Consider the following 133,113-nt stretch of genomic DNA (forward strand, 5'->3'; position numbering starts at 1 on the left):
GTCTTTATGGTCACGCTGGTTACCCAGCTTGGTTATCCAGTTTGGTGATGACGGTCAACCAGCAACAGGTTTTAAGCCTAACTGGCCTCCAGGGGCCTCTTTGCCTGTGATGCTCGAACCCCGTAAATCGCCGCTTGCGGCTATATTTAGGGGTTCGAGCACGTAGTGCTAGAAACCCTATTGTAATTGTTCTGATTATTATTATTAGGGGTTCGAGCACGTAGTGCTAGAAACCCTATTGTAATTGTTCTGATTATTATTATTATTATTATTATTATTATTATTATTCTTATTCTTTTTCTGCCATAGAAGTGATCGGGCAGAAGAAACCGTAAGGCCTACAGGGCTGAGACTTGGTCATATGGTAGTACTTCTCACCGCTACTCAGATTCAAAAGATGAGCCAAATCGGCCTCAAGGGGGCGCTATGGCGAAGGTCAACGCGTTAGGCCTCGTAACTGCCACGCCCTGATAGCTAGAGCAAAAATTCTTGCATTATATGATTCCTTGGTTAATGGCAAATCAAAAAGGTCAATAGAACCACTAAGCTCCGCCCACTTAGATTTTTTGCTATTTAGCATAATATGCAAAACCTACTTTTGAGAACTTGTCCTAGGGTCATTGAGCAATCCTGTCATATTTGGTGTCAAACAACTCAGCAGAGTCCCATCCTCAATAATTATCAAAAAAATTGTGAAATTTGTAAACAATATGGCCGCCATATGCAAATTAATCTTACCGTGGCACACCCAAATTTACTCTAACAGCTGTAACTTTTGAATGCTTAAACCTACACTAATGCCACTTTAGAGCTTTGATGCCTACATGATTCTGAGGTAGCCCGTCAATCTGTGTAGACATACGCCTCCAGGGGGCGGAGCCAAAGCTAAAAAGCTGTTTCTCAGGAACCATACAAGCTATGAAGCTCTCCTTTGGCATGTATCATCTATGGCCTATGTCCTAATGTTTCACAGAAGGAAAATTTGATATGCAAATTTTTGCGATCGTTATTAGCCAATCAGATTCCAGCAAGCTTTTGACATGCTAAACAATGACCAATCAGGACGATACTTATACCCTACATGTATCTCAGGGCCTTCTATCATCCATTAAAATATGGCGTTGATTGGCCTCAAGGGGGCGCTATAGCAGGAAATCAGTTATATCTAAAGGTACAAGTGGCCTAGGCTTGTTATTCTTTTTTAGTTGTATACTTTGCTGTAGCCTTTACAACTTTGTAATTACATGTATTTACCAAAAATGTAAAGATTTTCATCAGTGGTCAAAAGAGTAAAAATTGCTATTTTCGAACTTGTCTTTAAGTCCTTAATCAATCAAAACAAATTTGGTCTTGATGCAATCTTGAGACCCTGTAGGTAAATAATTATCAAAAAAATCTTGACAATTTAACTACTTGAGGCCCATAAACCTTGATCAAACATGTACGTGAAAGCCTTTTCAGAGTTATTTGGCCAAAACTCTGTCAAAGTTTAAAACATGCCAAAACTGTTGAAGCTACTAATTAACAATGACATTTGAAGTACATGTGCCAAGTATGAGCCAAATAAGTCTTCAGTAGGCTCTACAGTGAAAAAATAACTATTTTCAATTTATTCTATTTATCGCTATTTTCCAACCTAAATGGACAGAAGACAGGAACCTTTCACCCTATCAACACACAAATTTATACACATATATAGACTGATAATCTGATCTTGATTGCAAAGTTTCAGCCAAATCGGACATGTTTTGCCTCTACAACGGCTGGAAAACTACAGCGATTTTGTAGGCCTCAAGCCTGTATTATCGCTTTTTTCAAATCTAAATGGACAGAAGTCAGGAACCTTAGACCCTATTGACACAGAAATTTACATACATGTATAGACTGATATTGTGATCCTGATTGCAAATTTTGAGCCAAATCAGATATTTTTTGCCTCTAATATGGCCAAAGAGCAACAGCCATTTTATAGGCCATAAGCCTGTATCATCACTTTTTTCAAACCTAAATGGTCAGAAGTCAGGAACCTTTGACCCTATCAACACACAAATTTACATACATGTATATACAGACAACTTGATCATGAGTACCAATTTGGAGCCCAATCGGACTTTTCTTCTCTTTTTAATAAATAGAAACACACTGATAGGGAATGTTCTGTCTTTCTGATAGAGTGATAGATTTCCAGCAGGTTATATGTGGTCTCTTGCTGCGCTCTGGTGGTCATTTGGTGAAACAGCTACAGGTGAATTATTCTAAATTAAAGCTCTGCTGAACTTATTCAATCTTGCTTGTCTTGCTTAATTGAACATATTTATCCTTCTTGTTCATGCTAGTCAGCCACCTGGGTCATTCTTGTTTATGCTCCACCCACTTAATTTTTTTTTAAATTTGCATAATATGCAAAACCTACTTTTGAGATCTTGTCCTTGGATCCTTGACCAATCATGACATGTTTGGTGTCAAACAGTTCAGCAGAGCTTACTCCTCAATAATTATAAAAAAAAATCTTTACATTTATAAACAATATGGCCGCCATATGCAAATGAGTTCTACCATGGTACAGTAAAATGTCTTTAACACTTATAACTTTTGAATGCTTAACCTGACACTAATACCACTTCAGTCCTTTGATCATTACATGATTCTCAGATACCCTGTCAGTTCAAGTAGACATACACCCCCCCCCCCCAGGGGGCGGGGCCAATGCTCGATAGCTGTTTCTCTAGAACCATACAAGCTATCAAGGTCATCCTAGCCAATTATCATCTATGGCCCATGCACTAATGGTACACCAAATGAAAATTTGATATGGACACTTTTGTGGTCACTATTAGCCAATCACATTCCAGCAAGCTTTTAACAGGTGGAATGTTAATCAGGTCAAAACTTATATACTATATACGGGTTATTTATATGCCCTTTTTATGCCTTGTGTTTTTTCAATTTAAGAACTGAAGTTGTTTCACCAAATGTCCACTAGAGTGCAGCAAGAGACCACATTAAACCTGATGAACACTACAGCTCAATTTATCAATGCTTTTCAACTAGTTTACTCACACCACTTATCTGGCATTGTCATTACTGTCTTTGTGGTCAGGCTGGCCACCTAGCTTGGTTATGCTGCTCATCCAGCTAGGTCATTCTGTTCATTCACATTGGTCATTATGGTCCTGCTGGTCATTCAGCTTTGTATTCATAGCAATGTTGGTCATTCAGCTTGGTCATACTGGCCAACCACCTTTGCCATGCTGGTCATCCAGTTTGGTCATTATGGTCTTCCAGCTTGGTCAATATGGTCAACAAATTTGTCATCCAGATTAGTCATGCTGGTAATCTAGCTTGGTCTTTATGGTCATGCTGGTCATCCTCATCCAGTTTGGTGATGCCGGTCAATAAGCAACATGTTTTAAGCCTAACTGGCCTCCAGGGGCCTCTTTGCCTGTAACGCTCGAACCCCGTAAATCGCCGCTTGCGGCTATATTTATTATTATAGTTCTTATTCTTTTTCTGCCATAGAAGTGATTGGGCAGAAGAAACCGTAAGGCCTACAGGGCTGAGACTTGGTCATATGGTAGTACTTCTCACCGCTACTCAGATTCAAAAGATGAGCCCGATCGGCCTCAAGGGGGCGCTATGGCGAAGGTCAACGCGTTTGGCCTCGTTACTCCTACGCCCTGATAGCTAGAGCAAAAATTCTTGCATTATATGATTCCTTGGTTAATGGCAAATCAAAAAGGTCAATAGAACCACTAAGCTCCGCCCACTTAGATTTTTTGCTATTTAGCATAATATGCAAAACCTACTTTTGAGAACTTGTCCTAGGGTCATTGACCAATCCTGTCATATTTGGTGTCAAACAACTCAGCAGAGTCCCACCCTCAATAATTATCGAAAAAATTGAGAAATTTTTAAACAATATGGCTGCCATATGCAAATTAATCTTACCGTGGCACACCCAAATTTACTCTAACAGCTGTAACTTTTGAATGCTTAAACCTACACTAATGCCACTTTACAACTTTGATGCCAACATGATTCTGAGGTAGCCCGTCAATCTGTGTAGACATACGCCCCCAGGGGGCGGAGCCAAAGCTAAAAATCTGTTTCTCAGGAACCGTACAAGCTATGAAGCTCTCCTTTGGCATGTATCATCTATGGCCTATGTCCTAATGTTTTACAGAAGGAAAATTTGATATGCAAATTTTTGCGATGGTTATTAGCCAATCAGATTCCAGCAAGCTTTTGACAGGCTAAACAATGACCAATCAGGACGATACTTATACCCTCCATGTATCTCAGGGCCTTCTATCATCCATTAAAATATGGCGTTGATTGGCCTCAAGGGGGCGCTATAGCAGAAAATCAGTTATATCTAAAGGTACAAGTGGCGTAGGCTTGTTATTCTTTTTTAGTTGTATACTTTGCTGTAGCCTTTACAACTTTGTAATTACATATTTTTACCAAAAATGCAAAGATTTTCATCAGTGGCCAAAAGAGTAAAAATTGCTCTTTTCGAACTTGTCTTTAAGTCTTTAATCAATCAAAACAAATTTGGTCTTGATGCAATCTTGAGACCCTGTAGGTAAATAATTATCAAAAAAATCTTGACATTTTAACTATTTGAGGCCCATAAACCTTGATCAAACATGTACGTGAAAGCCTTTTCAGAGTTATTTGGCCAAAACTCTGTCAAAGTTTAAAACATGCCAAAACTGTTGAAGCTACTAATTAACAATGACATTTGAAGTACATGTGCCAAGTATGAGCCAAATAAGTCTTCAGTAGGCTCTACAGTGCAAAAATAACTATTTTCAATATATTCTATTTATCGCTATTTTCCAACCTAAATGGACAGAAGACAGGAACCTTTCACCCTATCAACACACAAATTTATAGACATATATAGACTGATAATCTGATCTTGATTGCAAATTTTCAGCCAAATCGGACTTGTTTTGCCTCTACAACGGCTGGAAAACTACAGCGATTTTGTAGGCCTCAAGCCTGTATTATCGCTTTTTTCAAATCTAAATGGACAGAAGTCAGGAACCTTTGACCCTATTGACACAGAAATTGACATACATATATAGACTGATATTGTGATCCTGATTGCAAATTTTGAGCCAAATCAGATATTTTTTGCCTCTAATATGGCCAAAGAGCAACAGCCATTTTGTAGGCCATAAGCCTGTATTATCACTTTTTTCAAACCTAAATGGTCAGAAGTCAGGAACCTTTGACCCTATCAACACACAAATTTACATACATGTATATACAGACCACTTGATCATGAGTACCAATTTGGAGCCCAATCGGACTTTTCGTCTCTTTTTAATAAATAGAAACACACTGATAGGGAATGTTCTGTCTTTCTGATAGAGTGATAGATTTCCAGCAGGTTATATGTGGTCTCTTGCTGCGCTCTGGTGGTCATTTGGTGAAACAGCTACAGGTGAATTATTCTAAATTAAAGCTCTGCTGAACTTATTCAATCTTGCTTGTCTTGCTTAATTGAACATATTTATCCTTCTTGTTCATGATGGTCAGCCGCCTGGGTCATTCTTGTTTATGCTCCACCCACTTAATTTTTTTTTACATTTGCATAATATGCAAAACCTTCTTTTGAGATCTTGTCCTTGGATCCTTGACCAATCATGACATGTTTGGTGTCAAACAGTTCAGCAGAGCTTACTCCTCAATAATTATTAAAAAAATCTTTACATTTATAAACAATATGGCCGCCATATGCAAATGAGTTCTACCATGGTGCAGTAAAATGTCTTTAACACTTATAACTTTTGAATGCTTAACCTGACACTAATATCACTTCAGTCCTTTGATCATTACATGATTCTCAGATACCCTGTCAGTTTAAGTAGACATACACCCCCGCAGGGGGCGGGGCCAATGCTCGATAGCTGTTTCTCTAGAACCATACAAGCTATCAAGGTCATCCTAGCCAATTATCATCTATGGCCCATGCACTAATGGTACACCAAATGAAAATTTGATATGGACACTTTTGTGGTCACTATTAGCCAATCACATTCCAGCAAGCTTTTAACAGGCGGAATGTTAATCAGGTCAAAACTTATATACTATATACGGGTTATTTATATGCCCTTTTTATGCCTTGTGTTTTTTCAATTTAAGAACTGAATTTGTTTCACCAAATGCCCACTAGAGTGCAGTAAGACACCACATAAAACCTGATGAACACTACAGCTCAATTTATCAATGCTTTTCAACTAGTTTACTCACACCACTCATCTAGCATTGCCATTATGGTCTTTATGGTCACGCTGGTCACCCAGCTTGGTTATGCTGGCCATCCAGCTTGGTCATGCTGGCCATTCACATTGGTCATTATGGTCCTGCTGGTCATTCAGCTTTGTCCTCATAGTAATGGTGGTCTTCCAGCTTGGTCATACTGGCCAACCACCTTTGCCATGCTGGTCATCCAGTTTGGTCATTATGGTCTTCCAGCTTGGTCAATATGGTCAACAAGTTTGTCATCCAGATTAGTCATGCTGGTAATCTAGCTTGGTCTTCACGGTCATGCTGGTCATCCTCATCCAGTTTGGCGATGCCGGTCAACCGGCAACATGTTTTAAGCCTAACTGGCCTCCAGGGGTCTCTTTGCCTGTAACGCTCGAACCCCGTAAATCGCCGCTTGCGGCTATATTTATTATTATTATTATAGTTCTTATTCTTTTTCTGCCATAGAAGTGATTGGGCAGAAGAAACCGTAAGGCCTACAGGGCTGAGACTTGGTCATATGGTAGTACTTCTCACCGCTACTCAGATTCAAAAGATGAGCCCGATCGGCCTCAAGGGGGCGCTATGGCGAAGGTCAACGCGTTTGGCCTCGTAACTCCTACGCCCTGATAGCTAGAGCAAAAATTCTTGCATTATATGATTCCTTGGTTAATGGCAAATCAAAAAGGTCAATAGAACCACTAAGCTCCGCCCACTTAGATTTTTTGCTATTTAGCATAATATGCAAAACCTACTTTTGAGAACTTGTCCTAAACTCATTGACCAATCCTGACATGTTTGGTGTCAAACAACTCAGCAGAGTCCAATCCTAAATAATTATTTAAAAAATCTTGAAATTTGCAAAAAATATGGCCGCCATATGCAAATTAATCTTACTGTGGCACACCCAAATTTACTTTAACAGCTGTAACTTTTGAATGCTTAAACCGACACTAATGCCACTTTAGACCTATAATGCCAACATGATTCTGAGGTAGCATGTCAATCTGTGTAGACATACGCCCCCAGGGGGCGGAGCCAAAGCTAAAAATCTGTTTCTCAGGAACCGTACAAGCTATGAAGCTCTCCTTTGGCATGTATCATCTATGGCCTATGTCCTAATGTTTTACAGAAGGAAAATTTGATATGCAACTTTTTGCGATCGTTATTAGCCAATCAGATTCCAGCAAGCTTTTGACAGGCTAAACAATGACCAATCCGGACGATACTTATACCCTACATGTATCTCAGGGCCTTCTATCATCCATTAAAATATGGCGTTGATTGGCCTCAAGGGGGCGCTATAGCAGAAAATCAGTTATATCTAAAGGTACAAGTGGCCTAGGCTTGTTATTCTTTTTTAGTTGTATACTTTGCTGTAGCCTTTACAACTTTGTGATTACATATGTTTACCAAAAATGCAAAGATTTTCATCAGTGGCCAAAAGAGTAAAAATTGCTCTTTTCGAACTTGTCTTTAAGTCCTTAATCAATCAAAACAAATTTGGTCTTGATGCAATCTTGAGACCCTGTAGGTAAATAATTATCAAAAAAATCTTGACATTTTAACTATTTGAGGCCCATAAACCTTGATCAAACATGTACGTGAAAGCCTTTTCAGAGTTATTTGGCCAAAACTCTGTCAAAGTTTAAAACATGCCAAAACTGTTGAAGCTACTAATTAACAATGACATTTGAAGTACATGTGCCAAGTATGAGCCAAATAAGTCTTCAGTAGGCTCCACAGTGAAAAAATAACTATTTTCAATTTATTCTATTTATCGCTATTTTCCAACCTAAAAGGACAGAAGACAGGAACCTTTCACCCTATCAACACACAAATTTATACACATATATAGACTGATAATCTGATCTTGATTGCAAATTTTCAGCCAAATCGGACATGTTTTGCCTCTACAACGGCTGGAAAACTACAGCGATTTTGTAGGCCTCAAGCCTGTAATATCGCTTTTTTCAAATCTAAATTGACAGAAGTCAGGAACCTTTGAGCCTATTGACACAGAAATTGACATACATATATAGACTGATATTGTGATCTTGATTGCAAATTTTGAGCCAAATCAGATATTTTTTGCCTCTAATATGGCCAAAGAGCAACAGCCATTTTGTAGGCCATAAGCCTGTATTATCACTTTTTTCAAACCTAAATGGTCAGAAGTCAGGAACCTTTGACCTTATCAACACACAAATTTACATACATGTATATACAGACCACTTGATCATGAATACCAATTTGGAGCCCAATCGGACTTTTCTTCTCTTTTTAATAAATAGAAACACACTGATGGGGAATGTTCTGTCTTTCTGATAGAGTGATAGATTTCCAGCAGGTTATATGTGGTCTCTTGCTGCGCTCTGGTGGTCATTTGGTGAAACAGCTACATTTGAATTATTCTAAATTAAAGCTCTGCTGAACTTATTCAATCTTGCTTGTCTTGCTTAATTGAACATATTTATCCTTCTTGTTCATGATGGTCAGCCACCTGGGTCATTCTTGTTTATGCTCCACCCACTTAATTTTTTTTTTAATTTGCATAATATGCAAAACCTACTTTTGAGATCTTGTCCTTGGATCCTTGACCAATCATGACATGTTTGGTGTCAAACAGTTCAGCAGAGCTTACTCCTCAATAATTATTAAAAAAATCTTTACATTTATAAACAATATGGCCGCCATATGCAAATGAGTTCTACCATGGTGCAGTAAAATGTCTTTAACACTTATAACTTTTGAATGCTTAACCTGACACTAATACCACTTCAGTCCTTTGATCATTACATGATTCTCAGATACCCTGTCAGTTTAAGTAGACATACACCCCTACGGGGCGGGGCCAATGCTCGATAGCTGTTTCTCTAAAACCATACAAGCTATCAAGGTCATCCTAGCCAATTATCATCTATGGCCTATGCACTAATGGTACACCAAATGAAAATTTGATATGGACACTTTTGTGGTCACTATTAGCCAATCACATTCCAGCAAGCTTTTAACAGGCGGAATGTTAATCAGGTCAAAACTTATATACTATATACAGGTTATTTATATGCCCTTTTTATGCCTTGTGTTTTTTCAATTTAAGAACTGAATTTGTTTCACCAAATGCCCACTAGAGTGCAGTAAGACACCACATAAAACCTGATGAACACTACAGCTCAATTTATCAATGCTTTTCAACTAGTTTACTCACACCACTCATCTAGCATTGCCATTATGGTCTTTATGGTCACGCTGGTCACCCAGCTTGGTTATGCTGGCCATCCAGCTTGGTCATGCTGGCCATTCACATTGGTCATTATGGTCCTGCTGGTCATTCAGCTTTGTCCTCATAGTAATGGTGGTCTTCCAGCTTGGTCATACTGGCCAACCACCTTTGCCATGCTGGTCATCCAGTTTGGTCATTATGGTCTTCCAGCTTGGTCAACAAGTTTGTCATCCAGATTAGTCATGCTGGTAATCTAGCTTGGTCTTCACGGTCATGCTGGTCATCCTCATCCAGTTTGGCGATGCCGGTCAACCGGCAACATGTTTTAAGCCTAACTGGCCTCCAGGGGTCTCTTTGCCTGTAACGCTCGAACCCCGTAAATCGCCGCTTGCGGCTATATTTAGGGGTTCGAGCACGTAGTGCTAGAAACCCTATTGTAATTGTTCTGATTATTATTATTATTATTATAGTTCTTATTCTTTTTCTGCCATAGAAGTGATTGGGCAGAAGAAACCGTAAGGCCTACAGGGCTGAGACTTGGTCATATGGTAGTACTTCTCACCGCTACTCAGATTCAAAAGATGAGCCCGATCGGCCTCAAGGGGGCGCTATGGCGAAGGTCAACGCGTTTGGCCTCGTAACTCCTAGGCCCTGATAGCTAGAGCAAAAATTCTTGCATTATATGATTCCTTGGTTAATGGCAAATCAAAAAGGTCAATAGAACCACTAAGCTCCGCCCACTTAGATTTTTTGCTATTTAGCATAATATGCAAAACCTACTTTTGAGAACTTGTCCTAGGGTCATTGACCAATCCTGTCATATTTGGTGTCAAACAACTCAGCAGAGTCCCAACCTCAATCATTATCAAAAAAATTGAGAAATTTGTAAACAATATGGCCGCCATATGCAAATTAATCTTACCGTGGCACACCCAAATTTACTCTAACAGCTGTAACTTTTAAATGCTTAAACCTACACTAATGCCACTTTAGACCTTTGATGCCAACATGATTCTGAGGTAGCCTGTCAATCTGTGTAGACATACGCCCCCAGGGGGCGGAGCCAAAGCTAAAAATCTGTTTCTCAGGAACCGTACAAGCTATGAAGCTCTCCTTTCGCATGTATCATCTACGGCCTATGTCCTAATGTTTTACAGAAGGAAAATTTGATATGCAAATTTTTGCGATCGGTATTAGCCAATCAGTTTCCAGCAAGCTTTTGACAGGCTAAACAATGACCAATCAGGACGATACGTATACCCTACATGTATCTCAGGGCCTTCTATCATCCATTAAAATATGGCGTTGATTGGCCTCAAGGGGGCGCTATAGCAGATAATCAGTTATATCTAAAGGTACAAGTGGCCTAGGCTTGTTATTCTTTTTTAGTTGTATACATTGCTGTAGCCTTTACAACTTTGTAATTACATGTATTTACCAAAAATAAAAAGATTTTCATCAGTGGCCAAAAGAGTAAAAATTGCTCTTTTCGAACTTGTCTTTAAGTCCTTAATCAATCAAAACAAATTTGGTCTTGATGCAATCTTGAGACCCTGTAGGTAAATAATTATCAAAAAAATCTTGACATTTTAACAATTTGAGGCCCATAAACCTTGATCAAACATGTATGTGAAAGCCTTTTCAGAGTTATTTGGCCAAAACTCTGTCAAAGTTTAAAACATGCCAAAACTGTTGAAGCTACTAATTAACAATGACATTTGAAGTACATTTGCCAAGTATGAGCCAAATAAGTCTTCAGTAGGCTCTACAGTGAAAAAATAACTATTTTCAATTTATTCTATTTATCGCTATTTTCCAACCTAAATGGACAGAAGACTGGAACCTTTCACCCTATCAACACACAAATTTATACACATATATAGACTGATAATATGATCTTTATTGCAAATTTTCAGCCAAATCGGACATGTTTTGCCTCTACAACGGCTGGAAAACTACAGCGATTTTGTAGGCCTCAAGCCTGTATTATCGCTTTTTTCAAATCTAAATGGACATAAGTCAGGAACCTTTGACCCTATTGACACAGAAATTGACATACATATATAGACTGATATTGTGATCCTGATTGCAAATTTTGAGCCAAATCAGATATTTTTTGCCTCTAATATGGCCAAAGAGCAACAGCCATTTTGTAGGCCATAAGCCTGTATTATCACTTTTTTCAAACCTAAATGGTCAGAAGTCAGGAACCTTTGACCCTATCAACACACAAATTTACATACATGTATATACAGACCACTTGATCATGAGTACCAATTTGGAGCCCAATTGGACTTTTCTTCTCTTTTTAATAAATAGAAACACACTGATAGGGAATGTTCTGTCTTTCTGATAGAGTGATAGATTTCCAGCAGGTTATATGTGGTCTCTTGCTGCGCTCTGGTGGTCATTTGGTGAAACAGCTACAGGTGAATTATTCTAAATTAAAGCTCTGCTGAACTTATTTAATCTTGCTTGTCTTGCTTAATTGAACATATTTATCCTTCTTGTTCATGCTGGTCAGCCGCCTGGGTCATTCTTGTTTATGCTCCACCCACTTATTTTTTTTTTATAAATTTGCATAATATGCAAAAAATACTTTTGAGATCTTGTCCTTGGATCCTTGACCAATCATGACATGTTTGGTGTCAAACAGTTCAGCAGAGCTTACTCCTCAATAATTATTAAAAAAATCTTTACATTTATAAACAATATGGCCGCCATATGCAAATGAGTTCTACCATGGTGCAGTAAAATGTCTTTAACACTTATAACTTTTGAATGCTTAACCTGACACTAATACCACTTCAGTCCTTTGATCATTACATGATTCTCAGATACCCTGTCAGTTTAAGTAGACATACACCCCCAGGGGACGGGGCCAATGCTTGATAGCTGTTTCTCTAGAACCATACAAGCTATCAAGGTCATCCTAGCCAATTATCATCTATGGCCCATGCACTAATGGTACACCAAATGAAAATTTGATATGGACACTTTTGTGGTCACTATTAGCCAATCACATTCCAGCAAGCTTTTAACAGGCGGAATGTTAATCAGGTCAAAACTTATATACTATATACGGGTTATTTATATGCCCTTTTTATGCCTTGTGTTTTTTCAATTTAAGAACTGAATTTGTTTCACCAAATGCGCACTAGAGTGCAGTAACACACCACATAAAACCTGATGAACACTACAGCTCAATTTATCAATACTTTTCAACTAGTTTACTCACACCACTCATCTAGCATTGCCATTATGGTCTTTATGGTCACGCTGGTCACCCAGCTTGGTTATGCTGGCCATCCAGCTTGGTCATGCTGGCCATTCACATTGGTCATTATGGTCCTGCTGGTCATTCAGCTTTGTCCTCATAGTAATGGTGGTCTTCCAGCTTGGTCATACTGGCCAACCACCTTTGCCATGCTGGTCATCCAGTTTGGTCATTATGGTCTTCCAGCTTGGTCAATATGGTCAACAAGTTTGTCATCCAGATTAGTCATGCTGGTAATCTAGCTTGGTCTTCACGGTCATGCTGGTCATCCTCATCCAGTTTGGCGATGCCGGTCAACCGGCAACATGTTTTAAGCCTAACTGGCCTCCAGGGGTCTCTTTGCCTGTAACGCTCGAACCCCGTAAATCGCCGCTTGCGGCTATATTTATTATTATTATTATTCTTTTTCTGCCATAGAAGTGATCGGGCAGAAGAAACCGTAAGGCCTACAGGGCTGAGACTTGGTCATATGGTAGTACTTCTCACCGCTACTCAGATTCAAAAGATGAGCCAAATCGGCCTCAAGGGGGCGCTATGGCGAAGGTCAACGCGTTAGGCCTCGTAACTGCCACGCCCTGATAGCTAGAGCAAAAATTCTTGCATTATATGATTCCTTGGTTAATGGCAAATCAAAAAGGTCAATAGAACCACTAAGCTCCGCCCACTTAGATTTTTTGCTATTTAGCATAATATGCAAAACCTACTTTTGAGAACTTGTCCTAGGGTCATTGACCAATCCTGTCATATTTGGTGTCAAACAACTCAGCAGAGTCCCAACCTCAATAATTATCAAAAAAATTGTGAAATTTTTAAACAATATGGCCGCCATATGCAAATTAATCTTACCGTGGCACACCCAAATTTACTCTAACAGCTGTAACTTTTGAATGCTTAAACCTACACTAATGCCACTTTATAATTTTGATGTCAACATGATTCTGAGGTAGCACGTCAATCTGTGTAGACATAGGCCCCCAGGGGGCGGAGCCAAAGCTAAAAATCTGTTTCTCAGGAACCGTACAAGTTATGAAGCTCTCCTTTGGCATGTATCATCTATGGCCTATGTCCTAATGTTTTACAGAAGGAAAATTTGATATGCTAGTTTTTGCGATCGTTATTAGCCAATCAGATTCCAGCAAGCTTTTGACATGCTAAACAATGACCAATCAGGACGATACTTATACCCTACATGTATCTCAGGGCCTTCTATCATCCATTAAAATATGGCGTTGATTGGCCTCAAGGGGGCGCTATAGCAGAAAATCAGTTATATCTAAAGGTACAAGTGGCCTAGGCATGTTATTCTTTTTTAGTTGTATACTTTGCTATAGCCTTTACAACTTTGTAATTATATGTGTTTACCAAAAATGCAAAGATTTTCATCAGTGGCCAAAAGAGTAAAAATTGCTCTTTTCGAACTTGTCTTTAAGTCCTTAATCAATCAAAACAAATTTGGTCTTGATGCAATCTTGAGACCCTGTAGGTAAATAATTATCAAAAAAATCTTGACATTTTAACTATTTGAGGCCCATAAACCTTGATCAAACATGTACGTGAAAGCCTTTTCAGAGTTATTTGGCCAAAACTCTGTCAAAGTTTAAAACATGCCAAAACTGTTGAAGCTACTAATTAACAATGACATTTGAAGCACATGTGCCAAGTATGAGCCAAATAAGTCTTCAGTAGGCTCTACAGTGAAAAAATAACTATTTTCAATTTATTCTATTTATCGCTATTTTCCAACCTAAATGGACAGAAGACAGGAACCTTTCACCCTATCGACACACAAATTTATACACATATATAGACTGATAATCTGATCTTGATTGCAAATTTTCAGCCAAATCGGACATGTTTTGCCTCTACAACGGCTGGAAAACTACAGCGATTTTGTAGGCCTCAAGCCTGTATTATCGCTTTTTTCAAACCTAAATGGACATAAGTCAGGAACCTTTGAACCTATCGACACAGAAATTGACATACATATATAGACTGATATTGTGATCTTGATTGCAAAATTTGAGCCAAATCAGATATTTTTTGCCTCTAATATGGCCAAAGAGCAACAGCCATTTTGTAGGCCATAAGCCTGTATTATCGCTTTTTTCAAACCTAAATGGACAGAAGTCAGGAACCTTTGACCCTATCAACACACAAATTTACACACATATATATGCAGACCACTTGATCATGAGTACCAATTCGGAGCCCAATCGGACTTTTCTTCTCTTTTTAATAAATAGAAACACACTGATAGGGAATGTTCTGTCTTACTTATAGAGTGATAGATTTCCAGCAGGTTATATGTGGTCTCTTGCTGCGCTCTGGTGGTCATTTGGTGAAACAGCTACATTTGATTTATTCTAAATTAAAGCTCTGCTGAACTTATTTAATCTTTTTTGTCTTGCTTAATTGAACATATTTATCCTTCTTGGTCATGCTAGTCAGCCACCTGGGTCATTCTTATTTATGCTCCACCCACTTAATTTTTTTTTAATTTGCATAATATGCAAAACCTACTTTTGAGATCTTGTCTTTGCCTCCTTGACCAATCATGACATGTTTGGTGTCAAACAGTTCAGCAGAGCTTACTCCTCAATAATTATTAAAAAAAATCTTTACATTTATAAACAATATGGCCGCCATATGCAAATTAGTTTTACCATGGTGCGGTAAAATGTCTTTAACACATAACTTTTGAATGCTTAACCTGACACTAATACCACTTCAGTCCTTTGATCATTACATGATTCTCAGATACCCTGTCAGTTTAAGTAGACATACACCCCCAGGGGGCGGGGCCAATGCTCGATAGCTGTTTTTCTAGAACCATACAAGCTATCAAGGTCATCCTAGCCAATTATCATCTATGGCCCATGCACTAATGGTACACCAAATGAAAATTTGATATGGACACTTTTGTGGTCACTATTAGCCAATCACATTCCAGCAAGCTTTTAACAGGCGGAATGTTAATCAGGTCAAAACTTATATACTATATACGGGTTATTTATAGGCCCTTTTTATGCCTTGTGTTTTTTCAATTTAAGAACTGAATTTGTTTCACCAAATGCCCACTAGAGTGCAGTAAGACACCACATAAAACCTGATGAACACTACAGCTCAATTTATCAATGCTTTTCAAATAGTTTACTCACACCACTCATCTAGCATTGCCATTATGGTCTTTATGGTCACGCTGGTCACCCAGCTTGGTTATGCTGGCCATCCAGCTTGGTCATGCTGGCCATTCACATTGGTCATTATGGTCCTGCTGGTCATTCAGCTTTGTCCTCATAGTAATAGTGGTCTTCCAGCTTGGTCATACTGGCCAACCACCTTTGCCATGCTGGTCATCCAGTTTGGTCATTATGGTCCTCCAGCTTGGTCAATATGGTCAACAAGTTTGTCATCCAGATTAGTCATGCTGGTAATCTAGCTTGGTCTTCACGGTCATGCTGGTCATCCTCATCCAGTTTGGCGATGCCGGTCAACCGGCAACATGTTTTAAGTCTAACTGGCCTCCAGGGGTCTCTTTGCCTGTAACGCTCGAACCCCGTAAATCGCCGCTTGCGGCTATATTTATTATTATTATTATTATAGTTCTTATTCTTTTTCTGCCATAGAAGTGATTGGGCAGAAGAAACCGTAAGGCCTACAGGGCTGAGACTTGGTCATATGGTAGTACTTCTCACCGCTACTCAGATTCAAAAGATGAGCCCGATCGGCCTCAAGGGGGCGCTATGGCGAAGGTCAACGCGTTTGGCCCCGTAACTCCTACGCCCTGATAGCTAGAGCAAAAATTCTTGCATTATATGATTCGTTGGTTAATGGCAAATCAAAAAGGTCAATAGAACCACTAAGCTCCGCCCACTTAGATTTTTTGCTATTTAGCATAATATGCAAAACCTACTTTTTAGAACTTGTCCTAGGGTCATTGACCAATCCTGTCATATTTGGTGTCAAACAACTCAGCAGAGTCCCATCCTCAATAATTATCAAAAAAATTGAGAAATTTTTAAACAATATGGCCGCCATATGCAAATTAATCTTACCGTGGCACACCCAAATTTACTCTAACAGCTGTAACTTTTGAATGCTTAAACCTACACTAATGCCACTTTACAACTTTGATGCCAACATGATTCTGAGGTAGCCCGTCAATCTGTGTAGACATACGCCCCCAGGGGGCGGGGCCAAAGCTAAAAATCTGTTTATCAGGAACCGTACAAGCTATGAAGCTCTCCTTTGGCATGTATCATCTATGGCCTATGTCCTAATGTTTTACAGAAGGAAAATTTGATATGCAAATTTTTGCAATCGTTATTAGCCAATCAGATTCCAGCAGGCTTTTGACAGGCTAAACAATGACCAATCAGGACGATACTTATACCCTACATGTATCTCAGGGCCTTCTATCATCCATTAAAATATGACGTTGATTGGCCTCAAGGGGGCGCTATAGCAGAAAATCAGTTATATCTAAAGGTACAAGTGGCATAGGCTTGTTATTCTTTTTTAGTTGTATACTTTGCTGTAGCCTTTACAACTTTGTAATTACATATGTTTACCAAAAATGCAAAGATTTTCATCAGTGGCCAAAAGAGTAAAAATTGCTCTTTTCGAACTTGTCTTTAAGTCCTTAATCAATCAAAACAAATTTGATCTTGATGCAATCTTGAGACCCTGTAGGTAAATAATTATCAAAAAAATCTTGATATTTTAACTATTTGAGGCCCATAAACCTTGATCAAACATGTACGTGAAAGCCTTTTCAGAGTTATTTGGCCAAAACTCTGTCAAAGTTTAAAACATGCCAAAACTGTTGAAGCTACTAATTAACAATGACATTTGAAGTACATGTGCCAAGTATGAGCCAAATAAGTCTTCAGTAGGCTCTACAGTGAAAAAATAACTATTTTCAATTTATTTTATTTATCGCTATTTTCCAACCTAAATGGACAGAAGACAGGAACCTTTCACCCTATCAACACACAAATTTATTCACATATATAGACTGATAATCTGATCTTGATTGCAAATTTTCAGCCAAATCGGACATGTTTTGCCTCTACAACGGCTGGAAAACTACAGCGATTTTGTAGGCCTCAAGCCTGTATTATCGCTTTTTTCAAATCTAAATGGACAGAAGTCAGGAAGCTTTGACCCTATTGACACAGAAATTGACATACATATATAGACTGATATTGTGATCCTGATTGCAAATTTTGAGCCAAATCAGATATTTTTTGCCTCTAATATGGCCAAAGAGCAACAGCCATTTTGTAGGCCATAAGCCTGTATTATCACTTTTTTCAAACCTAAATGGTCAGAAGTCAGGAACCTTTGACCCTATCAACACACAAATTTACACACATATATATACAGACCACTTGATCATGAGTACCAATTTGGAGCCCAATCGGACTTTTCTTCTCTTTTTAATAAATAAAAACACACTGATAGGGAATGTTCTGTCTTTCTGATAGAGTGATAGATTTCCAGCAGGTTATATGTGGTCTCTTGCTGCGCTCTGGTGGTCATTTGGTGAAACAGCTACAGGTGAATTACTCTAAATTAAAGCTCTGCTGAACTTATTCAATCTTGCTTGTCTTGCTTAATTGAACATATTTATCCTTCTTGTTCATGCTGGTCAGCCGCCTGGGTCATTCTTGTTTATGCTCCACCCACTTAATTTTTTTTTTAATTTGCATAATATGCAAAACCTACTTTTGAGATCTTGTCCTTGGATCCTTGACCAATCATGACATGTTTGGTGTCAAACAGTTCAGCAGAGCTGCAGTAAAATGTAAAATGTCTTTAACACTTATAACTTTTGAATGCTTAACCTGAAACTAATACCACTTCAGTCCTTTGATCATTACATGATTCTCAGATACCCTGTCAGTTTAAGTAGACATACACCCCCCAGGGGGCGGAGCCAATGCTCGATAGCTGTTTCTCTAGAACCATACAAGCTATCAAGGTCATCCTTGCCAATTATCATCTATGGCCCATGCACTAATGGTACACCAAATGAAAATTTGATATGGAGACTTTTGTGGTCACTATAAGCCAATCGCATTCCAGTAAGCTTTTGACAGGCTAAATGTTAATCAGGTCAAAACTTATACACTATTATTGATATTATTGGTTATTGATATGTGCCCTTTTATGCCTCACTGCTAGGCTCTCCGAATGCCCACTAGAGTGCAGCAAGAGACCACATAAAACCTGCTGAACACTACAGCACAATTTATCAATGCATTTCAACTAGTTTACTCACACCACTCATCTAGCATTGTCATTATGGTCTTCATGGTCACGCTGTTCACCTAGCTTGGTTATGCTGCCCATCCAGCTAGATAATTCTGGTCATTCACATTGGTCATTATGGTCCTGCTGGTCATTGAGCTTTGTCATTATAGCAATGCTGGTCATCCAGCTTGGTCATACTGGCCAAACACCTTTGCCATGCTGGTCATCCAGTTTGGTGATGCCGGTCAACCAGCAACATGTTTTAAGCCTAACTGGCCTCCAGGGGCCTCTTTGACTGTAACGCTCGAACCCCGTAAATCGCCGCTTGCGGCTATATTTTTTATTATTATTCTTATTCTTTTTCTGCCATAGAAGTGATTGGGCAGAAGAAACCGTAAGGCCTACAGGGCTGAGACTTGGTCATATGGTAGTACTTCTCACCGCTACTCAGATTCAAAAGATGAGCCCGATCGGCCTCAAGGGGGCGCTATGGCGAAGGTCAACGCGTTTGGCCTCGTAACTCCTACGCCCTGATAGCTAGATCAAAAATTCTTGCAATATATGATTCCTTGGTTAATGGCAAATCAAAAAGGTCAATAGAACCACTAAGCTCCGCCCACTTAGATTTTTTGCTATTTAGCATAATATGCAAAACCTACTTTTGAGAACTTGTCCTAGGGTCATTGACCAATCCTGTCATATTTGGTGTCAAACAACTCAGCAGAGTCCCAACCTCAATAATTATCAAAAAAATTGTGAAATTTGTAAACAATATGGCCGCCATATGCAAATTAATCTTAACGTGGCACACCCAAATTTACTCTAACAGCTGTAACTTTTGAATGCTTAAACCTACACTAATGCCACTTTAGACCTTTGATGCCAACATGATTCTGAGGTAGCCCTTCAATCTGTGTAGACATACGCCTCCAGGGGGCGGAGCCAAAGCTAAAAATCTGTTTCTCAGGAACCGTACAAGCTATGAAGCTCTCCTTTGGCATGTATCATCTATGGGCTATGTCCTAATGTTTTACAGAAGGAAAATTTGATATGCAAATTTTTGCGATCGTTATTAGCCAATCAGTTTCCAGCAAGCTTTTGACATGCTAAACAATGACCAATCAGGACGATACTTATACCCTACATGTATCTCAGGGCCTTCTATCATCCATTAAAATATGGCGTTGATTGGCCTCAAGGGGGCGCTATAGCAGAAAATCAGTTATATCTAAAGGTACAAGTGGCCTAGGCTTGTTATTCTCTTTTAGTTGTATACTTTGCTGTAGCCTTTACAACTTTGTAATTACATGTATTTACCAAAAATGCAAAGATTTTCATCAGTGGCCAAAAGAGTAAAAATGGCTCTTTTCGAACTTGTCTTTAAGTCCTTAATCAATCAAAACAAATTTGGTCTTGATGCAATCTTGAGACCCTGTAGGTAAATAATTATCAAAAAAATCTTGACAATTTAACTACTTGAGGCCCATAAACCTTGATCAAACATGTACGTGAAAGCCTTTTCAGAGTTATTTGGCCAAAACTCTGTCAAAGTTTAAAACATTCCAAAACTGTTGAAGCTACTAATTAACAATGACATTTGAAGTACATGTGCCAAGTATGAGCCAAATAAGTCTTCAGTAGGCTCTACGGTGAAAAAATAACTATTTTCAATTTATTCTATTTATCGCTATTTTCCAACCTAAATGGACAGAAGACAGGAACTTTTCACCCTATCAACACACAAATTTATACACATATATAGACTGATAATTTGATCTTGATTGCAAATTTTCAGCCAAATCGGACATGTTTTGCCTCTACAACGGCTGGAAAACTACAGCGATTTTGTAGGCCTCAAGCCTGTATTATCGCTTTTTTCAAATCTAAATGGACAGAAGTCAGGAACCTTAGACCCTATTGACACAGAAATTGACATACATGTATAGACTGATATTGTGATCCTGATTGCAAATTTTGAGCCAAATCTGATATTTTTTGCCTCTAATATGGCCAAAGAGCAACAGCCATTTTGTAGGCCATAAGCCTGTATTATCACTTTTTTCAAACCTAAATGGTCAGAAGTCAGGAACCTTTGACCCTATCAACACACAAATTTACATACATGTATATACAGACCACTTGATCATGAGTACCAATTTGGAGCCCAATCGGACTTTTCTTCTCTTTTTAATAAATAGAAACACACTGATAGGGAATGTTCTGTCTTTCTGATAGAGTGATAGATTTCCAGCAGGTTATATGTGGTCTCTTGCTGCGCTCTGGTGGTCATTTGGTGAAACAGCTACAGGTGAATTATTCTAAATTAAAACTCTGCTGAACTTATTCAATCTTGCTTGTCTTGCTTAATTGAACATATTTATCCTTCTTGTTCATGCTGGTCAGCCGCCTGGGTCATTCTTGTTTATGCTTCACCCACTTAATTTTTTTTTAAAATTTGCATAATATGCAAAACCTACTTTTGAGATCTTGTCCTTGGATCCTTGACCAATCATGACATGTTTGGTGTCAAACAGTTCAGCAGAGCTTACTCCTCAATAATTATTTAAAAAATCTTTACATTTATAAACAATATGGCCGCCATATGCAAATGAGTTCTACCATGGTGCAGTAAAATGTCTTTAACACTTATAACTTTTGAATGCTTAACCTGACACTAATACCACTTCAGTCCTTTGATCATTACATGATTCTCAGATACCCTGTCAGTTCAAGTAGACATACACCCCCCCAGGGGGCGGGGCCAATGCTCGATAGCTGTTTCTCTAGAAACATACAAGCTATCAAGGTCATCCTAGCCAATTATCATCTATGGCCCATGCACTAATGGTACACCAAATGAAAATTTGATATGGACACTTTTGTGGTCACTATTAGCCAATCACATTCCAGCAAGCTTTTAACAGGCGGAATGTTAATCAGGTCAAAACTTATATACTATATACGGGTTATTTATATGCCCTTTTTATGCCTTGTGTTTTTTCAATTTAAGAACTGAATTTGTTTCACCAAATGCGCACTAGAGTGCAGTAAGACACCACATAAAACCTGATGAACACTACAGCTCAATTTATCAATGCTTTTCAACTAGTTTACTCACACCACTCATCTAGCATTGCCATTATGGTCTTTATGGTCACACTGGTCACCCAGCTTGGTTATGCTGGCCATCCAGCTTGGTCATGCTGGCCATTCACATTGGTCATTATGGTCATGCTGGTCATTCAGCTTTGTCCTCATAGTAATGGTGGTCTTCCAGCTTGGTCATACTGGCCAACCACCTTTGCCATGCTGGTCATCCAGTTTGGTCATTATGGTCTTCCAGCTTGGTCAATATGGTCAACAAGTTTGTCATCCAGATTAGTCATGCTGGTAATCTAGTTTGGTCTTCACGGTCATGCTGGTCATCCTCATCCAGTTTGGCGATGCCGGTCAACCGGCAACATGTTTTAAGCCTAACTGGCCTCCAGGGGTCTCTTTGCCTGTAACGCTCGAACCCCGTAAATCGCCGCTTGCGGCTATATTTATTATTATTATTATAGTTCTTATTCTTTTTCTGCCATAGAAGTGATTGGGCAGAAGAAACCGTAAGGCCTACAGGGCTGAGACTTGGTCATATGGTAGTACTTCTCACCGCTACTCAGATTCAAAAGATGAGCCCGATCGGCCTCAAGGGGGCGCTATGGCGAAGGTCAACGCGTTTGGCCTTGTAACTCCTACGCCCTGATAGCTAGATCAAAAGTTCTTGCATTATATGATTCCTTGATTAATGGCAAATCAAAAAGGTCAATAGAACCACTAAGCTCCGCCCACTTAGATTTTTTGCTATTTAGCATAATATGCAAAACCGACTTTTGAGAACTTGTCTTAGGGTCATCGACCAATCCTGTCATATTTGGAGTCAAACAACTCAGCAGAGTCCCAACCTCAATAATTATCGAAAAAATTGTGAAATTTGTAAACAATATGGCCGCCATATGCAAATTAATCTTACCGTGGCACACCCAAATTTACTCTAACAGCTGTAACTTTTGAATGCTTAAACCTACACTAATGCCACTTTAGACCTTTGATGCCAACATGATTCTGAGGTAGCCCGTCAATCTGTGTAGACATACGCCCCCAGGGGGCGGAGCCAAAGCTAAAAATCTGTTTCTCAGGAACCGTACAAGCTATGAAGCTCTCCTTTGGCATGTATCATCTATGGCCTATGTCCTAATGTTTCACAGAAGGAAAATTTGATATGCAAATTTTTGCGATCGCTATTAGCCAATCACCTTCCAGCAAGCTTTTGACATGCTAAACAATGACCAATCAGGACGATACTTATACCCTACATGTATATGAGGGCCTACTATCATCCATTAAAATATGGCGTTGATTGGCCTCAAGGGGGCGCTATAGCAGAAAATCAGTTATATCTAAAGGTACAAGTGGCCTAGGCTTGTTATTCTTTTTTTGTTGTATACTTTGCTGTAGTCTTTACAACGTTGTAATTACATGTGTTTGCCAAAAATGCAAAGATTTTCATCAGTGGCCAAAAGAGTGAAAATTGCTCTTTTCGAACTTGTCTTTAAGTCCTTAATCAATCAAAACAAATTTGGTCTTCATGCAATCTTGAGACCCTGTAGGTAAATAATTATCAAAAAAATCTTGACATTTTAACTATTTGAGGCCCATAAACCTTGATCAAACATGTACGTGAAAGCCTTTTCAGAGTTATTTGGCCAAAACTCAGTGAAAGTTTAAAATATGCCAAAACTGTTGAAGCTACTAATTAACAATGACATTTGAAGCACATGTGCCAAGTATGAGCCAAATAAGTCTTCAGTAGGCTCTACAGTGACAAATTAACTATTTTCAATTTATTCTATTTATCGCTATTTTCCAACCTAAATGGACAGAAGACAGGAACCTTTCACCCTATCAACACACAAATTTATACACATATATAGACTGATATTGTGATCTTGATTGCAAATTTTCAGCCAAATCGGACATGTTTTGCCTCTACAACGGCTGGAAAACTACAACGATTTTGTAGGCCTCAAGCCTGTATTATCGCTTTTTTCAAATCTAAATTGACAGAAGTCAGGAACCTTTGACCCTATTGACACAGAAATTGACATACATATATAGACTGATATTGTGATCTTGATTGCAAATTTTGAGCCAAATCAGATATTTTTTGCCTCTAATATGGCCAAAGAGCAACAGCCATTTTGTAGGCCATAAGCCTGTATTATCACTTTTTTCAAACCTAAATGGTCAGAAGTCAGGAACCTTTGACCCTATCAACACACAAATTTACATACATGTATATACAGACCACTTGATCATGAGTACCAATTTGGAGCCCAATCGGACTTTTCTTCTCTTTTTAATAAATAGAAACACACTGATAGGGAATATTCTGTCTTTCTGATAGAGTGATAGATTTCCAGCAGGTTATATGTGGTCTCTTGCTGCGCTCTGGTGGTCATTTGGTGAAACAGTTACAGTTGAATTATTCTAAATTAAAGCTCTGCTGAACTTATTCAATCTTGCTTGTCTTGCTTAATTGAAGATCTTTATCCTTCTTGGTCATGCTAGTCAGCCGCCTGGGTCATTCTTGTTTATGCTCCACACACTTAATTTTTTTTTAAATTTGCATAATATGCAAAACCTACTTTTGAGATCTTGTCCTTGGATCCTTGACCAATCATGACATGTTTGGTGTCAAACAGTTCAGCAGAGCTTACTCCTCAATAATTATTAAAAAAATATTTACATTTATAAACAATATGGCCGCCATATGCAAATGAGTTCTACCATGGTGCAGTAAAATGTCTTTAACACATAACTTTTGAATGCTTAACCTGACACTAATACCACTTCAGTCCTTTGATCATTACATGATTCTCAGATACCCTGTCAGTTTAAGTAGACATACACCCCCAGGGGGCGGGGCCAATGCTCGATAGCTGTTTCTCTAGAACCATACAAGCTATCAAGGTCATCCTAGCCAATTATCATCTATGGCCCATGCACTAATGGTACACCAAATGAAAATTTGATATGGACACTTTTGTGGTCACTATTAGCCAATCACATTCCAGCAAGCTTTTAACAGGCGGAATGTTAATCAGGTCAAAACTTATATACTATATACGGGTTATTTATATGCCCTTTTTATGCCTTGTGTTTTTTCAATTTAAGAACTGAATTTGTTTCACCAAATGCCCACTAGAGTGCAGTAAGACACCACATAAAACTTGATGAACACTACAGCTCAATTTATCAATGCTTTTCAACTAGTTTACTCACACCACTCATCTAGCATTGCCATTATGGTCTTTATGGTCACGCTGGTCACCCAGCTTGGTTATGCTGGCCATCCAGCTTGGTCATGCTGGCCATTCACATTGGTCATTATGGTCCTGCTGGTCATTCAGCTTTGTCCTCATAGTAATGGTGGTCTTCCAGCTTGGTCATACTGGCCAACCACCTTTGCCATGCTGGTCATCCAGTTTGGTCATTATGGTCCTCCAGCTTGGTCAATATGGTCAACAAGTTTGTCATCCAGATTAGTCATGCTGGTAATCTAGCTTGGTCTTCACGGTCATGCTGGTCATCCTCATCCAGTTTGGCGATGCCGGTCAACCGGCAACATGTTTTAAGCCTAACTGGCCTCCAGGGGTCTCTTTGCCTGTAACGCTCGAACCCCGTAAATCGCCGCTTGCGGCTATATTTAGGGGTTCGAGCACGTAGTGCTAGAAACCCTATTGTAATTGTTCTGATTATTATTATTATTATTAGGGGTTCGAGCACGTAGTGCTAGAAACCCTATTGTAATTGTTCTGATTATTAGGGGTTCGAGCACGTAGTGCTAGAAACCCTATTGTAATTGTTCTGATTATTATTAGGGGTTCGAGCACGTAGTGCTAGAAACCCTATTGTAATTGTTCTGATTATTAGGGGTTCGAGCACGTAGTGCTAGAAACCCTATTGTAATTGTTCTGATTATTATTATTATTATTATTATTATTATTATTATTATTATTATTATTAGGGGTTCGAGCACGTAGTGCTAGAAACCCTATTGTAATTGTTCTGATTATTATTATTATTATTATTATTATTAGGGGTTCGAGCACGTAGTGCTAGAAACCCTATTGTAATTGTTCTGATTATTATTAGGGGTTCGAGCACGTAGTGCTAGAAACCCTATTGTAATTGTTCTGATTATTAGGGGTTCGAGCACGTAGTGCTAGAAACCCTATTGTAATTGTTCTGATTATTAGGGGTTCGAGCACGTAGTGCTAGAAACCCTATTGTAATTGTTCTGATTATTATTATTATTATTATAGTTCTTATTCTTTTTCTGCCATAGAAGTGATTGGGCAGAAGAAACCGTAAGGCCTACAGGGCTGAGACTTGGTCATATGGTAGTACTTCTCACCGCTACTCAGATTCAAAACATGAGCCCGATCGGCCTCAAGGGGGCGCTATGGCGAAGGTCAACGCGTTTGGCCTCGTAACTCCCACGCCCTGATAGCTAAAGCAAAAATTCTTGCATTATATGATTCCTTGGTTAATGGCAAATCAAAAAGGTCAATAGAACCACTAAGCTCCGCCCACTTAGATTTTTTGCTATTTAGCATAATATGCAAAACCTACTTTTGAGAACTTGTCCTAGGGTCATTGAGCAATCCTGTCATATTTGGTGTCAAACAACTCAGCAGAGTCCCATCCTCAATAATTATCGAAAAAATTGAGAAATTTTTAAACAATATGCCCGCCATATGCAAATTAATCTTACCGTGGCACACCCAAATTTACTCTAACAGCTGTAACTTTTGAATGCTTAAACCTACACTAATGCCACTTTACAACTTTGATGCCAACATGATTCTGAGGTAGCATGTCAATCTGTGTAGACATACGCCCCCAGGGGGCGGAGCCAAAGCTAAAAATCTGTTTCTCAGGAACTGTACAAGCTATGAAGCTCTCCTTTGGCATGTGTCATCTATGGCCTATGTCCTAATGTTTTACAGAAGGAAAATTTGATATGCAAATTTTTGCGATCGTTATTAGCCAATCAGATTCCAGCAAGCTTTTGACAGGCTAAACAATGACCAATCAGGAAGATACTTATACCCTACATGTATCTCAGGGCCTTCTATCATCCATTCAAATATGGCGTTGATTGGCCTCAAGAGGGCGCTATAGCAGAAAATCAGTTATATCTAAAGGTACAAGTGGCCTTGGCTTGTTATTCTTTTTCAGTTGTATACTTTGCTGTAGCCTTTACAACTTTGTAATTACATATGTTTACCAAAAATGCAAAGATTTTCATTAGTGGCCAAAAGAGTAAAAATTGCTCTTTTCGAACTTGTCTTTAAGTCCTCAATCAATCAAAACAAATTTGGTCTTGATGCAATCTTGAGACCCTGTAGGTAAATAATTATCAAAAAAATCTTGACATTTTAACTATTTGAGGCCTATAAACCTTGATCAAACTTGTACGTGAAAGCCTTTTCAGAGTTATTTGGCCAAAACTCTGTCAAAGTTTAAAACATGCCAAAACTGTTGAAGCTACTAATTAACAATGACATTTGAAGCACATGTGCCAAGTATGAGCCAAATAAGTCTTCAGTAGGCTCTACAGTGAAAAAATAACTATTTTCAATTTATTCTATTTATCGCTATTTTCCAACCTAAATGGACAGAAGGCAGGAACCTTTCACCCTATCAACACACAAATTTATACACATATATAGACTGATAATCTGATCTTGAGTGCAAATTTTCAGCCAAATCGGACATGTTTTGCCTCTACAACGGCTGGAAAACTACAGCGATTTTGTAGGCCTCAAGCCTGTATTATCGCTTTTTTCAAATCTAAATGGACAGAAGTCAGGAACCTTTGACCCTATTGACACAGAAATTGACATACATATATAGACTGATATTGTGATCCTGATTGCAAAATGAGCCAAATCAGATATTTTTTGCCTCTAATATGGCCAAAGAGCAACAGCCATTTTGTAGGCCATAAGCCTGTATTATCACTTTTTTCAAACCTAAATGGTCAGAAGTCAGGAACCTTTGACCCTATCAACACACAAATTTACATACATGTATATACAGACCACTTGATCATGAGTACCAATTTGGAGCCCAATCGGACTTTTCTTCTCTTTTTAATAAATAGAAACACACTGATAGGGAATGTTCTGTCTTTCTGATAGAGTGATAGATTTCCAGCAGGTTATATGTGGTCTCTTGCTGCGCTCTGGTGGTCATTTGGTGAAACAGCTACAGGTGAATTATTCTAAATTAAAGCTCTGCTGAACTTATTCAATCTTGCTTGTCTTTCTTAATTGAACATATTTATCCTTCTTGTTCTTGCTGGTCAGCCGCCTGTGTCATTCTTGTTTATGCTCCACCCACTTAATTTTTTTTTAAATTAGCATAATATGCAAAACCTACTTTTGAGATCTTGTCCTTGGATCCTTGACCAATCATGACATGTTTGGTGTCAAACAGTTCAGCAGAGCTTACTCCTCAATAATTATTAAAAAAATCTTTACATTTATAAACAATATGGCCACCATATGCAAATGAGTTCTACCATGGTGCAGTAAAATGTCTTTAACACTTATAACTTTTGAATGCTTAACCTGACACTAATACCACTTCAGTCCTTTGATCATTACATGATTCTCAGATACCCTGTCAGTTCAAGTAGACATACACCCCCCCAGGGGGCGGGGCCAATGCTCGATAGCTGTTTCTCTAGAACCATACAAGCTATCAAGGTCATCCTAGCCAATTATCATCTATGGCCCATGCACTAATGGTACACCAAATGAAAATTTGATATGGACACTTTTGTGGTCACTATTAGCCAATCACATTCCAGCAAGCTTTTAACAGGCGGAATGTTAATCAGGTCAAAACTTATATACTATATACGGGTTATTTATATGCCCTTTTTATGCCTTGTGTTTTTTCAATTTAAGAACTGAATTTGTTTCACCAAATGCGCACTAGAGTGCAGTAAGACACCACATAAAACCTGATGAACACTACAGCTCAATTTATCAATGCTTTTCAACTAGTTTACTCACACCACTCATCTAGCATTGCCATTATGGTCTTTATGGTCACGCTGGTCACCCAGCTTGGTTATGCTGGCCATCCAGCTGGGTCATGCTGGCCATTCACATTGGTCATTATGGTCCTGCTGGTCATTCAGCTTTGTCCTCATAGTAATGGTGGTCTTCCAGCTTGGTCATACTGGCCAACCACCTTTCCCATGCTGGCCATCCAGTTTGGTCATTATGGTCTTCCAGCTTGGTCAATGTGGTCAAATAGTTTGTCATCCAGATTAGTCATGCTGGTAATCTAGCTTGGTCTTCACGGTCATGCTGGTCATCCTCATCCAGTTTGGTGATGCCGGTCAACCGGCAACATGTTTTAAGCCTAACTGGCCTCCAGGGGCCTCTTTGCCTGTGACGCTCGAACCCCGTAAATCGCCGCTTGCGGCTATATTTATTATTATTATTATAGTTCTTATTCTTTTTCTGCCATAGAAGTGATTGGGCAGAAGAAACCGTAAGGCCTACAGGGCTGAGACTTGGTCATATGGTAGTACTTCTCACCGCCACTCAGATTCAAAAGATGAGCCCGATCGGCCTCAAGGGGGCGCTATGGCGAAGGTCAACGCGTTTGGCCTCGTAACTCCTACGCCCTGATAGCTAGAGCAAAAATTCTTGCATTATATGATTCCTTGGTTAATGGCAAATCAAAAAGGTCAATAGAACCACTAAGCTCCGCCCACTTAGATTTTTTGCTATTTAGCATAATATGCAAAACCTACTTTTGAGAACTTGTCCTAGGGTCATTGACCAATCCTGTCATATTTGGTGTCAAACAACTCAGCAGAGTCCCAACCTCAATAATTATCGAAAAAATTGAGAACTTTGTAAACAATATGGCCGCCATATGCAAATTAATCTTACCGTGGCACACCCAAATTTACTCTAACAGCTGTAACTTTTGAATGCTTAAACCTACACTAATGCCACGTTACAACTTTGATGCCAACATGATTCTGAGGTAGCCCGTCAATCTGTGTAGACATACGCCCCCAGGGGGCGGAGCCAAAGCTAAAAATCTGTTTCTCAGGAACCGTACAAGCTATGAAGCTCTCCTTTGGCATGTATCATCTATGGCCTATGTCCTAATGTTTTACAGAAGGAAAATTTGATATGCAAATTTTTGCGATCGTTATTAGCCAATCAGTTTCCAGCAAGCTTTTGACAGGCTAAACAATGACCAATCAGGACGATACTTATACCCTACATGTATCTCAGGGCCTTCTATCATCCTTTAAAATATGGCGTTGATTGGCCTCAAGGGGGCGCTATAGCAGAAAATCAGTTATATCTAAAGGTACAAGTGGCCTATGCTTGTTATTCTTTTTTAGTTGTATACTTTGCTGTAGCCTTTACAACTTTGTAATTACATGTGTTTACCAAAAATGCAAAAATTTTCATCAGTGGCCAAAAGAGTAAAAATTGCTCTTTTCGAACTTGTCTTTAAGTTCTTAATCAATCAAAACAAAGTTGGCCTTTATGCAATCTTGAGACCCTGTAGGTAAATAATTATCAAAAAAATCTTGACATTTTAACTATTTGAGGCCCATAAACCTTGATCAAACATGTACGTGAAAGCCTTTTCAGAGTTATTTGGCCAAAACTCTGTCAAAGTTTAAAACATGCCAAAACTGTTGAAGCTACTAATTAACAATGACATTTGAAGTACATGTGCCAAGTATGAGCCAAATAAGTCTTCAGTAGGCTCTACAGTGAAAAAATAACTATTTTCAATTTATTCTATTTATCGCTATTTTCCAACCTAAATGGACAGAAGACAGGAACCTTTCACCCTATCAACACACAAATTTAAACACATATATAGACTGATAATCTGATCTTGATTGCAAATTTTCAGCCAAATCAGACATGTTTTGCCTCTACAACGGCTGGAAAACTACAGCGATTTTGTAGGCCTCAAGCCTGTATTATCGCTTTTTTCAAATCTAAATGGACAGAAGTCAGGAACCTTTGACCCTATTGACACAGAAATTGACATACGTATATAGACTGATATTGTGATCTTGATTGCAAATGTTGAGCCAAATCAGATATTTTTTGCCTCTAATATGGCCAAAGAGCAACAGCCATTTTGTAGGCCATAAGCCTGTATTATCACTTTTTTCAAACCTAAATGGTCAGAAGTCAGGAACCTTTGACCCTATCAACACACAAATTTACATACATGTATATACAGACCACTTGATCATGAGTACCAATTTGGAGCCCAATCGGTCTTTTCTTCTATTTTTAATAAATAGAAACACACTGATAGGGAATGTTCTGTCTTTCTGATAGAGTGATAGATTTCCAGCAGGTTATATGTGGTCTCTTGCTGCGCTCTGGTGGTCATTTGGTGAAACAGCTACAGGTGAATTATTCTAAATTAAAGCTCTGCTGAACTTATTCAATCTTGCTTGTCTTGCTTAATTGAACATATTTATCCTTCTTGTTCATGATGGTCAGCCACCTGGGTCATTCTTGTTTATGCTCCACCCACTTAATTTTTTTTAAAATTTGCATAATATGCAAAACCTACTTTTGAGATCTTGTCCTTGGATCCTTGACCAATCATGACATGTTTGGTGTCAAACAGTTCAGCAGAGCTTACTCCTCAATAATTATTAAAAAAATCTTTACATTTATAAACAATATGGCCACCATATGCAAATGAGTTCTACCATGGTGCAGTAAAATGTCTTTAACACTTATAACTTTTGAATGCTTAACCTGACACTAATACCACTTCAGTCCTTTGATCATTACATGATTCTCAGATACCCTGTCAGTTCAAGTAGACATACACCCCCCCAGGGGGCGGGGCCAATGCTCGATAGCTGTTTCTCTAGAACCATACAAGCTATCAAGGTCATCCTAGCCAATTATCATCTATGGCCCATGCACTAATGGTACACCAAATGAAAATTTGATATGGACACTTTTGTGGTCACTATTAGCCAATCACATTCCAGCAAGCTTTTAACAGGCGGAATGTTAATCAGGTCAAAACTTATATACTATATACGGGTTATTTATATGCCCTTTTTATGCCTTGTGTTTTTTCAATTTAAGAACTGAATTTGTTTCACCAAATGCGCACTAGAGTGCAGTAAGACACCACATAAAACCTGATGAACACTACAGCTCAATTTATCAATGCTTTTCAACTAGTTTACTCACACCACTCATCTAGCATTGCCATTATGGTCTTTATGGTCACGCTGGTCACCCAGCTTGGTTATGCTGGCCATCCAGCTGGGTCATGCTGGCCATTCACATTGGTCATTATGGTCCTGCTGGTCATTCAGCTTTGTCCTCATAGTAATGGTGGTCTTCCAGCTTGGTCATACTGGCCAACCACCTTTCCCATGCTGGCCATCCAGTTTGGTCATTATGGTCTTCCAGCTTGGTCAATGTGGTCAAATAGTTTGTCATCCAGATTAGTCATGCTGGTAATCTAGCTTGGTCTTCACGGTCATGCTGGTCATCCTCATCCAGTTTGGTGATGCCGGTCAACCGGCAACATGTTTTAAGCCTAACTGGCCTCCAGGGGCCTCTTTGCCTGTGACGCTCGAACCCCGTAAATCGCCGCTTGCGGCTATATTTATAATTATTATTATAGTTCTTATTCTTTTTCTGCCATAGAAGTGATTGGGCAGAAGAAACCGTAAGGCCTACAGGGCTGAGACTTGGTCATATGGTAGTACTTCTCACCGCTACTCAGATTCAAAAGATGAGCCCGATCGGCCTCAAGGGGGCGCTATGGCGAAGGTCAACGCGTTTGGCCTCGTAACTCCTACGCCCTGATAGCTAGAGCAAAAATTCTTGCATTATATGATTCCTTGGTTAATGGCAAATCAAAAAGGTCAATAGAACCACTAAGCTCCGCCCACTTAGATTTTTTGCTATTTAGCATAATATGCAAAACCTACTTTTGAGAACTTGTCCTAGGGTCATTGACCAATCCTGTCATATTTGGTGTCAAACAACTCAGCAGAGTCCCAACCTCAATAATTATCGAAAAAATTGAGAACTTTGTAAACAATATGGCCGCCATATGCAAATTAATCTTACCGTGGCACACCCAAATTTACTCTAACAGCTGTAACTTTTGAATGCTTAAACCTACACTAATGCCACGTTACAACTTTGATGCCAACATGATTCTGAGGTAGCCCGTCAATCTGTGTAGACATACGCCCCCAGGGGGCGGAGCCAAAGCTAAAAATCTGTTTCTCAGGAACCGTACAAGCTATGAAGCTCTCCTTTGGCATGTATCATCTATGGCCTATGTCCTAATGTTTTACAGAAGGAAAATTTGATATGCAAATTTTTGCGATCGTTATTAGCCAATCAGTTTCCAGCAAGCTTTTGACAGGCTAAACAATGACCAATCAGGACGATACTTATACCCTACATGTATCTCACGGCCTTCTATCATCCTTTAAAATATGGCGTTGATTGGCCTCAAGGGGGCGCTATAGCAGAAAATCAGTTATATCTAAAGGTACAAGTGGCCTAGGCTTGTTATTCTTTTTTAGTTGTATACTTTGCTGTAGCCTTTACAACTTTGTAATTACATGTGTTTACCAAAAATGCAAAAATTTTCATCAGTGGCCAAAAGAGTAAAAATTGCTCTTTTCGAACTTGTCTTTAAGTCCTTAATCAATCAAAACAAATTTGGTCTTGATGCAATCTTGAGACCCTGTAGGTAAATAATTATCAAAAAAATCTTGACATTTTAACTATTTGAGGCCCATAAACCTTGATCAAACATGTACGTGAAAGCCTTTTCAGAGTTATTTGGCCAAAACTCTGTCAAAGTTTAAAACATGCCAAAACTGTTGAAGCTACTAATTAACAATGACATTTGAAGCACATGTGCCAAGTATGAGCCAAATAAGTCTTCAGTAGGCTCTACAGTGAAAAAATAACTATTTTCAGTTTATTCTATTTATCGCTATTTTCCAACCTAAATGGACAGAAGACAGGAACCTTTCACCCTATCAACACACAAATTTATACACATATATAGACTGATAATCTGATCTTGATTGCAAATTTTCAGCCAAATCGGACATGTTTTCCCTCTACAACGGCTGGAAAACTACAGCAATTTTGTAGGCCTCAAGCCTGTATTATCGCTTTTTTCAAATCTAAATGGACAGAAGTCAGGAACCTTTGACCCTATTGACAAAGAAATTTACATACATATATAGACTGATATTGTGATCTTGATTGCAAATTTTGAGCCAAATCAGATATTTTTTGCCTCTAATATGGCCAAAGAGCAACAGCCATTTTGTAGGCCATAAGCCTGTATTATCGCTATTTTCAAACCTAAATGGACAGAAGTCAGGAACCTTTGACCCTATCAACACACAAATTTACACACATATATATGCAGACCACTTGATCATGAGTACCAATTTGGAGCCCAATCGGACTTTTCTTCTCTTTTTAATAAATAGAAACACACTGATAGGGAATGTTCTGTCTTACTTATAGAGTGATAGATTTCCAGCAGGTTATATGTGGTCTCTTGCTGCGCTCTGGTGGTCATTTGGTGAAACAGCTACAGGTGAATTATTCTAAATTAAAGCTCTGCTGAACTTATTCAATCTTGCTTGTCTTGCTTAATTGAACATATTTATCCTTCTTGTTCATGCTGGTCAGCCGCCTGGGTCATTCTTGTTTATGCTCCACCCACTTAATTTTTTTTAAAATTTGCATAATATGCAAAACCTACTTTTGAGATCTTGTCTTTGCCTCCTTGACCAATCATGACATGTTTGGTGTCAAACAGTTCAGCAGAGCTTACTCCTCAATAATTATTAAAAAAAATCTTTACATTTATAAACAATATGGCCGCCATATGCAAATTAGTTTTACCATGGTGCAGTAAAATGTCTTTAACACTTATAACTTTTGAATGCTTAACCTGACACTAATACCACTTCAGTCCTTTGATCATTACATGATTCTCAGATACCCTGTGAGTTTAAGTAGACATACACCCCCAGGGGGCAGAGCCAATGCTCGATAGCTGTTTCTCTACAACCATACAAGCTATCAAGGTCATCCTTGCCAATTATCATCTATGGCCCATGCACTAATGGTACACCAAATGAAAATTTGATATGGACACTTTTGTGGTCACTATTAGCCAATCACATTCCAGCAAGCTGTTGACAGGCAGAATGTTTATCAGGTCAAAACTTATACACTATATATGGGTTATTTATATGCCCTTTTTATGCCTTGTGTTTTTTTAATTTAAGAACTGAAGTTGTTTCACCAAATGCCCACTAGAGTGCAGCAAGACACCACATAAAACCTGATGAACACTACAGCTCAATTTATCAATGCTTTTCAACTAGTTTACTCACACCACTCATCTAGCATTGTCATTATGGTCTTTATGGTCACGCTGGTTACCCAGCTTGGTTATCCAGTTTGGTGATGACGGTCAACCAGCAACAGGTTTTAAGCCTAACTGGCCTCCAGGGGCCTCTTTGCCTGTGACGCTCGAACCCCGTAAATCGCCGCTTGCGGCTATATTTAGGGGTTCGAGCACGTAGTGCTAGAAACCCTATTGTAATTGTTCTGATTATTATTATTATTATTATTATTATTATTATAGTTCTTATTCTTTTTCTGCCATAGAAGTGATTGGGCAGAAGAAACCGTAAGGCCTACAGGGCTGAGACTTGGTCATATGGCAGTACTTCTCACCGCTACACAGATTCAAAAGATGAGCCCTATCGGCCTCAAGGGGGCGCTATGGTGAAGGTCAACGCGTTTGGCCTCGTTACTCCTACGCCCTGATAGCTAGAGCAAAAATTCTTGCATTATATGATTCCTTGGTTAATGGCAAATCAAAAAGGTCAATAGAACCACTAAGCTCCGCCCATTTAGATTTTTTGCTATTTAGCATAATATGCAAAACCTACTTTTGAGAACTTGTCCTAGGGTCATTGACCAATCCTGTCATATTTGGTGTCAAACAACTCAGCAGAGTCCCAACCTCAATAATTATCGAAAAAATTGAGAAATTTTTAAACAATATGGCCGCCATATGCAAATTAATCTTACCGTGGCACACCCAAATTTACTCTAACAGCTGTAACTTTTGAATGCTTAAACCTACTCTAATGCCACTTTACAACTTTGATGCCAACATGATTCTGAGGTAGCCCGTCAATCTGTGTAGACATACGCCCCCAGGGGGCGGAGCCAAAGCTAAAAATCTGTTTCTCAGGAACCGTACAAGCTACGAAGCTCTCCTTTGGCATGTATCATCTATGGCCTATGTCCTAATGTTTTACAGAAGGAAAATTTGATATGCAAATTTTTGCGATCGGTATTAGCCAATCAGATTCCAGCAAGCTTTTGACATGCTAAACAATGACCAATCAGGACGATACGTATACCCTACATGTATCTCAGGGCCTTCTATCATCCATTAAAATATGGCGTTGATTGGCCTCAAGGGGGCGCTATAGCAGATAATCAGTTATATCTAAAGGTACAAGTGGCCTAGGCTTGTTATTCTTTTTTAGTTGTATACTTTGCTGTAGCCTTTACAACTTTGTAATTACATGTATTTACCAAAAATGCAAAGATTTTCATCAGTGGCCAAAAGAGTAAAAATTGCTCTTTTCGAACTTGTCTTTAAGTCCTCAATCAATCAAAACAAATTTGGTCTTGATGCAATCTTGAGACCCTGTAGGTAAATAATTATCAAAAAAATCTTGACATTTTAACTATTTGAGGCCCATAAACCTTGATCAAACATGTACGTGAAAGCCTTTTCAGAGTTATTTGGCCAAAACTCTGTCAAAGTTTAAAACATGCCAAAACTGTTGAAGCTACTAATTAACAATGACATTTGAAGTACATGTGCCAAGTATGAGCCAAATAAGTCTTCAGTAGGCTCTACAGTGAAAAAATAACTATTTTCAATTTATTCTATTTATCGCTATTTTCCAACCTAAAAGGACAGAAGACAGCAACCTTTCACCCTATCAACACACAAATTTATACACATATATAGACTGATAATCTGATCTTGATTGCAAATTTTCAGCCAAATCGGACATGTTTTCCCTCTACAACGGCTGGAAAACTACAGCGATTTTGTAGGCCTCAAGCCTGTATTATCGCTTTTTTCAAATCTAAATGGACAGAAGTCAGGAACCTTTGACCCTATTGACACAGAAATTGACATACATATATAGACTGATATTGTGATCCTGATTGCAAATTTTGAGCCAAATCAGATATTTTTTGCCTCTAATATGGCCAAAGAGCAACAGCCATTTTGTAGGCCATAAGCCTGTATTATCATTTTTTTCAAACCTAAATGGTCAGAAGTCAGGAACCTTTGACCCTATCAACACACAAATTTACATACATGTATATACAGACCACTTGATCATGAGTACCAATTTGGAGCCCAATCAGACTTTTCTTCTCTTTTTAATAAATAGAAACACACTGATAGGGAATGTTCTGTCTTTCTGATAGAGTGATAGATTTCCAGCAGGTTGTATGTGGTCTCTTGCTGCGCTCTGGTGGTCATTTGGTGAAACAGCTACAGGTGAATTATTCTAAATTAAAGCTCTGCTGAACTTATTCAATCTTGCTTGTCTTGCTTAATTGAACATATTTATCCTTCTTGTTCATGCTGGTCAGCCGCCTGGGTCATTCTTGTTTATGCTCCACCCACTTAATTTTTTTAAAAATTTGCATAATATGCAAAACCTACTTTTGAGATCTTGTCCTTGGATCCTTGACCAATCATGACATGTTTGGTGTCAAACAGTTCAGCAGAGCTTACTCCTCAATAATTATTAAAAAAATCTTTACATTTATAAACAATATGGCCGCCATATGCAAATGAGTTCTACCATGGTGCAGTTAAATGTCTTTAACACTTATAACTTTTGAATGCTTAACCTGACACTAATACCACTTCAGTCCTTTGATCATTACATGATTCTCAGATACCCTGTCAGTTCAAGTAGACATACACCCCCCCAGGGGGCGGGGCCAATGCTCGATAGCTGTTTCTCTAGAACCATACAAGCTATCAAGGTCATCCTAGCCAATTATCATCTATGGCCCATGCACTAATGGTACACCAAATGAAAATTTGATATGGACACTTTTGTGGTCACTATTAGCCAATCACATTCCAGCAAGCTTTTAACAGGCGGAATGTTAATCAGGTCAAAACTTATATACTATATACGGGTTATTTATATGCCCTTTTTATGCCTTGTGTTTTTTTCAATTTAAGAACTGAATTTGTTTCACCAAATGCCCACTAGAGTGCAGTAAGACACCACATAAAACCTGATGAACACTACAGCTCAATTTATCAATGCTTTTCAACTAGTTTACTCACACCACTCATCTAGCATTGCCATTATGGTCTTTATGGTCACGCTGGTCACCCAGCTTGGTTATGCTGGCCATCCAGCTTGGTCATGCTGGCCATTCACATTGGTCATTATGGTCCTGCTGGTCATTCAGCTTTGTCCTCATAGTAATGGTGGTCTTCCAGCTTGGTCATACTGGCCAACCACCTTTGCCATGCTGGTCATCCAGTTTGGTCATTATGGTCTTCCAGCTTGGTCAATATGGTCAACAAGTTTGTCATCCAGATTAGTCATGCTTGTAATCTAGCTTGGTCTTCACGGTCATGCTGGTCATCCTCATCCAGTTTGGCGATGCCGGTCAACCGGCAACATGTTTTAAGCGTAACTGGCCTCCAGGGGTCTCTTTGCCTGTAACGCTCGAACCCCGTAAATCGCCGCTTGCGGCTATATTTATTATTATTATTATTATAGTTCTTATTCTTTTTCTGCCATAGAAGTGATTGGGCAGAAGAAACTGTAAGGCCTACAGGGCTGAGACTTGGTCATATGGTAGTACTTCTCACCGCTACTCAGATTCAAAAGATGAGCCCGATCGGCCTCAAGGGGGCGCTATGGCGAAGGTCAACGCGTTTGGCCTCGTAACTCCTACGCCCTGATAACTACAGCAAAAATTCTTGCATTATATGATTCCTTGGTTAATGGCAAATCAAAAAGGTCAATAGAACCACTAAGCTCCGCCCACTTAGATTTTTTGCTATTTAGCATAATATGCAAAACCTACTTTTGAGAACTTGTCCTAGGGTCATTGACCAATCCTGTCACATTTGGTGTCAAACAACTCAGCAGAGTCCCAACCTCAATAATTATCGAAAAAATTGTGAAATTTGTAAACAATATGGCCGCCATATGCAAATTAATCTTACCGTGGCACACCCAAATTTACTCTAACAGCTGTAACTTTTGAATGCTTAAACTTACACTAATGCCACTTTACAACTTTGATGCCAACATGATTCTGAGGTAGCCCGTCAATCTATGTAGACATACGCCCCCAGGGGGCGGAGCCAAAGCTAAAAATCTGTTTCTCAGGAATCGTACAAGCTATGAAGCTCTCCTTTGACATATATCATCTATGGCCTATGTCCTAATGTTTTACAGAAGGAAAATTTGATATGCAAATTTTTGCGATCGTTATTAGCCAATCAGATTCCAGCAAGCTTTTGACATGCTAAACAATGACCAATCAGGACGATACTTATACACTACATGTATCTCAGGGCCTTCTATCATCCATTAAAATATGGCGTTGATTGGCCTCAAGGGGGCGCTATAGCAGAAAATCAGTTATATCTAAAGGTACAAGTGGCCTAGGCTTGTTATTATTTTTTATTTGTATACTTTGCTGTAGCCTTTACAACTTGGTAATTACATGTGTTTATCAAAAATGCAAAGATTTTCATCAGTGGCCAAAAGAGTAAAAATGGCTCTTTTCGAACTTGTCTTTAAGTCCTCAATCAATCAAAACAAATTTGGTCTTGATGCGATCTTGAGACCCTGTAGGTAAATAATTATCGAACAAATCTTGACATTTAAACTATTTGAGGCCCATTAACCTTGAAGAAACATGTACGTGAAAGCCTTTTCAGAGTTATTTGGCCAAAACTCTGTCAAAATTTAAAACATGCCAAAACTGTTGAAGCTACTAATTAACAATGACATTTGAAGCACATTTGCCAAGTATGAGCCAAATAAGTCTTCAGTAGGCTCTACAGTGATAAAATAATTATTTTCAATTTATTCTATTTATCGCTATTTTCCAACCTAAATGGACAGAAGACAGGAACCTTTCACCCTATCAACACACAAATTTATACACATATATAGACTGATAATCTGATCTTGACTGCAAATTTTCAGCCAAATCGGACATGTTTTGCCTCTACAACGGCTGGAAAACTACAGCGATTTTGTAGGCCTCAAGCCTGTATTATCGCTTTTTTCAAATCTAAATGGAGAGAAGTCAGGAACCTTTGACCCTATCGACACAGAAATTGACATACATATATAGACTGATATTGTGATCTTGATTGCAAATTTTGAGCCAAATCAGATATTTTTTGCTTCTAATATGGCCAAAGAGCAATAGCCATTTTGTAGGCCTTAAGCCTGTATTATCACTTTTTTCAAACCTAAATGGTCAGAAGTCAGGAACCTTTGACCCTATCAACACACAAATTTACATACATGTATATACAGACCACTTGACCATGAGTACCAATTTGGAGCCCAATCGGACTTTTCTTCTCTTTTTAATAAATAGAAACACACTGATAGGGAATGTTCTGTCTTTCTGATAGAGTGATAGATTTCCAGCAGGTTATATGTGGTCTCTTGCTGCGCTCTGGTGGTCATTTGGTGAAACAGCTACAGGTGAATTATTCTAAATTAAAGCTCTGCTGAACTTACTCAATCTTGCTTGTCTTGCTTGATTGAACATATTTATCCTTCTTGTTCATGCTGGTCAGCCGCCTGGGTCATTCTTGTTTATGCTCCACCCACTTAATATTTTTTTTAATTTGCATAATATGCAAAACCTACTTTTGAGATCTTGTCCTTGGATCCTTGACCAATCATGACATGTTTGGTGTCAAACAGTTCAGCAGAGCTTACTCCTCAATAATTATTTAAAAAATCTTTACATTTATAAACAATATGGCCGCCATATGCAAATTACTTTTTCCATGGTGCAGTAAAATGTCTTTAACACTTATAACTTTTGAATGCTTAACCTGACACTAATACCACTTCAGTCCTTTGATCATTACATGATTCTCAGATACCCTGTCAGTATAAGTAGACATACACCCCCCCAGGGGGCGGGGCCAATGCTCGATAGCTGTTTCTCTAGAACCATACAAGCTATCAAGGTCATCCTAGCCAATTATCATCTATGGCCCATGCACTAATGGTACACCAAATGAAAATTTGATATGGACACTTTTGTGGTCACTATTAGCCAATCACATTCCAGCAAGCTTTTAACAGGCGGAATGTTAATCAGGTCAAAACTTATATACTATATACGGGTTATTTATATGCCCTTTTTATGCCTTGTGTTTTTTCAATTTAAGAACTGAATTTGTTTCACCAAATGCCCACTAGGGTGCAGTAAGACACCACATAAAACCTGATGAACACTACAGCTCAATTTATCAATGCTTTTCAACTAGTTTACTCACACCACTCATCTAGCATTGCCATTATGGTCTTTATGGTCACGCTGGTCACCCAGCTTGGTTATGCTGGCCATCCAGCTTGGTCATGCTGGCCATTCACATTGGTCATTATGGTCCTGCTGGTCATTCAGCTTTGTCCTCATAGTAATGGTGGTCTTCCAGCTTGGTCATACTGGCCAACCACCTTTGCCATGCTGGTCATCCAGTTTGGTCATTATGGTCTTCCAGCTTGGTCAATATGGTCAACAAGTTTGTCATCCAGATTAGTCATGCTGGTAACCTAGCTTGGTCTTCACGGTCATGCTGGTCATCCTCATCCAGTTTGGCGATGCCGGTCAACCGGCAACATGTTTTAAGCCTAACTGGCCTCCAGGGGTCTCTTTGCCTGTAACGCTCGAACCCCGTAAATCGCCGCTTGCGGCTATATTTATTATAGTTCTTATTCTTTTTCTGCCATAGAAGTGATTGGGCAGAAGAAACCGTAAGGCCTACAGGGCTGAGACTTGGTCACATGGTAGTACTTCTCACCGCTACTCAGATTCAAAAGATGAGCCCGATCGGCCTCAAGGGGGCGCTATGGCGAAGGTCAACGCGTTTGGCCCCATAACTCCTACGCCCTGATAGCTAGAGCAAAAATTCTTGCAATATATGATTCCTTGGTTAATGGCAAATCAAAAAGGTCACTTTTTGAGAACTTGTCCTAAACTCATTGACCAATCCTGACATGTTTGGTGTCAAACAACTCAGCAGAGTCCCATCCTCAATAATTATTTAAAAAATCTTGAAATTTGCAAAAAATATGGCCGCCATATGCAAATTAATCTTAACGTGGCACACCCAAATTTACTTTAACAGCTGTAACTTTTGAATGCTTAAACCGACACTAATGCCACTTTAGATCTATGATGCCAACATGATTCTGAGGTAGCATGTCAATCTGTGTAGACATACGCCCCCAGGGGGCGGAGCCAAAGCTAAAAATCTGTTTCTCAGGAACCGTACAAGCTATGAAGCTCTGCTTTGGCATGTATCATCTATGGCCTATGTCCTAATGTTTTTCAGAAGGAAAATTTGATATGCAAATTTTTGCAATCGTTATTAGCCAATCAGATTCCTTGTCCTTGGCTCCTTGACCAATCATGACATGTTTGGTGTCAAACAGTTCAGCAGAGCTTACTCCTCAATAATTATTTAAAAAATCTTTACATTTGTAAACAATATGGTCGCCATATGCAAATTAGTTTCACCATGGTGCAGTAAAATGTCTTTAACACTTATAACTTTTGAATGCTTAACCTGACACTAATACCAGTTCAGTCATTTGATCATTACATGATTCTCAGATACCCTGTCAGTTTAAGTAGACATACACCCCCAAGGGGCGGGGCCAATGCTAGATAAGTGTTTCTCTAGAACCATACAAGGTTTCAAGCTCAACCTTGGCAATTATCATCTACGGCCCATGCACTAATGGTACACCAAAGGAAAATTTGATACGTTCTTGTGGTCACTATTAGCCAATGACTTTCCAGCAAGCTTTTTACAGGCTGAATGTTAATCATTTTAAAACATATACACTATTTGTGGATTATTTGTATGTGGCATTTTTATTTCTCACTACTAGGCTCTCATCAGGATTAATGTGGATTGTATTTTTCAATTTAAGATCTGGTGCTGTTTCACCAAATGACCACTAGAGTGCAGCAAGAGACCACATAAAACCTGATGAATACTACAGCTCAGTGTATCAATGCTTTTCAACTAGTTTACTCACACCACTCATCTAGCGTGGTTATGATGGTCATGCTAGTCAACCAGCTTGATCTTTATGTTTAAGTTGGTCATCCATCTTGGTCATGCTTTGATGATTGGTTACTGAGAGATTAGGTACTGAGAGATTTGCAGTGTCTGACAGTTCGGCCTGGATAATAGTTTAATATCAATACATGGTGTGATAGAAATTCATAGTTTTTTTCATTTAATTATTTAGAAGATAACATGAGACTAATTGTTTTAATGAACTTCTAGTGTGAAAAGTACAGACACCGGGCCTAGAGCAGTGCAAATGTTACCATGGAATTCAGAATGTTACCATAGGGAGTAACATGAAAATTAGCTATTGAAAAACAGTAAATTATATCTGCATTTAATAAGAGCGGCACATAAGCAGATTTAGGCTGAATGTCCACTAGAGGGTGGTAATGGATACATTTTATTCAGGTTTATTCAGTTTTATATGCTGCCTGTCCTTAGTTCACTGGTCCACTCCCTCTTAGTTCTGTCTGGCACTGATATTGTTGCATTCCTGGTGGTGCGGTGTGTTTTAACATGTGTTAAGTCTTAAAATAGATCATTGCAGGAGAACTCCGCTCTCAGCGTTTTTTACCCATATTTTTACACCTTTCTGCTGCTCTGTGTTTATTTCACAACAGCAGTGCCTTTCTTTATAGTCTCACACCTTTTTGATTGTGTGTCCAGAAACCCTTGTATAGTATTGTAGTGCTCTGAAAACTTTCCTGTCCCTATTACTTAGTAAAAGTTTTAATTTTATATACACACTAACCCCATGATTGTTGACTTATGTTCAAACACGTCAATTTCACTGGTTCTGGCTTTGAGAAATTGTGATGTTTGAATATATCATCATGGTATTAGGGCTAATGAAAGCATCATACTTCTTTTAAAAAACATGTGGGAGATCAGCCATTTCAGAAAGCCAAACAGGGTTGATGGATTTGCAATCAGCAGCTTTAGTGTGGGTTTACAAAACCAACGGCAATGTAAGGAAACTCATTTTTCTCCTAAAACACACAAGATAACAACCTTTTGTCCATGCAGCTGCTTAGTGGACCAGTGTTCCTGATTGCTGGCTATGCATGAATTGTGATTTACGGGGCACCTAATTTTAAATAATACAATTAATACACATTTAGCAGTTCTACCTTTGTGGAGTAATGATAGCTTGCATGTTTGAGCTGAGTGCAGTTTTATGAAATAAATGATACTACGCTGGAATGTGTTGTGTGGCAGTTCAAATATGTTCTATTGTAATAAAAGACACAGATCAATTTAAATTCCCACAGGTTGGTATGTGAAAGCATTTACAAAACATAAAAAAGACCATTAGGTCTAGACAATAATTTAATATCAATACAGATAGAAAATGTTTCTATAAAGGTGATATGTTGTATCATTATTTCCTCATTTATAAGGTTACATTGCATTAGACTGAAGTTTAGTGTTGCTTTTAGTGTGCAGGTACAGAGCGTATGAAACGCAGCTAGCTTCTAACCAGAGATGCTATATGCATTATTATTTACACAAAATGCTGGAGGGTACCATAGCAAATGCTATAGTAACTTTTTAGAAATATGAAATACAGTGTTTAATACATATGTAATCATACAAATGTATGTAAACATTCAGGCTATACATCTATAGTGAGTAGAGGAATGCAGTCCACATTTAGTAAGAGCAGGATATTAATACATTTGTACCCACTGATCACTAGAGGGAAGTGAACACAAGCCTGTAATAAACACCATAGAGGAATTCCAAATAATCTCAAATTCTTCTTTATTAGAAGTTATTATAAAAATAATAAATATAAATGATATGTATATATATAAGATAATTGTGTGTCCTGGTAAAGTATGTTAGTGATCATTACAATTGTAAATAAAGGTGATTTAATGGATCACACTGTTCTTATGTTGAATGAAGATGTAATATTTATATATACATGAACAGTACTTTAATCCATCTGCTTTTTAAAAAGAATATTATTTAAAGACCATTTCAAATCTGTTGTTTTAGGATTTATTTTATTTAATCATATATTCATTGTATATACACAATCCCATATATAATTCAATAAACCCCCCACCCCCCCAACACACACAAAATAAATAAATAATAAAACAACTTGTGCTATGAATAATAAATTGATAGAGCTTTGTGCAGGATATATATGAATATTACTGCTGTCCACACAAAACATCTGCCTACATAGTAACATTAGTGATTATTTTCCCCCACTGCTTCTGTTTATATTATATACATATTTCTTTACGGTTAGACAAATACCAATCTATGTTCATTGTGTAAAATATGACACAATTTGACTACATTTTGTTTCACATTGGGATTGTTTTTCCTTTTTTCTGTAAACTAACTATTTTGGAGACATGTGGTTTTGTTTGGACAGTAGCAAAATTAAATCCATAAAAACATCAACAGGTATGATTAAACATTATTATATAGTGTACATAAAGACAGATGTATTGTTAGCATGCCAGCTTGAATACAGTAGTAGAGTTGGGAGTTGTCATAGAGTAATAGTCCAATAGTCCAAGTGCAAAGGATGCATCCAAGAGGAAATTAAAGTGAAGTAAGTGGAATACTTGTCCATGCATAGGTCGATGTAGTGTGAGTTAGCCTTCGCGAATACAGTTCAATTTGGCTATAATGAGTCATTGTCCACAGTAGAGCACCTGTTCCGGTTTAGACATCTGTTGTTCATTGTAGCATCAGCCTGGCTTAGTTGTCTTATTCACAGACTGGCAGAGAGAGAGAGAAAGAACAAGAAGAAATGTGTGAGAAATAAAAAATGTCATGAGAAAAGATTAGCTATGCAGAGAATTGTCTGTGTATTTAAAGTTACCTTATATGAGGAATGCTGCATGAATGATATCTTGGTGTGAGAGACTTAGGGGAATACAGCACACTCTGGGTATGATGAATCCTCACCCAGACTACTGCACCACTTCCAGTTTAAGCATCTTCTATTGACTGGAGTCTCAACTTGGCTTAGCTGTCACACACTGGCAACGTTGTCTCTGAGAATGAGAAGGGACAAGAAGACATGTGTGAGCACTATTAAATGAAAACAACTTCTATGCTGAAAATTGTCTATATATTTGACTTACCTGATATGAAGAATGCTGCAACTGCATGGATGATATCTTGGTGTAAGATACTGAAACTTTTGGGAATACAGCACAGTCTGGGTATTATGACTCATGGCCCATACTGTTGCACCACTTCCAGTTTATGCATTCTCTGTTGACTGGAGCCTCTACTTGGCTTAGTTGTCTCATTTTCAGACTGGCAACCCTGTCTCTGAGAATGAGAAGGGACAAGAAGACCTGTGTGAGCACTATTAAATGTAATGAGAAAACATTATCTATACAGAGAATTGTCTATATATTTGACTTACCTGATATGAAGAATGCTGCAACTGCATGGATGATACCTTGGTGTGAGATACTGAAACTTTGGTGAATACTGCACACTCTGGGTATGATGAATCTTTGTCCAGACTACTGCACCACCTTCAGTTTGAGCATTCTCTGTTGACTGGAGCCCCAACTTGGCTTAGTTGTCTCATTTTCAGACTGGCAACGCTGTCTCTGAGAATGAGAAGGGACAAGAAGACATGTGTGAGCACTATTAAATGTCATGAGAAAAGACTTCTATGCAGAGAGTTGGCTATGTATATCTAGTGACCTTTTATAAAGAATGCTGCAACTGCATAGATGTCGTCTTTGGTGCTTGGAGTCAGTGGACAGCTTTGTGATTGTTGCTGTAATGTTGGAGGTCTTGGATGATTTTTAACAAGTGCATATATATTACATAACATACATTTACATATTATAAACAAATACAATTTTAAGACATGCATAATTTGTAATATTAAATATATCTTGCACAAAGCTCTATCTCAAAAAAATAAAATAAATAAAAACAAAATAGAGCTGAGGTGCCCTATAGTGATTGCCAGCAAATGATTTTTAGAAATCGACGCAGTACATGTAACAATATACACATTTTGTGTGTTCAAGTAACCCTCTGCAAGTTTCAGGGCAAACTACATAATTAAAGTAATATTAAGTACCATATTTTTCACACTATAAAGCGCACTTACAAATCCAGTGCTCCTTATGTATGAATTTTACCATTCAAGTATTAAGAAGCAGTGAAGCCATTCTGCTGAATACAGCATTATACAGTTTCAGTTTAGTTATTCAGCAGTATTAGCATTAGGTGCTAACTGCGCTAATCTTTAGCTTTTTGCCCGTTCAGAGGCGAGTATATTGGCCTGTAGCCAGAGCCTTTACAATGTTAAAACAAGCTACATGAGATGAACCGGTAGGTAATATCTCCCTGGTTTAATAGAACACTCAGGCTTCCTGAGGAAAGTCTGGAAATCTAAGCTTACTGTAAAAAACAGAAGTGCTTTACTCACCCAAATAAACAGTTTTCAGGGGAGAAATGTGTGTAGAATAGCGTCCAGCACTTGTTTAACTTATCTGACTCTTCAGATTTTTTGCTGTTGTAAGAATTAGTTTTGTTTGGTTAGGTTAGTTGCTCTGAATTAGAAGGAAAACATGTTTTTTTTTTACACTGTTTCTTACCAGTGTCACGTAATGCACCTTATAATCCGGTGCACCTTAATATTTGTTGAAAGTGCGCCTTATAGTGCGAAAAATACAGTATGCTGTAAACCAGTTAATAGGGCACCTCAGCTCTAGCCTATACCCACTTCCCACAGGGGCCGTCCGGCTTTTTGTCATACCCCTGTCTCCCCCACCCCCACCCCCCAGGTGGTGGACGAATCTTATGGGACTGCTCTCCATATACTAGTCATTACCTAACCTTTAATACGAGAAATTTAAGACAACACATTCATGATAGCTGAAATAAGTAGGCATTACAGAAACACATATACTCTCAATTGCAATGTCTTTAATATAGATATGATCAATTAAAGTGCCATTTTCAGTGGTTGCATCTTTCACAATTTGAGTGAAGCCATTATGCTGCATCATTTCACTCACTGTATTGGACACAAAAAGGTTTTCATTGAAGTCACCCATAATAATTTTTCCTCCTGCAAACGTGTCAATGACACTGATTACATTTGACAGCTTGTTAACAAATGCTTTTAAACTGTATGAAGGTGGTCTATACACAATTGCAGCTGTTGAGTTCAGGTGGGGAATAGTAAACTGCATGCACTCTGTGTTCATACAGGGTAAATCTGTGTTTTGTAATACACACCAACACCACCATGTTCTTTTTCTTTCAACTTAGCAAAGAGTTCCTCACTTTTGTCATATGAAACAGACCTTGGGCTGTTGCAGAATGAAAATCCACTTATTTGTAGATCATTTTCAGTATGACTTGACTGTATCCATGTTTCTGTCATGCAAATAATATCAGCTTCCATATACCTTTTGTCTTGTTTTATGTCTTCCAGGTGACATGACAACCCTTGAACATTGTGCAGAAGTGCTTTACATGATAATGATGACCGATGTGTTTCTCTAAGTGGCTCCACAAATGCGGGCATAGTTTGCATGAAACTTTCTGTATCAGGTTTTGCATAAATAGCTGTTTCCTTGAAATCTTCTATAATGAGACCTTCCAGAGAAGTCACACGACTTAATGCCACATATGCTTGTCCAGGTGCAAATATCTTTTTAAGTGACAAAACAGCTTTATCCACAGTTAGACCTTGTACTTTGTGAATAGTGCAAGCCCAAGATAATTTCAGGGGAAACTGTCGTCGTATGCCACCACTTCTTGTGACTCTCTCTTCTTCTGGTTCAATTGGTGTAGCCTTTTCCAGTCCTGGGTTTAAGGATGGCCGTTTTGCTCGTAAGGCTCTACCAGCTCTTTCATTGTCAAATGTCACATATACTTTTGTTGGGAAATCTTCTCCAGGATTAAAATGTATATCACTAACTGTACCAAAAGCACCATTCACAAGTCCATCTGAAACATCAATGTTTTTAAGGAGCATGACTCTTGCATTAACTGCAATGTGAAGTGATCGTGAAAGACATGTCTTGCAAACATTGCTGTGGTGGCCCTTTACTTTTTGAAAGTGTCCAGTTTTCGGGTCTCTCTCATAATCTTGTGCTCGAATAACTATAGTATCTTTGCATGTCTTGTGAAGCATTTCTCTATTGTGGTCATCAACTTCATTATTTGTAGCATAAATATGCAAATTGGAAGTCATGTGTTCTTCACCAGTTTCACACTGTTTCAGCATACTTATATCTTTTTCCAGCAATGGATGAGACTTCTGTCGTTTCCTTAACCTCTTAACATGCCCTGGCCCGCCGGCGGGCCAGAAATCCGCATGAATTATTAAAATCATATTTGCTTGTGTTTATCTGAGTAACTGTAGGGTCAATATAGACAAGCTATATACCATTTAAAAGCTTAGAATCTCAGCTTTTCAGTCATCTAGGTCATTTTATCTTTATATATTCTCAAATATTAACTATTCCAGTGTTAATATACCTTGCAGACAAGATTTTAAGAAAAAAAATATAGTTATGATATGAATATTCATATTTTTCATAACGACATAGTTTACCAAAGGGGGCTAAAATATACATCAAACGAACGGGCAGGCTATCAGGATTACGGGGATATACGCCTTTCATCTCTAAAGTGTACCGTTACTGAGTTACAGGCAAAAGAGTAAGTTTTTTTTAACTTCAGATTCATCTAATTGGAAAACCTGGAGCAGCGCTCTGAGGAGCCCCTCACCCCGCCCTCGCTGCTCAGACCGAAACACAGGCACTCACCCCGTTCAGCAGAGTGAGAGCTTCAATCCAATACCAAACTCGACCTGATACTCCTCTCCAGTCTGTAGAAATCCTCAGGAAAGCGTAAAGAGTGCTCCCAAAAAGCGGCGGATCATCTTCACTAATTAATTCGTATAAACTGAACCGTATGTCCGATCGCTACCGGTCCAAAACTTCCTTACTCCTCGGAACCTTACCTAGCGACTGTGTCGTCACGCAGACCTCTCGGCCAATCAGAGGCGGAGAAATGGAGTCAGGAGCGGCGATAGGCCGAATTTAACCGCTGTCGTCAGGCTCTGACCAGTCAAAGAGAGTCTGCGAGACTTCACACTTCTGGCTTATTCTATGGCCCAGTAGAGAGCGTGTTAGGCCCATTTAGTGCAGGAAAGGTAGTCAGTCACGTTTTTAAAAGGCTTTTTGTCAGAATAGGCCTGTTCTTTGCTGAAAGGTTATTATTTACTGTAGGTCCAATATCTTTTAAACTATAAGACCTTTTAATTCCAAATTTTACAGGGTGAAAGTAGACCACTAATGGAACAAGTTTAAATAAAAAAATGTTTTCGACCACAAGAACTGACCAAGTTATAGGCTCTAAAACATGAATTTTAAAGTAAAATTTTGAAAAGCGCCTAGACTTTTTTGTTGTTTTTATCATATTCTGACCACTGGGGATCCATTTCAACATTTTTAAGTATTTCTAATAAAACTTCAAAGGCTTTTAAATAACAATACTTCATGAAACTGTCTCTACTTTATATCCTGTTTGAGTATAAGGCCTCAAGATTTGTGTGTAAAATTCAGGCGGAAAATGGCAAAAACAGGCCTGGAGGTTACTGTGCGAATTCCACATCTTTCTGTCTCATTATCTGACTCAACTCAGCCAAAGCAAAATGGTCTTGCCACAGATTCATTCCCACATGATCAGCATATAAAGCTTTACCCTTAACTGGATTGAGCTGATAAAAGTCTCCAACTGCGATGATAGAAACCTTTCCAAAAGGTGAATAATCTCCAGTTTGTTTGATCTGCCCCAGTCTGCCATGAACATATGCAAGGAGTTTGTGATCAACCATTGAAATTTCATCAATAATTAATATATCCAGGTTTCCCAACTTTGTTCTCAGAGAATTAATTTTCTCATCTCCCAGTGGTTGATATGGTAGCTTTACATCTGTACCAATAGCTAAAGGAGTATGTATTGTTGCAGCATTAATGTTATAAGCACTTACACCAGTTGGAGCTGTCAGCAACACACGTGTGTCATCAGGATTATTTGATAAGCGAGATAGGATACGATGTGCTTCATAATGTATTGCTTTTATCAGCATAGATTTCCCTACACCTCCAGGGCCTGATATAAACACATGAAAGGGTTCTGGAGTATCACCACGTGCCTTTTGTAAACACCAGTGTCGGATTTTATAAAATATCTGGGACTGTGTCTCATTCATTGAAAGTAGTAGAGCCATGGCTTCTTCCTTTGGCATGTTATGAGAATTATCCTGTAATGAATAGATTTCCTTGGGAAAAAGGTCAGGTATGATGACAAAGTTGTGCCCACGCATCTTCCATTGGACCATGTGCATCTAGGTCTTCCTGAGCTTTGTCTATGGAGTCACTCTCTTTTTCAAACATGGCCATATTTGTGTCTACTGTGACTTTCACTGAGACAAGTTCATTATCAGAATATTTCACAGACCCAGTTTCATAAAACTCTTGATATGTCTGGAAAGTGGATGAATCAAAGTGGAGCAGAATCATCAATCAGCAGCACAATGTCACCAACTGCAACATTACGCCTTGGGTGCAGCCACTTTTGCCTTGGTTGGGTGGTAGACCCCATGATGTGGGATGTACCACATCCTTGCTTCATCTTCCTTGTTGTCGAGCTCGTCTTTGGGAATTTTCTCTGCATAGCCCTTCTCAAGCATGTCACTCATGAACTTGACGTATCCTGACAGAACTGCCAGACGGTTCGAATGGTGTATGACATGACCGCATTCGATGAAATATGGACGAACGATAAACGCAAATATGAGAGTTATGAATGATTAAAATCATAACCAAGGCATATTTCGCCCTAAATGTTTATTTTCTGAAAGGATATTCCGCAAAATAGGCTAAATAGCTCAAAAGCAGAGATTCTAAGCTTTAAAATGGTATATTGGATGTCTATATTGAACCTGTAACTGTTCATAACTATTCAGAAACACAGCCAGTTATGAAATATTAAATATTTCTGGCCCGCCGGTGGGCCAGCGCGTGTTAAGAGGTTAACTTTACTTAGAAGTGGGCGCTAAAAAGAAACAGTTTGTGCTATTACCCCAGAACGGGTGGAAAGGAAAGTTTACCGGCACCTTGTTCTGGCCACGGAGCTACAGTGGAAACTAGCTACCCTGAGCCACAGCCGAGAGGCAGTACGGCAGTCAAAGGTAACCGCGCGCTAGCCCAAGAGGGGGATCTTTTTCTGGCGTGGGTGAGGAATTCTGCACAACAGAGCGCCGTGTACCACATAAAAATCGAGGTCAGTAAACACAAGCAAAATCCATACACAAGGCGCACTGCATTATAAGGCGCAATGACGATTTTTGGGGAAAAATAAGTATTTTAAGTGCGCCTTATAGCCCGAAAAATACGGTAATAAAAACTTGTTACTCATCTGACACGACTCAGAACTTAATATTTGTCTTTATTAATCGTCACAGGTATTTCCACCACAATTGTCATTTCAGCTATATACAGAGTACACAGTGAAACCAAACAACGTTCCTCCAGGGACACTTTGATTTTTCTTTTTATGATTAGCTTTTTCATTTTAGATTTGACAATGAAATATCCGAATGGCAATGAAAATGAAATGGCAAAAAGCCTATTTAATTTTTATTTTGTCACGTATGACCCATGCTCAAGTGAAAAATTAAACTGCAAATGAAGTGATTTAATTCTGTTTTTAATTTTGTCATAATATTTTCACACATGTTTGGGAAAAGAAAGAGCAAAACGGTATTTGCATTTTCATTTTAGTGTTTTCATTTCAGTTTTATTTTTGGCAGGATTTACCTCCCATACAGCAAGTGTTTCCACTGCAATACTCCTTTTCACCAACAGGAAATTTCCAAAAACACAAAGAGATTGGAATTAGTAAGAAGATTGGAAATCAAGACATTTTGATAACTCTACACAGTTTGCAACCCTTGCAATACACATCATAAAATGTTACATAAAGTATTCCCCACAATGCACCTCAGTGAAGAGTAGTATTAGAAGCTGCTGACAATCCAGAGCCGGGACCAGGCCGCAGACAGAGAGGCTTAACCGACCGTCTGCGAGCTGCAAAGAGACGTTACCTAGATACCAATGTATTCAGACTGTGTCTGTCCCCCGAGTCAAACAAAAACATCAAAAAACTAAAACAGTAAATCTAAATAACTTAACTTATATTAAACAATCATATCCAGACTGTAGTACTAACATTTCAAGCCTAAAGATTGGTTTACTTAATATTAGATCTCTAAATTCAAAAGCAGTTCTAGTGAATGAAATGATAACTGATCAGAAATTCGATGTTCTGTGTCTGACAGAAACCTGGATTAGGCCAAATGAATATGTAGCATTAAATGAAGCCGCCCCTGCAGGCTATAATTATATACACAATCCGAGACTGTCCGGTAGAGGAGGTGGGGTCTGCATACTTTTCCAAAGTACCTTAGTTAGCAATCAGAAACACTATGAAAATTTTACTTCTTTTGAGTTTCTTTACACCAGTATAATTAATCCAGTTACAAAAAAGAATGCATTTTCTTTAATTAACATCTACAGACCACCAGGGCCCTATTTAGAATTTTTAAAAGAATTTAGTGATCTTGTCACAGACTTAGCAGTAAGTAGTGATAAAGTGATTATAGTTGGAGACTTCAACATTCATTTCGAAAAATTGGATGATCCATTAAAAAAGGCATTCACATCGATTTTAGACTCAGTTGGTATTATTCAAAATATAACAGGACCTACTCATTACTGTAATCATACTCTGGATTTAGTTTTGACCCTGGGTGTGAGCATAGATAACCCGAATATTCGTTCTCAAACCTCCGCAATGTCAGATCATTACCTTATTTCATTTAAATTACATCTTAGTCATAATATACGTACATCCCCTAGCTACTCTGTAAAACGTTCAATTACGCCTTTTACAGCCCAACAATTTACAGATAAGCTTCCAGACTTATCAACTCTAATGTACTCTCCTGTAGACCCAGTAGAACTAGACAAACTAACCGAAGGTTTAGAAAATACCTTTCGCTCTACCTTAGATGTTGTAGCTCCCCTTAAACACAAAATAGAGAGACAGAAAAAGCTCGCACCGTGGTACAATGATCAAACTCGTACCTTAAAGCAGTTAGTACCAAATTTAGAGCGTAAATATCGATCAACTAAACTGGAAGTGTTTCACTCTGCGTGGAAAGACAGTCTTGTTAAATATAGAAAAGAACTAAATAAAGCCCGCTCAGCATATCTGGCCTCACAGATCGAGATAAATAAAAATAATCCTAGAGTTCTCTTTAGTGTTATTTCCAAATTAACTAAAAACCAGGCAGGTACTGAACCTCAGATTCCAGCCATTTACACCAGCAACGATTTTATGGACTTCTTCAATAGTAAAATTGAAAACATTCGGGATAAAATTAAACAGATAAATATTACATCCTCTCTGTCATCTGGTCTGGCTGATCTAGAACAAAACCCTGTTACTGAAGTTAGGTTGGAAGTCTTTAACCCACTTCCACAGCTAGAACTAGAGAAAATTATCTCCTCTTCAAACAGCACAACCTGCACACTTGATGCTGTTCCCACAAAATTATTAAAACAGGTACTGCCAGATATAATTAAACCTCTGTTAATGATAGTAAACTCATCGCTCACCCTGGGCCATGTACCCAAAGCCTTTAAAACAGCTGTAATTAAACCTCTGATCAAGAAACCAAATCTTGATCCTAGTGTACTGTCTAACTATAGACCTATTTCAAACTTACCCTTTATTTCTAAGATATTAGAAAAAGCTGTAGCCCAACAACTTTGCTCTTACCTGCAAAGAAACCAGATCTATGAAAAATTTCAATCTGGATTTAGGCCTTATCATAGCACTGAGACAGCTTTAGTTAGAATAACAAACGATCTACTTATAGCTGCCGACCAAGGCTGTGTTTCCCTACTGGTACTTCTGGATCTGAGCGCAGCCTTTGATACAATAGATCATACTATCCTTTTAGAAAGACTAGAGAACATGGTCGGTGTAACTGGAACTGCATTATCATGGTTTAAATCATACTTAACCGATCGCTATCAGTTTGTGAGGATAAATGATATGTCTTCCAGTTATACCAAGGTAAGATATGGAATTCCACAAGGCTCTATATTAGGACCGTTATTATTTACATTATATATGCTCCCACTGGGCAAAGTTATTAGAAAACACAATGTGAATTTTCATTGTTATGCGGATGACACGCAGCTCTTCATATCAGCCAAACCTGATGACAGAGTGAGATTAAAGAAAATCGAGGATTGTGTAGAAGATGTAAAATCATGGATGTCGCACAACTTCCTCCTATTAAATAGTGATAAAACAGAAGTTCTCCTATTAGGCCCCAAAGCTGCTAGAAATAAATGATCAGACTTAATGCTAAATCTGGCTGACTTCTCAGCCACCCCTGGTTCAGCAGCTAAAAACCTTGGAGTTATCATAGATTCAGATCTAGCATTCGATAAACACATATCTAATGTTACTAGAACAGCTTTTCTACACCTCCGTAATATTGCCAAGCTAAGAAATGCCCCATCACTGCATGACGCAGAAAAATTAGTACATGCCTTTATTACCTCAAGGCTAGATTATTGTAATGCGCTACTGTCTGGATGTTCCAGCAGTAACTTAAATAAACTTCAGCTAGTTCAAAATGCTGCAGCCAGGGTCCTTACTAAAACTAGAAAATTTGACCATATTAGTCCAGTCCTATCAGCACTGCACTGGCTTCCAGTCAAATTCCGCATAGACTATAAAATTCTCCTGTTAACGTATAAAGCCCTACACGGGCTCGCTCCTGAGTATTTACAAGACCTCATCTCCTGTTATGAACCACCGCGATTACTTAGATCTCAGGGTGCTGGTTTATTAGTAGTGCCTAAAATTCAGAGGAGCTCTGCAGGAGGAAGAGCTTTCTCTTATAAAGCGCCTCAACTCTGGAATAATCTCCCCGAATATGTTCGGGACTCAGACACAGTCTCAATCTTTAAGTCTAGACTGAAAACTTACTTGTTTAGCTTTTGGTAATTAATGTTTTTTCCTTTAGATAAGGCTGCAGATCCAGGGGTTCATGGACAGAGGGAATTGTGGGTAAACTGAGATGCTGGTGCTGTTGTTCTCCCACTGCATACGGTCACTCAGGTTTGTGGAGGGTGGAGTGGGTGGATGCCAGTGTTTCAGGGAGCCTCCATGTCTATGTTACCTTCTGGCTCTCTGCCTTTAGTTAGGCTGTTTTATTCAGTTCTGCCGGAGTCATTAGCCACGATCTTATAATGTTTTATATTCTCTGTTTTACATAAATCCAGTCAAAACTAATTCCATCTCTCTGCCTTCCTCCGAGTTACTGACTACCCACCTGTCTGACCCGATACCGCGGGATGTTGGACCCTCAGGCTCTCATGTCCTCTGTCTGGCCAGACTGGAAGTTTCTGAAGTCAGCTCTTCTCCATCCACCACCACAGATCAGCTGCTCATCATCCATCTTACTCTATAAGCCATTAGTGGAGCTGCTATACACCTGAATATATAAAACCTATGTGGATGTATGAAAGACTTTTTAAAATTAATTTAAAAGCCATTTGACCAGTGGTAGGATGGTCCCCCCTTTAATGTGAGTCTTGGTCCTCCCAAGGTTTCTTCCTCCTCCTGCAGCTCTGAGGGAGTTTTTCACTGGGGGTTCTGTATTCTGTATTTTCTGTGTTTAATGTTTTGCCTGATTCTTTGTCCTGTAATCATGTTTCTGTAAAGCTGCTTTGTGCCAACACCAGTTGTAAAAAGCGCTATACAAATAAATTTGATTTGATTTGATTTGATTTGAAGCTGGCCCCTCATATAATCAGAAATGGAATAAAAATATTTCCATTGGTTAGTGCTACGTTTGTGCTGGTTTGTGCAGCAAAAATTAACGTTTGTGCTGTTATCATTATTGAGATATTAAACATTATATTTACTGTTATCGTTATTGAAATATTTAAAATAATAGGTCTTACTTGTTATGTAACACAGCCCCTACTCTGTGGCTAAGTTTTACCAAAGTGGTCTCATTGGTTAGTGCTACGTTTGTGCTACGTTTGTGCAGCAAAAATATATAAAAATATTTTTTAAATATTTTACACACACAATAAATAAATATATGCACAATAAAGCCTGTGCACTTTACCTATTATACTGACCTCACCCACTTGACCTACTACCATATAATATACATTCCCTTTAGAATGGTTTATTTAATAAAAATGCAAAAATAACTGTTGACATTACCCCAACAACAGACTGTCACCAGGCAAAAACAATTTTTAATTTACAGTGTAAAATGTAAAAGTTCTTATTTTTGGTTAATGTTCACATTACTCTTTCCAGAATTTGCCTTATTAAGATAGTAGTTTGCTATAATGAACCCCGCCTACGTGATGCGGGGAGGGGAACTGTGATGATGTTGCTTGGGGTACAGTTCAGAACAGCTTGAGACTGTTCTCAAGCCAGGTCCCCCCCGCGGCTAGGAGTAATGAAGATGAGGGTGAAGATGAGGGTGAAGATGAGGGTGGTGATGGGGTGGAGGCGGGTGCGAGGTTGAAATCACGTAGGTGAGCACCTGGAAGGTATATATATATAGGACCAGGGGGAGGAGTTCGGGAAATTGAGGCGTGGTTCCTATCCCAAAATTTTGTTAATTCTTAACAACACTTAAATTATGGGCTTTAGGGCTGGGTAATGCCACCCATTAAATATTTTTTTTATCCAATAACTCTAATAACTAAATTGCACAAATATTTATTCTAATAGCACAAACCAGCACAAACACAGCAGTAGAAACACCCCAGATAGCAAAGGGAGGTTGAATCAACGTTGATTTTTGGGTTTTTTGGTCGGTTTTGGTTGAATGACCAAAAATCAACCATAAATCAACGTTATTATAGGTTGAAATTATAAACGTTGTTTAACGTTGACAACACAACGTGGAATCAACGTTGTGGTTGGTTATGATCTACAACGTAACCCGTAAGACCATCTCCCTCGTTTAACAGCTAACTACAGACTATTCATGGCTCTCTGACAGTGTTGGAAACTCACCGTGAAGGCGAACTGAAACACGCCCAGTGAGGAGCTGCGCAGCGGGCGTGTCCCAAATCGCTGAGAAATAGTGCAGAGTAGTACATACACAGGTTTATGGAGAGCCTGTCCATAGCCTAACCATAGTCTGTAAGACATTTATCTGAGTAAACACCGCTGGTATTCATATTAACCCTTATCTTTATCTACTGCCTCTCAACTGAATCGTCACTTTGGGTGTTTAGCATCCCTAAATATCTAATCCTAGAATCACCCATGCACAGTACTATACATAAAAGTGTAGAATAAAATCAAACTAAACTACTCCAAAAAGAGTTGAGTGTTCCATGACACTTTATATTACAGCCTGAACAAGCCTCTCCTGGTTTCATTGTACCATTAGGTATACTTAAAACAACAGTATTAAGCACTCCGAACTCCAGCAACATCACAGTCAAGCAACAATAACCCACAAGCATTCACAATAAAAACTTTATTATGAACATATTCAATACAAGTTAAAACACACACCCTACTCTGAATTAACTATATTTAACCCTTTTAAGCCTGAACCATTAGCAGGAAATTCTCATTTCTGTAATTTAATTTAACTTTCTTTACAGTTATTGAAAAAACTTTGCATGAGTATATACCACAATTAACATTTTACAACAGTTCATAGCTGTGCAACAGAGGCTTTACCACACAACACCAAAGTAAACGTTCTGACAAAACTCATTAGACAGCAATATAATTAAGCAATATATTTAAGAATAATACACCTATTATGACAGTCATAAATATTCATCCCACAATGTCCAACCCTTGTACTAAAGTTAACATAATATGAATAATATTCTGCATTGAGTTCTTACACTTTAATGCTTTAAGCACTTCATGGTAATATGAATCATTTAATTGAACATTTCACTGGAAGAACTTTACTTGAGCACATGACATTACTATTAGCCTTGGGCCGATAAACGATATTATCGAATATCGCGATAATTTAAGCCAGTGACGATATGAGGTGCGTTATCGTTAACCACGTGTTTTTTTTTTTGGGTCCGTTTTTTAATCAACCACATTATTTCATTAATCTAATCTATGACATGTTCATAGCCATAAGAAAAAAGGTAGTATTTTAGACCACACATACATAATATGCTTCAAATTAAAACGTAAGTTGATTATATCAGAACAAAGAGTTTAACTCCGGAATTGAATGCTGGGTACATGCAAATTAATTACTGCTCCGTGTGACCTTCTCCTGGGTGGACGGTGAAAAATGGAGGATCTTGTACAAAAGAAAGGTGTCACCTCGCCGATTTGGCAGTATTTTGGCTTCCAAGCAGATGAACATGGAGAACCATTAGACATCAATGCAGTTAAATGTCGTCTGTGCAGAAAGTCGATCATGACAAAGGACGGCAATACCAGCAATTTGCGTGCGCATCTCAGGATACATCATCCGAATGAGTGTGCTAAACTTGGTCTGACCAAAGGAGAAAGCAGTTCATCCAGTCAGTACAAACAGTAAACGCTTGCCTATAATGGCAAGACTTGCTCGCAAATACCTGTGTGTGTGCGCAACAAGCACCCCATCCGAGCGTGTTTTCAGCACAGCTGGAAATGTTGTTAGTCCCTCACGCTCTCATCTTAAACCCGACAAGGTTAACATGCTTGTCTTCCTCGCAAAGAATGCTTAAGCGTGCTGGCACAGAGCAGTTAAAGGGTACATGTAGCTACCGAATGTGTGTATTGTATAATTTTTGCCAGCTGCAAAAACGTTTTTTTTGTCCTAGTGGTGTAAGAGGTTTATTTTCTATACTTTAAAATGTAATAATAAGAAACGAATACTTCTATGTTTAAAACTTTATTTAGTTTGTTAACTATAAGACAAGATTTCCAATTTTCCTGGATTGTATTGAAGTTCACAATTTTCTGCTATAAAGCAGAATAAAATATTTGTGTTAAAACACGAATTGTCGAATTTAATTTAAATTGCTGTGATTCACGAATACTTGTTGGTAAAAAAGTGAACAAATACGGGACATTTCTGTTAAAAAGCAAATATAAAAACAATTAAGAAATAAAAAAAAAACTAACAAAAATAAAATAGTACTACAACTTAATAATAATAATAATAATAATAACAGTTAGGGCTGCCCGTGAAAGTCGACGTGATGCATCTAAGTAGACTGAAATTCGAGCAGTCCAGGGCTTGTTTTATAAAAACTTAATAAAAATGCACAAGGATAAGGTTTTAATTATAAATAATACATAAGAAGTGTTTATAAGTTATATTTTAAACATGCCTTTATCTGTTTTTGTTGTATTTTTTAACGAACTCCTTATATTTTTTTTTACAAATGTATAGAGCTAAGCGCTGCATTCACGTAAAACATGAGCTGGTGTTTTCGCTGCTGGAAATTGAGGGAGTGTTGGATCTGAGGCGGGTATAGAAGCGGTGCAGAGCGGACTTTACGTTTAGATTAGAAGTTACATATGTCAGAAAAAAAGAATCCTAAAAACACAGTAGATTCTGATTCTCATTTCATCCAGCATCCAATACGGCAAACTGCTTTAAATGGGTGAGTTGATTACAAAGGATAGCGCACTAAGCGCAGTCTGTCACTTTTGTGTTAAAGTTATAATTACAGTTTTTTATAGCCTAAAGTTAAACCATCGGTGTTTTTATTTATTAATTTAAAGATTTCTGTATATTTTAAAATAATACGCCTACCTTAATCCAAAAAAAGAGTTCCTTTTTTAAACCTACCATTTTATTAATCTAAAATACATGTTGAATATTGACGAATTTAATCTGTTAAATTTTCTTTATTTAGATTTTTCTACTGAAGAACTGTCTCCATTATTTATTAATTTACATGTCGATTTGAATGTTCATTTTAAACATTCTGCCTGGCTTATAATTTTACAAATCCCAGTGATATTATGTCTGTACTTAAAAAAGCTGTCATTAAGGTCGTTCATTATACACAGTGTCTCAAATATTTCTGTCATATTTAAGTTCTGGTTGACACCATCTCTGAAACACGTGCAAATGTACTTCATCATCCTGTAAGCACTATTTTTAAGCATAACTTGCATGCTTACCTGTCAGGATGTGTCGGTAATTAAATAAAAAAAATTAACACATTTACTGGCTGCTAGATTATATGGCGAGAAAACGTCGTTGTACTGGAGGGGCAAATCCGGTCGCGTGGGGTACTTTTTTCTTTCATTTTTAACGATATTATCGTTTATCGCGATAATTCTGGTGACGATAATCGTTTGTCTGAATTTACATTATCGCCCAAGCCTAATTACTATTATAAAAAAACACTTCCTTCCTCTCTGGTGCCAACATGCAAAATAACATGTTTTACACATTTTAGCAATATTCATAAGTCATTAATTATTTAGGGTAATTGTGAAACACTATGAAACCCAGGATATTGTCTTTAGATACTTACACCATTGCAACTCTAATCCAAGGTCAGAGAAAAGTAAGAATGCAGTCTGGATCAGTTTGTTCACACAGAAGGTTAAAAAGGTACACTAGGTAGTATTTTCTTGATTTATAATTTTTAAAGAAGTAAAATATTTCAGCTTCAAAATCACTGTTTAACTTTAAGAGCTGGATGTAACCAACACTCACAAGAACTGCATTTCTTTTGAGAACTATGAACTGCTTTATGGTACTATAGCTCCAACAAGTACTACAAGATTTTTTCAAAGCCACTGGCAAACGCGGCTTTTCTAAACCTACAGCTAATTTCATAGACTGTAATCACTAAAACTGGTTGTAAGTGAGAAGTACGCCTCTCTCTTTCTAAAACAGATCTCCACCACTTTCCTCTGGCTCTGTCGGGTCTGGTTCAAGAAAATGGCTTAACACAATTTTATTTTCTATAAAGCTATGCCGTGATGTCTCAATATAGCAAAGTAACAAATCACTATAATCGTAAAAAAAAGGCTGCATAAGTGACCTGCACAGTGCACACGTTGGTTTATATTTGCTGAATTGCAAAAACCTCTTATGGAGGCCAGGCAAGGGTCTGCGTTTTTGTTTTACTATGAGTTCATGTTTGGCTTGTTTGTATTAAACGCTAAATTTGTAAGCACGTGTGCTGGCTCGGTCCTTTCAATCAAAGAGATGCATGAGTAAATTTGTGCAGGGAGAGAAAGGGGCTTTAATGTGACTTCATGACAGTTCTGTAAACTTGAATTACAGTCAGGGGAAGGCCACAAGCCAATTATTGAATAAATTTGATTCAATAAATAACTCTTTTACCCAGTGTGCCTTTAAAGTAGCGCTTAGATCAGGCCCAAATATCCAGCCCGACCCGACCCCGAAAGTTTTTCTCAGTCGATTTGGTACATTTCTCAGATCAGAATTTAAATTCTCAAAACTGTTCATTCAATCTCCACATCTCCTCCCTTGGGCACATCATAATTGCATTTCTCATTGTGTTTCACATTTTGCAAATGCGTCTGTCATTCATGCAAATGGTCATGTACAATTTTCAGCTGTTTTTTTTGCATTATCCATTGCTTGTGTCACGCTTATCAATGTGAATGAGGTATGTGCTTTTGCAGGCATTTCATTGAGTTTTGCTCTTTGCACTAACTGTTTTGAGAAATGCACTTGTGATGCCAATGTAAATCATGATGTGAGAAATGTACCAAATCGACAGAGAAAAACTGTAAAACACAAACAATGCAAACAATGATCCACTGGCCTGAACATCGATTAATTAGGCTACAAGAATGTCTGAACGACTTTCCTCTAATCTAATAATTTAAGATGGTTTAAGTATATAACATCCTTTCTAAACAATAAATTTTCTTTATTTTAATAATACAACAAGTGCAAAAAACACAAAAACAGCAATATGGCTGTGCTGTGTGATCATTCTATCTGGCAAAACTTACAAATAAATAAATAATAATAAAAAAATTAAAAATTAGTTGTTACTTTGCTATACTGAGCTTGGGTTGGGCAGAGAATGTAAACTACTTTGAAGTGTCCCAAATCCGCACTTGAAAAAGTGTTTGCCCCTTCTTGATTTCCTGATTTTTTGCATGTTTTTCACACTTAAATATTTCTGAACATCAAACCAATTTAAATACTAGTCAAAGACAACACAGGTAAACACAAAATGCTATTTTTAAATGAAGGTGTTTATTATTGAGGGAAAAAAACTCTAACCCTACATGGCCCTGTGTGAAAAAGTGAATGCCCCTTGTTAAAACATATCGTCACTGTGGTTTCTGACACCTGAGTACACTGTCTCTAGCCACACCCATGCCTTATTTTTGCCACACCTGTTCTCAATCAAGACATCACCTAAATAAGACCTGTCTGACAAAGTGAAGTCCACCAAAAGATCCTTAAAAGCTACACGTCATGCCGAGATACAAAGAAATTCAGGAACAACTGAGAAAAAAGGTAATTGAGATCGGTCAGTCTGGAAAGGGTTATAACGCCATTTCCAAAGCTTTGGGAATCCAGAGAACCACAGTGAGAGCCATTGTCCACAAATGGCAAAGACATGGAACAGTGGTGAACCTTCTTCGGAGTGGCCGGCCCCCCCAAAATTACTGCAAGAGCGCAGCGACAACTCATCCAAGAGCTCACAAAAGACCCCACAACAACATCCAAAGAACTGCAGGCCTCACTCGCCTCAGTTAAGGTCAGTGTTCATGGCTCCACCATCAGAAAGAGACTGGGCAAAAATGGCCTACATGGCAGAGTTCCGAGATGAAAACCACTGCTGAGCAAATAGAACATTAAAGCTTGTCTCAGTTTTTCCAGAACATCTTGATGATCCCCAAGACTTATGGGAAAACATTTTGTGGGATGATGAGACAAAAGTTGAACTCTTTGGAAGGTATGTGTAAAAGAAACACTGCATTCCAGAAAAAGAACATTATACCAACAGTAAAATATGGTGGTGGTAGTGTGATGGTCTGGGGCTGTTTTGTTGCCTCAGGACCTGGAAGACTTGCTGTGATAAATGGAACTATGAATTCTGCTGTCTACCAAATAGAAACTGAAGGAGAATGTCCGACCATCTGTTCATGACCTCAAGATGAAACGATATTGGGTTCTGCAGCAGGACAATGATCCAAAACACACCAGCAAGTCCATCTCTGAACGGCTGCAGAAAAACAAAATGAAGACTTTGGAGTGGCCTAGTCAATCAGACCTGAATACGATGGAGATGCTGTGGCATGACATTAAAAAAGCTGTACATGGTGGAAAATGTGGCTGAATTACAACAATTCTGTAAAGATGAGTGGAGCCAACATTCCACCACAACGCTGTAAAAGACTCATTGCAAGTTATCGTAAACGCTTGGTTGCAGTTGTTGCTTCTAAGGGTGGCCCGACCAGCTATTAGGTTTAGGGGGCAATCACTTTTTCACACAGGCCATGTAGGTTTGGATTTTTTTTCCCCTTAATAATAAACACCTTCATTTAAAAATAGCATTGTGTTTACCTGTGTTGTCTTTGACTAATATTTAAATTGGTTTGATGTTCCGAAACATTTAAGTGTGACAAACATGCAAGCGCGAGGGGAGCGGGAAATCCGACCGGAGTTCAGCTGCTGCAGCGAAATCTCACCATTCCTTTAAACTGTGAAACAGACTGTCCGGATTTAACTTCTACAAAACACACCGAAGAGACCTGCGCGCGCCACTGCCTGCAGTGCAGAGTGAGAGAGAGATGAGAGGTGTGTTTGAAGGAGGGGGTAATGTGTATTTAGTGTAGCTCGGTTTATATACATATATATCTTCGCCTGTCCAATCTCTCCACATTTTCCATCGTGTACATTAAAAACAAATGTTAAAATTAGATGGAAAATGACTAGCTCTGTTTTAGTTTCTGTAACAACAACAGTGTTGTTGTATTTACTAATATTTTAGAGTGTCTCTAAAAGCAGGTTTATTTTGCTTCATTATACTTATTGATAAGTGATATACACATTAAACATATTACATGTTAAATAGTTCAGTAATAAAAAATCTGCATACAGCTCTCCTGCTATTATCTGACGGGTTAACTGTGTGACTTGAAGTTACTAATTTGTTTTTTTTATATGAGTGTAAAGTCATTTTAGGCTGTAATGGCCATATTTTTCTCTCTTTCTTTGGGAAGCAGGTTCAGAAATCCCAGCCAACAGCCAGATTATTAAAAATGTATTCAAAGTTTCAAAATAAATAGCCTATATAATGTTATTTGAAGTATGAACCACAGTTTACAGGTTAAACAAATAGAAATGCTTAGCAGTGTATGGAATCAGCTCAGAGTTAAATCCGTTATACACAAGAGCTCTCAGGATTTGACACATTTTATAATTGAAGATTGTCAGCATTGCTGAAAGAAATGTATATTTTTTATTTAAAAACATTGTAAGATATAGGCCTACTATAATCAGTTTCACATGGATTTTTTGTTTTAATGTTAATTTCTGCACTGATATTTTAAAGACTGTAAGGTCATGAAACTATGGAAAGTGTATGAACCGTGTAACCGCCTCAGACAGCCTGTCCACAGTTTTGCGCAGATATTTCAAGTTAAAGCTGAATTCATGCTTTTAATCCCAGAAAAAAGCTCTTATTTACCTTTTCATGGCCTTTTAAAGGTCATTTAAATGCTTAATTGCCGTTGTTTTGCTGTTTTCCTCGGGTTTTGAGTGCTGAGCTGACTGTTCTAAACGCTGACTCTCGGTCGCGCGCGGGTGGGGGCGGGGCTGGTGACGTCACGGGTCCTGCATTGTGTAATATCACGATATATATCGCAAAAAGCTAAAACAATGCGATTTGAATTTTTTTCAATATCGTGCAGGCCTTATGCCTGCATCATTTCTTGTGGTATGTGACATTTTCAATTCCGATTTGGGCCAGTTCAATGTGGGGTCTTGAAATCTGATGCAGGATAATAGCCCTCTAAAATATTTGAACTGTATATATTCTGAGGGATTCTAAAGAATTGGCCAACATGCTATGGGAGGTAGTTCTAGCCAAAAATAAAACTGAAATAAAATGGCTAAAAAGAAAATGCAAATCCCTTTGCCATTTTTTGCCTGTGTGAACAGATATAAAAAACTTCATTAAATCCACTTTGGATCTACACTCACTGCATCACTCAGCTCCACATATACTATACACTGATCATATAGGAGCACTATTGTATAGTACATTTGCATATGAATGTAATGTAGAACACCTTTTACTACTCTCATTGTCAGTTTTTAGGGAACCTAAAAACATGGTTGTTAGTCGTGTGGCCTTCTTACCACTGAACAGGTAACTTTCGCATTCACCGTTTGAGGTTATATGAAATATCACACTTCATTTGTATCCCACTTGGCATGTTAAATTGAAAATTAAGCAATTGTATTTTTAATTTTGTCATTATATTTTGGAAAAAAAAGTCAAAATGTCTTTGCATTTTCATTTAAGCCATTTCAATTCAGTTTTATTTTTGGCTGATCTGCCTCCCATAAAATGCAGCCACAGGATGTGACTGCAGCGTTAAAAGACATTAATAATAACAATAATAATAATAATAATAATAATAATAATAATAATAATAATAATAATAAATAAACACCTGGCCAAATAATGTGCACATTATGTGGAGTCAATAGCATGCCCCTGATGTAAATACTGTGTGATGCTGTAGATTGAGTGATCATTGTATTTTTTTTTCTTTTTGAAGACACCTCCTGTGACATAAAGCAGTGCCATCTTGCTTGGATGTAGAGTCAGGTTTTGGATCTGCAGATCATTCCCTGTGTTAGAAGAAGGAGAGAGGGGTGAAATGTTGAGTTGCATTAAAACAAAGGTAGGAGAAGTCATGTGAAGACAAAATGAGTATTACTAATTCTTACACCATTATTGCTGCACTGTCCTTTTGAAGTGGCAACAGATTTGAAATGGCTATTGACTTAAAATAAAGGGCTATACACAAGAAACTAGTATTTCATCTACTATATTTTAAATACAATCTATCCAGTCACAGGACTAGCCAGTATACACTATGTTGGCAAAAATATTCGTTCATCCATCCAAATAATTCAACTGATGTTCCGGTCACTTCTATTGTAGAGAAGCGTACTTTACATCTTTAGTTTTCATCAGTCAAAAGGAACAGCTAAAATTTTTTTCTGAATCTTTTTGTACAGCGACAGTGTCCTTGTGCCACTGATTGGCCAAAGCCCCTGTTAAAAGGAACCTTACAAGTGTACTATTAGTATACTTATTTTAAACTAAAATTAAGCAAGTATGCAGTAGTATTAGGGCTGAAAGATTTTTTTTGAACGATTAATCTAATTGCAATTTTTTATCTATAAATTGCGATTTAAAATGCAATTTTTTTTATGTCTTCTCAAGTATTTTTCAACAAACAGAAGCAATAAATCAATCTGATTAATAATAAACAATGTCAGATTTATTTAAAGCACAGATAACAATAAAGCAAACAAATCTATGCTTTTCCTTTTCACCCTTTTTTTAATAGAAAAATAAATAGAAAAATAGTAGGGATGCATCTGTTCTGGGTATTTTATCGAACCGTTCGGTTCGATACACCCGGATGAACCGCGATGTTGATACGCGCACTAACACTATCGCTGTTCAGTAGCTGTGGCCGGGTGGAGGGGCAGCTCAGCGCTTGGTGCTGATGAACGCACGTGAAGACTGGCTGCGTCCAGAAACTTTTGCTACTCGTCCTCTCCTACTCCTCCTTTCCTACTCCTCCTCTCCTACCACGGAGGAAGGTGGAGGAATCGAGGAGAGGAGAGGAGAGGAGGAATGGAGGGAAGGAGCTGTAATTGGGGAAATGGGACAGCTGATCCCTTTTAGATAGGATGTTGACTGATGAACTGAGCCAATCACAACGCTCACTTTCAGCACGTTTCAGAACATTACTATCACACACAGCTAAAAATTCAGATATTCCAATAAAATCCTGTTTACTCCCAGCCGCATTTTTGGCTGCATCTCCGGCCAGTGAAGCTGGCAGCCCTGTCTGACCTCAGCCTTATGAGGGTTTCAGTTTACTCATCAGTCCCTAAGTAAAAAATAAATATATAAATAAATAGATAAATTAAATTTATATATATATATATATATATATATATATATATATATATATATATATATATATATATATATATATATATACATACATATATTATAAATAATATATGTATATATATGTATAACATGTTACAAATAGCGTTATTAATATAGTTGTACTGAACATACAGCTTATCTAAACTATAAATTACATTACTGTTTACTGGCTGTTTAATTAGATAAGAATATAGTTAATTAATACGTTTATGACGTATGTTTGTGCGTTGCCTTGTCCATTCCCGCGTCCTCTGTGGGCGTGGATGCAGTGATGTCATTAAAAATCCTTAAAAGTCTTCCGGAGTAGCATGCTTTCATGTACCCTCATTTGGAAGCCTCCTACAGGAGGATTTTAAGCGGCTCCTTTCGTCTCCTACGGTATTCGGACAGGTGACAAGATGGCGTCACAAAAGTTTCCGGGTCACGGAGGAGAGCAGGAGGATCGGTAGGAAAAAGGAGACACTTTTGGGGTTTCTGGACGCAGCCACTGGCTTTCAAAGCGGGAGGAGCAGTGAGTGTGTGGTGTTAAACTGCGTAGGTGTGAAGCCTTATCTTCCAAATCTGTGTGTAATTTGAGGCCCTGGCTGCTCGTTAGCTTTAGCTAAGCTAACCGCTAGGCCTTGGGTTAGTGGGTGTCTAAAACGGGTGGGAGAAAAAAAAAACAGCTCCACATGAGTTCAGCCATATATGAGAGATTCTCTAAAAGTTATAAAACATGGATATAGGACTATACAAGATGTTCCCCAAACCACTCCTGAGGTCAGTGTGCTGTTTTCTTCTAAATCTGTGTGTAATTTGACGCCCTGGCTTTAGCTAATAAGCTAAACATTAAGATCCAACACCCATTCTGTATTCATTTACTCATTTATTCAACTAGAATTATAGTATTTTCAGTACAATGTACACTCACTGCAAGCATTAATTTGTCTAGCTTTGGAGAGAGATTGAGCGTGCAGAGGAGAGAGAGACTGAGCTTAAGAAGGTAGTAGCAGATACATGCATACAACATCCATGTTCCTTTCACCAAAATTAAAATCCGTTGTGAGACAATACATTTGCATGTAGTATTGAGTTAATATGCGGAATTGCCTTTTTTCTATTTAATATTATTAAGTGTGAGTAGGAGCACCTTGTTGATTTGAAATAGAAAGGGCTAAAAACGTACTGCATGTTGGAGCTAGGTAATATTGATATATCGAAACCGAACCGATACCGTGGCCCAAGAACCGCGATACGAACCGAACCGTGGCCACACTGTACCGTTGCATCCCTAATAAATAGCTTTTCCTTTTTACCATTTGTTTTTTTTTTTTAATAGAAAAACCAATAGATATAAAAAAAATTACTTACTGCTCGCCAGCCAGTAACATCATAAAAAAATAAAGTGCAAAAAACAAAGAGAATCTGCTTTAACCAAGGCACATTTTGCACAGTACCTGACATTGAGCAGCATCTTCTTTTTTAAAGCCAAAGTGACACCACAACTGATGTGCTGCCCCTGTTTTGTATTAGACTTTCAGTTGTGTCAGCTTCTGTCGAGCCTGAAGCCATTGTGCAACAAGTTTAAGTGCGCTGTGTTGACTTCACTTCTCCCCCTCCCTTCTGCTCGTGTTTGCTCGGCTTGGCTCGCTCCCAAGTCACGTGACCAGTCAAATCGCAGCCTGTGCGGTTTAAAATATTGCGAGATTATCGCAAATGCAATTAATCATTCAGCCCTAAGTAGTATACAAGTAGGTAGACATTGTGTTACTTTCACTTTCATATACTATATGAAAGTAATAGAAACAGCACACCAAAACCACAACTTATACTTTATATTTGATTATCTGTACATTTCCTCACTTTTTATTTAACTGTTTATTTAACTGAACTGAGCTTTATATGGTTATCTGAACTATGTCGCGCGCTCCGCAGTTCTCATCCGCCTCTAGCCAGCGGTATTTTACAGCTCTGGACTGTATAAATATATTTTACTCTCTCAAAATGTGACCCGGTGATTAGAAACGAATGCTAACATAGACCTTTATAGAACCGGGCATCGCAGCTGTAGAAGAGACACGAGAGCGAGGTGGCAGGGTACTATGATTTATATTTTTTATACAAAGAAAAAAAAACAAAAAAAAAAACATGCGAATTTCAGTTAAATAATAGCGAAGTGAAATAAAATATATGTGTGTTCAGTACAAGAGCTTTTCTCTTTTATTTTTTTATTTCCAGAACTGCACTATTACACGATGTGAGGGAGAGAATAAAGGCCTCGGCATACTTCATGTGGAGACGACGTTCGCGTGGCTCTAGCGAACAATGTGATGTAATTGCGGAGAAAACTAACAGGCGCGGACGTCGCACAGGGGCTTCGTTCGCCGTGTCGTGCACATGGACGCAGTTTAAAACCCGAGAGGGTTTTTAGCACAGTGCGGTAATATTGTGACCTGCCACAGGGCAGCTTTAAAACCCGAGGCAGTGGACAGACTGATCTTCCTGGCCCGCAACCTACAGTAGGGTAACGTATGTCTGGTGCGAAACTTTGACAGCACTAAGAGACAGTTCTGCACTAGTACTAATGGGGATTTATTGTGCCTTTCTTTATTTTGCTTTAGAGCAGAAGAATTCTCTTTTGTTGTAATATTTTATTTGTTTGGAACTGACCAAGTGTGTGCTTCTTTTAAAACAAATTGACTATTTTGTTTGAAAGATTTTATTTATTTGGAACTGATCAAAGAATTTTGTTCTGCGTTTACTTTATCCTGTAACTTTTGAACTTTTGAATATACAGGATTTGAGTGTTATATTTTGATTGATTGATTTATTTATACAGTTATATAATGTTCTAATGTTAATTTGTTGACTTCTGACTAAACTAAAATTTTAGATAACTCCCTTATTCTCTTACTTATGAGTAAAAATAAATCTTTAAGTGTGAAAGTGATTTGATTTATATTGTGATACATATCAATATCGACTGATATGGAAAACTATTGTAATAAGATTTTTTTCCCATATAGCGCAGCCCTATTGGCTACCCTCTATACCAGTAGACCTCAGCCAGAAGACTATGATGCCTGTATCTTTCTAAAATGTAAATCTCCACTAATTGTCTCTGTATTGTGTCTACTAGGAGTGGGTTTAAAAATAAAGACTCTGATTCAAATTGATCTTCAACCTATGATATATCTTTAAATCTATGGTGTTGACAGACATTGCTGTGTCAAACTCATTGTTCCTCAATGTTTCTATTAAAGCTTTAAGTCGGCACTGCACAGAAATACGGCTCCTGAATCCTCTCCCTCATATTAAAATTATAGTGTGGTAGCATAGTGTTATCAAAATTATTGGACCAAGCATTACACAAAATCTCACCTCTTTCTTTACTATTACTATACTTACTATTCTGGACAAAAACATTAACTTACCAGACAGCTGTAATCGAATGGCAATCTTCCAAACTCCTTAGCCGGTTGTTGTGGTCGTGGTAACTCGAAAAGGCTGTGGTGAACAATCCGTTGAACTGCTCCATCGACATTCCTGCTGCAAGGTGGGCCTGGGGCTGAGTAACAGGAGACCATGGCATTACCTTTAGAAGCAAAAACTTAAGTCTTGGGCATAAATATTACAAATCTCCTACACTTCCAACCATCATTACAAACAGCAAGGTTTGCAGTTTTACTAAATAAAAAGCCAATGTAGAATGTAATGCACCAACAGAAGTGAGAATCATAGCAGCAATAACTGGACACAGCTGACCAAGGGACCAAGATTCAGATAACTGAGAATAGTAAGTAACCTTTTTTCTTTTTCTTCAAAATTATAAATATGTTACAAAAAAGCAACAATATAATTAGACAAGCTGGTTGTATAACATTGCTGAAAAACTGTTTCAAACACTCTTACATGCACCCCAAAATAATTAATGTACTTTTTAAGTGTTGTATTGTTATCTGTCAAAATGCTAGAATTACTAATATGCAAAGCAGGACTGGGACTGACACTGACATTCAAGACCTCACATCAAGTCTTGTCTGTGTTGATTTTTTTTTTTTTAAATAAAATCAGGTAACAGTCTTCCTCTTAAAATTTTACTGCAGTCTGTAAAATCAACTATGTGAAATAGCCAATAAAATAGAATTAATATGTATATACATATACATATACATACACATACATGCATGCATATATATATATATATATATATATATATATATATATATATATATATATATATATTAGGGGTGTCACGATTCTCTAAATCCTCGATTCGATTTCATTTTCGATTTGAGGGTCACGATTCGATTCGATTCTCGATTTTCTTGTTTTTTTTTCCTTGTTATTATTTTATGCCTCATAAAATGTAAATAATATATTTATTATTATTATTATTATTATTATAAATATTATAAATATTATTATTATTATTTATTAAGATATATATGGTAATGCCATCTAGTGACTTTTTTTGGTAGCAACAGTGTGCACTATTAAAACAAGCAGTTTATCAGAGCTGTGTGTGGATGGCTGGTGAAACTGCTCATTACATGAAGCTGCAGTTCTTCATCCAACCACTAGTCGGAGCTGCAGCAGCACAAGCCCCGCTCTCTTCACTCAGTCACTACTTCAGTACAGCCCAGCCACGGGCTACAGAGCTCAGCCAGTCCGTTTTTACTGTTTCTGTAAACAAATAAAGGTTTTAACCTGGCTCCCAGGGGTTACACGAGGTTATTGAAAGCATTATTGGGGGGCAGAAATCAGTACAGGCTGGTTAGATAAGTGATGTGGGTATTGTCTTATAAATATTTACACATAACTTATATCTCTCCTGAAAAGCTTTTATTTTAGTCAGAAACACGCTTGTGTTTACTTTATCTGAGAGAAAGATGTTTTTTTAATTCAATGGAAAGCAACAGGTGTAGTCAATTATAAGTTTAAGATTTTTAATCCACCTCACTGTGATCTATAGTCAGTGTTCTCAAGTCACACTGACACACGCATTTCAGCGAGTTCACACGCTCTCACCTGCGCGCACCCACCCCTCCGTTAGATACAGATACAAAACCTGCGCGCCCAACCCCCTCCCCCCCTCCCCCGTTGGACAGATAAAAACAGTGATCACACTCCCGCCGACTGCGCTCATGCAGTGGCTATCTCTATTTAAATGAATAGGATGCGCTGTGTTGGTGCCGCGCCATTTGCGTAGCGCGCTGCGCTATTTGCGTAGCGCGCGCGGGAGGGATCGTCGATCCTCTTTTTGACTTCGATACTCGAGATCGTGACCTCATTTCGATTCGATTTCGATAAAATATCGAGATCGTGACACCCCTAATATATATATATATATATGTACACACACCAGCGTTTTAGTAGCACAGACGAAAACTGATCTCAACTCTACTGTTTCTAAAAAGCATTGTCACTCCAACCATTTTCTCAATATTTAGTTGCTAATACCCTGGCAAAAATTAGTCCACAAAAAGAGCATGATGAACTAGACGTCCTTTTATTGCGTTTCGCAGTATTTTCGAATACATTTTATAAAATTTTAACCTTTCAGTTTTATCTTTCAGAATTCCCAGGGTCTGGAAAAGCTCATGTAATTCCTCTGCATAAAGGTGGTGATGCAGACTTGAATAATTATTAGGTCAATCTCAAAACTGTCGCGTTTAGCAAAAATGTCAGAATCTCTAGTGAACCAGCAGGTTTTTTTCCCCACAAAAATCCTGTTTTATCAGTCTGGTTTTAGAGGAGGACAGCACTATCTCGGCTACAACATTGGTTTCAAACGACCTTTATTCAGACTTGGACAACATTGTGCAGCTGTTTTTGACTTAACAAAAGCTTTCAAAACAGTTGATTTTTTTAGACAGCCTGTACCTGTTATACTTAATTTTATTTATTTATTGTTTTAGTCCTCCTCTTAGTTGTTTATTCCTTTATTACTTATATTATTTTATTTATATATTTGCATTTTTTCTTATTTTAATTTATTTTATTATTATTATTATTATTATTATATTTAAAAGTTAGTTTTATCTATTATTTTATTTATTATATTTTACTGATTTCTTATCTTAATCAAGACAACACAAAAAAACAATATATCAGCAGCACAATTAACACTTTTTAATACTACTAAAATACAAGCAGGACAGATTCAAGATATGAAAAAAGGGCGGGAAAGCGAATGCACGCGCTTGCAAAGTAAAAAGCCGGTTGTGATTTTAAGGTGGGTAAAATTAGCGCAGAACAAAGAAAATCACACAGTGTAGTTAATTTTATGCTCTTAAGTTACAATATTATTGTCAAAATAGTAGTATTTCGGTTAATTAAAATAAAAAAACAGTTTACATGTTTGGAATTAACCAAAATAGTAAAAAGCTTGAGTTAGCTTTGTGGCTAATACAGCTTAAAAAGTTAACTAGCTAGCTAGCTAGCCAGCCTAGCTATATTCATGGAAAACACACTGTTAGCTAATTTAAAGTAATTATATATATATATATATATATATATATATATATATATATATAGAGAGAGAGAGAGATAGAGAGAGAGAGAGAGAGAGAGAGAGAGAGTTAATTAACCTTTTTGTTTAGGTTACATTTCATAAAAGCTAGTTAGCGCTAGCTAAGCTAAGCTAACCTTAGCTAAAATAGGTGGCTAGCGTAACTACGCTAGGTGACGTTCACTTACTGTAACAAGTTAATAACTAGCTAGCTAATGCTAGTTTTACTTTGTAGCCTTAAAGTCACCTAGTGACGTTAGCCACTAAAACACAGATTTCATTTAAGTTACTTTATTTTCAGTAAATAATCTTTACTTCGGGAAAGCAGAAGTAACGTTAATCCCCGACATAAAACTAAAATATTCAATAATACAATCTGTTTAGCTGGCGTTAGCTAAGTTATTTCAACACAAATGTCAGGATTACCCACATATGTCGGAACTTCTGAGGAGTAGTAAAAAAAAGGAGAGTTTTATTTAGGAAAACATGTTCTATCTGGTGATTCTCCAACAAGAATAGACTTTTTCTAAGCTAAGTACCAAACGCTAACGTTACCTGGCTAGTGAAACGGTGACTCCATTAACCCTAAAGGTGCGGAATTCTAGTTCGTGGGTCGACTCCAAAGAGAAGTGGAGATGCAGTAATGTTAACAGTTAGCTAACTTATTAGTTTTGCCTAAACCAAAAAAAAAAAAACGCATAACGAAAACGGAACTACAGTAGTAACGCAGGCAGTATGAAAACGAAAAGCCTACTATTAACCTGCAGCTTTAATTCTTCATATAATAGCTAACGTTAACTCATAATTTAAGAAAATCTTCCCAAAAGCTCCAACCTGTCTAATGCTAGCTAGCTAGTGGTCTAACCAGCTAACCTAGCGTTAGCTAACCTAACTACAGCTTACCCGATGCTGCTACAAGCCAATATCAGTTAGTTATTGGTTGGGATCTAAATAATCATAGACTTAAACATCTTTTAAGATGAATCACTTGCTACTTCTACAACTTTGTTTTCAATAAAACAAACTCACCTCTTCTGCTCCCTCGAAAAATAATCCACATGTGGGCTGAACAACCTAACCTCTAGAACAGCTCGAAGCTGCCAACAACCGCCTACTTTCAGAGGTTTTGATTGACATCTAAACCACCAATCAAGTGCTGCAGTTTTGGCGCCGCTTGTTGAGATTTGGCGGATATGGGAGGGCAGGGCAGTCCCACTGCATATAGATATAAGGCTTGTTCGAGATGCGGCTGCGCCTCGCCTTGCTGGTCAGCGAGAGCAGCCGCGTGCAGGTGGGCGGGGTGGAGGAGCGGAGAAGTCAGGTCGGACAGTCTCCACCTGCAGCCCACGTGAACAACACAGGATCTCGCGATGAATGCGCTGTTTGTTTACTTCTGGTGTGAATAAAATCGCAAAAGTGAAACAGAGATAACATGAGTGTTATTAAATTGAGATAAAACTTGTTATAAATATTCACAAAACATACTGTCATGTTACAGATGTATTGTGTAGCACTAAATTAATAATGGGATTAAATTTTTATTTGCAGACCAGCTTTTCTTTCCTTTGTTCTTGGAAATAAATACATCATGCTCATTTACACAGCTTTAATTGTTTAGCGCATTTCACAACACAAAAACAATAGAAGAAAAGAAAAGTAGATCTCAGTATAATAGTTATGTAGGTTTCAAGATAATTAATAAGAGCAGTTCAGGGCGCTTTATAAAACAGTAAAAATGATAGCAGTTGAGCTTTATTATGATATAAAATGCAGATTATGAACAAATAAATATTTTTGAATACTGCATGAAAATGAACTGTCTTGCTACTAGATATGACAGTGTAAATACTGTGTTTTTTAAGGGGTTTTAGAGGAGATATATATTTTAAAATAAAAAGATTCACACGTGATAGGTGTCGGTGGATCTTCTAACCAATGGGGATTAAGCTCTGTCGTCATCAGGGCGGCTCTAGGCTCCCGCAGTTGGTGGGAAGCAACTGCAGCGCCTGGGTCAGACGGCTGCAGGCAGATTTCACTCGCGGGACTATAACGCCGGAAGTCATCGTCACGTGATGAAGGCGCAGACGCAAGTCGGACAAAAAAACTAACCAGCATGCACCATACCGAGCCAGGCGGCGATCGGACTGCGCAGCGCCGGGTTAAGTCGAACAAGCCTATAGGCTGTATTCGGAATGGCATACTACTATACTGCGTACTGCATACTGCACTAGTATGTACTGCATACTACACACTGCCCAGTATGTAGTATTCGGTACTGCAACACCTTTGATTGTAGTACCCTACAAGGTCCCTGACACACCAATCAGTGCTCTGTAGTGCTCCGAATTCCTTAGAGTGAGTTGTAAACAGAAAGAACATGAAAAATGTCCTACCGTTTCATTATTAAAACTAATGAGATCTGCATACTGTACAGAACAGCAATTGAGTTTAGCAGCTAACCCAATTCTAACAACCAATTAGCAGCAGCCCCCACAACCCAAGTATGTTCCAGTTATATTTAAATATGTTTTTCTATTTATTTTAGTAGATTACTATTTTCATCTATGTAAGTACCAACAAGAAGAAAACATTTAAACAAACTCTCATTCATATTTACACAATCTCAACACAAATCAAACAATTTTATTAATTTGTATTCAAATAATTCCCTTATTTAAAAGAAAAATATGTATTTAAACTCAGGGAATTATTTATTAAATCAACAGAACGATTTATTAAACAAAGGTAATTATTTATTAAATAAAGAGAACGATTTATTAAAACTGAGGGAATTTTTTATTAAAGTAACAGAATAATTTATTAAAACTGATGGAATTTTTTATTAAAGTAACAGAATAATTTATTAAAACTGAGGGAATAATTTATTAAAATAACAGAATAATTTATTAAAACTGAGGGAATCATTTATTAAAATAACAGAAAAATTTATTAAAACCGAGGGAATTATTTACTGCATCAAGGAAAGTAATGGCTCACTGCTGTCGAGACCCTCCGCTGTCCCGGCCGCGGAAAGCGCTCGGTCGCGGTAGCGGAGGGTCCCTGCCGTGGAAAGCGCTCGGTCGCGGCAGCGGTGGGTCCCCGCCGCGGAAAGCGCTCGGTCGCGGCAGCGGAGGGTCCCTGCCGCGGAAAGCGCTCGGTCGCGGCAGCGGTGGGTGCCCGCCGCGGAGAACGCGCGGCCGCGGCAGCGGAGGCTCCCGTCGGCGGACAGCGCTCGGCCGCGGCAGCGGAGGGGCTCGACAGCAGTGAGCCAATACTTTCCAAAATAATTCCCTTAATTTAAAAATATATTTCTTTATAAAATTTAAAAATCTCTCGCACTCGCCTCCATCTTGTTTTTTTCTCAAGCGAGCTGGAGAAGCCAGTCGCAATGCATGTTGGGATGCAGTACACCGCGAAGATAGCTCCCCATGCACACTGCGGAATCGGAGCGGAGTAGTACACCACCCGGGTACCTGGAGTGCACTACATATCTGCAGTTTGGTCACATACTGTGTACTGCATACTGGCTTTAGGCAGATTTAGTACGCGAGTAGTATGTAGTATGCCATTCCGAATACAGCCATACACATAGATGCCGCAGTGACTTACGCCGCCTCAGCCGTCCGCCATATTGGATGGGTCTCCCATGTGCCCCCAAGTATATGTACTGAGGAAGGAGCTTAATACAACTATAATAATCACAACGCTACCAATTTATACCCGATTTACAACCTATAATAATCACAACTCTACCTATTTATACCCGATTTACACACGGTTTGGTTTGTTATGTGTGTGTGTGTGTGTGCCATACCAGTACAAATAAATACACTTGGGGCGCATGGGACACCCATCCAATATGGCGGCGACGTGGAACGCACACCAGCCTGTAATTCGGCGTTTATGTATATGTGTCTATGGTTCACTGCGTTGAGAGTCGCTCCCTATTACAGAAATAGTGCACTATATGGTGTGTCACTCAGTTATCACTATTTCTGTAATAGGGAGCGCACTATAGGGAGTCTGTGTACGTAATGCTTCATATTAGTGGAGACATTAGAAAGGGGGCAAAAGGCACAAGCTGCATTATTTGATTGTAAACGAACCTATGTTCCGTTAGTAGGGAGTCACTTAATGAAAATAATAAAAACAGAATTGTATATGCCTGTTATTGGTTACCAATTGGACCCATCTTATTTATTTAGATATTTAAAAAAACAGCTAAAAATTGTTTTAATTGACAGTGTTTCAAAGAAAATGTCATAATGTGCCTTGCTAATAAAATATGCAAATTACAAAAATATATGAAGAAATAGATAGTATATTTAAATTAATGAATAAAAAATTAAATGTATCAGGGTTCCCAACTAGTTGATTGAAATGACTTCCATAAAGAGGAAAAATCCCATATTTCAGGTCTCCTTATAAGCTGCTGACAATCAGTTTCACCACACTCAAATTCTTCATCCCCAAAACAGCTTTAATCTCATCCCATGTACTATTTTCCATTGGCTCCAGCCCTGAATGTATTATGAAATACTGGAAATTTCATATTTTTAAATGTATTATTTGTCAAATCTTTTCATATTATTTATTCCAAATGCATTATTTCATTATTTCATTATTTCTATTAAATATATAAAATATAATTTTTTGCATTGAACATTTACAGATATTCCATTGCACTTGTTCTAATGGCAATTAAAATGTTAATGTAAACACTTTTCATACATGTTTGCCCTTGTTATATTTACACAAAAAAGACAGAGGCAACTTTAAGTTGTTTCTAATGATATCAATAGTAAATAGAAAAACATTAACTGTCATTATCCTTAATAAAATATAATAAATAATAAATATACTTTTTAATTCAGTTTATTTTTACTGAGTGGTATTTTGTGCAGTACATTTACTGACAGTCAATTTACATACTGACAACATGACATGTCCCTGATATGGACTAAGTTAAACTATACCATAAATGATACATACCATATAACAGTGAACAGTGCAAAATAATTTATTTTGTTCTTATACATGGATAAGGGACATTATATGTTTTTTCTATTATTCATTATTAATCTTTGGATTTTGGGTTATTCTAGCACCTGAGAAATTCTTGAGAATCTCAAAACTGTGTATGATATAGTGTTACATAAACACAGATGACTCAAAGTTTTAGCACTTTGAGACTTCTTTGAAATGTAAAGAGCATTACAAATAAAATGTATTATTATTATTATTATTATTATTATTATTATAAACAGAAATTATAATTTGTATACAATTATTAAATATAAGTAATAAGTAATATGGTGTTGTTCCTCATTTACAGACTGCAGTAATAATTTTATCAACACTGACAAGGTGAGCAACACTTACATCAACTCTCTCTGCACTCTGATCAAGCATAATATTATGACGATCATCCATCTTATCAGCTCTGCTGAGTATATAGGAGCACTTTGTAGTTCAATAATTACAGACTGTAGTCCTGCATCTGTTTCTCTGCATACTTTATTATCCTCCTTTTATCCTGTTCTTCAATGGTCAGGGCCCCACAGGATAGACCACCACAGAGCAGGTAATATTTGGGTGGTATATTCAATCTAAGCACTGCATTTACACTGACATGGTGGTGTGTTAGTGTGTGAGATGTTTTAGTATGAGTGGATCAGACACAGCAGTGATGCACAACTGGCCTTGCTCTATATTTGTGAGTAGAAAAAAAGGTGGTGGCTGGCTTTACTGGTGTTGGAGAAGTCTTGTGCTAGTCTTCACTTTCCCTAACACTAACACACCACCACCATGCTAGTGTCACTGCAGTGCTGAAAATAACCCACCACCTACATAATACCTGCTCTGTGGTGGTCATGTTGTGTCATAACTATTGAAGAACAGGGCAAAAGAAAGATAATAAAGTATGGATAGTTGGTGTATAAAGAGGTGGTCATAATGTTATGCTTGAAACTACTGTTTTATATATTATAATATTCAAATAACTGATGGCATCCATTCCCTTCTTTCACCAGGTACTTTGAATACTGAAGAGCTTTTCTGTCAGAGTAAGTAAAAACAAACAAAAAAAAGGGTTGTGAATATTACTTGAAAAGCAGATATGCAGATATGTCATCTGTTTGGTCCAAGAGGCGTAGAATTTGTAAGCTTGTTCAAGAAGCAGAAAGAGATATTGCACAGCATTTTGAATACACTCAAATGCCCAGTTCAGCCTCTCCTTTAGATCAAAATGCAAATCATAGTCTCTCTGGTGAAACCCAGAAGGAACATCCTTCCCCAGTCTCTCCTTTGTCTCATGGTAGTGTTTGTTCTGGTAGTTTAGAATACCATGTTTGTAGAGATTCCAACAGGAGAATTCCAGATTCTCAAAGTGTGCTTCATGGGATTTCTGTGTCTCCTGGATGTGTCAGTTCTCCTGGAAGTGACAGTTCTGACTCTGATTGTTGTGACAATGAGTCAAATGAGTCCATGCTCCTCCACCAGTTAAAAGACTGGGCTACTACGTTCTCCATTTCATTGGTAGGACTCACTGCACTCCTGAACCTGCTCAGGATGTATCATCCACATTTACCTAGAGATGGAAGAACATTGCTTGGCACGCAGTCACATGTAGCCACAAGAAAGGTAGGAAATGGTGAATACTACCATTTTGGGTTGGAGCAAGGTATACACCAGAAACTGAAAAGTCTCAAAATCCAAAGCAGTCTACAAGGACTAAAACTACAGTTCAACATTGATGGTCTACCACTTTTCAGAAGCTCAAGAACCCAACTTTGGCCTATTCTTTGTCTAGCTGATTGTGATTACTCCAAGTCTCCCTTTCTGGTGGGATTGTACTGCGGAGTAACTAAGCCTGCAAGTGTTTTTGACTATCTGGCTGACTTTGTGAAGGACTTGACAAATGTGCTGGAGCATGGCATTGACTACAATGGTAAACAGCTTGAAGTTTCAGTGTCAGCTTTTGTCTGTGACGCCCCAGCCAGAGCCTTTGTAAAGAACATCAAGTCACATAATGGCTATTCTGGATGTGACAAGTGCATGCAGGTGGGCAAATGGCATAATAAAATGACATACCCGGAAACCAATGCCAGACCAAGGACTGACTCCAATTTCTGTGCTATGGCTGATGAAGAACATCATTTGGAAGGGAAACTTGGCCCTTTGACAGGAATTGTAAAGATGGTGTCCCAGTTTCCACTCGACTATATGCACCTGTGCTGTCTCGGGGTTATGAGAAAACTTCTGCTTTTCTGGCTAAAAGGAAAAAAACTGGCGACCCGGCTTCCTTCAAAAACTGTTGGCTTGGTGTCCAAAAATCTGCTAAATCAACGGCCTTATACACCCTCTGAATTCTCTAGGAAACCAAGAGAGTTGACAGAAATTGATCGCTGGAAAGCAACAGAATTACGCCAATTCATGATTTATACTGGTCCAGTGGTGCTTAAGAACTGCATGCCACAGGAAGTATATGACAACTTCATGCTTTTCTCTGTTGCCATGTTTTTGCTCCTGACTCCAGACATTTCCGAAGAAAAGTTGTGCTTCGCTGGCAACATACTTGTGTGTTTTGTTAGACACTTTGGGGAGCTGTATGGAAAGGAAGAGATTGTTTTTAATGTGCACCAGCTTGTCCACCTTGCAGATGAATACCGAAGATTTGGGGCCTTGGACAATGTTTCAGCCTTTCCCTTTGAAAACTGTTTGGGAAGAATCAAGAAACTTGTAAGGAAGCCACACCAACCACTACAACAAGTAGTTAAAAGATTATCAGAAATGCCAACAGCATTGGTGCCCATACCAACATGCTCTGTATCTTTACAACATAAGCACCATAATGGACCTCTGCCTCCACAGTTTGGTACAGCTGACCAATTTAACAAAATTACCTGGAATGAGTGCACCATTTCCACAGAGCCAGGTGACAACTGCATAGAGGTCGGCCATGAAATAGCTGTGGTCAAAAACATAGTGAGGGCAGAAGATGTCACGTATGTCATCTATCAAACATTCAAACATAAGGAGAACAGCTTTTTGTACCCTTGTGCATCATCTTACATTGGTTCTTATCAAGTATCTGGGCTGCACAGCAATCTAGGAGTCTGTAGAGTTGAGCATATACAAAGAAAGTGTGCACTCTACAAAGACAGGGATAGTTTTATAGTCATTCCACTTGCTCACATGTTTGTTTAGATTAAGGCTAGTGAGGATCAGAGGTGCATGTGCACAAAGGAAAGAAACAACTTGCTAATGCAATGGTGAAGATGCGATGAAGAACTTAAAAACAAAGAGAACAGACGGAAACATTAACTAGTGATACAGACAAACAGAAAAGAAACACAGACAAGGAAAAGCAGAATCATCACAGACAGGAAATAAACATGGACAAAGACATGCAGAATTGGACAGAGTAGGACATTAAGAAATGGTACAATTGGAAACAAGTAGGAAAATAGAAAAGAACCAACATGCAAATGAAACCTCACTAAAGCACTCAAAAACAAGAGAGCAGACAGACATGTGAAGAACAGTCACAGACAAGCAGAATTAGAAAACCAGATAAGGAAGAGCACAATTAGAAACACACAGGATAGAGACAGACAAAGAAGAGTACAAGTGAAGTAAAACAAACAAGAACGAGACAGACAAATAAAAACAGATGTGTCGCAGACAAACAGGAAAGAAAAACATACAAAGAAGGACACAATTATCGCAGACAAACAGGAAAGAAAAACATACAAAGAAGGACACAATTGTCACAGACAAACAGGAAAGAAAGACGGACAAAGAGGAGAAGAGATGCCGCAGAACCACAGAAAAGAAGAATTGTCACAAACAGGAAAGAAACAACCAAAGAAGGACACAACTGTCACAGACAAACAGGAAAGAAAGATGGACAAAGAAGAGCAGAGTTGCCTCAGAACAACAGAAAAGCAGAATTGTCACAAACAGGAAAGAAAAACATACAAAGAAGGACACAATTGTCACGGACAAACAGGAAAGAAAGACGGACAAAGAGGAGAAGAGATGCCGCAGAACCACATAAAAGCAGAATCGTCACAAACAGGTGAGAAAAACATACAAAGAAGGACACAATTGTTACAGACAAACAGGAAAGAAAGACGGACAAAGAAGAGCAGAGATGCTGCAGAACCACAGAAAAGCAGAATTGTCACAAACAGGAAAGAAAAACGGCCAAAGAAGGACACAATTGTCACAGACAAACAGGAAAGAAAGGTGGACAAAGAAGAGCAGAGTTGCCTCAGAACAACAGAAAAGCAGAATTGTCACAAACAGGAAAGAAAAACATACAAAGAAGGACACAATTGTTACAGACAAACAGGAAAGAAAGACGGACAAAGAAGAGCAGAGATGCTGCAGAACCACAGAAAAGAAGAATTGTCACGAACAGGAAAGAAAAACATTCAAAGAAGGACACAATTGTTACAGACAAACAGGAAAGAAAGACGGACAAAGAAGAGCAGAGATGCTGCAGAACCACAGAAAAGAAGAATTGTCACGAACAGGAAAGAAAAACATTCAAAGAAGGACACAATTGTCACAGACAAACAGGAAAGAAAGACGGACAAAGAGGAGAAGAGATGCCGCAGAACCACATAAAAGCAGAATAGTCACAAACAGGTGAGAAAAACATACAAAGAAGGAAACAATTGTCACAGACAAACAGGAAAGAAAGACGGACAAAGAAGAGCAGAGATGCTGCAGAACCACAGAAAAGCAGAATTGTCACAAACAGGAAAGAAAAGAACAGATAAACAAATAAACATGAAAGAGACCCCAGAAGAGAAACAAGCCTATTAAAAATATAACAAAAACAAACAGTAAAGAAGAAAAGCAACAACAAAAACATTATTGAAGCACCTAACAAAGAGATCAGACATAAGTAGTTTTATATGTTTTTTTATATTGTTCAAACTCTGTTCTTCAGTATCCAAAGATCAATAAAATCAATCAATAAAAAAACAATAACATAAGAAGCTTTTCACATAATATTTTTAAACAAAAATTGCTAAAAATGTTTTGTTTCACATAAGATGGAACAGCTGTGGTATGTAGTGGAGTTCACTGACAAAAGCACAGCAGTTGTGCCCACTTCATGGGTCAATAATGGACAATGTCTATGGCCTCCACGGGACAGCGTGAACATTCAGAAAGCTGTAAAACAGCAAACCCGACCAACACCAGACTGGGCAGTTTATGAGCAAATTCTCTGCCTAGCAACTTGTGGTAAGTTGTAAATTCATGTTGCTGCCAATTACACACACACACACCCAAATACTACTTTTCCTAAACATTCCCCCTGTATTTTGACATTGACCAATTTATGATGGCTAGACAAATGGAATAAATGGGAAACAAATACTACAGATTATTACACAATCCTACTGTAAACAGCATTTAATATTTCTGTGACTTGTGCAATAGTAGCCTGTTGGAAATCTAATACAGCTCTGGAAAAAAATTACAGACCACTTCAAAATCTATAGACCTGAACCCCACTGAAAACCTCTAGAATGAATTCAAGAGGAAGATGGATGGTCACAAGCCATCAAACAAAGCTTTTTTTTTTGGTCACCTGAAGTCACGGCCTTCATTTAACTGAAGAACAACATTTATCAACGCAGCTATTTTTTCCAGAGCTGTAATGTACTGTTTACAGGAGGTACTGTCACCCTTAGAGTAGGTTTAATCAGAATTATTCCTCCCTATACCTTTCACAAATTTAGCCTGTATCAGTTGCATTATACAGATATTTGTCAAGACAACAAAAAAAAACTCAAAATTATGTGAACTTGTTAATATTGCTTACATGTATCAATAAATATCTCTATTAGTTTGATAATACTTTTATTTTCATTGAACTCTAGACATATCACCAAAATACCTTTTGAATTGAGGGGGTTTGGATATTTCTGACTGCAAGATATATAATACAATTCTTACTTCTTTTCTCTGCCAATAATTCATTTCAGACACTTACGAGAAAGCCATTGGTTGCTTAAAAAAGTCCGTAGAACCTAGCTGCCCCACTTCCGATATTGAATCTGAAATGGAACAAGAAGAAAGAAGAAAAAGGAAATCGAAGTAAGGTTATTTCAGTGAATACATTAAGTGTTATAAATCATTTCCTTGCATTTCTTAATAGTGAACATTTTACAGACCAAATCCAAAATATGTCAACATCTTCAGTGATCCGGAAGAAGAGTACACAGCAAAAAGACGAATGCCTAGGCCTCCACCAATACTTTCACCAGGTATATGTTTCAAAATTATTTTTGTATGTGTTTAAAACCCCACACAGTTAGGCACTGGTGTTTATCTAATTTTTCCTAAGGTGCATTTAAGAGATATTTCAGAAACCATTAAAACAACAGTGAAACCTGCTGTACATCTCAGACAAAGAGAAGTTCAATACATCTTTTTTTCCAAATGGGGATCCCCATTCATTATGCAGTGGAGTCTAGGACTAAGTATAACATGTGTATAGGAAACAAAATATAAATATTAACGTGAACACCTGTTCTTTGCTGTTTTTAAAGGTTTAACCTCATCACACATTACAGCAATTCACAACTTACAAGCAAAAAAAATGCTCCCAGCAGCTCAAATGCTTGCATTAGTTTATCATTTTTAAGCTAGGCAATACACTTACACAACCATGACAAACTTCATGACCAAGCTAGTTCCTGACTTATCTTGTGGCTGTGCTGGACATCACAATGTACAATGCATTCGGAAAGTTTTCAGGCAGTTTCACTTTTGTCACGTTTTGTCATGTTGTGGCTTGTATTACAATATTTAAAATAAAAAATTCCTCACTGTGCAGAACTTTTATTGCAAAATTTATTGAAAAGGACAAACTAAAACACTATCCTCATATAGGTATTCAGACCCTTTACTCAGTACTTTACTAAGTAAGGAGTTGTCCCCCCCCTAGTGTTGTCACTCCTGTGTTGTATTGGCTGCCTGTTAGGGTTGTTTTCTTATTGGAAGGTAAACCTTCTACCCAGTCCCGAGAGCCCTGGATTAGGTTTTCAAAAAATATATATACGAACTTTGCTCTAACACTTCCGTGACCTTCCCTCAACCATCCCTGTCCAACCACTGAAAAACATGCCCACAGTGTGACGCTTCAATGTAGAAATGGCATTGGACAGGTCCAATCAGCTAAGTTTAGACACTCCAGTCAAGGTATTTAAATATCTAAGATGATAAACAGAAATGGGAGGACACCATAACTAAATTTCAGTGTCAGAGAAAAAGATTATGAAAATGTGCAATCTGAAATTTAATTTCATTTATTTTTTATTCAATTTGCTAAAATGTCTGTAAAAATTCTGTGTTCACATTTTAATTATGGGGTATCGCGTGTGAAATGATGTGGGAACACAGCATTTCAAGGCTGCCACATGACAAAATGTGAAACATGTGAAAGGACCTGAGGATTTTCCTCATGAATTTTACATATTTTTAATTCATTGTATTGTATTGTATGCATTCAAAGACAAAAATCTATCTTGTGAAACTGTCACAATAAATATACAGAAAATTACATGATTAACACAAAATGCTAATTTATCATTACAGATCTCTATCAAAATTACAAAACAGCGGCTGAAGCACTGAACCACACTTGGCCTGAGGATAACTTTCATGGTAGAAATCATAATTTCACAATTGAATTATTAGACATTAACAATACCTAATATGTTGCACATATTAATTTAATTTTGAGCACTTACTTTGCATTCGTTGTTCTTTCAGGCTATCAAAATTCCCCCACACTTCCCTCAGAGTTCCCTCACACTTCTGCAGGTCAGTTGTCCTCTGAACATATTATTACATCTAACATCAATATGTTAAACATACACACTTCATGCTATTTAAAATATAATGTGGTATCATAATAAAGAGATTTACTAGTGCATGTTTTGACACTTTGAAATCTTAATACCGTGGCATGAAACATGTTTTATATGTCTTCCAGATGTACAACCTCAGCCCCATCAGTTGCTCAGAGGTACTTGAAACATTTCAACACTGTCTGCATACACTTTAATGCTGTTTCTGCTTTTTCTAGTATTCATTTTCTTACAAAAATGTGTTTTGCAGACATGGGACTGAGCAAAGTTTTGCAAATGCTTGCACAAACACTAGAAGAAAACAGAGAGACAAAAGAAGAATTAAAAAAACTCACCCAGGAGGTAAAAGCCCTCAGGAGAGACCTAGTTAGTCAAAACACAGAAAGGACCTCACCTTCAGTCATTAGGTTACCCCTTGGAACCATGGCAGAACTGGATCAGGCGGAGATCATCCTCAAAAACCCAGAGGAACGTCAAAAGATGGTACTTTTTTTTAATTATACTTGTAGTATTGAGTCTGTAAGAATGTACAAAAAAAAAAGTTTTGCTCACTTTATGATCTGATTATGGTATGGATTTACATGAAAACAGTTAGAAATTGTATTTAAACTTTTTGAACTATAGATTCAGATTTAAATCACATTCAAAATATTGATTATTATTGATGATTGATAATATGGAATTAATTAAATTAGGTACAATATTAATTAGGCATACATACATTCCACTATTAACTACTTGATCAATGGAATGTGCTATCATGAGTTACATTGTGTTACTGTTTTATGCAACAGTTCTAAAAAAAAAAAAAGCCTCTGTACCTAATCAAATATAAAAACAGGATATTTGGAGCAAATTCTACTCAAATCCCAATCTTCTCTGTGTTCTATAATGGTCACTGTCACTGTGACCATTACATACATATGTCTTACAAGGTCAATACTTACTAACACTCCTTTTGGCAGAAAATATCATTTTAAAATGGTTATTGGATGTTATAATATGTCATTAGAAACGTTCTTGAGTTATCATGAATGCACAGCTTTTTAAAGGTAGATTTAAAATGTTCACTTATCGGCAACAACTTTTTCAGCTGTAGACTGCAACAAAGAGTCTGACATTTGCTTCCAGGAATTTCTAGCATTTTGTGAAATCCATTGCGGTTTGACTTGCCTTTGCACTTCTCAGTTTTCTCAATCTCATCTTGACCTTTACAGTTATATTACTTTATGTAGTGTAGAAAATGCAAGCTGAAACTGTAGAGTATCTTATTGTATTCTTGTGGATTACTTTTGTTTTTATATCTTTAGACAAATGGTTAGAGTAACCCACTTGTGCTGAGCAAAAATTCTAAATAATCAAACAATTTATAAAGCATGAAAAATTACCTAAATTACCTTGGTATAATTTGGTATTTAAACTCTGAGGCCATGTAAAAATGTTTTACCCCTTTGCAGCACTCAGATAACTAACTTAGCCAAAATATTGGGCTGTGTTTGATTAGCTACATAAGCTGAGTATACTACTTCCCAATTTTAAAAAGTTTAAGTACGCCACACTGCCGTTTGCAACTGTATGCAACATGTAAAAGACTGTTTAACAAATATTAAAATGTTATCGGTTTACCCTGGCCAGCAAGTAACCCATTGCTTTTATTTTGTTTAATTAATTTATTAGACACACCAATACATAGCCTTTACTTGGACATAACCTGTTCCTGTTGATACTTGCCTTATTAGTCATCTTCTGTTTTTCTCCTGTCAGGTGTCTTACTTTGCCATCACTGGAGGACACACGCAAGACATTCTTGTGAGGCGCATGTTGGCATGTGCCCTTACAAACAGCCTGGCAAGCCAGATGAACTGGGCTGGCAAAGGACACAAAAGGGCATTTAAAGACACAGCACTTCACGATGTAATGTCTGGTAAGTTAATGCACCTGCACATAAACAAACACACCCACATTCATAACCAACCAAAATCAAAATAAAACTGAACTACCTTGTACATTAAATTTGTCTCAACAGCGACACACCATGAAATATTTTTGCATCTTAAATGTAAATGCCTCTTTTTCTTTCAGTGCAATCAACCCAAAAACATCTATATAGGCAACTACTGAAAGTATATATATTTACTCATATATAGCAAATCTATACCTATAGCAAATCTGAACATTAATTTCTATATAGTTGATATAATAACTATAACTATAATAGCTATAATTTGTAACAGGAGAACGAATGTTTGCTTTGTGGTATTCTAGTGACACAGTTTTAAAAAAGGAAATAACGAAGGACTGACTACAGGGCCTAAAAGAGATTACATCTGCAACAGGTGTTTTCGTACGTACTGCATATTACTCAAATACAATAGCTCATAACACCACCCAAACTCTAAATGAACGGACTTACTTTTCAGGAAGTTGATGTTTATGATTACGATGTCTGTCTTTGCATTGTGTAGAAGACAATATTCTTCGGTCTTCATGGCGTGCGTTTTTTCCTTCAAGTTATTAGGTTCATTTCTGCTCACTGATGTAATAGGGATAGCAACAGTTATTAAGCAGTCATTGGAGGCCTACTAAAAAGACAGGGTTTGTGATTGGTCGGTTTAAAAGGGGGCGCGGTTAAATATGTATGTATGTCAAAAGTGTTTAGAAACCGTTCTTAATGGCATACAATAGTTTTTAAATATATAAGATATAGTTTTAGGGGCCTAATGTGGGCAATAAAATCACATTTTTAACCTTACTGTCACACCTGAACCTGACTCTATTATCTTGGAAAACAATCAATTCAATATCCATGCCTTACTGCAGAGGTCTTCAACACACGCAAATTATATGCAAATTACAACGGCGTATAACTTAAAAACTCAGGTCCTATCACTACGTCCGTCCAAAAGTTATATTTAACTGGCTAACAAAATGAAATAAAAAGCAGAACATATAAATGAACACAGTTCATAATAGCCTAAATGTAATTTTAGTCCTTTGTAGGTAAAACCTGTTTATATCTCGCTTTTATTCCACATACAAGTTCAAAATATGGCAGTGGAAAATGATACATTGCTGAATGGTAAAGGCGAGATAACGGCCAAACTAAAAAAAACAAAACAAGAAATAACAATAAATAGCATGTATACATATCCTGTTCGTGTCTGTATCTCTCTCTCCCTCTATCTTTCTGTCTCTCTGAATGTCTAATACTAAACGTAGTTCATGGTTGGGTGTACAGTTATAGGAGTGCTTTATAAGGTAGACCATCTGCTGGGAATTATTAGGAATAGTTTTATATCAATTATGTTTATTCAATGAATACGTTTTGGCCCTATATTACTAAATAGTTATTGAGAAATTAACTATAATAGAAATAAACAATTCCACAGAGATCATAACTTTGACACGCATATCATGTATACTTCACAGTATATCTTGATTTGTTTTATACAAAACAAAGCCTGCATCAGTAAAGGCTTTATTTCCATTATTTATGACTGGAATTGACTGTATGTTCCTTTGGTCTCAATAACGCAGAGAAACAGTGCCACGAAGCAGCGCTAGCACTCCAAGCTCGGGTACGGGATCATCTCGCGCGCCTAGGAGTGCTGGCGCTGCTTCGTGGCTGCCTTGCATGCCAGAGTCGGGAGCGCTGCGCTGCTGCATAGCACTGTTTCTCTGCGTTATTGCGAAACGCAATTGGCTCGGCTACCGACAGGACACTGTACTATGTCTAACTGTAACAGCAGAACATTAATAAGCAGCAGATTAGAAACGTAGATAACCGATGGCAATCACAGCAGCCGTAACAGATAATCAGCGGTAAATGCTCCTAATGTTTGGGAACCAGATAATTAAGGCGTCAGAACGTCGTAATTAAGGCGTCCGAAAGACATAATTATATCGTAGCCATTAAGGCCTGGCCACAAGGGCTCCGATAGCAAGCAGCTCTCAGGGGTTGTGCGCAATAGGACTGCTTAAGGATGGTCAACCTGGCTTTATATAAAGTAATAGTTAAATTAAATTTGTAATATTACGAGAATAAAGTCGTAGTATTTTGAGGAAAATGTAGTTTTAATCGCTTGGGCTGCAGTTTAGGAAGCGCAGAGGGAGAGAACGTTCCCACGCATTATTTTTTTTTTTACATGATGTCAAAATGAAAATAAAAAGCAGCACATATGGAAATGAACACAGTCCATAGTAGCCTAAACACACACACACACACTCTGTCTGTCCGTCTTTCTCTATCCTGTTTCAAACTTGGCGGCAGGAAACATAGGTGCGCCACTGACTGATTAAAACCACTTCAACAGTCAACAGCCACACAAGATTAGCTATATTTTTTTTACATTTACAAGGAGTTGAATTGAATTAGTACACAGACGTAATAATTGTAGCTTAACATAATTCTGCTGTTTGAGAATTTGACAGATGCTTATTCTCATTCTTGCAGTTTGGAAAAAAAAATGAAAAGAGAAAAGCACTACGACTAAACATAAATTAGTTTTATTTCACTTACCTATAATGTAACTGAAATTCGCTGTTATATTTTGAAAATAATAATAATAATAATAATAATAATAACAATAATAATATAAATTACAATAATTAATTACAACAATAATAATAATTAGTATACTAATTACAACCGCAATAATAATAATATCAATTGTTATTATAATTATTATTATTAGTATTATTATTGTTATTATTATTATTATTGTATATAGCACCTTTAGTTTAAAAAAACAGCTAATACAAATACAATTTTAATAAACTACAAGTGAAATACACAAGTTAACATAAACATAATAATACAGCAAGTGGGATCTATTTAACATGCAATTTTATCAGTGTTGTGCCAGTTCACAGCTTTTCTGAACTAGTTCAAGTTCAGTTCATACATGCTCAAAGTGAACAGTTCACGTTCATAGTTCACAATTTTAATTGTAAACTAGTTCGAAGTTCAGTTCATTTTACTTTTTTCGTGAAATATTCAAATTAATACTTTTTTTCACACTACAAGCTAGAAATCACTATATGTTCTTTGAAATTGCTCATTGTAAACATTTGCTCATGACACTGCAATTGTGGGTTTCTTACCAGGTGATGAAACTTGCAGCAGTACAGACAAGGTAGACCAGTTCTATACTTAGTTCAATGAAATCTACCAGCATTTAATTAAAAAAAGAATATATAATATGAAATATGTATATATTATTTGATATATATGATATTATATACAGTGTTATGCACGTTACTTTGAAAAAATAATTAGTTATAGTTACTCGTTACTTCTCTAAAAAAATAACTGAGTTACTAACGAAGTTACTCCACTATAAAAGTAATTAGTTACCAGTAAAAGTAACTATGTGTTACTTTTTATTATTCGCCCGTCAAAAAAAGGAAATCAATTATGCATTTACTATTATTATTAGAAAAATAACAAACTGTTAAATAAAAAAATGTTGACAAAAATATAATCTAACGAATTAAAAAAAAAAAAAAAACGAAATTCTCCACAGAACCAAAGAAAATTATTAAAACTTGTAATACTGAAAAAAATGGAAAAAACGGAAAAACGGTCTGGGGATGAAATTAAACAAACCAAGCCACACTCAAAGGAAATATGTATATATAAACAAAACAAAATAATGGACAAAAACAACAATCTAAGGACCGTTAAAATGGTATTAATATAACAGCTTCACCAAAATAGAATAGAGCTTAGATCGGGCGCAAAAAATCCGACCCGACCCAGCCCGAGCCCGTGCACGTTCTGCCCAAGCCCGAACCATGAACTGTCATTATGAGCCTGAGCCCAACCCGATCCGCCCCATAAACTGTCTGTTTTCGGGCTGATTGAATGAGCGAAATATAATCAGAATTATGTTAATTAACACTGTAACATAAAAGCATAGAACTATTATATAATTTAAATGATTTTTAAGAACAGCTACACACAATGCTGCAAGTCAAACGCGGAGGCGTTCACGTGCGCCCAGAGCTACGTGATTACATTTTTCATTTTTATTATAGTTTAATTTTATTATTATTTTTTTTTCTGTTCAGTAAGTTTTTAGGGTGGGCTTGCTAGTTTTTATTAGTTTTCACACATCTCATCTGAGAGATCAATATAAGAAACGTGAGAGAGAAAGAGAGAGAGAGAGAGAGAGAGAGAGAGATTTGCCTGTTCTGGTATGAGCTACTCAGAGGTAAATGTTCTCACACACTGTGTCTCCTGTTTCTCTTTCATCTGCCTCGCACGCACGCATATTGTAATCCCATACATAATTCTGCAGTTTCTCAGTGTTCTCTGTTGTATTAAACACGAAAATTAGGGTAATCTATCAGTAATTTAAGTTCGTTTTAGTTGGTTTTATGAACACAAAATACAGTTCGAGATAGTTATGTTTTTTTCTTTTAATTACCGTTTTTATTAGATTCAGTTAACACAAATGTTTTTTCACTTTAAGTTTTCGCTATTTCATTCGCTTTAGTGAACAATAATAATTAGTTACTTAGCAACATTGTGATTGTCACACCAGAGCTTAATATAAAGTAAAAATAGGAGCGGTCGGTACTCGGGTTAGGTCGCGGGCAGAGAATCTAAGCTCTAAAAGAGAAAGCAGCAGCACCACAAAAACCGGAGCAGCTAAAAAGAGCTTAACGTCCTTAATTCGGAACTTGGGCTGTCCACGGCAATCACTGAATTAATTAGAGCACGCAAATCGTCACAATTGTGTCTCACTTCACCACGCCAAACCATGTAAACCTACAGGCACAGCGGCCAGAAGCTCAAGTTCACCGGAAAGAGGAGGGGTTAACCAGGGCAAAGCGAAGTTAAAAAAAAAGTTAATAGAGCGGCTAAAGTAACGTGCAGTAACGGGGTGTCGGTAACGGCGTTATAGTAACAGTCATAGTAATTAGTTTACTCGTTACTGAAAAAAAGTAAGGCGTTAGTAACGCCTTTAGTTTTAACGCTGTTACTCCCAACACTGATTATATATACATTATATATTATATATACATTTGTGTGTGTATGAAATAGAGTTTAGATTATCTGCCCGAGCCCTCGGGCTCAAAAAAAAGGTCCATGATGTGGCGTCTGTTTTTTAATGCTATTTTTATTTTGTATAAAGCTGTGGCGTGATCATCATAATATAGCAAAGTAACACATCAAACTGTGTTTCTAAAAAAAAAAACTTGCACAAGTTAGAATGTAGTAATCACGCAGCTCTGGCCTGTGCAGTGCGCACACATTGACTTGCAGCGCTGTGTGTAGCTACTCCAAGAAAATAGAGCCTTCTGAAGTGAGGAGACAAATTACATCATGTGAGCTAAATTTGACCCAATGTGAAGGAAAGTCAGAGGTATGGACTGGAGCCAATTCAAGTTAGTTGTTGATAGTACCGCAAAGTGCCGCATCCATGCGGCGTGCTCATAGCGTGTGTCCGCTCTCTGGTCTTTAAGAAGCTGTTTATTGTGGATGTTAAGCTGCTGCTTTGAGATTAGTACCACTTTAGTGGCTGTTAAATTGTTATTTGTGTTCATTTTTTTTTTTTGGTTATTTCTTTGTTTGGATTAGTCGCCCAGACTAATTTACTTTGGGATATTTGCGGGTTTTTTTTGCTAATATTATTGTATTTTTTGTAGCTTACTGCTTCACTATTTCGTTTATATATTTTGGAATTCGTTAGGTTATATATTTTTTCATTATTATGAGCATAGGTTAGTTAGATATTTTTTTGTTTTTTATTTTGTATTTATTATTAAATGCTATTAGCTTATTAGCTTCTAGCTTGTTGCTAGCTTCTTTGTCATTTAGCATACAGAACTTCTCACTGATCTTTTTAATGAAAATTGATTTATTAATTTAATAGCCTACCTTAATATTTTAAACCAGACACTGTGTGATTTTTTTTATGGGGTGCAGAGAGCAAGCCCATAGGCAGTAAAGTTTATCGGTCCAAAACATCCAGCCAGACCCGAGCCCGCACTTTCTGCTGGACCTGACCCTGAGCCCAATCTAAATCCGACATGAATTTAGTAAGTATAGAGCTTAAAACTGACCTTTTAACTATAATTCTGAGATGTACTGTACTTTATCATTTCTTCTCCCATTATCTTCCGCGATCCTGCGAGGTGCGCAGCGCATCGAGTAATCCACATTTTGAGCTGTAATCGTGCAGATTTCGCTTATTCAAACAGCCCGAAAGTGTTTTTAAAAAGCTCATTTTTAAGGCTCTACTTAATAAAAAAAATGTCGGGTTTAACTGGGGTTCGGGCTCATAGTAACAGTATATGGGTCCGGTCAGGTCGGGCTCTGGCAGAACGTGCACGGGCTCGGGCTGGGTCGGGCTGGCAACAGCAGAATACAGGAGGGAGGAACTTTAGTTGCGTTTCAAAAGAGAAAACAGATGTCACTAAGTTTTCAATGGAAAATAAATTCCAACGTTCATTTACAGTGATGTCTGCCGTTCATGACACATAATGTGAACTAACTCACGTTCAAGTTCTTTATTAAAAAATGTGTTGTGTTCAGTTCAACGTTCACGAAAAAATGAGCGTTTTCAATGAACGCGTTCTTTTGAACTCGTTCACGCACAACACTGAATTTTATGTGTATATAATGTTTAATTATGTTATATATCATTTTATATACTTTTTATTTACCCATTTTAAGTTTTCATGTAATCTAGCAATCTACATTTATTCATTTATTTATTTATTATGATAGTTTACTTCATATTTTTCATACCTATATAGCGATGAACCGCAATATATTTATTTGTTGGTAACATTAATAAAAAATAGGGTGAAATAGGGTGTGCTCACATTTAGGCAGTGGCCTAATGGGACGTGATTTAGGAAAACGCGCTTAAATGGGATTGCTCTGAATTGAGGATAAGTGAAACATGCCAAATTCCCACTGCTTAAATGCCTGGCAAACTGGTATTAACTTTCACTGTAATACAACTCTGAACACAGCCCCACGAAAATGTTTTGTTTGTTTTTTTTTGCTTTTTCAGCTGCTCTCCAGAAACAACTCCCTGGGAGCACTCAGCTTCAGTTTGCTGAAACAATTAAAAAGTGGCTTAAGTATGCACCAGAGAGGGAAGGCGGTGTTCCACGGAAATAAATAATAACAGGTTTGCTACATTGTTTTGGTTTGATTCGTATGTGAACAGTAAACTCTGTATACTAAAACTTAATATTTTCCATTTATATTTCTTTTGTTTAGGTCCAGCAGCAGCCACGTGGACACCATCTTTTTTGTTTTGTTGTTTAGTTCACAATTAATTAATAAATATGTTTGTGCTCAGTTATTTTTACATGTATTTTTATGGTTTGTAATTAAACATCATTGCATTGTTAGATCTGTTGGTGTTATTCATTTTTATTATTATTATTATTATTATTATTATTATTATTATTATTATTATTATTATTGTTAGTATTATTGTTAGTATTATTATTATTATTATTATTATTATTGTTAGTATTATTATTATTAATATTAATAATATTACCATTGTTCAAGAATAATATTAATAATAATAACCGTAATATCATTGTTATTATTGTCGCTGTTATTATTGTTATTAATAATCATAGTAAAAACATAACAATAACAGCGACAATACTATAATTAACAACATATAATAATTATATTATTATTATTATTATTATTATTATTATTATTATTATTAGAAGTAGTAGTATTATTATATTCCTGTTGCAGGAATTATTTTACGTCGAAAAAACAACCAAAACCGACAATAATCAGATGGTTTATATAATGGTTGAAAGGGGGTTGATTTGCCGTCTGCTTTCAACCAGTTTTCGACGTTGATTCAACGTTGATCAGTATGTGCACATTTGCGTTGAATCAACGTCGGAAATCGACGTTGTTTCAACGGTTCTTCGTTGACGGTTCAACGGTGAATCAACGTTGATTCAACGTCCCTTTGCTATCTGGGACAACACCACTTTGATGAAATCTGGCTTTAGATGGCTTTTATGTGTTACATAAAAGGTAATAAATTAAATTGTTAAATATTTCAATAACGATAACAGTAAATATAATATTTAATATCTCAATAACGATAACAGCACAAACGTTAATTTTTACTGCACAAACAAGCACAAACGTAGCACTAACCAATGAGACCACTTTGGTGTGATTTAGCCACAAATAAGGGGCTGTGTTACATAACAGGTCAGAAATTAAATGTTTAATATCTCAAAAACAGTAAATATAATGTTTAATATCTCAATAATGATAACAGCACAAACGTTAATTTTTGCTGCACAAACCAGCACAAACGTAGCACTAACCAATGGAAATATTTTTATTTCATTTCTAATGATATGAGGGGCCAGCTTCACTGAGGTCCACAATGCTGCTAACACTACCTAAAAGGTGCATCTCAACAAAAGTGTATTTACCATTCTTACCATGACCTTTTTTATTATTTAATTTGTTAATTTGAATGAAAAGTCCTCACCTAGTCCTACTTCACTTGGGTTCAGAGAATGATTTAACGTGCATAAGTTAGCCTCATAGATCCAAGATACAAAACAAATTTTAACATCTCAATAAACAAAAATCATAAAGTAAAAAACTGTGTTGCTTATTAGTAGAGGTAGACATTATTTTAATTTGAAATTTGTTTTACCCTAAAACAATCTAACACACATTAATTCAAAACTCAATATGACATCTGAACAGCATATATTAATGTTAACATTGTGCCGTGTAATCCTGTGCACACTGTAACAGAAGTGAGGTGCACTGCCACCTAGTGTCCACATTAATTTCATACTCTCAGATGCAGACAATGGAGGTTATTTAAATTAACCTGCATTATGCTTGCTCCAAACTCAGCTATTAATTCATATGAAAACATATACTATGCTGATTAATCTATTTAGCAAAACTACATTGTGCAGCTTAACCTAGCCATGTATCCCAGCACAGACCACAAATATGTTAAAAATCTTCTGGAACATTAAAAAAATAATATACCTGTGACATTATTCTCCATTTTATATTATTAAACACATACAAAAATAAATATGTAAAATATTATAAAGTAAACCAGCCAAACTAATGTGGGTTCACCAAATTCACCCAACAGGGTTTTTGAATGTTTACAGATGATTGACTGACATAATGATTCTTTAATGCACTCAATCTCTGTCAATACATAATGTAGCACCATGTGTCAATTTACTACCTATCTAGATTTAACACCACTTCTGAAGGCAACTTCCCAAGTGGAGAGTTCTAGCGCTCAGATTTAAAAACAGTCGGCACTACGAGGGCGTGTCTGTATTTCCACTCACTGCTGTATGTGAGTATCAAACTAGTATATTATAGACGGTTTTGAGTTTGGTTTTCCAGTGTTGTTTTTCCACATGTACTTTATTTAAAGTAAGACCTGACCGGGTGAAGCTTTAGTTAGCTTTGGGGTTTAGCCGATATACCAGGTAAGCTACAAATGTTAGCCGAATATCCGAGTAGCAAACGCGGCTGCTGCGCTAAACTAGCGCCCGCTAACATGCTAAGCTAACCCCGCGCAAGTGTAAAAGGGTTAACTGTTACACAAAGTAATTTTAGATTAACCTGTGACTGAGTGATTTAATGTGTAAATAGTGGAATTATGATTGTGTTCTCCATTAAGCGCTGTTACTAATTCAGATTATTTGTCTCCAGGAATGAACGCGATTACTGGGCCAGGGATAAGGCTCTTATAACGGAGAGCTAAACTCCACTAAGACCAGCTGGAGGCTGTGTTAGCTCCTTATGTGGAGAGTTTTTACTTTTAATCTAATTAAATTGTCTTTACTAACGTTATTCACAGTGCTTGTTGTATTTTTATTGTCACTATGCATATTGTATCACATCTGAACGAGTGAGTATGGGTACATTTTACACTTTTATTTGCAAATAAATAAGTTTATGAAGCATGTTATGTTTTTGCTTTATAAAACTAAAATGTAAAAATAGATTAGCTGACTGTGTATGAATGTACTACTATGTGAAAAGAAGTTTACTTTGATGGCTTCTGCAAACTGTTAAATTTTGGTTACATTACTCATTCATTTCTACAAAGCATCCAATCAGAAATCAATTCATCAATACATATATATAATTCATATATACACACACACACACACACTCAATTTTCTACATACATTTATTTTCATTGTGCTCATATACTGTTGTTCTTAACACCGCTGTAAGCTCATACATTTATAAACCAATAAACATATAAAATATATGTATCTCAACATAGAATTCCAATAAGTATGTAACAAACGTTAAGACTTCAGCTTTATTTAATCTTATTTAGAACTTGTACAAAACCATCCTTACTGTCTGATTTAGCACTAATACTCATATGAATTATTTTAACTTACCTTGATCACTATGGAGTACTTTAGCCTCGTTTATATAGCTTTTAGGATAGGTACTAAATAAACTATACTTATATTTATATGCATTTGAAAGGAACATTTTTCTATTCTATGATTTTCTATGAGTTCGTAGATGTAAGTCAGTACATTTTATAAAACATTCACCATTCACAAAAACTAGTACCATCCACAACACATGGACAAAGAATAATTTTAAAAATTAAATAAAAGGGTACTTCTGTAGATGTTTTTACTACAGGCATAGTCACAAAGCTGCTCTACACAGACAAAAAAAACACTGGCATACGAAAGACAAAATGCATATATTACTGCAATAAATGTTTAAAGTGTCTGTTGAGCAAAAATACATTATTACATTAACACTATTTGCCTTCACGCAACCATCTACTTAAGCAGCAAAAATATAAATCCTTCATATCATCTTAGACGTTTTGTATCAACACTCTTTAATCACCTTAATTTACATTAAATAACAAGTCTCTCTTTTACTTCTTTCAATAGTATGCAGTTAACTAGTCACACACTAATGCCTATTAAAATGATCATTAACAGGAAACAATGAAAGCAAACAATTCCCATTACCTACAAACCACTGGGTGTGAATAACTTGAAGCAAAGAAGCAAGTTTGACTTGAAGATTTATTTAAAAAAAATCTTTAGACACAACTTCACAAATTGTTTGTGCTTTATTACAACCCAATTTCAATTAAGATGTTGCGTATAACATAACTAAACAAAAAAGAATATGCTGAGCTTCAAATCCTTTAAAACCTATATTTAACTGAATACGCTACAAATACATTTAATAATCAAACAGAAACAGTTTTTGCAAATATTGACTCATTTTTATTTGGATCATGTTCTGAAAAAGTTGGGACTGCTGCAACAAAACGCCTGTTTACAACATTCCACAGGTGAACAGGTTAATTGGAAACAGGTCAGCCTCTTGATTAGATATAAAGGCAGCATGCCTGAAACACTCCGTTCATAATGCCATTAAAAGATTCAGAGAATTTGAGTACAGGTAATCTTCGATCCCTCCTGTTGCAGTAAAAGCCATACAGCAGTAACACCCATATACTCTCCTGCGACTGGTCCATTCCGTGACCTACAGCACGCAAACAAATCATTCATTAGTTAAACTAAGTGAATGATTCAACTGATTCAGCTTCCCGATGACAGCTAGGAAGTCTTCCCTGGCAGCATCCAACACAGTCATGGCCTCCTTCGGAAAAAGAACAATAAACTATAATAAACTATAATTAATTATTATTATTAAAACTGCACTGTGTGTCAAGTCTGTTATATTAATATTAAATAAAGATACTGACCTCTTCCTGGTCGTCTCCTTGCTGACCTGCTTAGAAGTCACAGTCTGGATGTTGCTCAGGAACAAGACGTAGTTCTGGCAGTCAGCGTGCAGGACTCTGTCTTCGAAGCACAGGTTAGTGCTGCCCACGTGGAACTTCAGGAACCTTAGGAAAGGAAAGAAGAAGGGAAAAGTCAGTCACACTTAAAAATAATTCAGAAAAGATTTCATATGAAATCAAATTTTAGCAGTGTGTAGCATAGTCTATATCAACAGTACACTGCTCACCTTTTAACGCTCTTGATGTAATTCTGCACCGTCTGCTTGCAGAGTCCGGCCTCTGAGAGCTTGAGGAAATACTCCCGGGTCTTCTCATGCTGACGGACGAACTGGAGACTGGCCTGCTGGGGGTCCATGTAGTACAGGAACCTTGCAACGTTCTCCACCTGGAAAACAGCAGAACATAAGAGATTTACTTTAAAACCTGTTGATGTTTAGATGAAATAGATGGACTAATATGTCTTCTTATAATTATGTAATGACTAATATATTTTGTAATCAATTTTCTTACCTCCTGTTTGAAGTTTTCGTTCCACAAGTCACTCTGTAGAAACTTGGCGAATTTGGCAAGGAGAGAATGGTCAAGCGAGTGCTTCTTGTAGAGGCCCAAACTTGACATCCTTTCCCTAACGGAAGTTCCCTGCATCGTGGGATCAGGGCTGGGAAAAAACACAAACAAAAAAAACAAGTATTAGTGAAGTTTGGCACTTCACGAGAAACACAGTGACCTCCTAAAAATCTAAAAGGAATGAGAAAAATCAAGGAACGTAAACACTCACCACTGATAGAGTTCCCCAGAGCTTTCTGAGCCGGACTCAGACGGAGCCTCAACTGGCAGTTGGGCTACAGCCGGAACAGCTGGAACAGCAGGAGCAGCAGGAGCCGGGTCTTCAGTTGGGATGCCAACCACAGCCATCCCTCTGCTCTGCAGCTCCTCGATCATCCTGCGAGGAATAAAAGACATATTTACATTTAGCTTTCTTACAATAGAATAAGAAACGTACTTTATGATATCTAAAAGTAACCATTGTCAGCATCTTACCTGCCAACAGGGTCAGGGCTCTGCATGATCCTGGTGATGAGAGAGTACTCCCAGACACGGCCAGTACGAAGCAAATTGTTGGCAGCTCTCTTGGCAGATTCCACCACAGACCGAATGTCAGCTTCTGAGGAGTTCTTCATGCAGGATCTTCTGAGGTGAACTGGAAGGCTCCAATGAGTCTTCTTGCACATAGGACACAGGAGGAAGGTCCTATTGCTAGCTTTCCTGTTAGATAAAAACAGAAAAAAAGAGAAATAGACATTAGATATCTTCACATATTTATTGTCCCTGTAAAGCTAAATTTACATAGAATTGTTCAGCATTACGTAATCCTAAAACAAGTAAGGTTCCCATAGCATTTTCCTTGTAGCCAAGTCAGAGATAGTTTACTACAGTAAATCAAAGACAAACTTGTACTTACTCAGCAGAAGCAGCAGAAGAAGAAGAAGCAGCAGAAGAAGAAGCCATCTCAGACAGTCAAGAGGATTCCTGGTCACTGGAGCAGAGAAGGTCAAGGAGGTCAAGGAGGTCGCTGATCTTGGTAAGACAAGTATCAGAGGTGGTTTGGGGGTTCAAACTTGCTGCTTATATGCTACTGTAAACAAAAGGACACGCCCCCCACTTGACTGGGGTATCACCTGGTTGGATGATGGCTGTGGTCCAGAGGGGGCCAATGAGGTGACAGGTTGAACTCTGAATTGAGGAACAAGCCATATGCTAATTAAGTCAATTCACAGGCTGGGAGACAGCAGGCTGGGTGAGGTGGCAGTGAGAGGCTGGGAGACAGCAACCAGTTCTCAACCTGAGAGTATGGTACAGGAGTTATTCCTACATATTTGGGGAGTACTCATCACAAGCTTTCCATAGGTACCAAATATGTGCATATATCTGGGTGTTACAGGTTGAGAAGCTGGGAACTGCAACCCTGGAGTTCCGGTTCCCAGCTTCTCAACATGGGAACTGCAAACCTAGAGTTCCAGTTACCAGCTTCTCAACCTGTAACAGCTTCTCAAGCTTGTGATGAGTACTTTCCAAATATGTAAGAATAACTCCTGTACCATACTCCATGAGGTTGAGAACTGGTTGCTGTCTCCCAGCCTCTCACTGCCACCTCACAGGCCTCATGGGGGCAGGCCTCATTAGCATGGCCTATCAACTGGCCTGATGTGCCCATTTACAAGCTGGGAGCACAAGTCAGATGCTAATTAAGTCAATTCACAGGCTGGGAGACATTGAGATTGAGAGGCTGGGAACTGCAACCCTGGAGTTCCAGTTCCCAGCTTCTCAACCTGGAACACCCAGATATATGCACATATTTGGTATCTGTGGAAAGCTTGTGATGAGTACATTCACAATATGTAAGAATCATTGCTGTAACTTACTCACAGGTGATATTTACAGCTCTGTATCTCTGATTCTACCAAACTGTTACAGGCAGTCAGGATGATGTTGGAAAGCACTTGAATGCTTCTATAATCAGTCCAAGTTTCAGACACATTGGTTAACATTTTGGCACGTTAGCTCTGTTTATATGTGGCGCAAAAGTCGCATACTGTGGCCACCTGAAGTGCACTATTTTCGGCTACAGAAAAGCCATGTTTACCGGTCCATATCTCGGGCTCTGTACAAGATACAGACAAAACCCTCACGTCGTTCGATAGCCCTTGACATGCTCTAGTACCTGCTCTGTATTTTGCGATTAGACCTTTGCCCGCGATGATAGAACGTTTTGAATCTCGCCATATTTGAGGGTGCAGTTCTCCGCGGGACTGCTATACACATGGATGTTTATGGGCTCTTTAGAAAGGGCATTTCTCACGCTACAAGTATCTTGAATTTCATGTGGATATGTTCAGTTTTCATTGAGTTACTGCTGTTCAAAATCGGTCACAGTGATACCTTTATTCTGGAAGTCTGCCACCCTCTCTAACTTTTTTGGTCATTTTAAACAAAAATTACTCTCCCTCCACATAAGTGATACCCGGACGCTTAGCCTCATTGGACAGGGAATGCCCTCGACTGTACTCTGGTAAAATCCCATGTTGATAGATTTAGTTTTCTTTGAGTTACGGGTGTTCAAAATCGGCCCTAGGTATTAGCAGTCCAGCGGGTCACAGCAGTCATGCGGCCGCCTGAGGTGCACTATTTTCGGCTATAGAAAAGCCATGTTTACCGGTCCATAATTCTGGCTGTGTACATGATACAGACAAAACCCTTACGTCCTTGGATAGCTCTTGACATGCTCTACAAAACGGTCTATTGACGTTTTGCAATTTGATATTGTTCTATGAAGATACAGAGCTTTGAATATATTTGTTTTGTTTGCAGTGTCCACAGTGAAGAACTTAAGCCTGCTGGGGATCTTAGAGTCAGAGGGCCTTCATTTGGAAGACAATAGCATTATTCTAACTAACCCTAATATTTACAGTTCTATCTACATATTTATTTAAATTTACAGTTCAGATTTTTGCTGCAGGGACTACAGCCATACTAAATCTAACCCCTCCCCAGCAAAAGACTTCCTGTTGACGCCGTAATCAAACAGGAGCTCCTCTTGAACTTTAATATTGCGTATGGCAATAAAGAGGATTACGTCTTTGCCATCTACACTATACAACCGTGGTCGTAAATTTGCCTTCTTGGAGGAGTGGTTAATTAGACGGCCAAATGTGCACATTCCTGGATGGCACGGACACTCTTCCTCGTGAGCATCAATACAACGGGCTACCTGTCCAGAATTGTAAAAGAACATTCTTCAAAAAGAACAGTACCCACTCTCTTGCTCTGCTGTTGTTGCATGGGTCACTAAGCCCTCCTGTCTAGACACCACTTTACCGTGGTAGTCACACACGACTTCCCCCTAGGCAAAAGGCCTTGTAACTACCACTCCCCTACCCTCCCCCTCTATCTCTGCCACTGAGAGTCCCTTCCACCTCTGCGTCCTGCAAAACTTCTGCAACACAGCACTGTTCATCGCAACGTCAATGCCCCCAGATGGCTTCCACTGCTGGACGATGGATGCAGCATCTGAAATGTTTGAAGACCACCCTTGCTTCTCAATCCAGGCCTTGACTCTGGATTCAGAGGGCAGTCTACGGGCAAAGTGCTCTGTGAAGAAAGCAAAAAAAAAAAGAAATTAGTAAATAGGTTCAGACATAACAAATTTGATGTGCATTCCAGGTAGTAATTAGAGTTGACACTAAGACTAGGCTAAGAGATTAATTCTTAAAGACTCACCTAGAACATGCTGCACCCGAAGCTCGAGCTGTTCACTACGCCAGCGATCATAGCAGTAGCGTTCGTACTGCCCAGCCAGGGATACCCGCTTAGACCGCTTGGGTGGCACCCCGTCCAACGTCACTGGATATGACCGGAGCAACTTGTCATATGCAGCTTGGTCGCGGAACCCGTAGGTGTGTGGTCGCTCTGGTCACTACTGCAAGTAGAGGAAATGAGAAAAATGATGAGTACAGAAAAAAAAATACAAATAGTTGAAATGTAACCATGCTAGACCATCCTAGTGACAACATGAACAAATACTTACTCTGAATCACCCCGCAGTCTCCTCAGGATCAGGCACACATCTACCCCTGAGCTTATCTCCTTCATCCGGTAGTGCTTCTCTGCCGTGGCCGTCGAGTGGGTGAGGTAGCCCGCCACCTTGGACTTTTTGGCATCGGGCATGTCCTGGCTGTCTCATACGCCCGTCTGGCCATCTGGCTGGTCACCTTCGGCACCTGATACCTGAAAAAGACAATATATTCCTTAGTACTCATACATTATTTCCATTATATAATATAAAAACTGAAGTAAGGAAAGAAGAGTATTGCAGAGCTTGAGTTCATTTAGTTCAACTTACTTCTTGTGCAGCCGCTCCAGGTCATTGGAGGCGTTGTGGATGGTTCTGCCAGTGGAGGAGATGAAGAACCTCTCATCTGACTCATCGTCATCATCAACGCGCTTCCTCTTCCTTCCCAGCATGACTGGGCGCACCTCAGTGAAGTAGAGATCGAACCACTGTGAAAAGAAACACAAAAACAAAACAACATGCAATTAAAATCTAGGATTATCACAACACATATCTAAAACCTAATGCCATTTATAACACGACTAAACAAAGTCTAAACATCTTACCATCTCCTGTTCCTGGCTCAGAACAAAGGTGGCCACCTGAGTGGCAGCAGTCTTGTGCTCCTTTACTGCTACCGCAACGAAAGCAGGACGAGTGTCATCTCTCCTTCGGCTGATCCATTCTGTGACCTACAGCACAAGTGATTCATTAGTTAAACTGAGTGAATCATTCAAATACTGAAATACAAATACAAGACAAAAATAAGACTAATAACTAGGTTAGAACTTACAGTCACGCATTAGAACTTTTTTGAGGAGAGAAAGATTCAGAAAGCTAAAATATTTGATAAAACTCAGATAAACAAACAAAATCCCCCAATAACAAAACCCACATTAACACACATTTCATCAGAAACAGGAGAAAAAAGGTCTATATGTAGACTAAACACAGACAAAACTCACCTGGAGACAGTAACGAGTGGGAGGAGTTACAGATTACCAACAGGTGTAGAGGATAATGAGGGGGCGTGGTTAATATAAGACAGGACTGGGGCAGATAGACAGAGGGATGTTCACTCTGGAGAGTGAAGCTGTGCTAATTACTGTGTTCACACACCAACAGAAACCCTATAAAATCTGATTTACTGCCCAAACTCTTCTTACTGTGATCAGAATCAGACTTTATTTATTTCTCTCAGTATAAACTGAGTAACTCTGTGCTCTTTAACAGCAGAGTCTCTAATGGAGTTCAGTCTATAATCCAGTTGAGAATAAAAAATGAGATTTATTTATCTTTATATCACTGTATCATCAGACGGTCATTGGGAGTTCCATGGTGAACAGTGTCCTGGTCACCACATACAGTAGATTACTACCTATTAAATCACATGCAGCCTCCTCCCTCTCTTCAGTTTAAGCTAAGCTGAGTGTAATCTCGGGTTTAGAGACAGTCGAGCACAGTCCTGAGTCAGAATCATGATCTATGGAGAAGAAACTTTATCAAGTCCGGGTATGAATGAGGGAGAAACACATGGCATATATAAATAAGACTGCACACACTTTACCTTTTTTATACTTGGCTTTGTGTTTAACTTATTCTCTGTAGTTAATCAAATTTAACTTGATTTTTCTGATCAGTTTTTTTTAACAAAACCCCTCCATGATCATCAATACATCTGGCTACCTGACCAGATTTATATCCTTTACTTCTCTGCACAAACTGCAAATTAATATATGAGTGTTTTATTTTTTCCATTTAAATGTTAGTATTTGGAAGACTCCAGATATCACCCGTCTTCAGTACTGCTTTTCTTGCTGTGGCACTGTTTTTGAAAGTGTATGTTTTTATGCGCTATGGGCTAAAGGTTGATTTGTAGTCCATTTTAAAAATTCTTGATTCTGTAAATTATTAAAATTGCACAGATTCGAAATTGGTGCAACAGGCCAGCTCACTTCAGCCGCCTGATGTGCTTTTTTTAGGTGCAGTGATGCTTTATTTACAGGTCTTGCCTTTTATTGGTTAGAACAGACTAGATTAGACTAGACCTTACTGCATGCATGTTAAAGAACAAACAAAACCAGGCAAATATCAGCAAACAGTTGCTTTATTAAATTCTTTTTTGAAGAAGTTTTGCAGAAGTTGCAGATAAAGTGTACACACACAACTTTGTGAACATATATTTCACATTGCAGCATATGTATTACTAATTCTAATCTTATCCATAACCTAACCCTAACATTTACAGTATCTACAGTTACATATATATTTACATTTATAATGCAATTTAGATTTTTGCTGCAGGGACCACAGCCAAGTTAAATCTAAAGTCAAGTAGTTTTATTGTCAGTACTGCATATGTACAGGACATACAGAGAATCGAAATGACGTTACTCTCCTTCCCAATTTTACAGCAAGTACAGATAATAGATATAATAAAAGAGAATGGGAGACACTATGTGTACAATACAGCAGACACACAAATAGACATACATGAGACAGAAACAAGGTGCAGTAGTGGTGGGGGAGAAAAAAGATACATAAATATGAATAAAAAGAAATAAGATATATAATATAAAAGAGTGGGAGACACTATATGTACAAAACAACAAGAACACAAAGGCATACGTAAGACTGAAGACAATAGTGCAATATTGATGGTGATTGAGATGGAATGAAGGATAAATAGTATATAACAGTAGTGCAAATATGGTATATAGCTTAAGGCTGGTAAAATGAATGAGTGCGTAAAGTTCTTAAAGTTCACAGTTTTCGGGGAATTAAAGTGTGTATGACTGTGCGAGTATAGCAGTAGTGCAGGTATTGGGTGTGTAGTGCAGGTCCATTAGAAAAGTTCAAGTACTGTGTGTGTTCTAGTACAGAGTTTCAGTACTGTATTGGTGGGGGGGAGGGGGTCAGGGGGCTGAGTGAGTGTGTGCTGGGGGCAGGATTGGGATGGGGGTACAGCAGGAAGAGGGTTCAGCATCTTCACAGCCTGATGGATAGGGCTGTCTCATAGTCTGCTGGTCCTAAACCCTCCCCAGCTGTAATCTAACCGGAGCTCCTCATTTACTTTAATGTTGCTTATGGCGATGAAGAGGATTACATCCTTGCCATCTACACTGTTTAATCTAGGCCTTAGTTTGGCCTTCTTTGAGGAATGATAAATTAGCTGGCCAAATATGCGTATTCCTGGATGGCACGGACACTCCTCCATGAGTATCAATACACCGAGCTTCCTGTCCAGAATTCTAATAAAACATGTAGCAACTCTCCCTCTCTACTGTCGAACTGTGGGTCGCTAAGCCCTCCTGTCTAGACACCACTTTACTTTAGTCCCAAACAACTTTCCCAAAGGCAAAAGGCCTTGTAACCAACATCCCTCTACCCTTCCCCTCTATCTCTGCCACTATGAGTCCCTTCCATTTCTTCTGCGTTCTGCAAAACCTCTGCAACACAGCACTGTCCATCGCTGTGTCGATGCCCCAGATGGCTTCCACTGCTGGACAGTGGTTGCAGCATCAGGAATGTTTGCAGACCACCCCTTTCTTCTCAATCCAGGTCTTCACTCTGGATTCAGAGGGCAGTCTACAGGCAATGTTCTCTGTGAATAAATAAAACAAATAGTCAGTAAATTCAGACATAACTAAATATATTGTGTATTCAAGCTATTAGAGTTGATAAGACTAGGGTAAGAGATAAATCCCTAAAGACTCACCTGGAACTTGCTGCATCTGATTCTGGAGCTGATCACTATGCCAGGGATCGTAGCAATAGCGCTCATGCACCCCTGCCAGGGATGCCTGCTCTGACCGCTTTGGTGGAACCCCGTCCAACAACACTGGCATGACTGGTGCAACCTGTTGTATGCAGCTTGATCGCTCAAGAAGGACGAGGAACCAATAGCAGTGTGGTCACTCCACTCACCACTAGAAGTAGAGGAAATGAGAGAAAATGAGTACAGAAAACCGAAAAAATATAAAACTTTGAAATATAACCATGCAAGAAAATCCTAGTGAAAACACAAAGAAATACTTACTCTGAATCCCCACAGAGGCTCTTGAGTATCAAGCAAGCATCCACCTGAGCTAATCTCCTTCATAGTGCTTCTCTGCAGTGGCCGAGGTGCGCGTGAGGTAGCCTGCCACCTTGGACTTTTCCCTTGGGTTCTTTGTAGCTGTTTCGTATGCCCGTCTGGGCTGTCACCTTCGGGACCTAATGCCTGATAAATATATTTAATACTCATATATTATTTCCAAAAACTTTAGTGAGGAAAGAAGAGTATTGCAGAACTGCATTGAAGTACAGTAATTGAAGTAAATCCAAGAAGTACAGTAGGGTCCTTCTACTGATCAGTCTGGAAAATGTCTTCCTCCTCGTAGAGGGAAGACCCAGAATCTTGAGCAGCACTTCCTTAGAGAGCGGCCAGAGCCCTCTAGCTCCCACAGGGAACCCAAAGTACTCTACCAAAGCCACCGCGAGTGAGTCAACGATCATCCTCCAGTCCTCTTACATACAGCTTTGAACTTTGTGTATACTTTCTCTGTGCTCATGAGCTTTCTGGTAGAAACAGCCGCCTGGCCTGGATGGACGGAATGAAGAGCTACTTTCTGCACCCCCAGGCCACCAACCTAGTTACGTCACAGGTCGACATAGGAAGATGTAGCCATCTCAGTTCAGTTTTAGTTCAGTTCAGTTTCAGTTTTATTGGCCAAGTATATTTAACATACAAAAGGAATTTAACTTTGGTACACTTTACAGCCTTCCTGATTATCCTGTTCGAGGTGTGCGGTGAGTAGCTAAACCAAGGCCGCAGTAATTGGCGGAGTAAATGACCCTTGGTATACCAGGCCTAGTCAGAATGGAGACCTTCTGTGTCGGCTTAAGCTTGGCCTAACCAATCCTGCTCACCCAATCAGAAATCTTACCGACAATGTCTGGCCTTATCAGTCCCAGCCAGGGCGACATCGAAATGCCCAGCTACCTATATGGAGAGCCATTGAGGCACCTTGCCTTGGACTTAAAGGACATCATAAAGCCAGAACACTTAGAAGGCTGAAGCCTCAGCCCCCCTGCACTGGCAGAAATGCTAGGATTTTTGTAAGGATTGGCAAGTTGTAGGCCATGCCCTGCCATGAGTCAGACACAACCACCAGATTGTCTGCAATCGCCCACACTGAAAGCGTTTAGTCCACACTGAACCCCTGTCTGTGGGTCTCAAGGTAGGCAATGAGGGGGTTCATTGGCAGATTGAAGAGCAATGGTGACAAGGAGTCTCCCTGCTTGACACCAACTCTTAGAGAAATCTTGGAGGTGGACTGGTCTCCGATTATAATGGTGGTCACACTTTGTTAATAGGAGCTGCGAATAACTCCTATTGTATGGATATCCACTCCTCTCTCCTGTAGAACATACCAGATATGTTAATGAGAGTCGAATGCTTTAGCTATGTCGATGAATACTGCTGCAAGTGGGCTGTACTCTTCTTTGCTCCATCTTATGAGGCCTTGCAGAACCTCAATGTTCTCAGAACAACCAGGGGTGTTGATAAACCGCCTCTGACTGCAGTGAACCGAGCACCCTCTAACGTGTCTACTGTGGATCACCTTAGTGAAGAGTCTCAAGACTGTGGAAAGAATGGTGATCGGCCGCCAACTGCCGATCTCCATCGCCGCCCCGTCCCCAGTCTTGGATATCAGCACCGTTCGGCATCACTTGAAGCACACCGGTGCGACTCCGGTGAACATCCACACTTTGACCATCCGTGTGACCGTCTCGCACTCTGCATCCCAGTCGAGCAAAAACTGCTTTTTAATACCGTCTGGGCCTGGTGCGGAATCGCTCGACATGGCTCGAAGGTTTTCCAATACCTCAGTCGCCGTGAGAGCCAATTCAAAGGGGCTGTTATCAGCGTCTCTCTCCGTCAGGAACCTTCCCAGCCCGCCAAAGAATCCTGGGGCCTCCCATTTCTCCCTTTAAGCTTCCTCAACATCTGAGAGGGGAATGGGTCAGATGGCAGATGTACCTCCATCTAGGATTTCTTTAGCTAGGCGGGCCGGGTCGCTCCTGAACAGCCTCTGGCACCTGATGAAGGCGGCTGTTCACGCCTTCGCCCTGCTGTACCTACTGGTGCCGTTAGCTTGCCGTTTAAGCAACCTACGGGAGGAGATGCGTCACACAGACCTTCTCAACTCCCCCAAGCAATTGAAGTATGGATCGGGCTGCAGTTTCCAATCGTGCGGGCCACTCGGCTGCACCCTCAAGACATAGTTTGGAGGATCTGGCCACAAGGATCATCTCCGCTGCCAATCCCCTGTATATCTCCAGGAGACCAGTCACCGGGACTCTCAATACAGGCTCAGATTCCTGACCCTCAATTCTTGTGTCCAAACTACATTTGTTGCCCTTTTGTCCCTTGTATGCACAGAGACAGAGAGACAGAGCCAGGTTCCCGATCAGTCCTGTGCTCTTTGACAGTCCTCAATATCTTTGCCGGCTCCTTCCTCATCAGCCCTCCATCGCATGATGAGCGCAGATGGCGTAAAACCAAGCTTCACATTCACAAAGAAATTTTTAAAAATAGACTGCGTGATTACAATAAAATAATGTGCACATGTAGACAAACCTACTTCTCCAGCATTATTAACAATAATATTAACAATAGCAAAGTTCTTTTCACTGTGGTTGACAGACTAACTAACTCACCTATATATATGACCCCTGAGCTAGTTTCAACTGAGAGATGTAATGAGTTTGCTAAATTTTGTAATACTAAAATCCACAATATCAGACAAGCCATCAGTACATCTCTATCCACCAAGGAGCCCATGTGCTCTCCAAAACCATGCAAAAGCATCATAGTCAACATGTCCCAGTTTAGCACTATTAATGAAGAAGTTTTAATTGATACAGTGAGTCACCTCAGATCATCCACTTGCAGTCTTGATACATTACCAACCAAGTTTTTAAAGAATGTTTTTTACTCAATATCAGAAGACATTCTTCAAATTGTAAATACCTCACTCATGTCAGGTGTTTTCCCAAATGCATTAAAAACTGCCGTTGTGAAGCCTCTCTTAAAAAAGAAAAATTTAGATACAAACTTATTGAACAATTACAGACCAATCTCTAATCTACCATTCATTGGAAAAATAATTGAAAAAATTGTCTTCAAGCAAGTTATGCACTTCCTGTCCATAAATAACTGTCTAGACCAATTTCAGTCAGGTTTCCGGCCCAATCATAGTACTGAGACTGCGCTTATTAAGGTTATCAATGACATTCGCTTAAACACAGACTCAGGAAAAATGTCTATTCTACTACTGCTTGATCTCAGTGCTGCTTTTGATACCATTGACCACAACATTCTCATAGATAGACTTGAGAACCGGGTTGGACTTTCTGGAACTGTCCTAAAATGGTTCAGTTCATACCTTCAAGGAAGGAAATACTTCGTGGAAATGGAAAATAATGTTTCTGAGACTGCGCCAGTGACCTGTGGTGTACCCCAGGGTTCAATTCTTGGGCCACTCTTATTTAATTTATATATGATTCCTCTGGGTGAACTCATGCGTGACTATGGGATATCTTACCACAGCTATGCAGATGACACTCAGATCTACATGGCCCTCTGCCCAAACAATTTCGGTCCCATTGACTCACTGTGTAAATGCCTTGAGCAGATAAATAAATGGATGGGACAGAACTTTCTGCAGTTAAATAAAGATAAAACAGATTATTTTTTTTGGGAATAGTAATGAGAGGCAAAGACTAGCTGCCTATCTGGATTCAAAAAGCCTAAAATCTAAAGAACTAGTGCGTAATCTTGGTGTACAAATGGACTCTGATCTCACTTTTAACAGTCACGTCAAAGCCGTCACCAAATCAGCATTTTATCACCTCAAGAACATCAATAAGATCAGAGATTTTCTGTCTAAAGCAGACCTGGAGAAACTCATCCACGCCTTTATTTCTAGTAGGATTGATTACTGTAATGGACTCCTAACTGGACTCCCAAAAAAGACCATCAAACAGCTTCAGCTGATTCAGAATTCAGCAGCCAGAGTTCTGACTAGAAGTAAAAGAAGAGAGCACATCACCCCCATCCTTAAATCCCTGCACTGGATACCAGTATGTTACAGAATAGACTTTAAGGTACTGTTACTGGTCTATAAATGTGTTAATGGTGCAGGACCAGCATATTTATCTGATGTGCTCCAGCAGTATGAGCCGAGCAGAACTCTCAGATCATCAGGAACTGGTCAGTTAGAGCTGCCTAAAGTAAAAACTAAACACGGAGAGGCAGCGTTTAGCGTTTAGCTACTACGCTGCTCTTAAATGGAACCAGTTAACAGAGAGCATTAGAAGAGCTCCAACACTAAACATGTTTAAATCCAGACTGAAAACCTACATGTTTGATCAGGCCTTTAGCTCAGCTTAAAACACTGCAGCTCCGTCCACTTTTATTCTGTAACGGCACTTTTATATTATGTTTTATTCATGCTTTATTCTTATTAATTCCTTGTTGTTCTTTTACATGTTTTTAATTTAATTCTCTTTGTTTTAATCATATTTGAATCAATCATGCTTTATTCTTATTTTACTTTTTATTTCCATTTTTACATGTTTTTTTATTTATATTTTTTATTTGATTTCTCTGTGTATTTTCTAATTTGTAAAGCACTTTGAATGGCCGTTGTGTATGAAAGGTGCTATATAAATAAACTTGCCTTGCCTTGCCTTGCCTTGCATGACTGCTTCCCCTTCCGCTGGGGCATGCGGTCCCAACCATCCTACATTCTGGGACCTTCCCGTGGACTATGCAACGGTGCCTACTCAGGTCCCCGCGTTGGGAAGCGAGCTTCACAACTATCGCAGAAGTGACTGCAACCCACCATATCAGCTGCCCGTTGCACTCCCGGACGTGACAGGCCACTGAGTGGTGGTTAGAGGAAGCTTTTCCACATCAGCGACATCTGTATGAGATGGACACCTTACTATGACGTTTTTGAAAGTGCCTTGCCGCCAGTTGAACAGTGCCCACCTGCACACCACAAAGATCACAGAGTATGCTGGGATCTGGTAAGTCAATACTTCGAGTCGGGTCCGTGATCGACTCGTAAGCCCTACTATCCATGGTGGTGGCGTTTGGGCTAGGGAAGGCCAGTTCTCCTGGTCCTGGCTGGTTATGGGCCTTGCCGTCCCTGACATTGAGGCTGTGGATACTCCCGTCAAGCCCCTGATCCCCGGACTAACTGCTACCAACCCCTCTCGGTTCCGAAAGTCCCGCGACATCAGAACTTGGGGGACGAGTTACCCCTCCAACTGCAGCTTTTGGGTTTCGGGTCCCGGCAAGGCCGGATATAAGAAGTTGCTTGCACTCCATTTGGCAATTCGGGTCTCGCACCCTGACAATTACCTAACCAAATGACAACAGCCGATCAGTAAGACACTCTGACTTCCGTCACCCGTATTGCTGACCAACCGCAATCACCAGAAAGGTTCTTATGGCCATACTACCCTGAGAGTTATGGTGTCAGGTGTTCCCCGTGGGCTCCCTCTCCGCCAACCTCCTGATTCGAGACTCCTCGAATTTACTTGCAAGGTTAGCAGGTTAGTGTTCTATGCGTGTGAGGAAACCCCCCGTTCCTGGGGCTCCACAAAAGCGTGAATTCTCTGCCCAACTCTTAAGAGAGTTGGCAGGATGCGTTCAAATGGCCTCACTTAGCCGTGTACCACGCGGAGGTGGAGGCCTAAGACACGATGCTCAATGCTCTCTCTGGAGTCTGCCTTGTTCCAGTGACTCCGGGGTGTGCTGAGAGAGTAATAGTTACTCCCACCGTTTACCTGCGCTTCATTGAATTTCTTCACTTTGACATTCAGAGCACTGGGCAGAAATCACATCGTGTCAGCACCCGTTTAGAGTCCTCACAATGCTTTGTTTTAATTAAACAGTCAGATTCCCCTGGTCAGAATCAGTTTTAAAGCAGCTGCTGGGTGCAGCAACCCCTCCTGGACCATCAGAGGCCCAGAGTAACGGACGGGAGGTCCCAAACATGAGGTCCCCGGGTCAGCAAAAACCTTCAAGGATTCCCAGGTGGAAGCCGTACCCTGCCAAGAGTCTGATACAACAAACCAGATCATCTGCTAACGCTAGAGCCAAAATCTTCGTGTCCACCACACTGAACCCCTGTATGTGGGTCTCAATGATGCCAAGGTGGGGGGGATTAATTGCAAGGTTAAAGAGCAACAGTGACGAGGAGAGCCTCCCTGCTGGACAGCCACCCTGAGGATGATCTCTGAGGTGGACTGGCCTTGGATCTCTAACCTTTGTCACACACTGATCATAAGAACTATGAACTATGTACATGTATGCTAAGGCATTTGATTACTTGATCACTAACAATGTCAATAAAAAACACTGCACTTCTCTTTTCTCCATCTAATGAGGAACCTTGCAGAACCTCAAAGTTCTAGGAATCATTCCTGTAACTTACTCACAGACTGAGATAATTTAGGTCAAATTAGCCAATTTTTGCCAGGTTCAGAATTCGAGCACCGTTCGACACCGCTTAAAACACACCGGTACGACTCCGGTGAACATCCACACGTTGAACATACGTGTGACCGTCTCACACTCAGGATCCCATTCAAGCAAGGACTGCTTTTTAATACCGTCTGGGCCTGGTGTGGAGTCGCTCGACATGGCTCGAAGGCTTTCCAATACCTCCGTTGCCGTGAGAGCTGATTCAAAGGGACCGTTATCCGCATCCCCTTCGATCAGGAACCTTCTCAGTCCGTCAAAGAGTCCCGGGACCTCCCATTTCCTCCTGTAGGCTTCCTCTACTACCGTGAGGGGAATGGGGCAGACGGCAGGTGAACTGCCGTCTAGGACTTCTTGTGCTAGGCGGGCTGGGTCGTTCCTGAAGAGCTGTTGACACCTGCTGAAGGCAGCTGTTCTTGCCCTCGCCCTTCTTGACCCACCAGTGCCAGTCACTCGTACCCTAAGTGACTTCCGTGAGGTAAGATGCTTCCTCCAATCCTTCTCCTCAACTCCCCCCAACATCCGGAGTACGGACCGGGCTGCAGCTTCCAGTCGAGCGGGCCACTCGGCTGCGTCCTCGAGCCATAATTTGAGGACTGAGATGTGTTGGTCCTTGGAGGTTCTGGCTGCGTCGATCATCTCCGCTGCCAATCCCCTGTACGCCTCCAGGAGACCAGTCACCGGGACTCTCAATACAGGCTCAGATTCCTGACCCTCAGTCCTCTTGTCCAGACTACAATCATTGCCCTTTTGTCTCTTGTATCCACAGAGTCGGGAGACAGAGCCAGGTTCCCGGCCATTCCTGTGCTCTATGACAAAATCCTCTATGCCTTCGTTGGCTCCTTCCTCGTCGGCCCTCCGTCGCTTGACGGCTTCCCTTTCCGCTGGGGCACGCACCCCAGCCATCCTATATTCAGGGATCTTCCCGTGGACTATGCGCCGGTGCGTACTTAGGCCCCTCTGCGTTGGGAAGCAAGCTTCACAACTATCGCAGAGGTGACTGCGACCCACCGTATCAGTGGCCGGTTGCACTCCTGGACACTTCAGGATGTGGCAGGACACCGAATGGTGGTTGGAAGAAACTTTTTGGCATCGGTCGCATCTGTACAAGATAGACACCTTAGTATGACGTTCGGCAAAGTGCCTTGCCGCCCGCTGAACAGTGCCCACCTGCACGCCACAAAGATCACAGCGTAAGTCCACAACCATACTTTGAGCCGGGTCCGTAGTCGACTCGTACGCCCTACTATCCATGGTGGTGGCGTTTGGGCTGGGGAAGGCCAGTTTTCCTGGTCCGGGCCGGTTATAGGTGTTGCCGTTCCCGACATTGAGGCTATGGATACTCCCGTCAAGCACCTGATCCCCGGACCAACCGCTCCCTACCCCTCTTGGGTCGGAAGGTCCCGCGACATCAGAGCTTGGGGGACGAGTTACCCCTCCCACTACGGCATCGGGGTTTCGGGTCCCGGCGTAATAAATCGGGTCCCGGATGTAAGAAATATCTCGCTCTCCATTTTGGCAATTCGGGTCTCGCACCCTGACAATTGCCTAACCAAATGACAACAGCCGATCAGTAAGATACTCAGACTTCCGTCGCCCGTATCGCTGACCAACTGCAATCACCGGAAAGGCTCTTACGGCCATACTACCCTGACAGTTATGGTGTCAGGTCTTACCCGTGGGCTCCCTCTTACCCATTGCCCGCTTGCGGCGAGATTTTCTCTCCGCCAACCTCCTGATTCGAGACTCCTCGAATTATCTTGCAAGGTTGGCAGGTTATCGTTCTAACCATGTGAGGAAACCCCCCCGTTCCTGGGGCCCCTTACAGGTGTGAATTCTCCGCACAACTCTTGAGAGTTGGCAGGATGCGTTCCAATGGCCTCGCTTAGCCCCGACGCAGCACCGTAGCCGGGGAGATCCGCGAGAAGGGCCCGGCGCACGCCCAGAGTGGAGCGTAGAACATGTGAACATTTCCCAGGGATGTATCTTACATATTTGGAAAGAACTAATCTCAATCTTTGCAACAACACTAGATTTGTGCAGATATCTTCAGGAATAAAGATTTTACGGGTTTGAAAAATACCAGCTTCAGCTGGAAAAAAGAAAATTGGAACCTACCCAAAATGGGCTGATTTGGGTTTGAAAAATACCAGCTTCAGCTGGAAAAAAAACAATTGGACCTAAAATCTCTCAACCTGTGAGTATGTTACAGGAATGATTCTTACATATTTGGAAAGTACTCACCCACTGCTTTACAGCAATACTTCATATGTGTATATGTCTGTAGAATTAAAGATTTTACAGGGGTTGCCATTCTAACCAATTTAGGCGGAATCAATTCTAAAACTGGCTAAAATTGGCTAATTTGACCTAAAATCTCTCAACCTGTGAGTATGTTACAGGAATGATTCTTACATATTTGGAATGTACTCATCACAAGCTTTCCATAGATACCAAATATGTGCATATATCTGGATGTTACAGGTTGAGAAAGTTCCCAGCTTCTCAACCTATAGCACCCATATATCAACTTGGCATTTTGACCCTAAATATCTCAGCCTATGAGTATGTTACTGGAATGATTCTTACATATTTGGAAAGTACTCACCCACTGATTTACAGCAGTACTTCATATGTGTATATGTCTGTAGAATTAAAGATTTTACAGGGGTTGCCATTCTAACCAATTTAGGCGGAATCAATTCTGAACCTGGCAAAAATTGGCTAATTTGACCTAAATTCTCTCAACCTGTGAGTATGTTAAAGGAATGATTCTTACATATTTGGAAAGTACTCACCCCCTGCTTTACAGCAATACTTCATATGTGTATATGTCTTTAGGATTAAATATTTTACAAGGGTTGCCATTCTAACCAATTTAGGCGAAATCAATTCTGAACCTGGCAAAAATGGGCTAATTTGACCTAAATTATCTCAGTCTGTGAGTAAGTTACAGGAATGATTCTTAATGATTACATACAAAGTACTCACCCACTGCTTTACAGTAATTTTTGGACCGTTTTTGAACAGCCGTAACTCAAAGAATACTAAACATATCCACATGAATTTTAAGATATTTGTAGCGTGAGAAATGCCCTTTCTAAGGAGTCCATACACATCCTTGTGCATAACAGTCCCGCGGAGAACAGCACCCTCAAATATGGCGATAATCAAAACGTTCCATCATCGCGGGCAAATGTCCAATTGCAAAATACCAAGCAGAAACTTTGTAGAGCATGTCAAGAGCTATCCAACGACATAAGGGTTGTGTCTGTATCATGTACACAGCCCGATATATGGACCGGTAAACATGGGATTTCTATAAACGAAAATAATGCACCTCAGGCGGCCGTATGACTGCTGTGACCCGCTGGATTGTCAAAACCTATGGCCGATTTTGAACAACTGTAACTCAAGCAAAACTAAATCCATCAACATGGGATTTATCCTGCGTACAGTCGAGGACATTCCCTGTCCAACTAGGCTATGTTTCCGGGTATCACCTATGTGTAGGGAGAGTAATCTTAGTTTAAAATGACCAAAAAAGTTAGAGAGGGTGGCAGAGTTCCAGAATGAAGGGTATCACTGTGACCGTTTTTGAACAGCCGTAACTCAAAGAAAACTGAACATATCCACACGAAATTTAAGACAAGCCATATGACAGCCCCATGGTCTCCCAGATTACCCCTGAACCAGAAGAACAGGTTGGAATGCCCACCTAGGCTAATCTAATATGAGTTATGTGGCCCTAATGGCCTGTAGGAGGGTCGCTAGGTGTGTCAGTTCATGAGGTGTGGTGCAGTGTTGTGTGCTGGTTTATATGTACTATGTGTCCATTCCCCCTCAGCCCATTAAGTGGGACTTTTTGAATGTCTTTCCCATAGAACATGGTTCCGACCTACGACTATGTGTGGCTGTAGAAGCCCGTGATTACACTCAGCTTCAAATTTCGTTTTGGGGAGAAAGGAGTGTGCAAGCAGGTGCATCTCGTCACCTAACCTAATCTAGTATGAGTTATGTGGCCCTAATGGCCTGTATAAGAGTCGCATTATCCATCAGTTTATGAGGTGTGGTGCTGTGTTGAGTACCATCTTATAAGTATTATGTGTTCTTTTCCCCTTGGCCCATTAAGTGGTACTTTATGATTGTCTTTCCCATTTAACTGGTTCCGACTTAAGCTATATTCTGCTTGAGAAGCCCGTGATTACACTCGGCTTCAGTTTTTGCTTTGGGAAAAAGGAGGGTGCAAGAAGGTGCGTCACTATTGCCTAATTTAGTCTAGTATGAGTTATGTGGCCCTAATGGCCTGTTTAAGAGTCTATATATCAGTTTACGCTATATATCAGTTTATGAGGTGTGGTGCTGTGTTGATTGCCGTCTTATATGTATTATGTGTTCCTTCCCCCTTAGCCCATTAAGTGGGACTTAATGAATGTCATCCCCATATAAATGGTTCCGACTAAACTAAGTTCTGTTTAAGAAGCCTGTGAGTACACTCGGCTTTATTGTTTTATTTCTTGTAAGGGAGAGAGGAAGGTGCAAGGTGATGTAGGTCTATTCAATTAAATTCAATTCAATTTTATTTATATAGCGCTTTTTACAACAAAGGTTGATACAAAGCCGCTTTACAGGAAAAACAGGTCCACGCCTCTTATGAGCAGCACCACAGAGATGCCAATTTTATGGTGACACAGTGGCAAGAAAAAACTCCCTTTAAGAGGAAGAAACCTTGGAAGGAACCAAGACTCAGTCCGAGGAACCCATCCTACTCGGGTTGACCCGCTCAGTACAAACAAACAACAAACAAATAACAGAACAAAACAGTACAGAGAATTAATGTGAACTATGGCTAATATAACAGGTACTAATTTATGAATATAAGAATGTGATGGGCACAAACTATAGAGCTATGGCTAATACAGAAACAGATACTGAGTGTGTTAATGTTAATCAGTGCAGGGCTGCAGAGCCGGAGAACAACACAGCGGGCAGTGGAGAGCCAGGCTGGGAACATCAGGAACAGGGCATCTCCATCCATGTAAAAGAGATAGATAGAGAAAACAGAAAGGAAAGGAAGAGAGAAAAAAAAGCAGGAGTTAGAAGGGTTGTGAAATAGTTCTGATGAGTAGAAGGACACGGCTGATTCCTGAAAGCTGGAACCACAGACGGACACATCCAGGAAGACCGGCCGGCCAGGCGTCTCAGCACATGTGAGAGAGATAGAGAGAGAGAACAGAGAGGGGAGGGAAGAAAAAGGGTTTAGAATGGTTTTATAAAACTCTGCTGGAGTGGGATGGGCACTGGTAGCAGCAGCTCAGGACATGGGGAGAGAAAGAGAAAGCAGATGATTAGGACAGGGTTTATATTTGCTGGATAAGCTGTAAGAGGAAGAAAATTGTAATGAGACATCACTCAAAAGCTTGAGCAAATAGAAATGTTTTGAGTCTAGATTTAAAGATTGAGAGTGAGTCCCGTATATTAATAGGGAGGCTATTCCAAAGTTGGGGAGCTTTATAAAAGAACGCTCTTCCTCCTGCATAGTTTTTTCTAATACGTGGGACTAATAACAGGCCAGCGTCTTGGGAGCGGAGTGAACGCGGGGGATTGTAAGGAGTAAGGAGTTCCTGTAGATAATGCGGGGCCAGACCATTAAGGGATTTATACGTCAGGAGAAGTATTTTATAATCTATACGAAATCTAACAGGTAGCCAATGTAGGGATGAAAGAATAGGTGTAATGTGATCGAACTTTCTAGCTCTGGTAAGCACTCTTGCGGCTGCATTCTGAACTAGCTGGAGTTTATGGAGTAATTTATGTGGACTTCCAGCCAACAACGCGTTGCAGTAGTCCAGCCTGGAGGTTATGAATGCATGTACCAGCTTCTCAGCATCTTCCAGAGAGAGTATACTGCGGATTTTAGCTATATTTCTTAAGTGGAAGAATGCAATTTTGACTATGCTACATATGTGAGCATCAAACGAAAGAATTGGGTCAAAGATGACCCCAAGGTTTCTCACAGTTTTACCAGGTATAATTAAGTGACCGTCTATGTCTACATTATTAACATTTATGTTTTTATCAATATTAGGACCTAATAGAAGGACCTCAGTTTTATCAGAATTAAGTAAGAGAAAGTTGTGTGTCATCCAATTTTTAATGTCTTTAATACAGTCTGTTACTTGATTTGTACAGAGCTCCTCGTTGGGTTTGGCAGATATGTAAAGTTGCGTGTCATCAGCATAGCAGTGAAAGTTAATACCATGCCTACGGATAATTTTACCCAGTGGTAGCATATAAAGAGTAAAGAGTAATGGACCCAGTATTGATCCTTGAGGGACACCATATTTTACTCTAGACTGATAAGAGCATTCGTTATTTAAGTAAACACACTGGAATCGATCTGGAATCGGGCTGATCCTTTAATTCCTATAAGATTTTCTAACCTATCAAGTAGAATAGCGTGATCTATGGTGTCAAAGGCAGCACTTAGATCTAGCAGTACAAGGATGGCATTACTGCCCCTATCAAGAGCTGAAAGTAAATCATTAGTTACTCTAAGTAGAGCTGTTTCAGTACTATGGTTTTGTCTAAATCCAGATTGAAAAACCTCATGCATACTATTACTTTGTAGATACAAGCGCAGCTGGTTAAACACAATTTTTTCTAGGATTTTGGCTATAAAGGAAAGATTAGAAATTGGTCTATAATTAGCAAGCTCGCGGGGGTCCAGATTTGGCTTTTTGATAATGGGCTTAATGACCGCCAATTTAAGAGAATTGGGTACGTACCCATGCTAAGGGATGAATTTACTATTTCTAGTAATGATTTTCCCACCTTTGGCAGTGCCTGTAATAATTGGGTGGGTACTGGATCTAATATACATGATGTTGATTTTGATGAGTTAATTACACTAAGTAAATCTTTTTCTGTAACCGGGCTGAAACACTCTAGGTGTGTCTCAGAACTGGAGCAGCATTCATCAATATCTATAAGTAAATTTTGGGGGTGATACTGAATTTTTTGTCTAATGCTATTAATTTTATCATCAAAGAATCATTACTATTAATGTCGACAGGGATAACGGAGCTAGTTTGTTTTTGACTGCCGGTGAGTTTAGCCACAGTAGTGAAAAGGAATCTAGGATTGTCTCTATTTTTCTCAATAAGCGATGAAATATACTGTGATTTTGTTTTAATTAGGGCTTTTTTGTAGTCTGTGAGACTATGCTGCCATGCTAGCCGGAAAAATTCTAGTTTTGTGTGTCGCCATTTCCGTTCAAAGTTACGAGCGGTTTGTTTTAATGTACGTGTGTGGTCATTATACCACGGTGCTAGCTTTTTATCCCTGATTTGTTTTATTTTTGTCGGCGCTACGCGGTCAAGGTTAGAGCGGAGCACAGTTTGTAGATTTTCTGTTTTGTGCTCGAGATCATGCTCATAGGACGGAAGGGAGATGGTTAAGTCGGGGAGTTTATTTACAAATTCATTAGCAATTGCGGTTGTTATTTTACGCTTGCTGATATAGCGGGGCGGGAGGAGGATATTTTGATTAAAAACTATTTCAAACATAATTAGATAATGATCGGATATTGAGTCATGTTGAGAAAGAGTAACTGTATTCTCAGCCTCGATACCCAGTGTCAAAACGAAGTCTAATGTATGACTACATCGGTGAGTGGGGCCAATTACATTTTGTTTAAAGCCTAGAGCATCTAAAACTGATTTAAATGCAATTTTTAGTGGATCCTGGTCCTTTTCAAAGTGGATATTAAAGTCTCCAACAATTATGATCTTATCAGAAAGAAGAATTACTGCTGCTAGAAAGTCAGCAAATTCACTAATAAAATTTGAGTATGGTCCAGGAGGACGGTACAGTGTTATAAGCAGGAACGAATGCTGCGTTTTGGAAGCAGGAGACGGGCCTGCTACTTTAAGACTAAGAACTTCAAACGACTTAGCATCCAATTGTGAGTTTTGAGATATACCTAACATTGAGTCATAGATTGTGGCAACACCACCGCCACGACCAGAGCTGCGTGGGTAACTGAAATAGCTAAAACCTGGGGGGGTAGACTCATTTAAAGCGATATATTCATCAGGTTTAATCCAGGTTTCACACAGACATAGTGCATTAAGGTGATTATCAGTAATAATATCATTAACAATAACTGATTTTGGTGCTAGCGATCTTATATTTAATAGCCCTAGTTTCATACGGACGCTGCTGGTACTCTGAGAGACGGATGCTGTTGCTTTAATTTTAATAAGATTATTAAAACAGATTTTCTGAGTTTTTCGGTTTCGAGCGACACGGGGGACAGACACAGTCTCAATCCTACAAGGTAAAAATGCACTTGTATCTGAAAAAGGCACATAATTAAAACTCACAGCCTTATGCACAGGAAAGTGGCAAGATAACTCATTAGAACAATGTATATTACTAAACTGCCCATTACTTAGACCACTAACCTGGCCGGTATGACTGGTTAGGGCCAGTCAGTCCCGGCGTAGCAACGCCTCAATGTTACCAGAGAGGACGGTGGATCCCAGGCGGCTGGGGTGAAGCCCGTCTCGGTGGAAGAGGGCTGGACGTTCCCGAAAACTCTCCCAGTTGTCCACGTAGCCAACTCCACTAGCAGAGCACCAGTCCCGCAGCCAGCAGTGGAGAGCGTAGAGGCGGCTGAACGGCTGGCTCCCGCGGCGGTAGGTGGGCATCGGACCAGAGATGAGGAGGCGGGCGCGGGTCAGTCTGCGAGCGGTGTCCAGAAGAGTGAGAAAGTGCTCCTTCAGGACCTCACTGCGCCGGGCGGACGTGTCGTTGGTACCCACATGCAGGATGACTGTGCCGGGGTCCCCGCGATGCCGAAGCACCGTAGGAAGCCGCCGGGCGACGTCCAGGACCCGAGCTCCTGGAAAACAAGACACTGCAGCATTACTCTTAGCGTTAGACACCTTTAAATGACTAACAATGGAATCTCCGACAATGAGGGTACTGCCCTTATCTGTTTTCCTCGGGGCTGGGGGAGGGGAAGGAGGCGACGGCGACGAGCTGAGGACCTCAAACCGGTTTGCGGAGGCAAAATCCGGCTGAGAAGGTAGGGGGGAAACCCGCTTTCCTCGGCCGCGCTGCCGCTCCCAGGCCCCTCCCGGAGCGGGGGTGAAGCAAACGACCGCCGGGGTCCGCCGCGCCGGCATCACCGGGTTGGAGACGGCCGCGAAGGCGGCGTCGCGGGATTCCTCCAGCCTCGTCCTCTGCCTGTGGAGCTCCGACTGCCTCTCGAGCAGGCGGTGGATCTGCTGATCCAGACGGACGAGCTCCTCGCTGAGTGTCAGGAGAGCACGATCCTCCGCACACGCCATTACCTCGAAGTAAGCACAAAACACACAAAAAAACGGCAAAAATCGATAAATAACACAAAAATAATGGCTACCTGAGGGATTTTATAAGTTTAGGAAGGTTATAAGACGGTTAAAAGTTAATAAGTAGTAGAAAACGTAAACAAATAGCTAAAACAGAGAGGAGCTAAACAAACAGCAAGCAGGTACGCAGGCCGGAAGTTGCGTCACTCACCGCGTATGTGGTAGTATGTGGTAGCCATGGCACTCTGGCTACCGAGGTGCCCGTTAACCTTCTTGGCCTGTTGGTGCCCAGAGACCCAGCTTGATGTTAAATTGGGGAGTCGGAAGCTGGCTCTGCAACCTGCCTTGACACGTAGCAACTCAGAGGTTTCAGTGAGGGGTTCCGTGAATCCCCGTTCCAAATTCCCTCCGACAGTCGTAGTTTGGGGTGTCCTAGTAATACACATCCCCGGTGACCGTAGGACTGGATGCTATCTGTAGTTACACCCATGTCCTTGGACTACTCTGTAGGCCGCCCGAGACCCAGATGATTTCTGTATGAACACCTAAGGTCCGGACTACTCTGTAACGCCCTTGCCAGTCAGTCCAGGATGCCTCTGAGGACTGCATCCCTGTCGGCCCACCCTCTCCAGGGTGGCGGAACCCCGCTCCCAACAATGGCGTATATTGCGAGGGGGCCCGTGGGTCTCTGCTCACGGATCCTCTTGACAGTCGGTCCCTGGATGCTCAACTGAACCATGCATCCACTGTCAATCACTCTAAGAGTGGCGGATACCCGTTTCCTCCACCAACTGAGAGCCCAATAGTGTCACGGGGGCCCCTCTAGGCTGAGGGGAGACCCCTGTAGAAAGTCCCAAGTACGTCCAGGGAGTACAGTAGGGTCCTCCTACTGACCAGAGCGGAAAATGTCTTTCTCCTCGCGGAGGGAAGACCCATGGCTTTGAGCAACGCCTCGTTGGAACTCGGCCAGAGTCCTCTGGCTCCGACAGGGAACCCGAAGATCTCCGTGAGGGAGTTGGCAATCGTAGTCTGTAAGCAAGAGTATTGTGAGACTTTTTCCTTGGCGGCATTGGGGAGAGTACCATCCTCATACTCAAATCTCACAGTGACATCCACCACCTTGGCTTCTCTGCCTCGAACGAACACCAGGTCCGGCCGCAGCAGGGCGCCATTGGCCACCCTGAAGGACTTTTCCCGGTGCACGTCCCAGTCCCATCGCTCCGCTTCGGTGGCAAGGAGGTCACAGACTCTGTGGTGCCTTCTTATCCTGGACCTCTGAGTGGACGGGCAGACGCTCAGGATGTGAAAAGCTGATTCCAAACTCAAAGAGCATCGTCTACATAGGGGGCCGCCCCTTCCCTCCCTCTGCACCTGAACTCCAGAGTGGGATACACATTAGCCCGGAGCATCAGTGCCGCGATGTAATGCCGCTGCCGCATCCCAGTGGGAACGGCGAGCCAAGCACTACTGACCCTGCTGCCACGAAACCCATGCACACCCACACCCTGAACCGGTAGGCTAGCCCACTTGAGAAATTCCTCCCTTCTCCAGTCGCAGGGTCTGGGGCACCCTTGGATCACGGGGCTGGAGACTCCGCCCTCCGAATCTTGAGCACCTGCCGAGCCGAAACTAGGCAGGTCTTCCGGTGAGCCTCCAGCCCTCTTCCAAACTGCTTTGAACTTAGAAAATGCTTTCTCAGTACTCATAAGCCTTCTGGTCGTAACATCTGATGACCCAGCCAGGCGGTACAGCTGCCTGGCCTGGATGGATGGGACGAGACGGGCTAGTTTCTGCACTCCCAGGCCACCATCCCGGTGCTGTGCATATAAAAGTCCGTTACAGGTCGACATTGGAAGATGCAGCCACTTCTTCACAGTCTTCCTGATTGTTCCATCCGCGGCCCTCAATGCAACTAGACCCAGATCGCAGTGATCCGCAGCGTAAAGGACCCGTGGTATGGCATGCTTCGTCAGAATGGAGACCTTCTGCGTCGGCTTGAGTTTGGCCTTGCCAATCCTGCTCACCCAATCGGAAATCTGACCAACAATGTCCGGCCTCATCCGTCCCAGCCAGGGCGAAACCGACACGCCCAGGTACCTCACTGCCTCTCCGGGACCTGTCATATGGAGAGCCGCCCCATCTACTCTCCACGGCGGGCAGTTATTGAGGTGCCTCGTCCTGGACTTATAGGACATCAGAAAACCGTGACACTTGGAAGGCTGAAGCTTCAGCCCCCCGCGTTGGCAGAAGTCCTCAAGGAGTTGCAGGTTGGATGCCATTCCCTGCCATGAATCCGATACGACTACCAAATCATCTGCAAATGCGAGAACCGAAACCTTGAACATGTACCCACTCTCTTGCTCTGCTGTTGCTGCATGGGTCGCTAAGCCCTCCTGTCTAGACACCACTTTACCGTGGTAGTCACATGCGACTTCCCCCAAGGCAAAAGGCCTTGTCACTACCACTCCCCTACCCTTCCCCTCTATCTCTGCCACTGCTAGTCCCTTCCACCTCTGCGTCCTGCAAAACTTCTGTAGCTCAGCACTGTCCATCGCAATGTCAATGTCCCCAGATGGCTTCCACTGCTCAATCCAGGCCTTGACTCTGGACTCAGAGGGCAGTCTACGGGCAAAGTGCTCTGTAAAGAACGCAAAAATACAAAAAAAGAAATTAGTCAGTAGGTTCAGACATAACAAATATGATGTGCATTCCAGGTAGTAATTAGAGTTTAGACTAAGACTAGGCTAAGAGATTAATTCTTAAAGACTCACCTAGAACATGCTGCACCCGAAGCTCGAGCTGTTCGCTACGCCAGCGGTCGTAGCAGTAGCGTTCGTCCTGCCCAGCCAGGGATACCCGCTTAGACCTCTTGGGTGGCACCCCGTCCAACGTCACTGGATATGACCGGAGCAACTTGTCATATGCAGCTTGGTCGGTCAAGTATGCCGCGGAACCCGTGGGGGTGTGGTCGCTCTGGTCACTACTGCTAGTAGAGGAAATGAGAAAAATGATGAGTACAGAAAAAAAATACAAATAGTTGAAATGTAACCATGCTAGACCATCCTACTGACAACATGAACAAATACTTACTCTGAATCACCCCGCAGTCTCCTCAGGATCAGGCACGCATCTACCGCTGAGCTTATCTCTCTCATCCGGTAGTGCTTCTCTGCCGTGGCCGTCGAGTGGGTGAGGTAGCCCGCCACCTTGGACTTTTCAGCATCGGGCATGTCCTTCGTGGCTGTCTTGTACGCCCGTCTGACCATCTGGCTGGTCACCTTTGGCACCTGATACCTGAAAAAGACAATATATTCCTTAGTACTCATACATTATTTCCATTATATAATATAAAAACTAGTAAGGTAAAGTAAGGAAAGAAGAGTATTGCAGAGCTTGAGTTCATTTAGTTCAACTTACTTCTTGTGCAGCCGCTCCAGGTCATTGGAGGCGTTGTGGATGGTTCTGCCAGTGGAGGAGATGAAGAACCTCTCATCTGACTCATCGTCATCATCAACGCGCTTCCTCTTCCTTCCCAGCATGACTGGGCGCACCTCAGTGAAGTAGAGATCGAACCACTGTGAAAAGAAACACAAAAACAAAACAACATGCAATTAAAATCTAGCATTATCACAACACATATCTAAAACCTGATGCCATTTATAACACGACTAAACAAAGTCTAAACATCTTACCATCTCCTGTTCCTGGCTCAGAACAATAGCGAAAGAATTAAATGGACCTGAGGTGTGAACAGCTTTAGTGGTGAACTGATGCTTAATGGAGTGCCAAGTGAGACGACGGATAAAAGGCAAGATTTCTAGCGATTTGGAGCAATTTTTTTTTTTTTTTTTTGATGTGGACTGCGGCGAGATTGATCAGAGTGGAGTAGAATAGATTTTGACCATTCATGTCCCCAAAGGAGGGCAGCGACGAGGACCGCATATAAGTCCAGAGAGCGCAGAAGAATCGCGCGGCGGAGCAGACCGGCCAAGCAGAAGCGACCAGAGGAAGGAGCGGCATCTGTGAATAGCTTAATATCAAAAGAGCTGGAAGCTGCGTTGGCGTAGAAGAAAAACCTGTTCGATTGCAGAGGAGGCACAGCCAGAAATGGAGCTCTGACGTGCAGTATCAGTTGAGCATAACGAATGGTGGAGGGCTCGGACGAAAAAGCCAAGCGGAGGAGGCGGGAAATGAAAGAACGACCCTGGGTTCGATTTTGGGTTGTGAATAAAGTGGCCGAGGGGGGAAAGACGGTGCTAGGTACGGGCGGGGAGACTTGAAAGGAGGCGGAGTCCAGAAAGATCCCAAGAAACTCGAGAGATGTGGAGGGACCAACGGAGTTCTCCGACGGCGGGGCACGGAGGCGAGTGAAAGCGCTGGTCATGGCTTCAAGACCCATCGAGAGGGGCGAGGAAGGAGGACCGATGACGAAGTTACCCAGGAGGTGGAGCACGAACTGGGGCCCGTGTTAAGCAAATCCAGCAGAGCGCCTTAGCAAAAGAGTCGAAGCTTGGGGTTACTTTGCACCCAAAAGCAAGGTGAACTGAACAGACTCTGAAAAGGCGGCAGGAGTCAGGATGGAGAGGGAGGATTTTGAAAGCCGAAACCACGTCAGCCTTAGACAGCCAGGCCCATCGCGGGATGGGGAGCTTCGTCCCGCAAACACACGTCAATGAAGTTCCAGATCCGGGGCGTCTTGGAATGTAGCAGGGTTCCAGTGTTGGAGATGAACCGCAGCGCGAGCTGAGAGGGGGCGGCGCTGTAGATGGAGAATGAAGGTCATGAAGCTCCAGCAAGGAGCTGAGCGGGTGCTGCAGCCCGGTGAGAAACTGCGAGAGAGGAGGCGGGAAGAGAATTGACGGAGTAAAGGAAGGAGAAAGGCTGGCTGGAAGGGACGGGTTGGAGAATAGTGTTGCCAACTGCTCAGTAAGGAAAGTAGCCATTGGCTGCAATTTGTGATTAAAACCCCTTAAATGTTAGAAATGTTACAAATGAACTCTATAAAAGCAACAGACGTAGTTCATTTGTTAAATAGGCAGAGACTTCTGAAAATAACTCCATTTTAACGTAAATTACATGATTACGTTTTTTTTTTTTTTGACAGTCAGCGGCGGCTTCAGGTATGTATGGAGTCAAATTGGGGTCTTTAATGCTGACGAGAAAATAAAACTGTCACAAAAAAAATGTCCACGAATTGCAAAAAAAATCTAATTTTGCAAACAAAGAAGAGAACATAAGTTACCTTTTTTCAATTGTAATATTTTTTTTTAGAATTAATCTTTTGCAAAAACACTTTTTCTTTGCGTTTTGCACTTTGCGTTCCTTTTTTCTCTTTGCAATACTTTCCCTCCTTTGCGTTCCTCCGTTTTGTTTGCGAGTCTATTTTGACCCCTTTTTGACGTGGGGGCGTGGGGAGAGGAGAGGGGCGTGGCTATGGAGGAACGCGTCATCAGCTGGAGCCTCTGCTCAGCCTAGACGCTAACCAGGCTGAACAACAGCTATTTAACAGTTATAATTCATAAGTTAATTCTAATCATTTATTTTACATATACCTAACTACTGAATTATATAATATTGTTGTTTTCAGTTAAATTAAGCAAAACGCTGAATTTTAGCTTCTTTTTTATCCAGCGTTCTTGCTGCAGTTACACGCGGCCGCCTGTAGATGGTGGATTTTAACAGTGAAAAACGCCATTAAAACACAACGCTGCAAAAACGATCTAAATAAAAAGGAAAAACACAGAACGTTTAATTTGGACTTCAAAATAATATAGATAAAATAAGATAATAAAACCGAACATAGCATAAAAAATAATGTATTAATCTCCCTGTGGAAATTAGTCTGTTCCAGGAACTTTTATACAGATACACACAAACACATGACAGAAAAATAAAAAAGAGGAGACTGTGAGATAAGGTTAGACACACATGTGCAGTGTGCCCATATAAAACTGTCCTTAAAGCATTACTATATTAATTATTAAAATAATAATAGAAAACAGGAAAACATTTAAATGTCAGATGTAAGATACAGTACCTCACACTAAAGAGCAAATATTACTTTTGATATTTTGTATAATCACACTGGAAATTGAACATTAATATTCTTTTTTGTTATGTTCTGTTTTATTATTTTATTTTATCTATATTACATTGAAGTTTAAATAAACTTGGAGGTCTTTCTGTGTTTTACCTTTTTATTCTGAGTGTTTACAGAGTATATGGTTCCATCAAGAAAACAGTAAGTTTCCCAGCCGTGGTACAAATTAAACGTTCTGTGTTTTTCCTTTTTATTTAGATCGTTTTTGCAGCGTTGTGTTTTAATGGCGTTTTTCACTGTTAAAATCCACCATCTACAGGCGGCCGCGTGTAACTGCAACAAGAACGCTGGATAAAAAAGAAGCTAAAATTCAGCGTTTTGCTTAATTTAACTGAAAACAACAATATTATATAATTCCGTAGTTAGGTATATGTAA

General features: G+C 39.3%; 3 protein-coding genes and 1 long non-coding RNA gene across 9 annotated transcripts; 1 reads left to right on the forward strand and 3 right to left on the reverse strand.

The window, feature by feature from the left end:
* Positions 1 to 59,241: 59,241 nt before the first annotated feature.
* LOC125795233 (uncharacterized) lies at positions 59,242 to 88,777 on the reverse strand. 4 transcript variants are annotated; one of them, XR_007434247.1, is made up of 5 exons: positions 88,704 to 88,777; positions 88,190 to 88,274; positions 86,428 to 86,491; positions 72,331 to 72,491; positions 59,242 to 67,572 (listed from the first exon to the last, which is right to left on the reverse strand). It is a non-coding gene; the product is annotated as an uncharacterized LOC125795233 (long non-coding RNA). The 4 variants fall into 4 exon arrangements; XR_007434246.1 differs by lacking the exons at positions 86,428 to 86,491; positions 88,190 to 88,274; positions 88,704 to 88,777 and adding an exon at positions 76,440 to 76,625 and having other exon boundaries at positions 59,242 to 60,680; positions 61,872 to 67,572; XR_007434244.1 differs by lacking the exons at positions 86,428 to 86,491; positions 88,190 to 88,274; positions 88,704 to 88,777 and adding an exon at positions 76,440 to 76,591.
* LOC111189375 (uncharacterized) lies at positions 80,193 to 97,687 on the forward strand. Of its 2 annotated transcripts, XM_049473732.1 has the most exons (12): positions 80,201 to 80,777; positions 81,443 to 81,475; positions 85,481 to 85,673; positions 86,420 to 86,531; positions 86,607 to 86,701; positions 88,035 to 88,103; positions 88,212 to 88,262; positions 88,435 to 88,467; positions 88,560 to 88,792; positions 90,074 to 90,233; positions 97,342 to 97,461; positions 97,554 to 97,687. In XM_049473732.1, the coding sequence occupies exons 3-11, from the start codon at positions 85,481 to 85,483 to the stop codon at positions 97,449 to 97,451; spliced, it is 1,056 nt and encodes a 351-aa protein (XP_049329689.1). In that variant the 5' UTR covers positions 80,201 to 80,777; positions 81,443 to 81,475; the 3' UTR covers positions 97,452 to 97,461; positions 97,554 to 97,687. The 2 variants fall into 2 exon arrangements, with proteins under 2 accessions (XP_049329688.1, XP_049329689.1); XM_049473731.1 differs by lacking the exons at positions 85,481 to 85,673; positions 86,420 to 86,531; positions 86,607 to 86,701; ... (5 more) ...; positions 97,342 to 97,461; positions 97,554 to 97,687 and having other exon boundaries at positions 80,193 to 80,777; positions 81,443 to 85,477.
* A 3,744-nt stretch (positions 97,688 to 101,431) lies between these two features.
* Positions 101,432 to 103,998, reverse strand: LOC125795250 (uncharacterized). Of its 2 annotated transcripts, none has more exons than XM_049473757.1 (7): positions 103,589 to 103,998; positions 103,168 to 103,392; positions 102,905 to 103,069; positions 102,637 to 102,784; positions 102,354 to 102,511; positions 102,088 to 102,231; positions 101,432 to 101,978 (listed from the first exon to the last, which is right to left on the reverse strand). In XM_049473757.1, the coding sequence occupies exons 1-7, from the start codon at positions 103,633 to 103,635 to the stop codon at positions 101,972 to 101,974; spliced, it is 894 nt and encodes a 297-aa protein (XP_049329714.1). In that variant the 5' UTR covers positions 103,636 to 103,998; the 3' UTR covers positions 101,432 to 101,971. The 2 variants fall into 2 exon arrangements, with proteins under 2 accessions (XP_049329714.1, XP_049329713.1); XM_049473756.1 differs by having other exon boundaries at positions 101,432 to 101,981; positions 103,589 to 103,997.
* Positions 103,999 to 108,521: 4,523 nt separating this feature from the next.
* LOC125795236 (uncharacterized) lies at positions 108,522 to 121,350 on the reverse strand. Its single transcript, XM_049473738.1, has 3 exons — positions 110,775 to 121,350; positions 110,454 to 110,664; positions 108,522 to 110,339 (listed from the first exon to the last, which is right to left on the reverse strand). Exon 1 carries the CDS (start codon positions 118,530 to 118,532, stop codon positions 117,279 to 117,281), a length of 1,254 nt encoding a protein of 417 aa, XP_049329695.1. The 5' UTR covers positions 118,533 to 121,350; the 3' UTR covers positions 108,522 to 110,339; positions 110,454 to 110,664; positions 110,775 to 117,278.
* Between the last annotated feature and the right edge of the window lie 11,763 nt (positions 121,351 to 133,113).

Source organism: Astyanax mexicanus, unplaced genomic scaffold (genome assembly GCF_023375975.1).
Source record: "Astyanax mexicanus isolate ESR-SI-001 unplaced genomic scaffold, AstMex3_surface scaffold_45, whole genome shotgun sequence".
Taxonomy (NCBI): Eukaryota; Metazoa; Chordata; class Actinopteri; order Characiformes; family Acestrorhamphidae; genus Astyanax; species Astyanax mexicanus.

What these genes read in the sequence shown, in the direction of transcription:
- LOC111189375 (XM_049473731.1), top strand. Translation starts at nt 81,537, where the DNA reads ATGTCATCTGTTTGGTCCAAGAGGCGTAGAATTTGTAAGCTTGTTCAA.
- LOC125795250 (XM_049473756.1), bottom strand. Translation starts at nt 103,635, where the DNA reads ATGGCTTCTTCTTCTGCTGCTTCTTCTTCTTCTGCTGCTTCTGCTGA. An exon ending in TCTTCTGCTGCTTCTGCTGA is followed by an intron (nt 103,393 to 103,588) that starts GTAAGTACAAGT and finishes TTTATCTAACAG; the next exon opens with GAAAGCTAGCAATAGGACCT. An exon ending in TCTGGGGAACTCTATCAGTG is followed by an intron (nt 102,785 to 102,904) that starts GTGAGTGTTTAC and finishes GTTTTTTCCCAG; the next exon opens with CCCTGATCCCACGATGCAGG.
- LOC125795236 (XM_049473738.1), bottom strand. Translation starts at nt 118,532, where the DNA reads ATGGATAGTAGGGCGTACGAGTCGACTACGGACCCGGCTCAAAGTATG.